This window comes from Psittacula echo (genome assembly GCF_963264785.1).
Source record: "Psittacula echo genome assembly, chromosome: Z".
In the NCBI taxonomy this organism is placed as follows: domain Eukaryota; kingdom Metazoa; phylum Chordata; class Aves; order Psittaciformes; family Psittacidae; genus Psittacula; species Psittacula echo.
In genome coordinates, this window is record NC_137742.1 from 56,436,862 (window position 1) to 56,563,971 (window position 127,110).

At 41.3% G+C, this 127,110-nt stretch overlaps 2 protein-coding genes across 2 annotated transcripts; one reads left to right on the forward strand and one right to left on the reverse strand.

Annotated features, from left to right (window-relative positions):
• Positions 1–20,500: 20,500 nt before the first annotated feature.
• GRIN3A (glutamate ionotropic receptor NMDA type subunit 3A) lies at positions 20,501–94,679 on the forward strand (the record flags this gene model as incomplete). Its single annotated transcript, XM_080637398.1, has 9 exons — positions 20,501–21,211; positions 50,266–50,870; positions 60,700–61,747; positions 76,253–76,398; positions 77,833–77,948; positions 80,215–80,366; positions 91,418–91,582; positions 92,319–92,392; positions 93,623–94,679. 9 exons carry the CDS (start codon positions 20,501–20,503, stop codon positions 93,957–93,959), a joined length of 3,354 nt encoding a protein of 1,117 aa, XP_080493524.1. The 3' UTR covers positions 93,960–94,679.
• A 2,961-nt stretch (positions 94,680–97,640) lies between these two features.
• On the reverse strand, positions 97,641–116,011 carry RNF20 (ring finger protein 20). Its single transcript, XM_080637940.1, has 21 exons — positions 115,857–116,011; positions 113,841–113,904; positions 113,411–113,580; positions 113,109–113,276; positions 112,849–112,996; positions 112,506–112,688; positions 110,413–110,531; positions 109,390–109,536; positions 109,122–109,199; positions 108,718–108,837; positions 107,267–107,446; positions 106,935–107,070; positions 105,652–105,773; positions 104,937–105,328; positions 104,247–104,364; positions 102,552–102,701; positions 101,381–101,593; positions 100,347–100,472; positions 99,115–99,255; positions 98,688–98,789; positions 97,641–98,462 (listed from the first exon to the last, which is right to left on the reverse strand). Exons 3-21 carry the CDS (start codon positions 113,537–113,539, stop codon positions 98,286–98,288), a joined length of 2,949 nt encoding a protein of 982 aa, XP_080494066.1. The 5' UTR covers positions 113,540–113,580; positions 113,841–113,904; positions 115,857–116,011; the 3' UTR covers positions 97,641–98,285.
• Between the last annotated feature and the right edge of the window lie 11,099 nt (positions 116,012–127,110).

Consider the following 127,110-nt stretch of genomic DNA (forward strand, 5'->3'; position numbering starts at 1 on the left):
TGCATTCAGATGTTATCTTATTCTGTAATGTCCTTGCATGTTTACTAAGCACAATCTAATGAATTTTAGACTTTAGCCGTAAAAATATGAGGAATTGTTCCATTGCATTCCGAGAGTTTTAATTATTATTAATTGCATCTCTTCCCCCACTCTACCATGAGACCTTTCATGAAATACTACAATTCACTAACCTTTGCATCTTTTAAATTCTCTAGCTTTTAGAGGCATAACTTAGGCCCAGGCAGCACTGACCCAGGCAACACTGAACATAAGGGCGCTGTAGCCAGAGCTACCAACACGCAGACCACTGCCCATTTATCACCTTTGTGAGATCATGAGAGAAAGCCTCCAGTTAGCCCATAAAGCCATATCCAGTTTTCACAGTGCTCTCAAGTAATGTGGGGCAAGAAACATGAGTGTAATGGAGAAGTTGCAGAGGTGGCCCATGTTCCCAAAAATAGTTATATGGAACCAGGCAGCGCTGGAAAATTAGAAGGGAGACAAACAAAACCTATTGTAATAATTTGCTGTTCATTTTTAATTCAGGAGATGCTAATCTTAAAAGATGTTTAGTCTTCTGAAACAAACTGCTCGAAGTCTCTCCTAATTTATGGTATCCATTATTACCATTGAATTAGTATTGTTTTCAAGCCCCTTTTCTCACCTTTCCTAAACAGTTGAATTGTCTTGAATCTCAAGTGGAGCACAAAATATCCAGCTTCCCCCATTAAATATTCATGTTATGAGTTAGAAGAGACAAAAACCTAAACAACTGTAGAGGAGAGATTATAAACCTGTATTTATAACCACATTCTAACAAAAATAAGGTAAAATAAATGGGTAAGTAGAGAAATAACAACACAACCTCTCAAAGAAAATGGGCCAAATCTTCAGCTAATATAAACTGTAGCTTCATTAAAGTTGATGGATCTATGCCTGTGTACACCAACAAAAAACATGGCTCTGGATCTCTGCTTCTGCTAGTTCAGGCCATATGGTAAACCTTCACATCACTGAATTCTCTTCATAAATGAACGATTGTGCTTAGCTAACTTGAAGTACAAGTTTCCTCTGTGTGACTTGAATAACAGCTATGAATAATTCATGATGGAAAAATTACAGATGTACAGTGTTTTTCCATCATTTTACCGTAAGACTTGCACTTAGCCCAGTCAGTATCATTTCCAGAGACTTAAGTCAGGCAAAGCAACATACATGTCACGTAAGAAATAATTGTTTGGTTAACACCTGACATCTGCAATACCTTTCTCACAAACATACTCATATTTGCTTGAATTTTGGCAACACCATAAAGAATAAAAGACTGAGAATGAAGATGAGAGTGACAGACCCAGCTGACTTTCAAAAAACCTTTTGTACACAAAGATATTCGGCAAAGTACCTCCAGAGCCTTCAGCTGTAGCAGTAGTGCAGGCAGGTATGAAGGAAACCAATGCATGACCCCCTCCTCTGCCCAGACATCTAGTAGACTTGATGGAAGTTGAAGTAACAAAGCCCAGAGTCTGGGCAGAGTTCACGATCCCCTTGCTAAGCGCGAAGACACACAGCATGTCAGCAGAGACCCAGCACCAGCTCTGCTGCTCCAGCACCACTGTTTATTCCATTCCACTGACGCATGGCAGAAATTAAATCCCCTGTAGGTGGAATTTGATTCACATGGAGCTCTTAGCATGGTGAATAGAACGCATTACCACCTAGTTTATCTGAGAGACTTTTTTTCACCTACTGTCTCACATTCAAGATCACCTATAGCACAGGGGAAACAACAGCACTGACCAGAGGGCTTCCTCTTTGCTACAGACTCACTTATTTCACTCAGTTAATTACAACAGACAACATGATTCTTAGTGCACAGGCTTGTAGACAAAATGCACAAGTGCTCTTCTTCCCTCTCTAATTGCAGAGCATGCTATTCCTCTCGTATCCATCACTTTTCCCTCTTTTGTACTGTTACCACAAGGTGTGCATAAACCCTGCCTCTGCCTACAGAAAGTCAGTATGCTTATTCTGAATTTTCAACTGCAGCCATTTTGCTGCTTGTCTGCTGGCAAAAATCTAGATTTGACAGTGTGCCTTATACCTTGAAAATTATAATCTTTTGATTGTTCTGGTTTGTTGGCCTTTTTTTTTTTTTTTTTTTTCTCCTTGCTCCAAAGACATTGGCCTTTTCAGCAAATGTTCTTTCAAATCAATAAGTAGTTTTAGTGCTTCCCAGATCAGGTACAACAAAACTATCTCATTTTCTGGAAGAGCTCAGTATTCATTCTTGGAAAACTGGATCTATGGGTCCTAATCTCAGTTCTTTTTTACTCCCTAGTTCCTAAGCCACGAACCTCTTATTCAGAGAGAGAGCAGGGGGAAGGAAGAGAAAGAATGTATTCATTTCTTCAATGACATATTTATTTACTCAACAAAGGAAAAAAGAGTGAATCAAGACACAGGATAAAAACCAAGTAGCAGCAATGAACCATGAGTCAGACTTATACTGAGCCTGCGAAGAATGACTGTCTGGATTGGGGCTCTACTAAATCTAATCCATCACAGATTGATGAAGAACACTGTTGTTATTGCCTACAGGAATTTTTCTGAAAGGATTTAAATCCAAAATTCATGTTTGAGAAGTAGGAGGAAGTTGGGAGTCATAAGATTTTAATAAATCAACTTTGGTTGTGTATTTACAGGATGATCTTACTTTCTCTTGCTTTGAATTAATGCAGGGAACTGAGCTGTCCTTGATAACAGCGAATTAAGGTCTAAGATCTTTCATTTAAGATCTTTAAAAAAATATCTATTTTGCATTATTTAGACAAATTACATGCATGTAGACTATTCCTTTTCAAAAATAACCTGCACAGCCCTTTTTATGTCTGGATCTGTATACTGAAGAGCCTGGAGTACCAATCATCAGGAAAAGCAAGAGTGTTTGTCTGAGTCTGACCTTCAAGGAAGAATTGATGGTCAGAGATCACCATTCTTTCCCTCCATTTGCAAATGTTTTACAAAGCAAAATACCAGTGCAGAAAACAGATATGATGAGAGGTATGGATATTAGAAAAATTCTGTGCAATAGCCAGTAGGGTTTCATCCTGAACAAACAGACGTGGGAAATCATCAACTGGCAGATCATCTTCAGAAGAATTATTAGGAAGCTAATAGTGTGTTTGAAGAAGACACTGTGAATATTAATAGACAGACTCAGAGTCTGACAGAGTCAAATCAGGACTCAATGTAGAGGAATCAAGGGTACTCAGAAAAAAACACAGATGAGACCTTTCAGAACAGGGCAGGGTATGGAGAGAAAGTCACCTATGAGGGAAATGGAAAAAAAGGACGAAGTGGAAGACAGCTGGGTTTTGTTCTGCATACTGGAGTTGTTGCAAGAATAATGAAGGAACAAACATTTTGAAAAATTTTCAAGAAAATTATCTGTGATTATCTGTGAAGGCACTATAATGCTTATGGACTAAAACTCATGAACGATACACTCAAACCGTTTACGATTGTTTTTGAAGGACATAGTGTCTCTCAGCTATCTTCATTAACATAGAACTTCAAAAAGTTAATGCCAATGATATATGTTCTAAAGAAGCTTCAGGTTTATGAGATCCAGGTAACAGCCATTAAAGGACCTCTACAAGATTTTATTTGCATCTTAGCATTAGAAGACCTTGGCAAAATTAGATCTTCTTGGCATGTGGTAATTACCACAGACCATGCCAAGAAATTTTTTTTACTATTAACATCCTAAGCAGCAAACTCCATCTTTAAAACAAGTTTCGTTCTTACCGCAAAAATGTCAGACTCAACAGATCAAAATGACTACACACGGAAGCATAAATGATTTTCTCTTATTCAGAAAGTCATAATTAGAATCTGTTATATCTGATACTTTATATATAAATAAGATCTGTTTATTAGTTTCAATCACCTAATACCTTTGTAGTACTGAACAAGCTGAAGCCAAACAGAGCATTACTACAATTTCCATACTTACTGATGGATGAAATTTCTAGCAAGAAGTTTTCATCACTCCTGTAAATGAGAGGAAATAGGAATCCATATTATGCTCATTCATATTCCCAGAAGAGCTGAGCTCATATAATAAAATAAAGGCCAAGTAGTTAGTCAAGGCTTTATGCAAATTCTAACATAAAGAATTTCCAAACACCCTTGTTTCATTGTTTAAAACAGAAAAATTGAGGAGTCCTTCCACAAAATCAGAAATTAAATAAGAATCAATACAAACAAATTACATGAGTGGCTTTTCAAAAGTTCACTTCAGAATAGAAAAGAAATTTCACTTTGTAACTCATTATCATGTTGGTTAAAGTAACTAAAATAATTTTAAAAGATGCCAAAACCCTATGCCCTGTAAGGAGGAGCAGAAACAGGCCATGACTCAAGGCTTTTGAAAACCCTTCCTCTGAACATCCTCTCTCACTGGGTGAAATAAAAGGATGGTTGGATTGAAGTCAGTTGGACTATTTGTTTTCCGAGTTGCACATGGAAATTAGATCAGCACCTGAGTAAACCAAGACATCACAGTCTAGCCATGATGAAATAACTCTGATCAGTATTTCTTGTCTATGGAATAGACATATCCCTGTCTATTTCAGGTCCTGTAAAAGCTAAATTTACTCAAATAACAAAGGTGAACCTAACTTTAAAAAATAAAACCAAATATAATAAAAAAACTAAACCAAATTTAGATCATAAATATGTTTAGGAGACTTTTAATTCCAGTACTGAGCGAGTCTACTCCACCTGTCAAACAGCAACCCTGTAACTGTATCAGAACTGAGCATTAGATTAGAAAAGAACTAAACTATAAAGCAATCTCATATAGGCTGGACAGAAATAGACCATTAAAGAAATATATAAGTTTCATGTAAAAAAACATGTCTTGGGAGTTTGCAGGTTTTCTTTTTTTCTTGAAAGTAGCATTAGACCCACTGTCAGAGTCAGATGGATAGCATCTTGCCCATTACTTTCTAGGAACCTGCCTCCAGCCACCAGAGCCTTCCTAAACCAACAGAAGTTGGTTTGGCCAACTACTTTGGTCCTTCAGGTCCTGCTCCCATGAGCCAGGGAGACCATTCATGTCTTGGTTTTGCTCTCCTTCCTCAGGAGCTAAAAACCCTAGTCTTCCCATGGTCATTGTGACCAAGGCTGTCCCTGACCTATCTTGCCTTGCTGAAGTCAAACAATACAACATCCACTGCTCTTCCTTATCATTAAAGCCAAACACCTCACCAAAAAAAGGCAGTCAGGGTGGTCCAGCACAATTTGCTTCACATTTCATAACTTGCTGTTGCCCAGAAGTATTTGCTGTCCTCAAGCTTGGGGCAAAATATCAGTATTCCAGCTTTCTTGTATGGTAAAATCCTTGCCTTTTTTTTATTATTTCTTTTATTTAAATTCCTTTTTTATCATAAGCTGGTATCTTCTTGGTATTTCACCTTGATTCGTTAACTCATGTGGGGAATTCCACTTTTAAATTAGCTGCTGGACACCATCCCTCAGCTACACTGAAGATAACGAAAAGAAAGAATGCACAGGTCTGCTTTAAAAATGAAATGTTCAGGTTTGGAAAATTAAAAGGTAAAAAGTCTTCTAATATAAGACTGCTACAGACCTTTCATAACTGGGAGCTCTTCCATAAAGTGGTACAAATGAAATAGGAAACATCTTAGTTTAAAAAAAAAAAAGAAAAAAAAAAAAGAAACAAGCTAAAACCCAAACTCTTTCTAGCTCCCAGCATACACATTTTTCTCAGTACTGTCTCAGAAGCTCTGATGTTTTAAAGTATTCAGCTGTTACAAAATTCTAGAAGCTGGTATTGACATTCTTCATCTGGATACCTGAAAGTTGACTTTAAAGTAAAAATCTCTTGATGGTTGGGAGAAATTCTACCAATTTCAGAAGATGTCATGGCAAGATGTAAAGCTGTCTCAGGGTTTAAGTAGTTAGCGGTAAATTCAAAATGCTGCCTCGTCATGCTCCCAGGTGTGTAAATTTTGATTCTAATCTCTAAACTCAAGGTGTAATGAGTAGATCAGTGTAATGTTAGCATTTATAGCTCTTCTGTTGCTACTAAAGCTCTTTCCTTATGAATCACACTACTGTAGAGTCATCATTCTTCTAATTAATTGGTCTATTAAATAGGCCTGCCCAGATCAAACAACCCAATATCCACTGTTGCCTCTCTACAATGAGGGAGAATATCTTGGTAATGCCAATACTAACACATCTGGCACTGCTCAGTGTCATGAAACTGAAATAAAAAAATGTCTGCTAGGGATACTGAAAAACTGTTATGCAGAATCTCAGTTCAGTCCTTGTAACCATGCATGGAGGACAGTCACTCAGGATGTAAGAGCTGCATAAGCACCTCAGCACCTTTGGTAATTTGATCCTCAGCCCCTTGAACAGCCCAGCACAAGGAATACTCTCTCTAGCAGTCCCTCCTTGAAAACTACACGGAGTGGGAGAAACATTCAACTCATGCAATTTTTCTATTGCAGAAAAGGTTACTATGACGTGAAGATTGTTAAATAAAATGAGAAGCAGAGAGGCAACGAGAAAAAAGAAAATTACTGGAGTCTTAAAGAGGATGCTGAGATAGCACTGGGAAAATTGCTTCGATAAGTCTAAACATGTCCCAGAATAGGCTAGAAATAAATAATGTTTACATCAGGAATCCATTCTTTTGCCATTTTGTAAGTCAATAGGCTTGGGTTTGATTTTGCTTATGTGTCTTTTATGTCTAACACAGTGTGTTAGTAGACTAAAAATATGTTTTGTATAGTGTATTTCAGACACAAAAATACTCCAGAACTTTTCAGGCATACTTCAGACAGCTGCAAAAATTCTGTGTGCACATACTAGCCTGTGCAACTTCACTCCCATGTCAGTTGGAGCAGAATTGCTAACTTTCTTAAGTTAGTTTGCAGAATAGCAGAAAGTGGATACCTGAGGATCAGATAAGACAGAAAAAGAAACGCTACTGTCTGAGGTGTGACAACTGATGGTGCTTGCACGGGGCAGAATATTTTAAGAAAAAGTTCTAAAAGATCTCAGGCTGTGAAGATGCAGACAATAACAGAACAAGTGCAGAAAAAAAAAAAAAAAAAAAAAAAAAAAAACAACCAACAGAATAGAAGGAAATAACAGGCTGACAAGTTCAGCCAAAGCAAGTTTCTATCATGTTTCCAAAGCACACATAGGCATACTTTGTCTTAGAGAAAATATTTGACCACCAAGACCCCCCCAAAACTGCTACTGGGTTCATCAGACCTGGGGACGTAAGATGATGTTCTGAAATGCCTACGAAACCCATATACTGTAACCGACTGACTGATTGACTTACATAGGTTACATCACTGATGTTATTTACCTCACTGAACTCTAAAATTTAGATGTCAGGTTCAGACATTTTTCTGTGAACCCAGAAAAATACCTTAGCAGCAGGAGATAAAAGCACAACCACCAGCAGAGAGCAAAACCAATCTATTGTATTTCTATGTGAAGCTTACAAAACCTTATGGATCAGAGGATGAGTAAGATTTTTATTCTTTCAGGTTTTTGTCTTGACTTCCTCTGAGGAATTGTCATGTGGAACTTAATAAGTGTAAACCCAAAAAGATTCTATAGAAATTAAATAACTTACATAAAAATAGCTTTAGACATATTTGTGGGGCTTAATAAACTCAACCTTTCTTTGGGCCACATGAGCACATATCAAGACACAGGGCTGATTCAGTCAGACAACTGTGTGTTCACCAGGTAGTCCACACCAGTTACTCCATGGCACTCCCTTAATTCCAATTAGAAAATTACTGGTCTAAAAGCAACTTTTCCTTTAACTGCCGTTAATACTTTTGGCTCAAGGTTGTCACAATTTACGCTATTCTCAAACTCTTGCCTTCCAAAATCTTTATTCATATCAGCCTGAATCTTCAAATGAGACAGCACTTTCCAGCAGGATCAATGACCATTTATCCCTGCACGCCAACAAAAAGGCATCACAGCTCTTAGTAGCCCTGCTTCCCTCTATCACACAGGCCAGGCAGCCTTCCTTATGCATGCATTGGATCCTCCCCTTCCATCATGCCAGGGTTTCTTCAGGTGGAGAATACACAGTGTGAGGCAAAGTGAGCACCCAGCTCATCCTCAGCTGCAATAGACCTGCCTTTCCTCTAAATACCATCTATTATCCATGATGGTACTATTTGCTCTATGAAAACCTGCAGTAGGAATACAGTTTGCTTCTGAAGTTTTTAAGAGCCCTTCTGTAACCCTAACATAATTCTAAACTTCTGAATTTCACACGGACATAAAATATATCGCCTCTTTATGTATAACTGTTGACTTAATTAGAAAGCTGCCTTTTATCTAACTCAAAGAAAAATGGCATTTAAAGCATTTCTAACTCATTTGTCTTTCTATTCACTCATTAGCTGTATAAATTTTTCACCTGTATTTTTCATTATTCACAGTAAGTCTATTTTTACAAGAGTATTTTGACAACTTTTTAACTGCAAATGCTCACTGATTTTCTGGCAGTTCTCTGCAGAATTTTTAGCAGGATATGCTTCCCTGGCATGGTACCAGCAGAACTCAATATTTGCTCTTCCAGCAGTTTAACTCAGTGTATGAATATCTTTGGGGGTGGGAGGGCTCTAATCATTTAAATTACCCCGCCCTCAGCAGGTGCTGTTAATTTGTACAACTACATTGACCTCAGTGGAGCAAAAGCAAACAAACTATCATGGCCTTGCCTGACTTTTCTTACCATTCTACCAGGACCTTACTGTTACATTAGTTAGTTGGTTTATCACAAGACCTTCCTTCTGCTGATATAATATGATGTACTCAGTGTGATTAAACCATTACTACATTCATACATTTATTCCTCCCACAGCTGATGACTTCTTGCTGGAACAGTTAAACGGGGCACAATTTCTACTAAATCCTATTGGCTTTAGACTCATAACCTCATTTAGGTATAAGACATCAACACATGATTCATTTGTATCCAGGCTAACTTCAAATACAAGTTAATGAATTTAACCAAAGTATCTGACCTGAAAAGCTTTCAGAATATTCTGTCAGAAAGCTTCCTACATCACCATAGCCTGAAAAAGCTTTGCCAGTTGAGCAGACCAATCACACTCTTAGCTTTCCTTGACTCTTCAGTGTCCTCAGTTTGCTGGTCACAAAGGCATGTGATCAGACTCTTTTCTTCATTTCCTTCAAGTAATCCTATTGAACACAATCTCTGGTTTGTGACCAACCTAGAAGTTTATCTTTTTCAACACAGAAAATGCAACACGCAACTTGTTCTACAAATGTAGCTCTTCCTTCGCTTAAAATGCTGTCAACATGTGCACAGTTTTCTCTCTTCACAGATGATTATTATGGATCTACTGTTTAATGCAAGAGTAGTAACACAGACATCTCAATTTCAAGTTATGTAGATTAGCCCCTATTCAAAATTTGCTACAAGCTTCACAGAAAAAAAAAAAAAAAAAAAAAGGATTGAGCAAGGAACAAATAGCTCTGTTTTAAATAAAAATGTGATTTTTAAAATTACATATTTAAACCAGTCTGGAGAACTGCATAAAACACACACATATTTTAGTATGAATAGTGCTTATTTTAGATTAAGATTGTTTCCCTGAGTGTTTGGCACCACTGTAACTAAACCAGCTGCTGTATTAGGCTAAAGAGATTCAACTTCTTCCCATTGACAGGCTTAGCCCCCTGACAAACTTTCAGAGCTTCTTATCAGTCGTGGGTTGTAAACAAGGCAGAGATGGCACATCTTGCCCAATCATTTTGAGGAGTTTTTATTATTATTAATATTATTATTATTAGTCATCAGTGAATAATTCATAGCAGCCTCAGTGAATCTTGTTTCTTTTTCTGTTCTGCAATCAGCCTATGCTTCTTTCTGGAATATTTGTTGCTTCCCAAATTATTTGTCAAATGCAGTCTCAGCTTATAGATTTATCAAAAGTGGCTTCTTGCCAGCAGTTGATAGAGAGAATTCAACTGCATGACAGGTTTCATCAGGCACACAATGCTCAGGACAACATTCTTATTCTATTAATTGCAAAACTATAGCTGTAAAACACAGATTTCAGCTATAACTCTTTCATTTAATTAATCACATGAGGGTTTACTTGGGAGTCTAAGGGAATTAGCTTCTTTCTTCTTCCCACTTTAATAACACATGATGCAGTCGTGCAGCTTCCAACCAATCAATATAGTTTAGGACTCTTACCAGCCCTGAACTGATAAAGTATTCATTTTTTTACAAATATAATCAAAGAAGTCTAGCATCCTTATAGAATTTCCTTTTTTTTTTACGATATCTGCAGAAACAAAGCAAACCCAAGACAAAGATATTAAATTTACATGTGTAAATAGTTTTAGGGGACAAAAGACACAGAACTCATTCAGCTGGAGTTGCTGAATTCTGTTACACATAACTGAATCCACCCCTGTAAATAAACCAATGGCTTAATCCAAACCAGACAGCTTTCCTCAAAATACTATCTGCAGAAACCACCTGCTATTTTTAGTAGACTCAGATATCAATTTGTCATGAGGCTGTTCAATACTGGATTTGCTTTGCTCACTTTTCTCCACTCCAAAATACTTAACTTAGTAAAGAGAAATTTTCTCTAAGATACGTAAGATACTTTTTAGTTGTTGTTGTTCAGTGGGTGCATTTCTGGTTTTGTCATCTCCTTTTGTTCCACTCCTAGCTAAACCAAGTAGTTATGTACTCCCAACTTTCAATTGCACATGAGATATCTGCATGGCTGGATAATGCTTTGGGACATGTAAGTAATGCATAGGGCTAAGCTACAGTTCTGCTTTCCTCCCTACACATTTATTCAGGTTTAGCTGGTTGTGTGCATGTGGCAAACAATTTAGTTTGCTATTGAAGACAACCCCTCCATAGCAAAAATGACTCTGTGGCTCTGGAACATCATTCCCATTTATATTGAAATTCATCAGCTGAAATAATTATCTTTCCAAGTGATGTTCCCACGAATTTTCCTATTTTCTGCAGAAAATGTCTGAAGTAGGAGACACAGCACTTTAAATCTGATCTGCATTCCAAACAGCCTCCAGAATTTTCATTTCCCATCAGCCTTTGTCAGCCATAAAAATAATTCTGCTATTAAAGTTAGGAGCAGCCAATGCCCAAGTTGCTCAGCAGTAACACTGAGATACTATCAGAAATGCTCCACTTGCTCCTGTCATAGTGCCTAACTCCACTAGCACTCCCACTGCGGTCAACTTACCAGGTGCAAGCAGTGCACAGATTCAGCAGTGGCAACATTTGGCTTTCAGTGATGGGTCTGAATCTTACTATGAAAGCTAAGTAAAGGATAGAATTAATTTTGCTTCTCTAGAAGAAAGTCAGATGAGCACCTAAGATGAGGGTGCCAGTACACTCTGCAATTTCTTCTTTATTGCTAGAGGCATGTGTTGCCTATAGCAGATTCCTTTTTTCTCTCCACCAGCTCACTTACAGAAGCTGCCTCTGCTGTGGAAATAACCAGGACAAGACAATTGCTTTCTTCTGAAGACCTCTCATCTAAACTGTCCATGGTTGTACTACTAACCCAATCACCTTCTTATATAAAAATCCTTTTCAAATATAGAAGGCAAAAAGGCAAGATATCTGAAGAGCTTTATTTAGTAATTTACATTTCAAATGCATCAGGTTGCTTTGCCTTCCTTCTAATAAAAAGCAAAAATAGATTTTTTTTCCATAGCTCTTTGTTAAGGGATAGGAATGCACAAACCTTCAGTCCCCACCTTCCCACCGCTCCCCCCCTCCCCCCCCCAAAAAAAAAAAAAACAAAACACAACAACAACAAACAAACAAACAAAAAAAAACTAAGTCGTGTTCTACATGTTATCATTATATCTCTATTTTTGATGTTTTGGGGTCTTTCCTCGAGATTTACACAACTATGGATATCCACACCATCTGTAAGAGTTACAGCTGACATTTGCTTATTCTCCAGGCTTGCAAACAAGAGAGAAAAAACTTGACTTTCTTCCTCCTCACCACACAGCTCTTAGGTGTTTAAAGCAGCTTGTCAAAATGATGCTTTAAGAATCTCTGGTGGTGCAAAAGTGATGCTCTGTTTTCTCAGAGATGTTTCCTTTCCAGTAACAGCCTTCTGTCTTCCTGTTATGGGCTATAGCAGTGCTGGAGTTTGTATTTGACAGCAAGAGACTGAAACTCAAAAAGGACTTGTGGAGTGTATAAAAGAGCTGGAAAGCCCATCACTATTTCAAAGCCCATGACTACATTCCAACCCCAGCTATCTTTCATCTTTCTCTTCATAGGAAGTACCTATCCACTAATATCCAGCACCATGTTAAAAATATTGGGCTTGCTCCAAGACAGCCTATTTGTACAATGGGAATAATTTGACACTGGCATTAGTGCTTGGGAATTTCATGAGTGTGCTGTTAAAGAGAATTTGTGTTTTTAAAAATAGCCTTTATAAATATCAGACTTCATTTTATTGAGCAGATGTGTAAACTCCTCAGTTGTTAGGTTGCTTGTGGTGCATGACAAAAACCATTTGTCATATGTACATGTCTGATTTAACTATTGCTTCTTCAGTACTACTTTACTAGGAGAACATCCAGCATTACATCATTTAAAGGCTCCCTGGAACAAATACCAACCACCCACTTCATCTATTTCCTTCTAAAACCACGACATTGGGTGAATACCATTCTCACTTGTACTTTATCTCACGTGTCAACATTTTATAGACATTTCCCTTCTGCCAACAAAATCTCCTATGTGAGCCTAATCCTGCCAATTTCAGCATTATTCAGCCTTCAAAGACATTTATTTGTACAACATACCTTTTTCTGATATCATTTTGAAGGAGGCTTAGTTGTAATTTAGACTATGTTGCAACTTACATCCCTGCTGGGTAGCCTATTCTTGAGCTCAGATGCATAGCAACAGACCTCTGAATACCTCCTTGATACAGATGAGCATTATATCAATTTTTCCCCTTCCCCTATGATAGTTTTTGATTCAGAAAGATAGATTGGATAGCACAGCTGACACCTCGGACATCTCTTACTGAAGCAAGGAGTGAGTGAGGTGTGTTATCTCCCAGGGCTTCCCTGAGTCAATTAGCTCAGCAGTATGCCTAGGCACAACACAGTGGTGGTCTGGGTTTTTATGTCAGTATGGCATGTCTTGAAGGACATTTCAACAAGAATCATCTCGGAAGGAATCCATTATTTGTTACATGTGCACACCACACACACACATATATGCATGCCAGTAAGCTAATGCTGTTCAGAAAAGGCAAGTTATTAGGAAGATCCGCATTCTGCTGCAGATCATTTTTCCTTCCGATGAAAGCTAGGGCAGAAGCCCTGCACAAGGTCTGGATCCTCAGAGGGACTCACATCTCTTTCAGGGTGGTATCCTTCAGGTGTATCCCTTGCAAGCTGCATTCTGTGCTGTGCAGCTTCAGGTTGTACCTAAGCACACGAGCAAGCCCATAAACTTTCAGGAATGTAGTTGTCATGATTGTGGATGGTAAGCTGACTCCTCCCCAGCTCACTTTTGCTTGTACCAGAAATCCTTATTAAAGCCAATAATCTGAGTAAGGTCATCCGAGCTGCTTTGAGTAAAAGTTTGCAAAATTGGTTCTTTAAACAGCAAACAGAAAGGTTAAGCCCACGCTGCCTCTGCGCTTCTCTGAGGAGATGAGGCAGTTTGCCAATTTTGCAGCCCTCAGTAAACTTGACAGAATTGTTTAGCTGGACAAATTGGGCAAATTATCTCTTACACAGATGCTATTGTGGCCTTTCCTTAATTTGCTTATTCAGTTTTTCCCTGTATTTTTTCCACCAACCTTATAATTTAGCTTTAATAAGCATCCAAGATTTGGCAATCTTCCCCCTCCCCTTTTACTCCCACCTCTAAGTTAAAGGGAGCAGGAGGGAATGAACAGTAAAAAGCATATGATCTTGCCAGGATGGTGCGGTGTGGGGATACCCTCCTGATCTTGTGGAGATCAAAGACTTTCACTGAAAGTTAAACAGTCTTTATCCATCTTTATTGGGTGTTTACACCAAGTGGCCTTTTGAAGCCAACCAAAACAGGCTGGACACAGCCTATAACGATTTCATCTTTGCAACAGCACTCTAGGGGGAATGATACAATGCATAGGGCAATGCAGCATTGGTATGATTTTTTTCAAAACGATGGGTTTGCTCTGTGAGGTGTTTGTCTGACCTCACTGCTCAAATAACATTGATGGTGGTAACAATTTTGACATTGACTTCAAACAGTTTTATCTCCTTTTTTCTCCTCCCACCTCCCAAAATTTTCACAAGTGCTCAGCTGTCATCCTTGAATAAAGAAGCAAATATGTACAGGAAAAGCTGCATTAAATCCAGCCTGGTCCTATGAAAGTCCATGAAATGGCATCCTGTTTTCATGGGAGATGTCCCATGCAGGGCCATGATAAAGGGTCTCCTGCTACCCATAAGAAACATTGGGGAAAAGAGTACCTGCCTGCCTGCTAAAAAAAAGTCAGTGAAAAAATGCATGTACTCACAGTGATGGCATAAAAACACATGCACACATCACATAGGAGCCAGTTCCACTCTCTGCTCAGGGCTTGCCAGCTCATGGAAGCTGGTCTGCAGTGAGGATGACTTTTATTCCTCAACAAATCCTTGTGGGTACCAGGATAACACATTTCTGGCATAGAGCTAGGCTTTTTTGCTGGAGATTAAGGGCCTCATGCTAAATCTCTCATGTTTGGAGTTATCTTCATGTTTGGAGTAGACACGCAGCTGTTTCTTATGCAGTTGGCTCCACCAGAGTACATCTTCAAGACTCAAGAGGAACCCTTCACATTCAGCCAACCCCTGGATCCCCAGCTAATCATCTGCTTAAACTGAGGGTCTTCTAAAGGCTCTCTGTGCCACCCATCATGATGCTGTAAGCAGTGATGGGACCATTCCTATCTACTGGAGTTGTTTTCATCATATGAACTATGTCATATTAACTATTAACTATATTAACTATGAAGGAATAACACAGGAGACTTGACAAGAGAACAAAAAAGGCTTAAAAACAAAAATACAGGCAGTGGCAGAAACTCAAGGTAGTTACAGCCAGAGGGTAAGTACTCAGCTGAGTCGTTATGGTACTTCTCTACTAGCTGTAACTCTGCCCAGGATTAATGTATCTCAAAGATGAGAACAATGGGGAGCGCTATAAAAGGACCAGCAATGAGAAAAAACCTGACTAAGTGTCAAACTCAAAATATATAGCATGAACAAAATATGTGGCAAGTGGGGATCTCATAAAGGTTTTATAGCTACTTGTTTGGGAAGATATACACTACCACCTCTGAGAAGGAACAGTAACAATAGTCGATTGGATCATTCACATTGAGAGAACAGTGCTTTCACCGGCAACCAACCTCTTCCCTTATTCTGGCAGTGGAAACAGGTCTCAGAGTGAGTGTATATTCACACCTCCTTTAGGCACCTTTATACAGTTACAGTGGTGGAAAGAAACTCTGACTAGTAATCATTTTTAATTTTTTTTTCCATTTTTTTTTTTCATTTATATGTACCTGGAATGTCTTGAGAACTTCCCGTGGTAGTATCAGCTTCAGAGAGGAGATTATAAAAATCAGAAGGGTTTGTGGCTGTGTGCCACTACCTGGCAACGTTACAAGATCTTCTGCCAGCTCTTCTGTCCAAAAGGGACCAAAGCTACAAAGTGGTTCACTGTATGCTTTCCTCACTGACTCTTTGAGCACCCTCTGGCAGTATTAAGAGTTTGTCTGGATTTATATTGCCAGAAGAAACAAAATGGCAGTTTTGTTTAGGGAGCAAGAACCCTCTCAGCCTCTTTCCTGAGGTAGTGAATTAGCAGGTAGCTTTCACTCGTGAAAATCAATTTGACTTCAAAGCAGTTGTTTGGATTTGATACCAGGGCTGCCCACAGGAGGATATTTACAGCCTAACTGGAGTAGCTGGAGCACCATCAATTCACACAAAACAAGCACTACAGTGACATAAAATGTTTTGAACATAAACCCCTACTTAACCTTCTTAATGCCATTTTAGATATCTGAAAGTATTTGCAAATTTCTTTTGGCTGGAAAATGAGTGTGAAAGACAGAAAGCAAGGAACATTCAGATTACTTTTTGTTTTCCTTGAAATAGCAATTCAAATGAAAAACAGCATTTTGAAATGTTTGAAACTACATTTACGCAAATTGAGTCATCTAAACAGAAACAAAATAGATTATTCCTACTGAATGAAAAAATTAATGTTACCTGAATGGTTTATTTTTCCCTAATTGTCATTTTACAGTTATGGTTATGAAAGGGGACAAAAAAAATTAATTCCAGGCTGACCCAAAATAAGTCACTCAGCCTCTCCAAGGCTAAAGAGGTCATGTGTTGTACCCTGCACCTCATCTAGTGACTCAGGCATTTTGAAAAATGTGAGCAGCTGTAAAAGATGAACAGGATGACAGCAATAACTTACTTCCAAGTAAGTCAAGTTCCTCAGAAGGATCAAGCCTTGCATAAGGTCACTGAGATACACACAGGACAATTTTTCTGCAGCCCAGGAAGCAAACAAACCAACCTGACTTCAAAGAAATAACAATGAGCCAAGCAAGCAGAAAGAGCAGCAATAGCAGTCCGAGCAGCGATTTTAATCACATTTTCCTACTGCATTTTTCATTGCTGAAGGGTCTTCACTGGCTCTAACTGTGACTCTCAGCCACCGGTCAAGGATGAATGGTTTCTGTGGTCACCATTCCCCAACAATCAGTGCCACCAGCATTGCTGTACTCATGGTTACTCAAGGTGACAACCAATTCAGAATAGGTCTATCCACTTGCCTGGATCTGCCTGATCTTATTTCAGTTGAATATTTAACACAGCAGAAGAGCAGAATGGACATTCCTACTGCAACAACCACCATGAGAAACAGAAAAGACAGGAAGAAAGTAGAAGGCAACCAGTTCTTTGCTTCAAAATAAAAAAGTGAAGAATCTGTTAGAAAGTTCATTCAGATGGCAGCCTTTGAAGAGGGTCTGCAATGTTGCTAAAAAGCAGGGTGCAACTTATGCATAGCAGTCTCCAATTCCTTTATTAAACTAAAACAACTTTGCTCTTTTCCACATGCATATTTATGCAAATAAAGTGGAAAATTTAATGACACAGCTTTCCAAATGTCACATGTATACACTTTGGCGCGGTTTATATCCTTTTTCAGATCATTTTCTGAAAATATTCCTGCCTCTTACAGAGCAGCACTCAAGGACTTAAATGTTTTCTTTTAAAAAAAGCATGTGTTTAAGTACTTTGGTGCATTGGGGTATTTTAAAGAACTTTATTAACAGGAATATATGAGCAAAGAGTAAAAATAGACACAAATTGCAAAAAGAAAAAATTAATAACTTGTTGTTAAAAATAATCATGCTGAAAAGACAGCTTCAAGAGCTAGGGCCATCCCAGACAAAATTATTACATCACCTGGGGAGTTCAGGTGTCTAACTGTGACCACTTGCTATGACTTGCCCAAAAATGAGCGTCAGCCCAGGAATTAATTATAGCAGTAATCCTAAGAGTGGCAGTGCATGATCAGTAACAAAGCATATTGGAATCGGGTCACAGATTAACCATAAATGAAAGAACAAATGCAGAGTTACTGAATTATTTCCCTTTGCTGATTTCTCCCTTTATTAATTGATTTTGTGTGTAATTTTCAGAGCTGTTTCAACAATAAGTTTGATCATGTTTTCTGAAACACTTGTTTTTTCAATCTAGCGTCACCTGTGCCCTAAGCCAAAAGAAGATCCACTCTTATAAGGAAGCTTCAAACGAAAGACAATTTTGGGCTATCTGTTTGGACACAGAAGAGTAGCCATTTCTTATAAAACTAACTCCCACCTGACAACAAGGCACAGCAGAAAAGTTACGTGCTTACCAGGTTTTTCCAAACCTGACAAAAAGGATGCAAATACAGACAATGCTTCTGGAGATATACGGATCTCAAGTAATCTTGTTCTCACAACCTGAAAGCCAATTCCTGTGGCTCTGGGAGGAAACAAACAAACAAACAACCCCCCAAACCAAAACTTCTTCTCTGCCCTGTGCGAAATTCACCATATTCAAGGACAGTTCTTCCAGCCAATAATCCCTTACTGATAAGAGAGACTTCGGACAAGAGGAACCTGGGTTGATCAGAGAAGAAGATATCAAGAAATAAAAATGTAATTATAAGACTAGAAGGAGAAGGAAGAATAAAAAGGTAAACAGGAAATTGTTATTAACTGTTACATGTAGTAGTAGCTCACCTTTACATGTAGCAGCTGGCATAGTCAGTCTTGGCCCACAGACCACTACTGTCATTTGTAGTTTTCCACCTAGGAACCAATTTTGCAACCACGTATCAATTTAGAGAGAGCATTATGAGGGAAATACTAGCTTTGCAAGTCTTTTGGAAGACGGTAACAGCAGAAGGTATGACAAGGTGCTAAAATGATGTCCATAAGGACTTAAGAGGCAGAAATATCAGCACAGTGCACAAGACCTTGATAAGAGCTCTCTGAAGACGGTACACCTCTGGTGATCTTCCCCTCCACAAAGAGGAATTTAAATCAGGAAACATGCACTTATGACCTGCTGGAGGGCAGTGACCACCTCTTTCTGATAGCATGATGAAAAGTGTTCCCTTCTACACAGATCATGTGCATACCAAATAAAAAGAAAAGGAGCATAAGATGTTTCTTCATAAATAGCTCTAAAGATGAATTTCACAGAAAGGATAAAGGTTCACATTTAAAGAAGAGCTTTTTATGTTAAAGAATAAGGCTAGCACTAGGTCAGGGTAAACTGCTCGTGAAGAAGTTACCAAAAGATTTCTAACCACTCCAGGAGTGAAGGTTTCAGACTGTTCTTCCACGCGGGACAGCAAACAGCATGAAACAGCACTGCCCTCCAAACAGGTTTGAATCAGCCAGGGCAAGACAACGGGACTCCCCTGGGCAGAAAATAGACGGGAGGCCCCGTGTCAGTAGCCAGCCTGCAGGTAAGCCGTGAGGTTAGTTCCCCTCTGATGGGCAGCATGGTGGTGGGAAAGGGCTCTCCCTAAGATCCTGGAAATCGATCACGGAGCAGAGACGTAGGGTGTCAGTGCACCAACTGGAGTGTTAAAGCCTCAGACCCAGCTGTTGCCGCGGTTCCAGGCTGCGCAGTGTTAAAGCTAAGACAAAGACGGGACTTTCCCCAGGACCTTGCAAAAAAGCACACAAACATCCATCTCTGGTTTGTGCTATTTTCTCTACGGCTAAAGGTGTTCTACCATAAAAGCAACATAAAAACGTCCGTGGCTTGCTGAATCGGGATCTCAGTTTCCACTTGTCTAAAAATGATTCGTTTTGAAGCAGAAGCGCATGAGAGAGGCAAAGTGAGCAGCCAGCCCTGGCTTTCCCGACGAGCACGCAGTGTCGGAGAGGGACTGATTCCCCGTTCCCCCTAGCCGAGGGAAGCCCCTAGTTCCGACCCGCAGACGCTCCGGAGACGGGGCAGCCCGTAGCCGCTTCTCGGCGCCGGAAAACCGTTTCATTTCTGTGGTGCCGCTAGGGCAGTAGGGCTCTACTACGCGGCAGCGCCCGGGCAGAGGTTTCCGTCGGCGCTGTCCCGGGACGCTTCCCCGGGGAGCAAGCAGGCGGAGTGGAGGGAACGGGCTATCCCCAGAAAGCCTCCTTACTCCCCCGGGCGGTCCGGGGGTGCAGCGGCGACTACAAGTCCCGGCTGCCCGGGGAGGAGCCGGCGCGCGGCTGCCTCTCGCCGTCCCTCGCGGCGGGAGCGCAGCGCTGCCCAGCGCCCGCAAGTTTTCTCGCCTCCTGAGCTGGGCAGTGGAGTGCACCGAGGGCTGCGGAGGGGAGCCAGCCGGGAAGACAAGCGGGACTGGAAAAGGGAGACTTGCAGGGGAGCCGGGCAAGGGGCTGTGGACGGGAGCCTTGCGAGGGAGACGGGGAAGGGAGTGCGGGTGCGGAGGGGAGCCGGGCAGGGGAGCGTACGGTGGCCTCAGAAAGGGTGAGCCGGACCGGGCAGCCCTGCAAGGAACCCGGGCTGCAACGAGGAGCCGGGCAGGGCCACCTCGTAGGGGAGAATCTCGCTCTTCCCAGGGCATCCGGCCGGAGGAGCGCAGCAGGGACGCCGTGCCGGCACCTGCGGAGTGCGCAGAGGGGGGCGGTGCGGGGTCCCGCCCCGGGGCCGGGCGGCAGCAGCCCCGCGGGTCCGTGGTGGGCGGGCCGGGGGCAGACCCCCCCTACAGCCCTGGGGCGGGGGCGCGTCGGCGGCCCCATGGGCGGCGGCGGGGCTGGCTCTGCGCGGGGGCCGCCCGCCGCGGCTGATGCCGCTGCCTCCCGCCCGCGGGGTGGCTGAGGCGGGTGGAGGGGCTGGGGCCGGGGGAGGCGGCGGGCGGCTCCCGGCCATGTGGCGGCCAGGGGTCCGCGGGCTCCTGGGCCGGGCGTGCCTGCTGTTGTTGCCGCCCTGTGCCCTGGTGCTGGCGGCGGTGCCCGGCTCCGCGTCCCACCCGCAGCCCTGCCAAATCCTGCGGCGCATTGGGCACACCGTCAGGGTGGGGGCCACCCACCTGCAGCCCCGTGCCGCCGCTTGGCCCGTGGAGGCGGCGGGCGGGAGGCGGGCGAGTGGCAGCTCCGAAGGGGTGATCGCCGCGGGGCCCCGGGGCCGGCGGCCGGGGGGCGGTGGGGAGAGGCGGCTGCCCCCCTCGCCGCGGGACGCGCTGCTGCTGGCTGTTGCGAACCTCAACAGAGTGGCCGGGCTGCTGCCCTACAACCTGTCCCTGGAAGTGGTGATGGCGATCGAGGCGGGGCTGGGCGACCTGCCCCTCTTCCCCTTCTCTTCCCCCAGTGCCTCCTGGAGCAACGACCCCCTCTCCTTCCTGCAGAGCCTGTGCCACACAGTGGTGGTGCAGGGGGTCTCCGCCATCCTCGCCTTCCCGCAAAGCCGCGGGGAGATGCTGGAGCTGGACTTCATCTCGGCGGCGCTGCGCATCCCCGTGGTCAGCATCGTGCCGAGCGAGTTCCACCGGCGGAGTCCGGTAAGGCGCCGGGGGGTACGCGGAGAGGCGAGCAGGGCTCCCCCAGCACAGGGGCAGGCAGCGCGGTGTTCGCTGCAGAGGCAGCACCCGCACCCAGTTCTCTGCGGGAAAGGCTCCTGGGTCCGTCCGGTGTCTGGGCGGGACGTGGAGAACGTGGGAGCTCGTTAGCGGCCGGGATGCGGAGAGTCACTGCACGGGAAGAAGCCGTCTGACTGGGGCAGTCGGAATCGCTTTTCTTGCCTTTCCGTCCTCTTGTATCGTCTCCTGTGTTGGCCGTTCTTCTGAGCCCTGCGGCAGAGGGGAGAAGCATCCTGTCTGTGGAAACCAACAGCACGGTGGCAAAAGCTAAGTAGTGAGCCTGAAGTCATACGTTGCGTTAAGTTGCAGACTTGAGAGGAGAAGCGGTGTCCAAGATACGCACTGGTGAGAAGCTGCTGTTCTGGTGGTCCTGAGCTTAGTTTTTGGAGAAAGACATGCTTTGCAGACAAAAATGAGGTTGTTAGCAAAAAAAAGGGAAAGAAAAAAAGAGAAATGAAAGGCTAAACCCAGCATTCAGGGTGTTTGCTGAATTTATTACTGGTCTAAATGCTGCGCTCTCATTGTGTGTGGGCAGTGTAGGCTGTTCACCAGGTGACACTTCTTGGGGCAGTTGTTCACTGTAACTTGACTGCATTGAGCTCTCTACAGCATTAGGATTTTCTTTACTTGTAGTTCATGCATTGTTGCTAGATCAGATTTTTGCTAAATCTAATTGCCTAACTAAACTGGTAGAAAGTAAATTCTGACAGTATGTGTGTGTGTTAGTGTAGCTAAAATAGTAAAAACTAGTAACTGTCTTAGGCACAAATAGTAGTAGCATCCAACGGGAGCTAAACTTTGTTACACAGAGATGGCAATTGTCATGGTGTAGACTGAACCAGTAACTCAGCATCACGCAGCCGTTCGCTTATCCTCCTCCAGGCGGGAGGAGAATTGAGAGCATGTAAACTAAAGTTGAGATGAGAACAGCCCAATAACTAAAGTATAAGACAAAACTACTACTACTAATGATAATAATAATGATAAGGGAAATAACAAGGAGAGAGAATATAAAACTAAAAGGGAAAAGAAAAAAACAGCAATGAACACAAGTGATGCACAATACAGTTGCTCACCACCCACCGACTGATACCCAGCCCAACCCAAGCAGCAATCTGGGCCTTCTGAGTGGCTCCCTCCAGTATACATACCGGGCATGACATGCTGTGGTATGGAATACCACTTTGGCTACTTTGGGTCAGGTGTCCTGTCTCTGCTTCCTCCCAGCTTCCTGCCCTCTCCTCACTGGCAGAGTATGAGAGACTGAAAAGTCCTTTATTGGGGTAAGCATTACTTAGCAACAGCTAAAACATTGGTGTGTTATCAGCACTGTTCTCAGACTAAAGCCAAAGCACAGCACTGCACCAGCTACTAAGAGGGAGAAAAAATAAGTTACGTCTGAAACCAGGACAACAACTTAACTGTTACACACTCCGGAAAAGGTGACAGTTCAGTATTTTGCAAATGTGTGTTTGATGCCAGTAATTATCTTCAGGCCAAAGAACTGGAAGAAAATGCTCTAGTCAGTGTGACCCATGCAAGGGAAATCCTGAATGAAATGGCAGAACTTGCCATGTAAATAGCCAGGAGAAGTAGTTGTTTTGTATAAAAAGAGGTAGCTCAACTTTACCCTCAAAATGTAGTAAGAACATAAAAGATTACCAATGATTTTACTTTGCAAAAGTAAATGTAAACCCCTGCCTGGATCACCATTGGACTTCTGTATTTTTTGTGTTAGATTTTTATAGAAAAGTTAGGAAAAGAAAGTCTGTGCTAGGCAGCTCTTAGTCTGTAACTGAAGGTGTATGACTGTTACATGCTCGTCTGAGCTCTGATAGTTTTCTCTACCTCAGCAAAATTCATGTAACTCAGGTTTCTCCAGATTTGTGCAGAAACTCAAGGGTAATTAGTGCCACTGAATGCCATTTTTTATGCAAATTAGGTGCAGTAGCACCCAGGTTTTCACAGTTGCATCTACCAGTTTTGCAGCTACACTTGCAGGTGCGATGGAGTCAGTAGGAACAGTTCCCTGAAGACCAGATCCTAAGCCCAGCATTGTATTGTGATGCCTGTTAAAATCAGAATTATTTTCTCTTTCATCTTAGAGATGGGTCTATGTTGATGACACAAGATGTGTTAAACACATATAGCACAGGTTAGAGCCATTGCTCCTTTCCACAAACTTCAAAGCTTCTGCTTAAGTCTCAGATTGTTCTCAATGGGGAGACAACTGGATCAATCTATCCAAATCAGGATTCTGTTTTTTAAGCAGATATTTAATTGTCATTGTCTTCAGTGACAGTGAGACCAATGCTGGCATTGAACCTGTGCTGAAGGGAGTCCTTTTTTCCTTTTTCAGCTGAGCTAAAAAAAATCACTCTTCAAGGCTCTATGGATTTAAAAAAAACCCTCAGCCTTACTTAAAGGCCAGCAGGTAACACAAGTGTATTAGTCTCTCAAGATGGCTTGGAGAGCCTGACATCTTTCTGAACACTCTGTTTCATACCTTCACTCAATAAATACTATTTTAAGGCTAGCTCTGGAGGCAGCACTCTAACTTCAGCAGTTTTACCTCACATACTTTCCAGAGTTACAGGATTTTCAACAGCATTTTGGACCTGGGGAATCCCAGACATACTGACCTCAGCAGCCTCTGGTGTGTTAGTGTCTGCTGTAGGCAAGGATTTTGTCACCTACAGTTCCATGCAAGCACTGGCATGAAATGAACATGCCATGAACTTCGTACCTTCCTGGTTTAATGGCCTTGGAGCTACAGACTGGCAGTTTTAGAGGAAGTGAGTGTGAATGACATCTTTATAGGCAAGACACATTTTGCTGGTAAGGCCCAGCATGCAGTTTTCCAGAGAAGACGAGTCGGAAGAAAACTCAGTCAAGAAGAACTTCCTGAGATCTAACCCTGCTTCTGAAATGTGAAGCATCAGCCTCCCTGGGGACACCCTTCCCACTGATACTTTGCCAGAGCAATTCTCCCTCCCCCCAAAACTACTGCTGCATGCCTTTAGGAGCTGCCAACAGTTAGCTTTCTTCCAGGCAGACCCAAAACTTTTTTGCCCTTGAAGAGCACTGCCCACTGTCTGCCGTATGAGGAGTATGGCAAGCATACTAATGAACTCAACGTTTGCTAGATGCTGTCTTGAGCTGCTTTACCTCAGCATTCAGAATTTTTGTTAGGATGGCTTTTAATGTAGTAACAAGTTCTCATTTTCCACATTATGTGAGGACAAAAACATATACATACAGTTTGTACTGCTGCTGAATGTTTCCATCATTACTTCATACAGAACTTTTATCATAAGCGTGTTGATTTTTGAGCAAATCTTCCCTAATGTGGCAAAAAAGCAATACTTAAGATGAAAAGTAAGATAAGGATCCAGAATTGAAGTACATTTCAATAATGCTGGCTATTGCCTCTGTGGCATTTGGTGATATACTTCAAATATGTAAGATTGAGAGGAAATCCACATTGGTACAGCTGAGCAACAATAGTCATGTAGATACCTAGTGTGTTCGAGCGTCTTAAAAAGTCTATTTCTTGTTAAATTATATTCTCCTGAAGTAAAAAAAAAAAAAAAAAAAGACCATAGTCTTCCTCAATGACAATTAACAATCACAAGACAACAGCTATCACGAAGTGTGGTACCGCATTTGTTCTGTTACCAGCAACAGCTTTTGAGGGAGGCTCCTTATTGTGAGTGGCAAAATGCACATGTGGCTTGGATGCTACACAGGGTAAAATGCAGCATCTTTCATTTTCGTATGTATATGGGATTTAATGCCTAACATACACTGATAATAAATCCAGATGCTGTTATGATCTAAAAAAAGCTGTTTACTTTTTTGAGTTTACTGTCAGCCTTGTAAATCTTCATGCTCTTGGTAAACAAAAGTAACAATTTAACACTAACATTCAGCAAGCAAAAGACCGCTGGATTTCTTCACTACTAACACAAATGCAAATTGCACTGAAGCTTTGACAGCTCATTATTTTGGAGACAGCAACTCAAGAACACTGATGCCATTGAGGCAGGGCTTGTCACATTACGTAGGTTTGTTCTTTCATTCCAAGCCTGCCAACATCATTAATAATTTTCCCAGGGATTGTACAGGGAAAAGATCCATGCAACATGGGCCATAAATACAGTGGTATCACTTCTAGTACTACAGTTCAGAGCCGAGAGTCTGAGAAGGATAGCCCATAATATCCATTTTATATATGATACTATCAGAAACACAGGGGAGATCATGTTTGCAGGAGCACTCTCTGAACTTCAGAATTTAGGGAGTATTTTCAGTGGGTTTCAGATAAATCAGTACTTTTGATGTCTTTTGACATGAAAAGGAATCTTTTCAAAGCAATGAAACAGAATAAAGTAAATCTGAATAATCGGTGCCTGCGTAGCTAGTCCGTGCTTTATCTGGTTTCCTGAGGAGCTGAAATTGCAGCACCGCTGATTACTGCCAAGACTTAAGAGAGGGTCAAAAGAATACATAAATCAAGTCAGAGTTTTAGGTTAAACAGTGAATTCCCTGGTGAAGTAGCAAGCTCAGCCTCAGAAGAGATGCTGTAAAAAGAAACCGACAATTAATGTTTAATTTTTGGTTTGCTTTTAAAGGGATTATGCTTTCTCTTTAAAACAGCTTTATAGTGTGTGTGTGTATAGATATATATAGATATATAGAGAGAGATATATATAGATATAGATAGATATAGATATATCTCAAACCACCCTGGGTGGGAAATTATACATCTTTCCCTTCAGAAAATAGCCAGGAATATCACTGTGTGTATGGTATCCCCAGGAGTCATACTGACCTGCCAGACACCTGCACCAACGAGGGCAGGCAGAAATTACAGCAAGGGAATGGAGATGTGGAAAAGCTTCTGTCCAGCTAAATGCCCAAAGATACTTTTTCTCCTTCTTCAAGCCAGAATTGCATTTTTGCAGAAAAAATGGTTTTGATCATCCGAGAAAAAAAAGTCCTAAAAACCTCATTTTCCGGAAGAGACTGTGAAACACAAGCTTAGCTGTATGCTCTGGTAATTCAAACCATCATTGCTAGCCTGACATAGTCCAAATGTTGAAGTTTGTACTAGTAGTTACTGTGTAGATGAGGAATATCTATTCAATCTTTCCCTGTGATCACCAGCCCTTCTCACTTCACACTGCATAAATTATATGTATGGCATGTACCTTTTTTTTTGTGCACTTCAAGAGGGTTTATGGAAGGTGCCTTGAGGGAAAAAAGGATAGAAATTGAAAGGACGTGCAAACAGATGTTCAGTTGCTTCTCTTTGAGCTAAAGGTCTCTGTTCAGTTTTGCTCATAGTGAGCTTTTGAAACTTGGACAATTTAGGCCACTGATCTTCTATGAAGTGAGAATCCTTTTACATTGCTGGCTAATGTAAAAAAGCTTTGTGTAACATTTTTCTCTGTAGCCAGGTATCCTATACAGTCATTAATTCTTTTAAACACAGATTTCAGGGGCATAACTACATTTTGCTGGCAGCGTTGTGGTCCTAGCATCATGTGAAAGGTCTCCTGTCTTAAAAAGCAATTAGGTAGTATTTACTAAATGATCCAATTTCTGCCGCTCACGTGCTTTTCCCAGTATCATGTCGTCCTCAGGTTGTTATTTTGAGAATGGTTTTACTTATGCTTCTGTTCTGTTGTCTGCTGTGAAAGTACCAGTTTCATAGTTGACTTGTGTTGTCAGCTGAAGCCAATCTGTTACCTTTAAGTTGATAAATTATGTGTGTTGAAGGGAAAGGAGTCCTTGTTTATATTCTTGTCTGTGGTCAGAAAACTCTTTTAAGTTTTGTGAAAGTGATGTTGGCATAACATTTGGGAGTTGCATTGGCATCTTCTATGTTTTATGGGGGTTTTTTGCCTTGTTTAATGCTCAGGGCCTCTTTGTGTGTTGCATGCTTGATAACAGAAGAAGTCATCCTTGTCGCCTCATTTTTTTAAGGATAGTTCCGCTATCAACAAGTTTTGCATACTCAGAAGCATGGGACAATGAAAAGTTAAAAAAGAAAAATGAATGTTTCTTTATTGCAGTTACAGTTTTAAGGAGGATTCAATTCATGATGACTTCAAAAGACCCTTTTTCAGAATGCAGGAAACTGGTGAGGGTGTTTTGACTTTCAGTTCTGTCCTCTGGATCCTTAATTTTAATATCCCATTGAAACAGAAAGAACCAGAACTCTGATGGGGTGAAATTTTCTAAGGATCACCTTTCAGTTCTCTGTCCAACCCCTCTCCTTTGGAAGAAAGTGTCTCAGAAACTCATTGAATTCACTGTCCTGCCACTGGGCTTCTGAAATTAAGGGAACTTGCAGCTTGGAATGTTTTAGCATGCTGTATGGTACATGTATACAGCATTTTGAGGTATGAGAATATATTCTTTTCCCAGCTGTTTTATTGCTTATGGAGGAGCAAATTTTGGAGGTGAAAAAGTGTTTTTAGGCACATTAGTTCAAGACTTCGAAGTTGTATGAATTACTAAAAGGTTGTTTAGTATTCCTTGCCACCCAAATCTCAGTGAAATTTTACAGCAGGGTTCTTCCTTCATCCCCTTTAAGTTTCTTCAGCACTTAGCTTAGAGATCATGAAGGTGTTCTTATTTTACAGTATTTGTAATTCATAATGTAAGTTGTAAGGCTTGGTTTGCACAGCTACCATTCACAGCATTATTCACCATCCATAGGTTTTTGTACATTTTTCTTTTCCTGGCAATTATTATTTAAGGAAACGTTGGACATGTCACAGTTTGAATGTCTGCTAGTTTCATACTTAGGAGGATATAAATACTGCAGTCTATGAAACTGGATGGTGCAGCATCATTTGAAATACATTCTTCATTTGGGTGACTTCAAGTCAAAAGTGAGCAAACTGTCTCAAAATCAAGGGGTTATTACCTAGGTTTAGAATGTGCACTGAGTCTATAATTATTTAGGGTGTCTGACTCTGGGAATCCTTAGATAAAATTATGCCAGTGATCACTTTGTTCATGAAGTAAATCCAGTTCTGTCAAGTTTTATCAAATCACTTAGTAAACTTTATAAGTTGTTGTATTTTCAGTTACGTCAATTCCCTTTGAAAAAGGTGGTGAAGAGTTAAGATTTAGGAAAGGAGTAGAGAAAAGGTGATTCTTATAGTTAAATACTATACTAGTAGACATTTGCTATGTAAATGGAAAACAAATATCTATATTGAATTGACACTAAAACTCAAAAGCAAAGATACCTGCTTTGTAGTTTGATATACATTTGTGTGTTAGTCTCCTTCCTTAGTGTACTCATCATACTAGATCCTGGAGAAAATATCTGAGCTGGCTAGTAGCAAGATTTTCTCATTCCTTATCCTGTGCTGCTTCTCTGATGCAGAAAAAGCTGAGTTAACACAGAATTTCATACCATACATGATGTTTTCTTTTTTATTTTTTGCTATTTTGAGTGTTCACAAGACAAAGTCTTAGTGACTGCATAGCCTAGAAGAGGTCTTTCATAATACACTGCACAAGCTCATGTTGATAATGAGTGATTAAACCATGACAGGGTTGAATTTTTGGTTTTTACTGAATGACACGCATTATCAGAAGAAACACCAAAGAATATTTAGCTTTTTTCACTAAGTAAAAATTAAAATTTGGCCAAAAGAAAAACACATTTAAAGACAATTTGCTGACAGGTACTATACAAATACAAAAGTTATGGCACCATTAACAATTATTAACAAACACTCTAGAAATGTGAACTGGGGTGTTCAGTATAACTTCCCCCAAGAATTTTTCCGTGAAAGTTAGAGAAAGCGCCCCATCTTTCCACTAAAATGAAAGCAGAGTTATGGAAATTAGAAAACAGCCAAGGATCTTGTCATGCGATATGCTGTTCAGTTCAATGTGTGCAATTAAGTTCAAAGACTACTTAGAAATATTCTCAACTGGGATGCATTTAATGATTTGTTTACTGTATGCTTACGAAATACTGAAAACTCACAGAAGTTTAGGTTGTGTTGAATTTAGTTACAATTTTAAGCCATCAAGTAACACATTTATCTCGTGTTCTATTCTTTTCCGCTGTGGATTTCCATGTAATGTTTTGATGTGAAGGAAATCAAGTCATAGTATGGCTAGAATTTATATATTTAGTGTAATTAGCAGAAAATTGGAAAAAAACCACTTTGTTTTCAAAATCTAGATTTGTCTTTCAAAGAAGAATCAAGCTATAAATTCATGGTCCTGTAGATATTATTGAAGGGCTTTTAAGGAGGGGAAGGATCAGCTTTTCAGTCTGAGTGAGAGAGTATACCGAATCTCACTGCAATAGCAACAGCAGAGTTTATTCTGAATAATTGCAGAGTTTATTCTGAATAATTGCAGAGTTTATTCTGAATAATTGCAGAGTTTATTCTGAATAGCTGAAAGGAGCTATAGAAAAGAGAGGTGAGAAAACAAGAAAAAGAAGCAAGAAAACTAGAAACATAAATATCAGTGGCACAGGGAAAGATAAGGAGAAAATAAACTGAATTGAGAAGAAAAGGGAAAGGTGCCCTTCTTTGTCTCTCCTTTTGGTGATTTCAGAAGCATAAAAACAAAGGAACTGAATTTTGCATGAAAGCACTGTACAGAGAGCTGGGATCACCAAGCACAGAGTGAAACAGCTTGCCCAAGTCAGGGTTGAATTAACAGGGCTGTCTTGATCCCTGGCTAAGGACAGTTGCTTCCAGTGAGTAATCCTTCCCCAACAAATAGTGCAGACCTCCCAGGAAACTGGGAGGAGAGGAACAGAGATTAGATCAAAGGTAGATAGCGGTTTATTGCAGCTGTGAGCAGAGCTTCTTGTAAAGGGTGTGATGCCTTGGTGTGGGTAGGTGTAATTAGTGGAAGCCTTTTTTCTGCCCTGGTGTTGAGAATTAAGGAAAAGAGACACACCTGGGTATCCCAGGGCTTGGTCCCACCTGATGCTCCATCACCTAGGGTCAGACATCTGGTCAGCGTTTCAGAGTGCCAGGAGACAGACCAAGGTCTCTTGGATGCATGCAGCAACATACCAGGAGGTACTCAAAAGGGATTTCCTAATAAATGGGAATAAGTTCAGGGACAGTGGCTTTAGGATTGCAGCTTTGGACATCAGTGACTGTTCTTTACTTGTGATCTGGCCCTGAAGGTCTCTACATTTTCCCAAATGCCCTGTCAATCAGCTGAGTTTGTTCTTACCACCATGAGGAGAGGATGTGCAGATGGTAGAAGTAACAGAAAAACTGGAGGAAGGATCTAAGCTTGAGTAGGCAGGAATGATAGATGATTCATTTATTAAGGGAGTCACAGTTGAGCAAAGCCATTTGTGCAAGGGACTCCTTATGAGTGTGACTAAGAAGTTCACAATCTGGCCCCAAGTGCTTCACAGCTGTCACATCAAACTACTAACATTACTCTTGGTAATTATGGACAATTACATGAAGAACTCAGTAGGGACTTGATAGCGTGTCATACCACAACTGCAATAAACCACAGTAATTGTTATATGCAGCTTTTGCAGGGCACTGCATCCAAATGTTTATGTGCAGCTAGCCTTGTGACTTTAACTATAGACAGGATTACAAAACATAGCTATTTAGGCTTGATGTTCACCACTCAGTCCTGAGCTTACTGTGTCATTTCCTAACAACATAATACAACTATTCACAAGCATCTTGCATCCCTGTAGTATATATATGCCTTGTTGGTGTAAGCAGAGAGCATGTATATACTGCTGCTGTGCTAGCAGCCATACCTATGTCTGCAAGGTATTGAGTGTGTTATCAGCAGGTTGAGAGATGATGCTGGACCTCTTGGATGCACCCTGCTGCACAGCATCTCCCTTGCAGGAGTGGTGAGCTGGGAGAGCTGTCAGGAGCTGACTGGAAGGTTTCCACTTCACGCCGTTTTGAAAAGACCTGGTGTGCACTGTTCTGGCTAATTAACTTTTATCTGAAATGTTTCAGTCACCTGAATCTGCATGGCTTCAGGCAGCAGATGGGGAGGTGGAGAAGGATAGGGAGAAGAGTGAAGGTGAATACAGCTGCCACTAAAGCACAGTAACTGAGGAAATTACTGTGATCATTTGATTGTTATTATTATACAGAAGAAATCAAATGTTAAGGAATTCAGAAGCAGGCACCATTTTTATCTTTTTTTGTATTTTTATTACTTTGTCTTCCCCAGCTTTCATCTGTGATGATAGTTTCCAAGGCCTGTTTTACAATGTGGAAAGTATTTGAAATGCATTATAAAAATCTATGAATATGCTGCACGGGCATATTTTAAACTTTTAGTATTTCCCTAAAGGGATGCTATTCCACTTCCAGCTTTTTTAACACTGTGAAGGAAATGATTGCCCTAGCTGCTCATAAGGCATTTTACAAGGCTTTCTAACTTAAGGCAGAGCTAAAAGATGAGATAGATCTTCAAGCATAAACTGAGATTTTAAAAATTAAGTTTTGCATTTGTTGCAAGGAAAGAACTATTAGACATAGCAATTAATAGCCAGAAAGAGCAGCTGTATTATGCACCAGGCTCTCTCAGTGATGCTACTGATGAAGCAGTTACATTACACTCATCTTAATAGCGTACTCAGTCAAACCAGCTTAAAAAGATTTTTTTTTCTTTTTTTTTGCAGATCAGATGAAAAGTCATTATTATGAGTTCACAGTTTGATAATTTTCTGGTGCTATTTTAGATGAAAGCATAATTATTTATCACTTTCTCAGCGTATAAGTCTTACTCATGTATAACAGCTCCTTGTAGAAGCACAGTTGTTTCTAAGAATTTACTGTATTCAATGTAAGCATTAGAATGTGGGAAAAATAGATCAAACCTTTACCTGGAGCTGATAGCTGCCCTCTTTCGAGAGTGTACTGGTACTGTGATTTACATTTTCTTAGTACACTAATGCCATGGAGTTTTTATTTCTACATTGGAAGGGCAGTCGTGAAAAGGTGAAAAAGTTATGTGCCTGGGTTTCTTCCATTTAAATTGCTTTGAGGCAAATGAGGGTGAGTAGTTGAAGCACAAAGTATTAACTATTTTTGGTTTAAGCTTTGAGACATGAAAACTTCAGACATCATTGCACTGTGTTGCACTTGCCAAAAAGGAGTTTCCAGGAGCTTATTCTTATTTTCAGCGTACAAAATCAAGTAAAACTTTGAAGGAAGGCTCTGCTTTACTGCCATCTCTCTTCCCCAGTCATCCAGCAAGCACACTACATGCACCAGTAACATTTAGTGCTATTCCTTGCTCCAGGACCACAAAAGGAGGTGGTGTGCTGCTGTATGATCCCTATATCCCCTCTTTGTTGCCAGTTATGCAAAACCAAATGCACTGCCTGGTGTGGCACTCAGCTACCTTCCAGCGACACAGAGGGGCAGCTCATGCCAAACTTCCACTGGCATCTACTACAGAGCTAATGAGGGGTGAAATGATAAAGCATAGCATCAGTGTTTGTTCCTCAGAGATTTTGAGGTAGAAAAAAACACCACATATTAATCATCTCTTTAAAAGCTCATATCACCATGTATCTTATAGAAATAGGCTGGATAGACTGGTATAGTTAACAATACTCTTGTGGCCTCTGATTAGGAATCTTGCATCAGCAGTCAGAAGAGGGAAGCCAAAATTATGATTATTCAGTCACCCTTATGATTATCTTTTATACATGAATTATTTACGTAGTGCAGAGTACTTACACAGCTGTTAATTAAAACCTGTTTTTTTCATTCACTTATACCCTTTACATCTCTTTACACCTTCTAATGATATTTATTTCACATTCATTATGCCATATTTTGCTTAATGTTATCTTTCATTGTAAAATAGAAAAGCCTTCAGTGCAGAATGCTTGTGGGAAAGGATTCCTCATACTGAAGAGTTTCTTTTGAGAGAGAGATGGGTTATCAGTCTGTTTAGATATTTGATTTAGATATATTTTAGATATCATCTGTTTAGAATATTGATGCCCAGAATCCCCAAGCACCCTCAGGTTTTCTTTTCAGCTACACCATTTTCTACCTACTCATTCATTTTCATGTGACATGCTCATTTCACCTGTACTTAATCTTGCCCATTGGTCTTTGTTCTGACACCCTGTCTTCCACAGTAGGCTAATACAGACCCTGGAATCTTGACTCCAGAAAAAGACTGCAAGGCTCTATTGTGATACAAATGATCAGTAACATAAATTGCTCATCACTCACTGTTCATCACATTCTCTGAAGAGCACCAAAAATAAGACACTTATTTATAAATAGCTCAGCCTGCTAGATTCCAGTGAAACTCAAATTCATATCTTCCTACCATTTTGACAGTGCATATAAATATGTAACATGTAGTTGTGTGAAAGTTAGCTGTGCTGCAATGTCCTCCTTGGGCATTCACAACCCTTACAGGTTTACAGCAAAGAGTAAGTTGCAAATTGAGACTTGTGGTGGGATGCAGTATACCACGTTTAGCATAAGAAAGATGCTTTGCTTGACACAGAAAGGAGCTTGTTGCCTATGTCATACAGCTCTTGTATTGCTCCCCAGAAGCGTAATTTAAGAGGAAAATAAAGTGAGAATTCACAGTGAATAATACATCTGATAACCACAGAATTTTTTTTCTGCCTGAAAACCACCTGAAATTTCTGGAACAAGCACGAACAATGTAAGCATTGGGAATAACTGCATCCCACAGCCTTCCAAAACATGTATGAAAGGGCTTCCTTTTACTGCACTGGCTTTGAATAGGGACCAGCTTGAGATACAGGTTTGGTTGTTTGGCTGAGGTGCATGATTAATTGTTTTTGTCTTCCAATCTGATATACGAAATGACTGGTGATACACATGGAAGCTGGAACTTGCAAATACTGAAAGTGTTTGGTTTTGCTATTCATTTTCTATGAGCATTTGTCCTAGTGTAATTTGACTGCTGAAATGTTCATGAAAAGCAAATGTTGATGAGAACAAGAACAGCTGAAATGAATAATTTGATTCGTGTGAATATCTATGTTGTTTCTCATGCAGTTGCCATCAATTTAAAAACCAAAGCAATATATTCATAATTCCTGTTCATGTAAGTGTGGTATGGCTTTGCTTAGGATGAGGAACTAGTCCAACAAGATCTGTGGCTTGCAATATTAAAACTATATTCATAAGAAAACTTAACGCTTCTATCAACTTTAATTTTAAATTTTACCTGACTTTGCCTTATTGTCACTTGAGAGTTCCCTTAACTTAAAAATTTATAGAAAGCCATTCACTGGCTAAGATCAAGAATAATTCAGACAATTCATCTTTTTATGGATCCATATTATGCCAGCACTGTGAGAGCAACTACCTGAAATAAGGATGAAGTGAGAAGGTAGCCGAGCTCTTCTCCCAAGTAACAAGTGATAGGACAAGAGGAAATGGCCTCAACCTGCAAGAGGGGAGGTTTAGATAGGATATTAGGAACAATTTCTTCACCGAAAAGGTAATCAGGCATTGGAACAGGCTGCCCAGGGAAGTGGTGGAATCACTGTCCCTGGAAGTGTTCAAAAATCATGTAGAACAGGACTGTAGTGACATGGTTTAGTGGTGGACTTGTCAGTCCTGGGGTAACGGTTGGGCTTGATTATCTTAAAGGTCTTTCCCAACCTCATTGATTCAATTGTTCTGTGTCTTCTGAGAGACATAAAAAATTAATACAATCCTATTAGAGAATAGTAAGTAGCAAAATTGCTTATTACTGTCAGTAAGAGGGTGGGAAATAAGTATGCATCTGACCACTGAACAGGGGACTCAAATGGGAAATTCAGTCTTCTCCAACACAGTTAAAAACATATAGGAAAATACCCAGGGCTGAGTTCCGGAATAGTTACTGGTCTACTAGTCCAGGCATAGAGAGAAGTCCAGCTGAATTTCCTTGCTTTGTCAGAAGTTTCCTCTGGAAGGTTGAATATTGTCCAAGGCTGTCACAATCAGCGGTAACCAGTTGCCTCTCTGTAAATGATGGTCTGATTCTATATGCGCATTTGACAACTACTCAGTGTAACAACAATATGGTGGCCACTGGAGCTGTTGTGTGGTGTTGCAGCATCCATCCTTTTTAAGAGTTTTAGTGGCAAGAGGAAGAAGCAGCCAACCCAGAGAGCAAGTTCCCTGCTGTGCACAAAATCTGTTCTTTGCAGAGGAATTCACTTGATCTGAGCAGTGCTTCCAGTCACACAGATGGCCAGACCAACACTGCCATCCGGGTGGGTTTCTTTTCCGTTGCCTTCACCGTGATCTTAGACGGTGGTGTTCCAGAAGCCTTCATACCTCTTTGCCTGGTGTTCCCTACACATGGTTTAACAGTCCACATGTGTGTCCATTAATATGTTCAAGCATGCATAAAATCTTCAGTCACTTTAAGAGTGGACTCTAAATGTTGCTTATCTTTCAGAAGAGAAGAGCAAACATTTCAACAAAGGATCCTGCTTTGTGTGACTTTCCCCTTTATTCTCAGAGCTGGCTGGCTGTTTCACTCCAATTTATTAATAATACATCCGGTGTTTGTGTGGTACCTGATAAAGACTTTTAAGCAGGAATTTTACAGAATATTTCAGTTCCCTTGCTCAGATTGGGCAGTGTAGCCTCTGTGTTGATGCAAAATACCAAACAATATTACAGCAAAATTCAGACCTTCCAGGTTTTTACCTTCCTTACTTCCATCCAGTTCACTGAAATGTGTAGAAGTGTAATTTATCTTCTGGAAAACTGATCAAGACTTGCAAACAAGTGCTAGAATCACGTAAACAGAGCAAACTGAAATGGGGAAAGAAGAAAAAATACATTCGTATTTCTCAGGGAGTATGTATATTTTTTTTTGTGATTTTGTTTGTTGTTGTTGTTGTTGTAGGTTCTCTCTCCCTGAAGCAGTACCGTTTCCTGCAGAGAGAGACAGCAGCTTTGATTGTATGTTCTTGCCAGACTCTTAAGAGCGATGGTCTGTCATCACTTCCTTCCAGGTTGTCTGGGGGAATTAGATACTCCTCTGCAACACTTCCCCTTGTTCAGAGAGTTAAAAAGAATCAGCAGCACCAGAAATAGTCGATGTGTATTTCTCGTCCCCAGGCTTGGTTCAAACAGACTCTGCAGAGTCATTGCGGATTATTTGCATGGAAATAGATAGACGCAAACATCTTGCTGAGATTAGTGAGACATGACGCTTTTATAAGCGCATATCCATGTTGAACTCCCAGGGCGCACTTCATTTTTGCTGGTTCTTACCCTCTCCTTTAAGAGGATACAATCACCCACTCAAGAAGCAGAAATAGTACATGACTAACTATGTCACAGAACAAATGATTAAAGCTAAGTAGTTTGTGCTAGCTGTTTGCAAACAATCCATGTGCCAACAATTATGCTGAAGCAATTTTGTGAATACCTACCTCAATGTATTTTGCATAACTCAAGGCTGGCTCCCAAATCATTAAACTCGTAACTTCTGTCTTGTTTGTTTAGTTCATAAATGGCATAATTTCTTCTAGTCCATGGAACCGGTAATGCTAGGTTGGGCTGTGATGTTAGTCTGTAACGCTGGACTGGCAAAGGCTGTAGGAAGGATGGTGAATGAGGTGCCATTTAAAGCAAGTCACAGCTGCTGTGTTTTTAGAGTTTACAAGCCACAAAGTGCACAAGAAGGCAGTCATATTCAGGCAGATCCATTAATACATCTGATATATTCAGATTTGCAGCTATGCCAATAAGATATTTGCCTCAGCTGCATCCAGCCTACCTACAGGGATCTTGGTCTGGCTGCCGGACTGTGTCAAAACACTCATAGAGTTTGTTATCAGGAGCTGAGGGCATCTTCGTCAGCTGCAGTCACTCATCAGCTACCTGCTGACGTCAGGGTTAAAGAGCTGGCCTAGAGAGAGCATAGCATTCATATGCATCATCATGTGGGCCAGGGCAGGAAAAGCTGAGCTGTGAGGAAGAAAATGTCTTGTATGTCTGTAGGAAGCTGAAGCACAGACAAGAGTTTATTGATTCATTTGGTTTGGAGTATCTGAGAGCCTTTTGTGCATCCCTAGCAGATCCTAAAGCACAAAGCTCTTAAAAAATAAATTGAATACCCAATGTACTTGGGTAATTGGTGCTTTGCAACGAGCGTAGTGGTTTTCAGCTGTCACAGAGTTGCACAAACCCTAAATAACTTTAAGGAGGAGATATATTTTAAACGAGGGGGATACAGAAGCAGTGGAAATTACAAGAAATTTCAGCAGAAAAGGTAGAGCCACTATCAAAAAGAAAACTCGATTTGTAAAGGCCTTTCCCCTCATTTCCATGCTTCAAAGCATTTTTCTCATGAGTAACATCCAGCCTGTTAAGTTGTTGCTACTGCTTTCCTTATTTTCTCATGAACAACCCCTTGGCAGATTAACAGGGCAAACCCTATTAATCTGCCACAACAGTTTTTTTCCCTTTCCCCTTCCAGAAAAATAACATAGATGTACAAATAAGATTTTGCATAAATAGGTAGGATTAAATACTTTATTTACAATTAATTTGGTATTTAATTCCATCACAACAATTTGTCCAGCTATTATTTTTTTCTGTAAGGGTAATAGTATATGAAACTTCCCCACCACCAAACTGCTAGTAAGAGCAGTGCCCTAAGTTATTTTTGTCCATCTGCTGTTGAGTTTTTCATTAACAAGAGAAGATCCTGTATTTCTTTGATGTGTATAGATTTCCACTTTTTTTAAACTCTGTGCAGTTTATGCAGCTCTCCAGCCCCACTAGCAGTGTGGTGCTGGCCTCTGTTGCAGAGCTTGCCCCCCCGCTGCGCACTGAGCACTAGCGGCATAACAAAAAGGAAGGGAATGCTGCAAGGCAAAAAGCTCTCTTTTCGTGGTAGAGCTGCTGTGCCCCGGGCAGTTATTGGGATCCATTGCCACCAGTAGTCGTTTATCCATACAGTGCTTGTTTGCAGTTGCAGCAAGAAAAGGAAGGCTGATGAGCTTCTTCTAACAGTGTGATACTGGGACCAGCCGCACTTGCTACAGGCAGAGCCAAAGGAAAAGATAATTACATTCATTTGTCCAGTGCTGGTGTCCCTTGATTAGTGCTAGCTTCTGGCGAGGGATGGTGTCAAACAGCAATACGAATCTTCAGTACAGCCAGATGGTCCCATCAAGCGTGGCATGCTGTTTTTCCTAGTTTGTATGGTCACATACTTGTCTCTGTTCTGTACCCCCTCTCACATACATATGGTTGGACACAGTACTTGAAACCTGTGAACTATCAAATTATCTCCACAGAGCCCAAGCACAGTACAAAGGAATGATAATAAGTGTAATTCATATTTTATAGTGATTTACAAGCTCTGTGCAATCACTTAATTGTTGATCTAAGCGTCTGCACCTAGCTGGTGCAGAGGAAGAGAAAACCTGGTAGCAGTAATCTATGCAAGTATTTGTGCATAATAGAAAGGTGATGGTATTGTGTATTTTCTGTCAAGCATTTAGAGGAGAGCAGAAGATTGAGTCACAACCAGGAGCTGTAAATATTCACTCAACGATCTTTCATATTATAAATCAAAGGATGAAATAGGCATAGGTGGTGGTCTCTCAGCCCTGTTCACAATACTCGCTGTAAGCCACTTTCTGCTCTCTGAAGTACCTACTGCATTAAGGTGTTGTTTCATAACTCTGTACCCAGGACTCTTCTGGAATACAATGAGTAATTATAAGTTGCTTATCCACTTAAAAATAATGATGAAGTAATATTATCCAAATGATTGCAGACCTGGGGTCCTGATGAGACAAGTATCAGTGGGAGGGGTAACACTAGTCTGGACAGACAGACCAGCGCACTGTGAGTATTGCAATGGAATAAATGCCCAAATTATTTAACAGTAACCCATAAAATAAATCGCTTTTTGTTACTTTCCACATTCTTTATCTATTGAAGCAGCTGTGTCTAGCACTGGAAGGAACGGGAGATTTGAGCCCTAGATTCTGCTTCTGGCAAAATCTTGGTGTATTCTCCAAGACCTGTGGCCTATTTCTTTTTTTGTTTATTTTCCTTTTTCCACTGTGACCCCTCCCTGTGTAAAAGGGTGTGAAGTATTTATCTTGCTATAAACCTTAAGATGAGCAGAAAGATGGAGAGCAATTTCACAAAGGAGTAAGAAGCCTGGCCTTGATGTGGTGGTGATCTGTGCCCCCAGGGACACTGCGGAGGGGGTTATCCCCATTTTACAGAGAGGGGTTTGCTCGAAAACAAGAAACAAGAGGAGGCAGGGATTTTAAACCATATAGCTTGGGTTTTGTGTTTGACAACCAGCCAGAGCTCCTTTCTCCTCCTCCTCCTCCTTCTCTCTCTGTGTGCCTTGGTAACCGACTCTGCACAGTCACACACTTTGTGGGTAGATGCTATGCACTTTGCTGGAAACTCAAATGCTTCTGCTTTTGGGGGCGTGAGGTAGGCGCCTCCTGATTACAGGATCAGCCTTATTCTGTGTTTTGCATGCCCAGAAAAGCAATTTGCAAACTCTGCTGCAAACTTCTGAATTGTATAGTTGGGTTTTTTTGGGGGGTGGTTTGGTTTGTTTTTTGGGGTTTTTTTGACAGGTATTAGGATTGGGAAAGAAAAGTTGGGAGCAGTGATTAAAAAATTATAGTGAATATAAGCCATTAAGCTTTGCTGCATTTTCAAAAGCCAGATTCTTTTCCTCTGTTGAAAGATAGTAAATCTGCAGCCGAGGAGCTAACGAACATCACACCCCCAAGTTTGTTTATTTTTTCCTCCTGCAGCAACGGCAGATATTGAATGGCACTTACCCTTGAACTGCTTCTTATGCAAACAAACTGCCTCCTGCTGAGGAAAGTAGGTTCCTCACCTGATGCAATTAATGAAAGGTGCCCAGTGAGGTGAGAATGCCTGGGCAGGGTGAGACTCTCCTACCCCAGCCGGTGCGGCAGCACCATGGACTTCGGGTGGGCAGCGGTGGCATTTCACAGCCACTTGGGATGGCATGTCCCAGTGGCCGGTCCACCCTCTCAGATGCCTGCCGACTGTGTTTGTTTTTAAAAGAGATGTTTGTTTGTTTCTTTCTTTCTTTGTTTTTCCTATTTTTTAACCCCTGCTCACCCTCTGCCCTGAGAGCCAATTGTAACTCTTCTTTCTGATTTTCCATCTCTCTAATTAAATCATTGGTGTACTAAATAAGAAATCTCAAGTGAAGATGTTTAAATTCTGTTCCTGATTTTAAGCCAAGCAAGTATACACAAGAATTCACCTTAAAGCCATGATTTAAGTATCTAGCTTCAGAAGGATGAGCTACTAACTTAATCAACCCTGGCCTCATTTAATAGAGTTAAGAGATCAATCTTTGCAAGGTTAATTCTCAGCTTTCTTTCATAAGAGAAATCAATATAAAACAAAATGCACCTGTAGATAAAATTAATCCTGTGAAACATGCCTGGAGCGAGGCACAGCAGAAGCAGATGTGATGATGAGCTTATGGTGGCTTTCTGAGGAACGGAACATGGGTCAGCATTAATTCTCCCACTGTATATTGCCATATACAGCTATCATTTCATAACTTCATATGGCACATGCTTCATAGCTTCACGCATGACTTCGTGTGGCACAACCTGCAGATATTTCTCCAACAGGTAGGGACCCATATAGAAGCTAACTTGATCACTGGTCATTGTCCTTGAGGTGCAGCACCCTTGCAGTAAGCAGGGCTGTCCTGTGCCTGAGGTGCTGCATGCAGCAGCACAGCCCTGCACACCACATTCTCAATCTGTTCTATGGCATTGGCTCAGGATGAACAGGGAAAGTTTTTCTGTTGAATTGCCACTTCCTTCCCCATTTGTCTACAAGATCAAATGACCTAGTTTCACTCTGCTGAGCTGCAAACACCAGATAGCATTTCACAGCCTGTTTGTAGGCACACAGTCATTTGTAAAAATAATGAGACACAGGGGCACTGCTGCTGGGGGTGTGGGGAATGCAAGTGCTCAGGAAGAGCTGAAGACACTTTCAAGTGGTGCTGGAATTGGTGAGTGAAAATGGTGGTCCAGGTTTTATTCCTTGCTGCAGATGTTAATGATTAATAAAATCTACTTGGATTAAAAGCTGCATGGGGGATAAGAATGGGCAATAGCTGCTTTTGTAGAACCACTTTTACCTACATAGCATAAATCATTCTCCAAACCCCCCAGTCTTCTCCATACCTCCTCTCCTTATAATCTGTATTTTCTTCCAGAATTAATTTGTTCTTGTTCTGTGAGAATTTGGTTTATGCCTAAAAGGCTAGGTGATACAGAAAGTGTACTCATAGCCTGTTGCACTTGGGAAAAAGTAGCATTTTCTAGTGATACACTGCAACATGTCCATCTTGCTGTAACAGGGCAAGGATAGGAATGTTATTGCAACAGCCTTTTATGCTGAGGAGCCTGGCAGGAGTGACATGCCAAGGAGTCTGGTGTAAAGCAATGCTTGGCAGTGTGCGTTGTAATTACAGCCTTGACTGCCAAATTCCCTGTCAGCTCTTTCGCTGGTTTAATGGTAGTCCTCAAGAGGAAGGCATCAGAGCAAACACCACAAGCAGTTAACGTGAACTTTAGAAACCCTTTCTATATGGGAAGCCAAGAATTTATTGTTAGTCTAATTAAAGTCCTAGCAGTTTTGTCAAAGTAGTATGAGTGATCCCAATGATGCTAACACAGGCAAATTATCCAAGAACTACAGCTCATTCTCAGTAATGATGTGGTTCAAATTGCCATATACACAGTTCCCGTACTTCTTTTCCTCAGATGTTGGTCTTACCCTTCCATGCACCTCTGTGTCCTGAGCTTGGCATCACAGATCTTTAGGGAGACAGAGCAAGTGTGTGTGTGTTTTCAGGGGTTGGAGGTTGTTGGTCGTAAGTCATCTGTGCCCCAAGATCTCTAAAGGAAGAAGTTTTGTGTTGATGGCAGAAGTTCCTGTTCTGGGTTTGCTCTTGGTAACTTCTGTATGTTTGTTAATGCAGTCTGCGTGTCTGCTGTTATTTGCCCATTCCTCATTTTTTTGCAGTTCCAACTTACATCCTCATTGGTGGTACCTGGCACATACTACATTTTGGATACTTGTTCTTTGCTCTCCCTAAACCCAGTTTTACTCAGCTCTCAAGGTAGCAAATTCCTAGTGACCAGTAGGTGACCATTGATGAGTTGTGATTTTTAGTCCTACCACCTCTGGTGCCATCCTGTGCGTACTGTGGAAGGCTTCTGCTGTCATCTTGTGATAGCACTGCCAGGGATCCTTGCTACAACTCCATTTGTTTTTTTCAGCAGCCTTTGAATTTGGCAATCCAGGTAACATTTTATTACTGCAGCCTAATTGGACCTATATCCTTGATCTAGCATTGTTAGTAATCACTCTAAAAGACTAGTCAGAGTTCTTCCATTAGCAGACACACACACAGAGTGCTCTGATAGCTACTTAAATTGTTTTCGTCAAGTTAAAACAGCACCACTGCTGCGTTATAAGATTTTTTTTACAACAGGGTCTTCCTGCATCAACCTCAGATGTTAGGAGTGCCACAACCAAGGAGGCAGATCTCAGCAAGCCCAAATGTCTCCTCCCAGGTGCTACCATGGGTTTGGCTCTGCTGCTGGCAAAAGCTGAATTACTACCTGCCCTCATGAACCAAAAACTGGGGGAAGAAAGCTCTTTCGGTACGCATTGCCTGAGTAATACATGTGGGGAAACTCAGACTGCCTGCTTTGGGGTTGCTTTGAGATAGAGCCCTTCTGACTGATGGCCAGGATGTGAAAAGCAGCAATGTTAGTGAGGTGGAAATGTTCTATGAGGTGCTTTTCTCAACAGAAAAGCACACAAACGCCCCTAGACATTATGCTGAAGAGCTTTGAGATAGCTGATTGCCATCTGTCTGTAAGGAAATAATTAAAGTCTTCTAAATGCTATTTTATTTTAATAATATTAATTATTCAGGCTTATAGTGGCATTCAGACGAACCCCAAAAAGATACGCTTCTATGGATCAGCCACTGTATTTCCATCCTTTGCAAGTGTGGGAAGACTTGTAATGGGATAGCTGCAGACGAACACCAAATGAAAAATTCTGCTCACATGACAGCCTAGATGACGCCAGGCATGAGGAAATGTTACTGCAAAATAACATTAGAGAGAAAGCCCGGGGTAGAGCTATTCGAGATTCTCTTGCTCTTGCTGGCAAGTGCTCACTTACTTGTGACAGCTGATTCCATAACAGTGTTGAGCTTCTACAAAACAATACCATGCAGTAACTGTCCACTGTGGCTAATATTTACACTTGGTATCTCCTGGCACCTTTTACCCGAACATTTACACGGGTTTTGCAGACATTGATTACAATACTGTAGCGCTTGGGAGCTAGAGCCACAGACATGGACCCAGCTACCTCTTTCTGCCATTTACTCTGTTACACAGAGCAGAGGTGGTTCTCTGGAGTTTCTCATTGCCATTTTAATGACGGAAGAAAGCCTATCATGGAGAATTAATGCAGCTCTCCCTGATCTATTTGTATTTGTAGCCATTTCCCTTTTTCCAACTATAATGGCAAAGTTTATGGAAGGAAGGAAGAACTATTTTGGTTCTTGGCATCTTTATGAAATATTTTTTGTCAAACTTTAAATGGTTTTTTTTCCTCCTTGAGCAAAGAACACCTTTGAAGCTTTTGAGGGAGTGTTACTTATGATAATTTGTAAGTGACTGTGAAGATAAGTAATGGGTCTACTTTCCAAGAACATCTGAAAGTTGGTATTTTATCTTTGACCTTGTAGAGAGCTGTGCGTATTTAGATTATTTTGGTGTATTTGGATGTAGGCATTACAGATGCTAAGCAACCTGTTAAGTTGTGACTGTCTGGTCTAACAAGAGAAACCATTTTCAGGACAAACTAAGTTAGATTAATCTAACTCTTGTGGTTTTGTGGTGTTTAAAAAAAACAGCCAGTGCCTTTTTAGGATCTGCTCAGGAGAGTTGCCTGGATGGATGCCAGGCTTCTTTTGCTGCAGGAATCAGAATAGCACTGGCTGGTCTAATCTATCTTTTGTCTCTCAGAAGCTTTTCAGCCACCTGCAAAAAACAGCCTTTAGTGTGGGGACTTACCCTGTTTCAGATTACAGTCTTGGTCAAACGGATGTGTATATAGAGACAGATGTGCAAGACAGGAAAAAAGAGAAATTCATGAAGTCATCATCCTCTTTTTGGGCCAAAGCAGATGCGTGATTTTCTTCCCCAGAGTACAAAAGCTGCAGAAGGGATTTTGAGAAGAAAACCTGGATGCTCCACTCTCTGCTGTGGGAACCTGTGGGTACGTGGCCTCTCGGCCACATTGTCTACTGTGAGCGGAGTAGGTCTCACTGCAGCCTGGAGGTGAACGTGCTAGCGCACACACACCTTCCTTCTCTTGTTGGCAGGTGGACCGTACAGCGACTGGGATATGGTACTGTACAATGGGCAGCTGTGCAGCTGGTCAGCAAGGGTGGCAGGACCTCTTCATCCAAAGTCCTTCCCATGGGCTGTAAGCTGCCAACACAAAATCCTGCTGGAAACATTGCAGTTTCAGTAGTAAGGCTGAAATTAAAAAACAAAACCAAACATTTTGTAGCATCGTTTTTCATGGCAAGCAAAAAGCAATAGGTGTGCCTGTAGCCTTTAGGGAATTGGGGTTTTAGGCCTAAATTTTGCAATTTCAACCTTGGAAGAAAGATCTTCCTAGTTTTTGAAGCTGCAGCATCAGCTTGCTCACAGTTGCCATTTAGCTCTGTTTGTAAAGCTGTGAATTCCCACAGTTGCACTGCAAGCCAGAAGGTTTTTGATTTGGTTGGGTTTTTTTTTCCTCTTCATTGGAGCTTTCTCTGATGTAATTATATGGCCTGTTTTCTCTTTTGTGTTTCTTATAATAAATATATATTTAAGCACTGCCTTTGCCCCTGAAACTCAGAGGGAAATAATATTTTCTGTGTGTTATTTTACTTTCACACAGTTAGCAAAATAATATTCACATATATGCTTTTAATTCTGCTAATGAAGCTATCATAATGTCAAATGTCACAATGACCATGCCTAATTAGCATTACAGATTTGGTTGAGGAGATAAATGGCCAGATCCTTCAGGGTGTAGGTCAGTCCAGCTCCAGGCATTCATCCTCATAAGATTTACAAGGGGGATGGGACTACAGACTACTAAAATGGAAGCTTGAAAAATATTGCATTAATGAAATGCAAATCATGTTCCAGCTGTTAAATGAACCTACTATTTCAGGTGTCTCAAGCAATGAAACTGTAAAGCTGCTCTGGATGGGATACAAAAAGCAAGTACGTCATTTCAGTCTCTGCTGATGTACAGGACTGAAACACATCAGACCATATGAAGCTTAATATTCTATGAATGGCTTGGTCCAAGGCCCACTGAAAGTCAGTGGAAAGACTATTGGTATCTGATCCAAAGGCTATTAGCCAGAAATTATGGTTTCTAGGCCTGTTCTTCACCCAGTAAACACTGAAGTCAGTTGATCATGGATGGTTTATAAAACAGGAGCTAATGATGTGCAATAAAAAATTAAACTCTCATAGACATACAAGATGTTCCTGCTAGTGACACTATGTAAATGCAAACACATTATTAAAATTAGATTACAAGTAACATTATTCAGATTATGTTTAATTGTATAATTTGATTTTGAATTATGCAAATCATACCATCTCTAATGACAGCTTAAAGTCAAATTTAAACAAAGCAATTGAATTTCTGTATGAGTTGACACTTTCATTGAAATACTCAAACTTTGCTAATTTCCAAAGGAGTTTGCCTAAAACCTTTAATATGCATGGATGGGCACAGTTCAATACACTGATAGTATCTTGTAAACCTTCTGTTCCATGATAAGTACAAAGTTATACTCATCTAAGCTACCATTTGTTGTCAAAACAATAGCCAATTATAGCCAATGCTATAAACTTATACTGTCTCAGTGATTACTACTGAATGGCGGAATAAAGAATTTTCAGAAGTTCCCTATTAAAAAGCAGTAATTGTTTATTTTAAAGAAAGAGAAATCAATAAAAGTATGTAAAAACATTAATAGCACTGTAGTATCAAAGGCTGTATACTCACATGTAATTCCATGTAATATTTTTCAGAGCCTATATGTTCAACTGCATCCTACAGTGACATAAACTTTCCAAAATAAAATTAAGACAGTATTAAATCCAAATATCTCCAAACATCTACGCATCCTTTCCTCAAAGTATCTTTTTTGCATATAAAAGCAGTGAAGTCAAACAGCCACTCTCAGAATGAGGCCAGAGAGACTTCTCAGTTGAGATGTAAACTGACATGGCCCATCAATCACCCCCTTCCCTGAGCTTCAGTACAAAACAAACATTAATTGCTGTTCCTCCCCAGCGTCTACAGAGGGTGCTTGTATGGTGGGCTGAGAATTAGCTGAAAGTTATGCAGAAGACAAATGCCTAGTGGCTGAATTTTATGGATATTATTGTATCAGAAAAATTCTGGAGACAGGTTTGGAGTCCAAATACGCTTAATAAAGAAGAGAGACTGATAGTTTTTGAGGGCTGAATGTTTACCTTTCAAGCACATTAACAGGGAATTAGGCAGCTAATAAATCACAACGGTGATAAGTGCTCACGTAGATGCTCCTGTGGGCTTTTGAAAGTGAGGGCTGAAGCATAGAGGATTTCACACCAAGAAGCACTTCTAAGGCAGGCTCAGTCTAAGCCAGGTTATTCCAAATCCATCTCTATTTAGTATCTCGGCAGTATCTCAACATAAGAAAAGTCTTCTGGACCACATTGATGCTTTCAGGTATGTTGCGCATAAGACAGGAGCTAATGTTCTTGAGGACTAGCCTGTAGCTGCAGTGCTCTAGGAGAGTCCAGCCCTGCATCTGACTTCTACTGATGAGTAAAGTTATGTCCAGTTTTCTGGCCCTGAGGCTGAGTTTCACTTTCTCTGGTCTGTGTTCTTGGTGCTGTGTTTGCTCTGGGGCCAGTGTAATGCCCAGGGACCCTAAGATGTAATATTTACCTTTTGTGTATCTTTATCAGTTCAGAGTGTTTTAGTACAGGGAGAATTGTGCAGTAGACAAGCAGTCTTGCATATATAAACTGTGCATATGCACTGGGTTTAGCATGAAGACATAGAGGATTTCAAAGATCTAAACCTGGGAGGTAAAATAGAAAGCCAGTTTTCATGCAGTCTTATTCATACTGTCTACTGGGAGTGAGCCCTTAAATTTGGTAGGACTCAAACTGCTAGCACACAGTGTGTGCAAGCTGATTGGCATGTGCCAAAAGCAGACAGATGCCTAAGTTTGTTTCCAGGGGCTGTTTTATTCAACAGTACAGCTGTTACTGCTAAGTGCTATCACTCATCAGTACATGGTTGTTTTTCTGTATCCCATAGATTTTTTTTATACCTGTGCATATACTGCAATAGCTATAGAAATATGTTTGGGATGTTATGCTTCTGAATATCATGAAGACCATTGTTCTGCCTCATACAGATATGGTCAGGTTGCGTTCTGTCATTTATATATGTAAAATATTCTATGCATGCTAAATAATTAATTTCTTTTCTAACTTTCAAATTAACTAAGCCAATAGGCATGCAAAGCTTTGCTGACTGGAGGCAGACCATTGTGTGGAAAGTGTTCATACTTTTACTTGATCTTGGACAGAGAGGACACTAAGAAAATCCTTTCTGCTCCCATTTTTATTTGCAGTGAGAGAAACTAGAGTTGATTTACCTACTCATCGTATAACCTCAGAAAAAACCTCTTGTGATTCAGTTTGTAGAGTAATTTATTCAAATCAGCTTCCCGAACCAAGATACTATGCATGTTGCTTTATTTTTTTTTTTTTTTTAACTAATAATACATTTTAATTACTAGGCAATGTTTTTCAGCATAGAACTCAGAGAGACTTCACAGGGTAGCTTCTTGTGCGTTCAGTAAATTCTCCTTTATCAAAGAGTCAATCCTTTTGTGTCCTATAGGCAGTACACGATGTGCATTGATTGTAGACAGATCTAATTAGTTTATTCATGTATCTGTGTTAAAAAAGGCCACAGGTACCACACCCAAAATAATAAATAGACCTGAGAGCATCTTCAGTTACAGTATTCTCTTTATCAGACTCTGAATTTAAATTATCTGCTCTGGAAAACAGATGATGAGTTCATGTAAGTACAAATCAACACAACGAAAACTTGCTGCTTACAAGTGGTGTTTAGCTCTTCAAGGCTTTTTTTTCTAATTCCACTTATCCATACATATATTGGAGACCCCAGGGTTTTATTTTAGTTAAACTAGTATAAATGGAGCGATTACCATATTATTCCAAATTCAGAATGACATTTCTAAGACTCATACAAAGTGGAGCCTGTAATGAACGGTACAATACTACTAAAATCAAAACGACAGCATTTTATACCAACTTTAATCACAGTAAATGTTTGATCACTCGTATATAAAATATGTTAACTACTAAAAATGCAAAAAAATGAAGAACCTTAATTGTTTAGTAATGTAATTGATAGATAAAAACCAGGTATCTGTGTAGGATAAGATATAATATGAGGGAGCATGAATACAGACAAATGTTGATAGAAAGTCACAACAAAGATCTCAGAAACCAAATGATGTGCTAACAGGACTCATAACTCACAATTTTTGAATAGTCTCATGGCTGAAATCAAATGCCAATATAAAGTAAAATAACTTTCAGCAAAGCTGCACTGAAGACTGTCAAGTTCTCAGCTGAAACTAAGAGCTGGAACAGTATATAAGGTGCTAGTTGAAGGCATGTTAGAAACATTTTGGCAGAGCAGAGAATTATTTGTATCAAAATGCCAGAAATTGCTTAGATTCTTTAATTTTTTGCTTCATTGGTAAATCTGTAGACTTAAAATTTTACTTTATATTTGGGACCAGAAAAGAGGGAGGAATAAGAGTAAGGGATAATGATAAATAATAAGAAGAAAGGAAGACATATTTAGCTTAAGAGAATAGATAAATTATACTTGCATCTTTCTTCCTTTTCTGGAAGAGGAAAGCCAAGGACAGTGGTGTTAGGAAACATAATGGGTTAAGTTTTGTTATATCATTGATGACATGGAAATGCTAGGGAATGTTTATTTATCGAGTATTTGCCAACTCAGAAATCACAGCCTGCATATCTTAGCCTCTTGTGCGTTCAGTAACTTGTCCTTTACCAAAGAATCAATCTTTTTGTGTTTTATTGGCAGTACATGGTGTGCATTGATAGTAGATTGTCATCTGTTTAATTAGGTTACTCATGTGTTAAACCTAATTATGTCTGTGTAAGAAAAGCCCCCAATAAACAAAAAAAAACCCAAAAACTAAAACCCAAAACAAAACAAAAAAACAACTAAACAAAAAAAGAAACAAAACCAAAAAAAAAAAACAAAAACAAAAAATAAACAACAACAAGAACTGAGGGCTCTTTTTAATTTTTCTTACTGTTTACCAAAGAATTGTCAGCATCTGTTAAATTTGAACATTAACACCAGTGTTGAACCGGAACCGTAAGGGCATACCTCTTCGTACCCCTGTTAGGACAGCAGGGAAATCTTTGCTTGAGAATGCCAAGAAATCCAAAGATACTGATGGTTTGAAAGAAATACAGATTCTTGGAAAACAGACTCATGAGTGACTACTGCAGTTGACTCAGACTGTAGACAAGGAAACCCATGAATCACAGTCTATTTAAGCAGGGTGGGTATAAGTTTCCCTGTCTCTCACACAGTTGTCTTGATTGACAGTTAATTACTTTGAAATAAGTGAGTGAATAAAAATTAAGTAAACTCAGTGACTTTGGGTCCAGCTTATTTCTGATCAGTTGTCTTCCATATTTTTAATTACAGAATCCCCTTCACCTGCAGATGAGTTTAGAAAACTCACCAAGTTCTGATGCTGATGTCACTTTCTCAATCCTTGCAATGAACAACTGGTATAATTTCAGCCTGATGCTATGCCAGGAAGAGTGGAACATCACAGATTTTCTCTTCCTCACACAACAGAGCTCCAAGTTCCACCTGGGATCCATTATAAACATCACAGCAAACCTCACTTCAGCCAGCGATCTGCTAAACTACTTACAGTTTTACCTGGAGAGCATCAAAGACACAGCGTCTACCATGGTGATGTTTGGATGTGACATGGAAAAAACACGGAGGATTTTTGAAATAACTACCCAGTTTGGTGTGATGCCTCCAGAACTTCACTGGATTATTGGGGATTCACAGAATGTGGAAGAACTCAGGACAGAAGGTTTGCCACTCGGTCTCATCGCTCACGGCAAGACAACACAGTCAGTCTTTGAGCATTACGTACAGGATGCAATGGAGCTGGTAGCAAGAGCTGTAGCAGCAGCCACCATGATTCAACCTGAACTGGCTCTTATTCCAAGTACAATGAACTGCATGGACACAGATGAAAGGAATATCACTTCAGGGCAGTATTTGTCAAAGTAAGTTTTTCCTTTTTTTCTTTACTTGTAGCTAATATTTATGGTATAAAAGAAAAACAGTTTTTCTGCTCCTCCCTACCATTTTCAGTGGCTTAGCTATTACACTGTTAGCCCTGCCTCACACGCATTTATTTCAATATTTCTTCCTGCTTCATTACATCTGGGCAAATAATAAAACAAACTTGGCCACAGAAGGGAATTAAGCCAGTCATAGAAGAAGACACTGTTCCACAGAAGTAGAGATCATATCATAAACACAGGCTGGGTTATAGAACCTGAAAGTATCTTGTATTTATGTTTATGCAAATAAAAGGAAAAAGTCATGGCTGGTGTCAAATTCTCTGAGGTTTAGAGATACCTGAGAGAATACAAAACACAGTAAGAATATTTGTGCTACCAAAGCAACCAGAGAGTATGAAAGCAGATGTGTAGCCCATGCTAGTATCCTTCCATGGAAAAGAAACACAAAAGATGCACTTTGATCACCTAAGGTGTCACTGTTCCTTCTGAAAGCGCTCAAAACTGGAAAGGGCTCTCTCTGTTGCTTGGAGTGAGAGGCTCCTCTTCCAGCTTCTGCTACAACTATTCTCATAGACCACTGCATGTTATTATACTGAAGTCAGTCCCAAAACTGCTTGGGGATTCACATCTAGAAATATTCTGTGGTTTAACATATGAGAGGGAAAATTGCATGGTTCTTTTTAAAACAAATAAAAAGGTCTTTGCCAAGTGTGTGAATTCATCAGCTAGTTTACATCCAGTGACTGTTGTATGTTTTCTCTTCATTGCACCTGGCTTTCAGTCTACAGGTTTTGCTGGACAGAGTTAGAACAAAAGTTTTTGAAGATTTTTCTGTGTCTGCAACATTTTTTAAATTATATCTGAGATGTGTCTTCACAATAATGTGGTAACAGCACTGCTCACAACGCAAACTTCTGAGCCCCTAGCAATTCCTTAGTCAGCATTCATCCATAACTTAGGGGTCAAAAACTCTCAAAGAGTTTCCAGAGAGTGAAACAAGACTTGGCAATAAATGCTGCACTGGCTTGCAATATCCCCACTAACTTGTGATATTAATTTTGTCTCATTATTCTGGGTATTTTAACTAGATCACACCTAAGTTCCTGAAAAGTAAAACTCAGCAAGAGGCTTCTAATTACAACAATTCTGAGGGCAGTAGTTTTATGAACAGAATTTTTGAGGATTAAAGGACAAAGATAAAGAAAATCAAAATTAAAGCTCTTGAAGGTATTATAGAATCATAGAATCATAGAATAGTTAGGGTTGGAAAGGACCTTAAGATCAGCTAGTTCCAACCCCCCCTCCTGCCATGGGCAGGGATGCCTCACACTAAAGCAGGTCACTCAAGGCTCTGTCCAATCTGGCCTTGAACACCGCCAGAGATGGAGCATTCACAGCTTCCTTGGGCAACCAATTCCAGTGCCTCATCACCCTAACAGTAAAAAATTTCTTCCTTATATCCAATCTAAACTTCCCCCGTTTCAGTTTTAACCCATTACCCCTTCTGCTATCACTATGGTCCCTAATGAATAGTCCATCCCCAGCATCCCTATAGCCCCCCTTCAGATACTGGAAGGCTGCTATGAGGTCTCCACGCAGCCTTGTCTTCTCCAGGCTGAACAGCCCCAACTTTCTCAGCCTGTCTTCATACGAGAGGTGCTCCAGTCCCCTGATCATCCTCATGGCCCTCCTCTGGACTTGTTCCAACAGTTCCATGTCCTTTTTACATTTAGGACACCAGAACTGCACACAATACTCCAAGTGATGTCTCACGAGAGCAGAGTAGAGAGACAGGATCACCCCCTTCGACCTGCTGGTCACACTCCTCTTGATGCAGCCCAGAACACAGTTGGCTTTCTGGGCTGCAGGCGCACACTGCCGGCTCATGTTCATTTTCTCGTTGACCAACACCCCCAAGTCCTTCTCTGCAGGGCTGCTCTGAATCTCTTCTCTGCCCAACCTGTAGCTGTGCCTGGGATTGCTCCGACCCAGGTGTAGGACCTTGCACTTGGCATGGTTAAACTTCATCAGGTTGGCATCAGCCCACCTCACAAGCGTATCAAGGTCCCTCTGGATGGCATCCCTTCCGTCAAGTGTATCAACTGAACCACACAGCTTGGTGTCATCGGCAAACTTGCTGAGGGCACACTCAATCCCACTGTCCATGTCACTGACAAAGATGTTGAACAAGACCTGTCCCAACACCGATCCCTGTGGGACACCACTCGTTACCGGTCTCCAGCCAGACACTGAGCCATTGACCACAACTCTTTGCATGTGGCCATCCAGCCAGTTCTTTATCCACTGAGTGGTCCACCTATCAAATTGATATCTCTCCGATTTAGAGACAAGGATGTCATGTGGGACAGTGTTGAACACTTTGCACAAGTCCAGGTAGATGACGTCAACTACTCTACCCCTGTCCATCAGTTCCATAGCCCCATCATAGAAGGCCACCAAATTGGTCAGGCAGGATTTCCCCTTAGTGAAGCCATGCTGGCTGTCACCAAGCACCTTGTTGGTTTTCATGTGCCTTAGCATGCCTTCCAGGAGAATCTGCTCCGAGAGTTTGCCAGGCACGGAGGTGAGACTGACTGGTCTGTAATGCCCCGCGTCATCCATTTTCCCCTTCTTGAAAATGGGGGTTATATTTCCCTTTTTCCAGTCATTGGGAACTTCACCTGACTGCCATGATTTTTCAAATATGATGGCCAGTGGCTTAGCAGCTTCATTTGCCAGCTCCTTCAGGACCCGCGAATGGATTTCATCATGTCCCATGAATTTGTGCACATTCAGGTTCTTAAGATGGTCACATACCAGATCCTCTCCTACAGTGGGCCCAAGGTCTTCATTCTCACAGTCCCTGCGTCAACCTTCTAAGACTTGAGTGGTGTGGTCGGAGTATTTGCCAGTGAAGACTGAGGCAAAGAAGTCATTCAGAACCTCAGCCTTCTCCAAATCCAGGGTAGCCAGTTCTCCTGATAGCTTCCGGAGGGGGCCTACACTGTCCCTACTCTGTCTTTTATTCTCAACGTACCTATAGAATCCCTTCCTGTTATCTTTAACATCCCTAGCCAAGTTAAATTCTAACTGGGCCTTAGCTTTCCTAACCTGGTCCCTAGCTTCCTGGACAGCATCCCTGTGTTCTTCCCAGGCCGCCTGTCCTTGCTTCCACCTTCTATAAGCCTCTTTTTTCCTTTGAATTTTCCTCAGCAGCTCCTTATCCATCCAAGGAGGTCTCCTGGCCTTCCTGCTGCACTTCCTTCTAGATGGGATGCAACACTCCTGAGCTTGTAGCAGGTGATCCTTGAATATCAACCAACAGCCTTGAGCCCCCCTGCCCTCTAGGGCTATATCCCATGGAACCTTACTAAGCAGGTTCCTGAAGAGGCCAAAGTCTGCTCACTTGAAGTCCAAGGCAGTGAGCTTGCTGCACGCTCTTCTCACTGTCCTGAGGATCTCAAACTCGACCATCTCATGATCGCTACAACCAAGGCTGCCTTGGAGCATCACATTTGCAACCAGCCCTTCCCTATTGGTGAGCACAAGGTCAAGCATGGCACCTCTCCTTATCAGCTCCCCTGTTACTTGCAGAAGGAAGTTGTCTTCCACACAATCAAGGAACCTCCTGAATTGCTTGTGCTGGGCTGTATCATCCCTCCAACAGACATCAGGGTGGTTGAAGTCCCTCATGAGAACAAGGGCCTGCAAGCATGAGGCTGTTCCTATCTGTCTATAGAGCGCTTCATCCACAGATTCCTCTTGATCAGGTGGTCTATAACAGATCCCCACAATAATGTCTCCCATCGCTGTTCTCCCTTTAACCCTGCCCCACAAACTCTCTGTCGACTGCTCACCCGTCCCCAGACAGAGTTCCATACTCTCCAGCCTATCCCTAACATAAATAGCAACTCCCCCTCCCCATCTGCTGGGCCTGTCTTTTCTAAAGAGCCTGTAACCTTCCATTCCAACACTCCAGTCAGGAGCCATCCCACCATGTTTCTGTGATGTCTATTATATCATACTCCCGTAGACATGCGCGCATCTCTAATTCCTCTTGTTTGTTCCCCATTTTACGGGTGTTTGTATAGAGGCATCTGAGCCGAGCTCCAAATGAAGCCGGCTCATTGGCTGGAGCAGCTGGAATACCTCTACATTGCTCCGAGCATTTATTGTAGGTGCTGGCAACTGACTGGGTGTGTTGGGATGGATTGATGCCCCCCTCCCCCAACACATCTAGTTTAAAGCATCCTTGACCAGCCTGGCAAGCCTCCTACCAAAACCGCTCTTCCCCTTCTTTGTCAGACCAGCTCCATCAGCCTCCAATAGACCTGGCCTCCCAAATTGAGTCCCATGTTCGAGATACCCAAACCCCTGACTATGGCACCACTGTTCTAACCATTTATTAACCTGCCAAATCTGCCTAGCCTTTCTAAGGTTCTCCCCTTTATCCTGGAGGATTGATGAAAAGACAGTCTGAGCTCCAGAGCCCCTAACCACCTCTCCCAGGGCTCTGTAGTCCTTCTTTGTGTTCTCTGGGCTATCTATATCACTAGCACCCACACGGATCACTAGTCCGTGGGACTTACTAGATGAGGTGGCCTCTCTGCAACATCCCTGATCCATGCCCCTGGTAGGCAACACACCTCCCTTGAGACTGGGTCAGGCCAACAGATGGTTGCCTCTGTGCCTTTCTGAGTCCCCTACTACTACGATCCACCACTTTTTCCTGGCACCACCAGTATAGATCTTCTTTACCAGAGCATCAGCCGGTTGTTTCTGGTGCGAGTGTGTTTCCTCGTTAGCCCGTGCAGGACAGCAAAGCAGTTCTGGGTGGGGACAACAGATTTAGGAGGAAGCCCCTTGATTTTAATTGTCCTCTGCCTACTTTTTTTGTTGGGTTTTTTTTTTGTTACTATTCCCAGGCTTCCTGGGTTAACGGCCTCCTTCTTCCTTCCATGAGCTACAGTGGACGCCTGAGGCCCCTGCACAGTTTGGGCCTGGAGCAAGCAGTCCTGCTTCCTCCCAGCTTCCCTGACATCTTGCAGCCTATTAACAGCATCCCGCAGCTCAGCCACCTGCTGCAAGAGGACCTCCACCAGGGAGCACTGAGTGCAGCCCTGCCCATTGGGCACCCTCCCTTCATGAGACCAGTGCAGGCACTCTCTGCGCTTCGAGCTCTGCAGTGCAGCCTCCCCTCTCATCGGCTCTGTCTGAGTGCCTACGCTGGCCACCGCGGGGGCAGCCAGAGCAGAGCTCCCAGACCAAGCCCTGGTCATAGGGCGAGTGCTCACCTGCCCGCACAAACTGCCTCGACCTACCCTGGTCGCTCGCGCTCCCAGGGGCAGGTTTTTAACCAGTCCGGGCTGGTGCCGCTCCTCCTGGCTCCGCCCCCTGTGAGTCCCTGCTCGCGTCAGCTGAGCTGCCGGCTCCAGGGCAAGTCCTGCCGAGGACCTGAGGCTCCCTCAGTGGCTGTTGCCACTTTGAGTTGAGGCTCCTGGAGGCTGAGCTTCCCCCTGCTCAGGTGTTGAAGGCGTCCTCTCTCTCGAGCTACTCACCTCAGCAATTGCAATTCCTGCAAAATATTTCTTCAGCATTGCTTTCTACAGAAAACTATTAGCTCAGTCATGAAAAATGACTGCTGTAACTTTAGTTGTATTTTGGGATACAATATGCAGTTTCACATCTATGAAGTTTCCTGTCCCATCATCTCAGTAAAGGTATTGTGGAAAGGAAAAAAGGATCGTATGCCTAGCCTTTCTTTCCCTTCACACCTGCTTGTGGACCCTATTAAAGACAAAATAACAAGTTAGATAAACCTCTGTCCTAAATCACTGCAGCTGTTTTTATAGTGCATGAGTGAGACAGATACCTGATGGCCTGTGCTGATGTTAGCAGGATAACTATTAACTGTGAGTGGTACCAGTAATTTCTCAGCTGTGAAGCACCAGTGAATGAGTTAACTGTGACCAACCTTGTCCATTGCACAAGTGCTTTAAGGCAAGTGGTGCGCCTCCAAAGATGAAACTTTTATCTGGTGTTTAACTGAATGTTTACTAATGTGGGTGTTTTTCTACCCAGGTGAACCCATCTGTCTTGATACGTAGCGTTGGAGATGCAGTGGGCAGGGATGGAGAAGACACAGTGACACAGACCTTCACCTACTGCAGGGTGTAGTTCAGCTGGCACAGCTGACACCTGAGCTTTCATTTCCAACACTGCACTCATACATTGTCTGTGCATACATTTAAATGCCACCCAGGAGCAGAATAATGATTATGAACAAGACCAAGATCTGCTCCATGGCAAAGTACAATTTTATCTATATAGATATGGATATAGATGTGCAAACCCCTGAAGATTACGCTGTTGTAAGTCTCTATTCATCATTTCTCTTACAGTGAGATCCATTCCCTGATCTACTCCTGCCTGCTCATGGGAGGAAAGGAACATCCTTGTTGATGGAACAAGGCATTAAAATTTCAGAGCCTCATCTTGTCTTATAGCTTTAATTAGTCTTACAGCTTTAGCTAATTTTACAGCTTCTTGAGTAATTTCAGCAGCTTGTTATTTGTTTGCCCATTCTAGTTCTTCCCTCCAGTAAACTTTTCAAGAAAAATGTGGAATGGCCAAGCCATCAAGCTTGAAAGAAAAAGAAATAATTTCCTTAAATCATTCTTAAAGGTGCTACAAAGAGATCGATGCTGGAGTATGGTAGTACTGCTAAAGCTGTAATAAGCAGTTCTTATAACAAAGCACATGAAAATCAAATAAAGCTGAAATGAGCAAATGACAGACTTTGGATTCATTGGTCAAACTAAAGTGATGCTGGTAAAGCTTTGATACAGCTATCACAGCCTATCGGTGTGATCATCAGCTCACACATATTGACATAGCATGAAGAAAGTTCATTCAGCTGTCAGACTTGAACATCTAGCCCTTCATATTCTGAAATTTATACACATCATATTTCCATACAAATCTGTCAGTAGCCCTGTAGAAAAGATCCTGCTCAGGTATTGGCAAAGTGTCTATGCAGTACTCAGCACTTGCAGTTCCCAAAGATTTACACTGGAGATTGCTGGCTTAAATAATGTAGTCAGATAGTCATACCTGTTTCCTAAAACTACTGAGTAAGAGAGTTTTTATATGAAGTCCCTGGCACGAGTTTCAATAGCACTGCATAAAGCATATGCAAATTATTACAGCCATAGCCAACCGTATATAAAACAAAGTGTTCTTAAAATGTATCTCCCACATGGTTCCCCTCGTTTATTTTGATTCATGTCCTGAAACTACCAAAACTATAGAACATGCAAATCAGCTGCAAAAGTAAGCAACTAACTCCATGAGATGGCCAAGTCACACATTTAAGGGCTATTAAATCTCTGATAAATATATCAAATAAATAAATCTAAAATATTTATTTGATTTTCATCTGCTTTGTTATAAAAACTGCTTATTACAGCTTCAGCAGTACTACCGTACTCCAGCAGCCATCTCTTTGTAGTACCTTTAACACTTCTAACACAATTCAACCACAGGACAGGTACAGAGGGCTTGGTTCTTATCAGCACACATTTCTACAGTGAAAGTCAGAGAACACAGTGCATAAATTTCACTGGTTCATTCTACTTGGGGAAAATAAATATAATGTATTATTCCATAGCTTCATCTACTCCCAAAGCACCCGATCTGCAGCATTCTCATATCCAAGTTGTGCTGTGGCAGTGACATGGGGACAAATCCATCAGAACATTGCTAGCTTATTCCATCTGAGGATTTGTCTCTCTCAATTTTGGCATTTTGTGAATTGTTAATGCTATTTTCCACACTTCTTTGTTTTTTCCACACAATTCTTTCAGAATTTTACATGCAGACCCATCTACAGTGGTTTTACTGTTACTGTCATAGTTCAGCATGTAAGCCTAGCAAGGCTTCTAAGAAAGAAGCTGCAGAATTTTTCACAAAGACTGAGGAGAAGATACGAAAACCATGTCAGTTTATGAGCTCAAAAAGCTTTCTTTAGTGCTTAAGATTGCCTTCTTCTATAAACTTTGCCTGGATAGTGTTTACAGGCACAGACATGCAAGTAGACCATCAAAAATGAAACACAGGGTAGGAGGAAGGGATTAGTCAAACAGTAGCAGACACCACTGATGAATCAAGTTATGGTATCATTTAGCTAACGCTAGACTAAGTGGCAAAGGATTTTAAACCATATGTATGTCTGTCCTGAACTCAGCCTACTCAAAACAGACTGCCTCAGAAAAAATTTGAAGCCATGTCAGAGAAGGCTGTCACACACACAACCACACTCAAAACTACATTATTTAGTTTTGTAAATTTACCCTTTGTTGAGGACAGAAGCTTATACGATTTTGAAACATACACGGTCCGGAGTTTTAACCACTGGAACTCCATCAAAAGTCATCAAAACAAAAGGGTAGAGACAAGGCAGAAGTATGCATGCACACACGCTTGCTGCAGATTTATGTTTTTCAAATCAATTTAAGGTTATTTTTTATCTGCTTTAGCTATTAGTAAACAACACTACTTAATGTTTGTCTTGCTTATTGAAGCTGGAATGACAGCTGTAGTCTTTATACTTCTTTCAATACTTGCTTTCATCCAATTTCCAGAACTAATGTGAGGTGTTACATTCTACTGTGACAGCTAAATAGTTTGTCTTCTGAATGCCTCTTTCTGAAACATGTGTGCCTGACTTAATTTACACCATATTAGCAGCAATTCAACTAAGCTGCTTTTTATGGAATTGCCATACTAAGACTTATACAGTCTTCGCAAAATGCATAGCAGCATTCTTATTAACAGAATACAGTTCAGATGTTTACACTAAAGTGGATTTTCTCCTTCGAGCTCAGCTCCCTGCTCCTTTATTCATGTCACATTTTAGCCTCTTTGATAGTGACTTAACCAGAAGCTGAATTACAGTTAAGGGGAAGCCAACTAGTAGCTAACACTGCCACCCAATACAGAGGAAATACAGAACTTTATTGTGAATATCTGGAAAAGTAAAAGCCCAAAAATCTTAGTGCAAAATGTGCAGTGCCGAGCAGGGACACTTCATGAGACCTACACTTTTAAGAACCCTACTTTTGCATGTGTTTTTAAAAAGTTTTTTTGTTTTTTTGTTTGATTTTTTTTATAAGAATTAATCCTGACTGTCCTAGGGCAACCATCTTTCACTGAGTCCCTTTCTTCATTCTGAAGTGGCTAACATTTACCAATGTTACTAATGATTTACCAATGCCAAATTTGCATTTTCAAATCCAGATTTGTTCACTTCAGAGTGCTTGAAAGCTGTTGACAGCACTTCAGTAGCCTCTCTTATGTAAGCTGTATCTTACTGAAATTACAGGATTTTTCTTGGAAGGACATTTTGTACATAATTTCCACTCTTCCATTTTCATATGTATTTTTATCTAGGAAACTGACTACAGATCTAGTGAGTTCAGCTCCTTAGAACTAACCTATGTTTCATTAATTTGTGAGGCAAAGGTAACTGAAAAAATTGGTGTTTTTTCACTGATTTTTGCTTGTAAATAAAAAGAATATCTTTCCTGAAGAGTTTTCATTTGCATTAGATAATGTAGGAAAGCATATCCAAATACTTCGGTCAGAAAGTAAGTGGTTTGTTCATCATGCCATGGGAAAGCTATTAATGATCCTGGTGTTCCAACAACATGCGCAATCTATTCTCTTAAACATAAATTCATGGTGACTTAAGTTAGCATGATGGCTTCAGTTTTCTGCTTCTTATTAATCTGCTGGCTCCCTCTAACAGGTTTTTAGCCAACACAACTTTTGACGGTCTCAGTGGCCACATTAAGGTGAAAGGCTCCTCCGTTGTCAGCTCAGAAAACAACTTCTTCATCTGGAATCTACAGCATGACCCTGTTGGGAACCCAATGTGGACTCGTCTGGGAAGCTGGCAAGAAGGAAAGATAATAATGGACTATGGGATATGGCCAGAACAGGCCCAGAGGCATAAAAATCACATGCAACACCCCACCCGGCTGCATCTCAGAGTGGTAACTCTCATTGAGCATCCATTTGTCTTTACAAGAGATGTAGATGATGAAGGTCTTTGCCCAGCAGGGCAGCTGTGCCTGGATCCTTTGACCAATGATTCAGCTGTGCTGGATAACCTGTTTGAAACACTTCAAGGAGGGAATGACACCATTCCCATTGAGTTGAAGAAGTGCTGCTATGGCTACTGCATTGACCTGCTGGAGAAACTAGCGGAGGATATGAATTTTGATTTTGACTTGTATATTGTTGGTGATGGAAAATATGGAGCCTGGAAGAATGGCCACTGGACAGGGCTGGTGGGAGACCTTCTTGCTGGCACAGCTCACATGGCAGTGACATCATTTAGCATTAACACTGCCCGCAGCCAAGTGATTGATTTCACCAGCCCTTTCTTTTCTACCAGCTTGGGCATCTTGGTGAGGACCAAAGACACAGCAGCTCCTATTGGAGCCTTTATGTGGCCACTTCACTGGACTATGTGGCTGGGGATATTTGTTGCTCTGCACATAACAGCGATATTCCTCACCTTATATGAGTGGAAAAGTCCTTTTGGGATGACCCCGAAGGGAAGGAATAGGAACAAAGTCTTCTCTTTCTCCTCTGCTCTGAATGTCTGCTATGCAATCCTGTTTGGAAGAACAGCTGCCATCAAACCCCCGAAGTGCTGGACTGGAAGGTTTTTAATGAATCTGTGGGCTATTTTCTGTCTGTTTTGTTTGTCCACATACACAGCCAACCTGGCTGCTGTCATGGTAGGAGAGAAGATCTATGAAGAGCTGTCTGGAATACATGACCCAAAGGTAAAGCATGTCTGTTGTTATTAACTCAGACTTTTCTACTTCCCTGTCAAAATTCACTGCTGCCTAATTTAAAGTTTCTAATAAAATCAGAAAGCAATCTGTGTGTACAACAGCAGTGGCACTACAACTAGTTACTAGCTGACAGCATTGCAGTAGGAAAATTCAGTGAGAGGATTTTTAAACATTCATAGAAGTGGAGGAGATGGGTGTCAAAGATTAAGGGTGAAGGGGAAGTTGAAAGATTTTGGTGTTGCCCAAAGCAGAAAAGAGAAGTGGCCTCTACATGCAGATTAAGAGTTTGATTTAAGTTCTGAGTCCCTTTGGCTGTTGTTGTTTTCATCAGTTGGATGATTTGAGTCATCCTGAGATCTACTCAAAATAATCACACTGGATGGCGAGAAAACCACTGATGTTCTAGGTAGGATTTTGCAGTAATTTCACAGGCCATAATGGTTATTACAAAGGCGTTACTGGCAAAATTAGCCGTGAATGCTAAATTAGATGGAACAGAACTGAAATCTTTTGAAAAACCCTACCTTCTCCATCAAAACAGTAGAATTCATTTTGCAAGTAGTCAGACATTTAATTTGCAATGTTGTTTCTGCTGAGGAACTGTCATGGGAGGAAATAAATTATTTTGTATACAAACCATCTGCAAATAGCTCAGGCTTCTTAGTACTTTGTGGTAAGGCAAGGAAAAATGTAGAAGCAGGACTGCCTCTACCTGCTCTCTCCTGAACTCCCAAGAGGGAATGAAGGAATCTTCAGCTGGAATTTAAGTCTGGTCATTTGTAAGACTTTTCTGATTTTATTTGCTACTAAGTAATGATCATGAAAACATGCCTGCAGAAGGGTTTGTATACAGAAGGCAGGGCACACGAGAAGGCATCCTGTTCACCTAAAAGTCATTGTAGGGGACAGGGTGGCAACAGCAAATTTCCTTTGTTTGGCACTTTCTTCAGTGAAGGTGTGTGTATTGTCCACAGTTTTATACTTATGACCCTGGTACAAAGCTTTGAAACCATTCATCATTAATTTGTCACAGGTGAACTGAATTGATACAACATTGTGCCACTGGAAAAGGTAATTTTAAGAACTCAAGAACTGAACACTTACTTTGCTTTCATAAACTCTGTATTTAAGAGTTACATACGTCTTTCCAGACAGGAAAGGCCAAGCTCCGTCTGTTACATTAGTAACACCTTGCATTCAGACTAACGACCATACAGTTTTGACTTTGTGAGTACAACTTCTGACTTATTTCCTCCAACTTTATCTAGATTGTTGCTACCAAATATATTTTAAACAAAGAACAATACCTTTTGTTGTTGGCTTGAGGAACTCTAAAATTGATTTATGGCTTAAAGCAAATTGATACTAATAATCTGCCCCTCTCCTCACAGAAAAAGGTAGCATAAATACTACATCAATAATTTCATCAATTTAAGGCACAAGTGAAGTTCAAAAAATCATGTATTTGTTTTATTCAGAGCATTCTGAATAAGCAAATGAGATCTTTTGTCTGAATTTCCACAGCTCCAGGCATATCTGTTATAGTCTTTATTGTGTGAGACATAGCATTGGCTTTAAAATTAGGTTAGTCCTCTACTCTTTGCATCACCTAATTCATCAAATCAAATTGCATCAGATTACATCCTATTTTTCTGCATCATTATTGTGAACACATATGGAGTTCCTAAGACAGGTATTGGAAAATTTCTGCAATTGCAACAAAATCAAGTTATTCTAAAGCTGTACTGTAAAGCTTGGCTGTTAAGTTACAAAATTGAGCGCAGAGTACTGAAGCATATGAGGTGCTGAAAACACAGGTCTTAATCATGAACAAAAGCACTGATGGTTCACAGTTAATAATGTCAGTGATCCCATGAAATCAGTTTAGGAAATGTTTGTGGCACAACAGTTGCAAAGGCACATGCACCACTTCTTAGTTAGTTACTTAAACCATTTTTTCATGTGATTTAAAGATTTGGGGTTTTTTCCCCCAGACCTGCTTCAGTGGTGAAGACTCATTTCAAAAAGAAGGTAGCAGGATGCAGAAGTAATCCTTTTAATGTTAATATACTTTTAAACATTCTCCTGCTGTTCTCAGTATACATATGCCCTTCTACTATGCTTTTGAAATGTATTTAAAAAACAACGACCAAAATAGAGGGGCAACCTTCCAGGGTGATGTAAGACATATAATTTCTTCAGGCTGTCAGCAACAGACAGCAAATCCCATCTGAGATTGCAGTCAGGAAGGTAGGCAAGTTGGGAAAAATTTAAAGGTTTTTTTCAAGATTAGAAACTTGGTATCCAAAGTCAGTATTGCCAGGAATATCTATGTTCTCTTTTCTGGTTAAAAAAAGACAGGGTTAGATACTGTCTGAATAAATAGCATCTGACTTTCTGCAAAAATTCATGTTACAACAGTGATGTTTAATTGATCAAGCAGTACAGTGTTTTAGCTGTTACTCATTGCAGCTCAGTCAAGGGAGCTTGGTCCTGCCTTGTTGCTGAAGTCTCAATATTACAACTCTTTCATCAGAAAAATACTGCAAACCAGCAGCCTGCCTTTGGGCTGGTCTGATCATTTGTCCTACCCACCTGTAGTGGCCTGGAGACAGCTGGCTTTATGCCTGACATCTCCTAAACCTGTTTATCACCTTGTTTATTGTATAGCTCCTCAGCACCTTGGTGATTACATTATACTCAGCTATAGCTGAAAAAGCCATGACCCAAAGTTTTATTCTTCACTGGGGCCAATGCACATTTCCACATTGGCAAGGTTAGGTTGCTGTAGGTATCTCCTTAAAACAGATCTGGTGTTAGAGGAGCACGTAGGGATGCAAATGGGATATGCAAGTCTAGGCAAGCTGGCCACTGTCGGATTTTTCCTGACTCACAGGATGTGATGGCATTACAGATCTACAACAGCAAATGGAGTATGCAGCCTCACAGGGATGGGGCAAGCGGAAAAGGGGCACATTGATAAGCAAAGGGTTCTGGGTACAAAAAAAATACAATCTGTTACCATTCTGCTTCAGAAGACTGGCTGTTTTTCTTTTTGCCAGTCTTTTGACAAATCCAGAAATCCGAATACTTTATGTTTTGTTTTCCAATATGGTTTCCATAAAGAGGTACTATACACATGTGAGTAACCTAGGTCTCAGTGGCACAGATAGGGAAAAGAAGAAATTATCTGTAAGTAAACAGCAATGTCGGTGCCTTCCTTTGCCCAGTGAGCCTGCAACTAAGGTCCAGATCCAATAAAACTCTTCATTATCAAATGAAATAATAGGGTCTTGTATGACAAGATCCCCACAGGGAGTGGGTTTTTTTTAGTAGCAAGAGGACTTGAAGCAGGGACTGTGCTTTCAGGCTTTTAATGCAAGAGCACATGTTGGAGATACGCTATAAAGTCAGGAGTGTGTTGAGTAGTTCAGATTATCTGGGGCAAAATAACTGTGGAAGCCCAGAGGAGAGAAGAAACATTTCAAACATGCCAACAAGAAAGCGTACAACAGCAGAAGCTGAGGAGCTGGACAGATTTTCTGTATAGTGGTCCAATGCCTGGTCTTTCTTTTCGCTAAAAATCTCATTCTTTCAACAATATAACGAGCTTTTCAGATGCTGTCCCACCATTGTCACTTCTTTGACAGCTGTCAGCTTCTCTTTGCCTTGTTTAAGGATACACTTGAGTAGCTGTGTCTGTTAATTTACTGTGGTTATTTTTTTACTTCTCTGGATCACTTTACCTTCAAAACAGCTTTTGATAATGGCAAAACTTCTTTCCACATTGTATTTTGACCAAAAATACCTAACCCGTTGAGATTCATATAATAAAAAGGGCTACACCTGTGAATCCCACAATGAGCAATTCACTGTGCTATCTCACTTCATTTTACATGTCTGCAGTGGAGGCATTATATATGATTTACTAAGTCTAATATGCTTTTATACTTGTTTGGGAGAGGTAAGCACATTGGGCTGCTTTTGAAGACACTTAACTTCAGGACAAGATCACCTAAACCACCTCTTGAAAGTGCCTACTTCTCTCCATCATGTATGGTAGTGTATTAGCATGGCCAGCACTGATGTCTGCCAAATACTGTAGATGCCCCAGGGAATATACTGCAGACATCTACAATTATTCTGACAAGCACCATCCCACAACAGCCTTGTTGTGCATTTCAACAGCCTTGGTGTGCTTCAGGATTAGTCCTTAGAAATCTCTGCTTCTCTTCTAATCCATTATCTGAACAATTGCTCTTAAAAGCTGTCCATCTTTTTATTACAGAAGTAAGCACTTGGAGTAGTAATCCAGGCAAGATACTTCTGAGATTTTGTTACTCAGGAATTCAGTATGTACAGTCCACCTGATTTTTGTTTCTACATTTAAATTCTAAAATGTGAGGGTGCAAGCTCTCATTTCTGATATATTAAAATCTCAGTTAATTTAGTGGCCTTATGGCCATTACCGTATCAGTTAAAGACTGTATTAAAACAGTCCAGAAGTATCAATGGCAAGTAGCTGCCTATGAGCTTTAGCAATACCAAATCATAGAAAAGGAAGGATCCAGCCACTTTATAGGCCTTTTTCATTACTAGACACATGATTCAAATACCCCTGCATTTAATGATATTTTCCATCAAGTTCAGCAAGCTTCAAAGTGAGGCCATAACTGTTGTGTGTTTATTGATAAATTTTCTTCCTGAAAAAGGGAAGTCTTGTAAGAACTACACTGAAGAAAAGGCTCTTAGATACTGCTGTGGTCTTTCACTGCAGAAATATAAGATGAATCATTGTAAGAAGCGCCACTTGCACTTCTGTGTATTAAATATGTAATGAAATAGCATGCATTACTACTACTCATTTAAGTATGAGTTAAAGTTTGAAGTACACGTAAAACTACTCATTTAAGTATGCATTAAAGGCATTAAATTGTATAGCAAAAAAAAAAAAGTAACAAACTCAGCAGAATTAACAGAAATCTTACTGCTCCCATGTGGTTTAGTATCTGTACAAGACTGCAGGATTCTTTTCTTTTTACAATTAAAAGAATTGGCTGCAAAATCTATACAGCATGTATTTCTGTGCAGGAAGTCATTAGACACGGGATGGTCATGACTCACAGCATCAGAGCCTGCTAATTAATAGATGATGCTTTTCTGAGTATTAATGAGTTGGTGAAGGATTTCAACTCAAGAGGACTTCAAGCATCACAGAGACCAAAGCAAAAAAATCTCAGACAAAGAATAAATTAAATACCAAAATCTAGTCAGAATATAGAACAGGCATTGCAGAGCAATCTCATATAGGAATGACAGACACCTGCAGTTAATGGAGGAGATATCTTGACTTCTTTAGCTTTCCTATGCAATTTATGGTGGTGAGCACTTGTGTAGCTTCCCCATCACCTCAGTAAAGCTTTCTTGTAAAGTTACGTCTTCAAGGACTCAAAATCTGTCTAGTTGGGATTTTTATTACTCTCATATCCAGTTTATCAGTCTATGCACTCAAGTGTTCTCCAAATGAAGTTTCCTTTCCCATCAAGACCTGCTTTTTTATGCCTCCTTGCCAATAGTTATCTTTTTTGTATCTTTGTCCTTACTGCTGCAGGTCTTCAGCTCAGAATGCCTTGTACTGTCACGTACTGTCTTGGCCACTCTTTAGCTCACCATTCTAATTGTTTGATCCAAAGAATGTAGGGGTACTAGTGGAAGGGAGGAAGTCCTGCTGTCTTCATTCCATGTGGTGCATGTCATGAAGGTTGTTCTTTCAGCACTAGAAGGAATTAATGTGTTTTAGCATTTTCTCAGCTGTATCCATGTCAGTTTTTTACTTTCAAGCTTCAGTGTACCTATATGTCATGTCATTTTAAAAAGAAGAAAAGCAAGCTCACCACTAGAAATAGCAACTGCATCATAGAGGGAGCTCAGAACCTTGCAAGAAATAGTGCAAGGTTCAATGAGATGTTAATGAAGTAATTGGCATAGAGATGCAGGGAACAGTGAAGATGCATGAGGTTGATCTTATCGCCTGGCAGATGGAAGGTACAGCAGCATACAGCTGACTTAGCAGTGTTGAGGATATTTATTGTTGTTCACAAAAGTCACAGCCATTGTGATCTATAAACAGAGACCTGGATAGTAGCCTGGCTCACCTTTCTAGTGATAAAAGTCCTCAGTCAGCTACTACACCTATCCCTTGGATTTCAGGGATGTCAAGGAATGAAGTCCTCCAGAAAAAAAAAAAAAAAAACCACACAGTAGTTTTCATTCAATACAATAGGATTTGACTGAACACCAGGTAATGTCAAATACTGTTGACCGTGTTTCACTGTGCAGGAGGTCAAGGCACCCAAATGAGTCCATCGTTTTTCTTTTACACTTCATGCTTAACACATGCCTCCTAATCACTTCCAAACTGATTCCATGAAGGAAAAAAATAACATTTAGTCCCAGTGTTAGATCTGTCAGTAACAAAGGACTCCTCTGATTTACCTTCATTTGACGCTTTTGAACCAAAAGCCAGTACAAATAACATATTTAAGAAATTAGGGCTACACTGGTAGACAGTTCCACAATCTGCAATTGGAATCTTCTTTTGTCCTAGTAACCAATGACCCAGACCTTTGTCTCTTCCTTTCCTGGAAACCACTGAGCACTAGCCTTGTCTTACAAGTTTAGACAGTGTCACCGCAGAGGCTGGTGTTTCAGCCCTGGTACCTGGGGTCAATTGCCATACCACCAGGGGGCAGGATTAGTGTGGGCCTAATCGAGCAGCAACTGCTACAGCAGAAGTTTGTAAGGAGAAGGATATGAAAGATTATTGTTTTAAAGGCAAGAACGCTACCTACATTTCAGGCTACTGTCACTTTAGGTTTCCCCCTTCAGCCCTCAGTTGCTTGTAGAGAACTGTGATTGCTTTTTTGTCTGCAGACCTGAGACTTGGGATGGAAGGACAAGAGGGATTATTTAACCAGAAATCTCCCATGTCACTGTGATAGTTCAAGCATGTATTCAGCCAAACAGGTCTCTCTCCTTTCCTTCTAATTTGAAAATGACTTCACCTGCCTTACAGCCGCATTAGCCCTGTTTTGCAGGAAGGAAGCAGAAGAACATGGTCAATGAAGTGACTCAGTCTGGAGCATTTTTATGGCTGCTTTGTGCTGCTGAAGTGTACTTCAAACTGAAGTGTACTGAAAACTGATCTATTTCCTTTGGGAATTACAGCCCCTTTTTTTTTCCTGACTTTATCCATTTTTCTTACAATAATTTACACTATCTTACAGTTCTCAGCTCTCCTGGAATAAGTTGCAACTCAAAGATCCCTCTGTTCTGAGAACTCTATAAAGAAACAGGGATAAACACACCTTTAAGTGTATATTCACCAGAGTTCTGTTCTTACGCAGCTTTTTGTACTGCCTAGGAGCGCAATCTTCAGAGATTAAACTATCTACCACAGACTGGAGTCCCCAGTCTTGTCCCTTAGCTATACAGCTTCTGCAGCACACAGAGGAGTAAAGCAGATCTTCTAGTTAATTATTAGCAGTCACACAGGGGCCATCAATACAGAAGCTTTTTATTTTTAAGCAGATACCTATGCCAGTTTCTTTTCATGTATGCTCCTATTGCAATGCGGGAGAATAAACTAGCAGTACTGGACTGTGCATTTGTTCCAGAATTGAAACTGCTTATTGACTTCAATGAAGCTGTAAAGATTTATGCCAACTAATGACCTAGCTGGGTTGGATTAAAAGAGACAGGATTTTAACAAAATCTGACATTATCCTGGCAAGCCAAGAGTCAGCTCCACCGACACATTTTGCAGCAGAGAAGGGAAAGCGACCTTTCAAATGTATTCTGTACACACCATCTCCTGGAGGTCCTGGGAACATCTCCGCTTCTCAAGCCTGAGCACATGGGACAGTTTCTGAACAAAGCCTTCACATCCAGAAGTTCAGCTGTGAATTTTCAGCTGTTAGAATCTGAAATTCATGTGCTTCACTGTGAATAATTTTCTTTTCTTTCATCTCCCTCTGCACCCAATAAATATTCACTCGTTAATTTTCGAAAACTGTTGCAGATAAGTAGAGAAAAGCCCATGGCCAGAGTTCTACATTGTTCGGGTTTTTTTAAAATTTTGTTTGCTTTGTTCTTTTTCCCCTGGAACTTTGCTTAGCACTGCCAGTTGCATTTCTTTTATCATTGGGTGATGAGAAATCTATTAGCACCTAGACAAGCAGTTAAATGCATTGGTTACATAAGGCAAGATAAAATGCAAGAACTTCATATGCTGAAGACAGAAGACCCATTGCAGTATAGCAGATCTGTAAAAGTATGTAAGTTCTTCACAGCAGAACAGACCACTTAATGCTACCCTTCTCCAGCAATTAGCAACTGAAACTGAGCAGTTTTTCAAGATTCTGCAACAGTTTCCTGGCAGAAATTGTGCAGTCACTAACAGCAGTTCTGCTCATATACCACACATCCATTAAACACCACACCTGGTGTTACACCAGGTAACTAGCGCTATCATGGGACAAAGCTACTGAAACTTGTTCATGTAATTTTTCCTCAGAAGTTATTGTAACAGTTAGGAAGGTGTTTTCAGCCACAGTCCACCTTTCTGCTGTTAAAACTAAAAAGCAGTATGGTAGGTGGTGGTAAAAGCTAAATCCATGCTAATCCTGCATCTGTCACTGCAGGATGAACTCCACTCTATACTAGGTTGCCGTTTTCTCATTTCTCTCAAAGAATAATTTACGGGTTGAATTCAGTAAAGGAGAGGCTGACTGAATGAATGATGAAATCATTTTAATGATTTGAGATGCCAGTTAGAAATCAAGTTCCTGAAGTTTTTCGTCCAGCCAGCTATCAAGATGCACAGGATAGTGCTGAGTTAGATTCAGTGAGCCAGTTAGTGCACCCCATTGATCAAGTACTGAGAAAGCATTTCCTAGATTTCAGTCACTTCATTGCTGTAGAAAATAGCCAAAATTTCATTTCCCAACAGTTTTTTTGTTTAGACCTTAATTGTCTCTTCACAGCTCCTAGCAAGCTCAAACTCCTCAGGATTAGACGGCAATATTGTATTGCTTTTTTGGAGCCAAGACCATCTTTTCACTGAAGCTTTATTCTGAACACCTAGGGTTCTTGCACACTGCAAAAATACATGACAACCAAGAGTGATATAGACCTCAAAATGATAGCAGACATGACAACCGGGGCACCAAGGAGGGAGCCTTTGAGCCAAATCTTACAGCTTTGCAACACTGAAAGGTCATACGGAAGCCAGAACCTGCTAGAAAGACCTCAAAACTCAACAGCCTGATTTTGGAGTATGTCAACGTTAACTGCTGGAAGCATCTCATGAATTTTCAGTTTTAAATCCCAACTTGCATAGCAGATTTCTATGTCTGAGTCTTTTCAAGTCTGAGTCTAGGTATTCTCAGCCTAGCTGATGGCAGTGAATGCAGTGGCACTGTTTTACGTAAACTGGAATGTGCCAAGTAATGCAAAATCTTGACATTCTGTATTTTCCTGTTCTTGCTCCTGTGGTTTTATCACATTGGTATTTTCATGCATAATTGTCACCCCGAGCCATAGATGTATGCAGATACCCAATTCTTCTCAACATCTTCCCAAATGAAACAAGTTTTCCACTTCCTACTCAGCAGATGTGGTAACAACAGAAGACAGAAACCAAGAAGATCTAGGAGTAAAGTGCCAAGCCAAGGAAACTGGTAGCTGCAGTATCTGCTTTTGGCAGTAAGCAGCACAAACATCATTTGTCTAGTAGCACAATGCTATACAAGGTACTGAAAGCTCTCGAGAACTCCCTAAGGTTTTTCCTTGCACTGTCAGCTAGATGTTCTGTGGAGCTCTCGAGTTTCATAAACACTACTTGACCTGCCTGTCTTAGTGCTGAAGTGACCCAACAACCACTTCACCTCCTCAGCAGTTGGAGGCATTCACATTACCCCTTGTTTTCTTACACAGTGTAATGTCAGGTCTTCTTCTTTACACGGTGTAAGAAAACATTACCCTTTGTTTGTTTTCTTACCCACAGAATGTTTTCTTCAACAGTGAGAATTGTTCCTGGAGATACCAGCACAGCACATACATCCCACAGTAGATACTGTCCTTAGAGGCCACAGGAACAGCACTGGTACCCCAATTCCCAAAAGCATATTCACTTCCAAAGCTTTTCAGCCTTTCCCCTGCACCTTCATCCTGAACTTCCCAGCAGCACTTCCTAGTCCTCCCTCCCAAGAGTTCTCTCTTCACAGAAGATGGGTCATTTTCTCTCCGACTATCTGACCTATGAAGCAAGATCCTCTGGTCTTGGCATTCCACAGCACTGAACCTGTGAATTCTGGTACTACATCCCTTTGCTGTGAGGTCTCTCATGACCATCTCTTGAGTGTGACCCACATACTAACCCAGATCCAAACGGGAGGTCACCATGTGTCTCATAACTTCATGGGCAGTAGCTTTCTTGCAGTAGACTGAGGAGATAGTTCTAAAAATTCGGAATGCACCTGAGTAGTATGACCATTCATGGCATACACCAGTGCTTAAGGTATAAAACTGAGTTTACTAATATGAAATCTGTCATATCAAGTATTTGAGCTGCAGAAATTATATTGTTAAATGCCAGAAACTTCAACTTTTTGGGGAAAGCCACTAACCAGCAACACTAAATAGCTTTTTAATCCCTGAAAAACACTGGTTTTTTACTACTCCATTTGTATATTCATGTACACAGTTACATTGCCCATGCCATTGGCATTCCCCTATTTCTTACACTCAGCAGCTCAGCCAACATAGTCTGCCGTTCACTGTGGTGGCCTTGCTAGCTATCATTCAAAGGGCTGGTTACTCAGTAAACACTAACAAATCCCACACGTGGCAGTAATGCTTAGCTCCCATGCACTGCATGGAGAAGCTGCTTGGAAGTACAGAGCCTGTACTACTGGCTGAGGAGCAGTTACCTCCTACAGCAGTGACCCTTTTAAAAACAAGTGATTTCCTTTGTTCCCAGGTCTTCAAAAGGGAGATCTGGCAGTTAAAGAGATGAATGAAAAGGGATGTATCATCTGTACCCATAACTTTCTTTACATCTGGTTCAAGGAATTGTCAAGCTGAGACTTCACTTTTCCCTGAAAGCCTCTCTAGGTCAAAACGAATGTTGTTTCGATTTGTTACAGCTGTAGATGTCTGATTTTGGAGCAACCTTGTAAGGTTATCTAAGCTGAGTGCCAAGAAAACTGATGTCTGGAGATGGATCTGCAGCTATTGCATTCATTTATTTTTAATTATACTTGAATCACTAGCAAATCTCTGGCTTCTCTATGGATGCAAAAAGTACAAACGGGCCTACTGTCCATCCATCACCAGCTTTGTGATGTTATTCACCTTCACACTGCCTGGGCTTTGAATGAAAAAACACAGGACTATACACTGAACTGTAGAATCCATACACTAGTAAATTTTGAGAACTATTCCTTCTCAGTAAGATAGCTTTCATATTTGCTGTTTCTGATAAGAAAGTAACTGTCTCCCCCAAATCACAGGTTAGTTAAAAAAAAAAAAAATAATCTTGATTCTTAAAATTGTGACTCTTCAAAAGCTAATTTTTCAGAGTTCAGGATTTTCTCTGAAGCCCTAAGTACTAGGATTTTGTTACTAAAGAGACTGAAAGACTGACTCTTTCAATATAGGACACTTAAGATGCAAGAAACACAAAACAGATAATGAGAAACAGAAAACATGAAAGAAGAGATAACTAATAAGGCAAGACTCACAGGAAGACTATGACATTTACCTATCCTGTCCTGTTTCCATCTTTTCATAGAATCCTCCCAGGAGAGGACTACAAAAAGAAAGAAAGGAGCAGTGACAACTGATGAGCCTTGTTTCCGTCATGAGGTTTTTATTTCTGTGACGCTTAGCAGTCTTAGTAGATTAGCAGCGAAGACAGTGGAGTAGTCCATTATCTGCTTTTGGCATCATTTTGCATTGTTAATCCACTATTCCTGTAGCTGCAAGCAAACCTTTTCCTCATGTGGATAGGCAGCAGTAACAAAAAAACTGGAAGTCCCAAAAGACATAGAGGATTAAAACACTATTAAGATTTATCCCTCATAAAAGGAGTCAAGGGTCATCAAATACAGAGTTGCAGACGCATAATTATGCTTAAGAAAGCATAGATTACCAGAAGGAAGTAGAGCATAGATGCAAGAGATCACTACGTAACTTCCTTACATAGACTTTCCAAGATTTCCCACCACACATATGGTATTGCTTGCGTCAGGATATTAAGCCAGATGGAATTTTGATCTAATACATATTCCAATATTGTCACCATTTAAGGTGAAACTCGACAAAGTGCCCCACACAAAGCAAAGCATGGACAGTCCTCAATAAAGCATTTGGGACAGAAAATTGCATGAAGGTGCAGTTCGCTCTCTCTTTTGTTCTAGCCTTTCTCACAGAGGCTTAAATATTTAGCTAGATGTAGAGACTGGTGACATTCTGAGTGAGCGATACTTTCCAGTGAAGTTAGGATCACCAGCTGTGCTTGACATCATTAGGTGGGCCACAAATATCACAACCAACACCTAAGCTGGCTTGGAAGGTGGCAGTATGGTTCACTTCTGAGACGCTGGGGTGTTCAGTTTCTTCACTGAAACTGCCAAGAAATAAAACCTACAAAATAGTGCTGACTGTGGTGACAAGCTTCTTGGGGCATTGAGTGTATGGAACCCACTCTAAACTTATTCTTCAAGCAGGTCATCTTCAATGTCTTGAGGGTAGACCTAGATTTAGGTTGACAGCATTGTGCTGGAAGTCTCCATGATGTATTGTCACAGCACAGCTATCTGCTATTTATGTCTTCTGGCACTTGAATGTTGCTTCCACACTTCCAGGCAGGAACATTTCCCTCTGCGCCCACAGTCCTTCTGGCACAGCACACGCTATGGCCAGCTCCAAATGGAGGCACACTGTGCATTGCTTGTTCTGTGGTCATCAAGTCGAGAACACCTCTAAAAACATAGCAGGACTTCCTCTATGCCAACAGTCTTGTTCCTGGGTTACAACACTGGGACCCGATCAGCAGAGAACGATGTGGAAAGTACCTGCCCACTTTACAGATAAAAATTAGCAGAAAGACAGTATATTCATATCTTCCAAGGCACTGAAATACCATCCAAAAGACCTTTTTCTGTTCATTTTCAGACTGAACTAGATGACTCTGCATTTACATCCAACCTTTGTTATTCTTAAATACACTTTTTCATCCATGGGGTCATTGAAGAGAACAGTGGGAAATGTCTTTTGTACAGCTTTGTGTTGCCCTACACTGTTTTCTATAGATAATAATGCAGAGAGCCAGATGGACAAGCAGAACACCTCTTTGTGTGGTCTTTGCAAAGCAGAGCATGGCCATGGTAAAATCATCTTTACAAGCTGCTGTGAAGATCATGAGCTTCCTGGGAAGCAAATAGAGCATGACTACTTCAGCCTTAGTTTTATTTGGCTTTCTGTGCTCTGAAAGTTCCACATTTTAGAGGCTGGTACATTGCTGGAGGCTTTCCAATTAGTATGATCTTGGCAACACTCAGCTGTCTCAGCCAAGTGCTTGGCATAGTAGAGGACACTGCCTGACACCTCCATTGCAATGTGAGAATTTCCCCATGAGTCACTAAACACTCCAAAGACAAGCAGGGTACTTCAGAAACAGAAACTTTTGAAACTTTTGTGAACATCCAAACTACTTGGGGGTTTAATACAGCAGGTGGAGCCAGTTGTGAGAAGGAAAGGACACAGAAGTGCAAAAATTGCCTGTATGTGTACAGCCTGGTAATCAAACTTACAGCTTTGGCTATGGTGAGGGGTACTGAGGGGAACTTCTGGCTCCCAGTGGAGACATTTTGGTGTCCACAACACTTTAGTCTTGAGATTCTGTGTGAAGAATGGCAGCAAAGACAGCAGCAGTCTGTGGTAGGATGTCTAGGCTTCTAGAAGGGAAATGGTTGTGCTACCCTGTCTGCAGATTCTTAAATCTCATTCTTAAGGAATCAATAAAAGACGTCCTGCCAAAGCAAATCCAGACTGAGGGTCGCTCACTGGTTACTCTGAGCACTGGAAAGTGGATACTAGCTAGCCTAGAGGCTTCTCATAACGTTTCCCGAAACATTGATTGATTTAAACACAAGCCAACTAAAAACCAGGATTTGGGGGTTCAGGGCGTCTCAAGGGAAATGGTTTTTTACATTTAAAGAAAATCTTGATAGTACACAAACAGGTTAATCAGCCACCTGGTAAGTATTTTCAAACTTTCTCTGTAATCAGGAAAACTGATTGCAGGAAAACATCAGAGGCAGGTCTGTGAGGGCTGAGAATTTCTGACAAACTGTTCACATAGCAGACCAAAATACCAGATGTGAAGGAGGCAAATGAGACTGCTAATCTGTAATTTCATCTCCTCAGCTCCACCACCCATCCCAAGGGTTTCGGTTTGGAACCGTGCGAGAAAGCAGCGCAGAAGACTATGTGAGGCAAAGCTTCCCAGAGATGCACGAGTACATGAGACGGTACAATGTCCCTGCAACCCCAGATGGAGTGGCGTATCTAAAGTGAGACTCTGCATGCGACAGCAGATCTGGTCCCTTGACCAGAATGCATGGAAGTGAGATGGTGATGGGTTTCCCACTTCCAGTATCACTTACCCCACAAAACAGTCATTGAAGGGAGTGTGGCAGATGAAGAGGAAAGTATGTAATTACCTGGAGGGAGTGACACTTGGAAAGCAAGCTAGCGTAGCACCAGCTGGAGTGTTCCCAGGGGAGCAGTGCTTCACGCTAACTGCTAGGGTGTGATCAGGCATGGGCAACGTATAAATCCTGGCATGTTTCTGTGCTTGGGAGCCCTTCAACAGGCAGCGAGAAACATTCAGGAAAAAACCTCACAGTCCAAGCAAAAGCTGCAAATGAGTTTCCCCAGCATCTTCAGCATGCTGGGAGGAGAGACGGTTCTTGGAGAGAAACCTTAAAGCATGTATCATTAAAATGACTAAAAGAAATATTAGACTGATTTAAAAGTAATAAACACCAAGTCTTCTTATTTTTGGGACTCATGGTATCGCTGTGTTTCACAGACATTTGTGCCTAACAATCTGGGGTCACACAACTAAGTTACTCTGCCAGGAAACAGGAGGGGTGATAATAAGCCTGAAATAATTCATTCATTTTACACATAGAAGTTGCATAACAGATGGCTTGAGAATTTTCCACCAGAAGTTGTTTCCTGTTTACGTATTTTTCCCAGACCCATCTTCATGATAATTAAGATACATGGAAGTTTCTCTGACTTAAACTGGAATCTGTCCATCAATATCAATGAAGTAAAGTAACTTCATATAAGGAGAACACCTGGACCTGTAAGGTGAAAAGAGTGGAGAGTTCAGTCCCTGGATGGATGAAAATAGGCACTGCAACTGGTTTTTTATGTCACCATTTTATGCAAGCATGCTATTCATAAATGATTGTGGTATTAAAATTCAGTCCTCTGAACTGAACACAGAGAAAAGCTGATCTACGTGAAGGGAATTAATCTACCTCATATTCAAGGAGAAAGGCGGAGAAACACCTTTGAATGAGCTATTCTCCTGCATTTTTGCTCTAATGATTATACCTTTAACATTACAAACAAACCAAGGCAGCGCTAGTATTTTAGCAATTTTTTTATCTTTTCCAATAAAACTTTATGCTACCTTTCAATTGAGTCAAAAGTCTAACATAATGTAGTATTTGCCACGTTTCAGATCAATAGTATTTCATGGGAGCAAAATTTCATGCCCAGTTCACACAGAGTTTGTATTTCATGCACAGTTTCATTCTTCAAAATACAAATCAGTTCTTCATTTTAAATGCAGAAGTGCAAATAGCAGTCCCTCGTCTCTGTTTTCATTCAGTAATCTTCCAGAGAACTACATAGAGAAATGTTCAGCGACTATCACTGAGTCTCAGACTGTGAAGTGATTCTGTTTCTGACTTTGATGTTGAATACAGGCATGATCCTGAGAAACTTGATGCCTTCATCATGGATAAAGCACTTTTAGATTATGAAGTATCAATAGATGCTGACTGCAAGCTTCTAACTGTGGGAAAACCGTTTGCCATTGAAGGTAATAATGAGTTTTATAACTCACTGCTCTATTTCTCATGTGTTGCATTTCCTTTATTGTGATTTGGTATTCTCAATGAAACTATGCAGGTAAAACTGTGGACCCCTGGAAGATTATGGCAAAATTTTCAGGGAGTAAGCAGAACAAAGATTTCACCCTTTTCTTGAGGCTGTTGAGCCTTCAGATCACTTTTACCATCTGTTGCTGTGCTCTATATGGCAATTACTTAAAGTGCTTAGACAGTCCATCTCTAAACAAGTAGGCTCACTTTAAATACACATATTCAAAACTCAATGAATGCCGTTCTACAACTTTGTTCTCATTTGAGGCAGAAAAATACTGTTCCCATTTTAAAGGTCAGCTTAAAAATCCTTCTGAATCTGTAGCTAATTGAAGCTAAAGAAGGGAGTCTACCTGGCTATGTAGCCTGCTGCAGGCCTAGTGTATTAACGAAGGACAGGTCAGAAGGCAGCCTGGAGGCTTATCTGAAGCTGCTTCCAGCACAAGTGAGCACATTGGTAGCTATGAGACTTTAGGCATCACTTTTGTGATAGATGGCTAATGAAAATGATTGAAGCGCCCTCTTTTCTCCTCTCCAAGGGCAATCATTTTGGCCGCTCCTATTGCACATTAAAACAACCTCTTTCAGAAATGTTCAAACCTGATTGAGGAAGGCAATATGCTAAATGAAGGCCAGAGGAAGCAGAGCATTTTAATCATTTCAACTACAAGTCACCAGCAGTAGGCATTTTGTAGAACGCTTCTTTTTGCTATACCTCATCAGTGTCTCCCATCTGAATTCACACCAGGGACCTGAAAGCAATCCATTTCCTTCTGTTCTTTTTGTTACTGGGGAAGATAGATGCACAAAGAGCTGTTCAGGCTGTAGAAGGATTTCTGTGTGCTCAGCTACATATTTCATTATGTGCGTGAAACCTGATAAATCATCCATTTCAGAAAGGTCAACTCTACTGAAGTAAGCCATCAGCTTCCACAACTTTGAATCAAGTAAAGCAGATTCTAATACAGAAAAATACAAATAAGCCCCAAACTACATGTTTTTACATAACTAGACTGTATATCACTCAATTACAAAACACATATGCTGCAAATATGGTATTCATGAGCCCTAGCTATGCCTTCTCTGAAGCCATTCCTTCAATGTCAGCAAATATATTCAGGTGGAAATACAGGCACAATCCACAGAAGTAAGCAGCAAGGGAGACTTGCGTTGCAGGTACACATACCACCACGTCATTCTGCATCATTGAAAAGCAAACCACTGTGATGGCAAGTTTACCATTCATGCACATTTTTGGGGGGGTGTTAATTTTCTTCCTGTGTTATTTTGCTTTTTGATTTGTGGGGGGGTTTATGTGTTTGTTTGGGTTTTTTTAAAAGGAGACAGTCTGAAATTCTGAATTCTTAATTTAAAAAAATCCACAGTGGACTAGAAAGGGCTCTTTACAGGCAGTTGGCAGGACATCTCTGCATGCAACTGCATGTCTTGTAGGCATGAACTGTATTTGTTTTTCTAAAGTCAAAACCCAGATTGTGCAAATTTCAGGACCACAGAGTTACTGAATCCATTTTCATTTACACTAAGTCCTGTACCAGCAGTTTAACGTGATAAAAGAAAACTCAGTGGCTAAAAACTGTATTTATTACGATCTGAAGGTCCGTGTTACTGCCAGAACAGAACTGCACAAATGTAAGGGATATCCCTTGGGCTTTAAATTACTGTGTAACAGCAATACAGACTGCTGCCATATACATTTACATGCACAAAAGGAAGAAAAGGTTACAGTTGACACTACAATCACATCCACTGCTCTAACAATGTAAAGGGATCACAGAGTGGTTTACTTAGCATTAAGACCCTTTTGCATTGCTTAATCAAGATAAAAAAGAAGAACCCATGGCAAGGGCATGCAAAAGGCTGTGTTTCTAGAGATAACACAGATTTATTCATCTATCTGCAACTCCATCTTAAGTTTTTGAGCCTCCAAATTTACATACTACTTGTTTGGCCTTAATAGTTTTGAATGTGTATGTTTTGTTTGTATTAGGTTAGTTTATTTTGCACAGCAAAAAGTTTTATCTCATCATTCTCAGTTCACGGTAAGCCAGCATCCAGGTTTCAACTGGCTTGCTGAAACAGGATGCCAGCTTGTTCTGCCACGCTGGTAGTTGACAACTGAAATGAACATACTTTAGAAAAAGCAGACAAGTAAAAGAGAGATGATTGTATTGCTTTTCCTTCTAGGATATGGTATTGGTCTTCCCCCTGATTCTCCACTCACCTCAAACATCTCTGACCTGATAAGTCAGTACAAGTCCCATGGTTTCATGGATGTTCTGCATGACAAATGGTACAAGGTTGTTCCATGTGGGAAAAGAAGCTTTGCTGTCACGGAGGTAAGTGATGAACTTGGGTCACATAAATAAGGATTTCTTCAAGTTGACGATTATTTCCCCTCATTTATAATGTGCAGTAGATGTACACACACAACAGAGATGGGATGCAGCTGAAGTAAAGCATTAGGCTTCAAAAGCAATAGATGCTATGCCCAGCAGCATTCAGATCAGAGCACAAGAAAAATATCAGCAAGACTGTGCTGCTAAGTTAGGCACACAGCACATGCATGAGAGAGCCCTTCTGGAGACAAATAGGGCATGTAAAATACTATTAACAGAACTGATCTGGCACACTGCTTAACAGATATATCTGATTCCACTCAATTATGCGTGTCAACATCTACAGGATCTGTCAGTGATTCTGTACCATCTCAAACAGGAGCAATAGCTAAAATCACTAACAGAGAGACCAAAAGCAAGAGCAAAAGAAGCAGAGGGAGTTCGAATCTAGTATATCCCAAATTTCTAATATAACCCTGATCACTTCCTAACACGGTTGGCAGTTACATGTACCAAAGATAGGACCAACTTAGAAACAGTCCACTAGATATCATGCCAAGAACAGAAAAGAAGCAGGTCTCACATCTAAGTAGATCTGCCAGAAATGGAAGTAAATCTCCATGGATTTACATCCTGGTATCAAATCAGAGGAATAATGCCAGCTGATGGCAGCTGAAGATGTAGGCCATTATTTATGAGAAAAAGACTCCTCTTACCAGAACAGAATTTTTTTGTCAAGTCTCTTAGATTGTGAAGGAAATAAAGTACTGAGGAATTAAAAGATACAGCAATGCATGAAGCTTAGAGCATACACTTTTATCTCAAGGTCTTCCACAAGACATTGCTTATGTATTCTTACTGGTACAAAATGTAGCTAGAAATATGGTATCTCCTCAGAGCATTCAGCCAAATACCAAAGCAATCCTGCATGTTCCCTGAGAAAGTGGTAGCATGGTCATGCTCCCCTAAAGAGAAGCCCATTTGCTAAGGCTTTGACTTCCACTTTTCAGTAGTCACCTGAGCATCTTGACTGCAAACCTCTGACTGTGGACTAAATCACTAGAAAACTAGCATATTTTAGAGATAAGACAAAGAAAATCTGCATTTGACTTTTTTAATACACAGATCGTTGGGATATTTCTGCATCTCACTACATTTTTTACATTCTCATTAAGATTGTGTCAATATTAAATGTATTTTAACATCAGACATTCATAGAAAAAAATTCAGTTGATTTTTATTCAACTTGCAATTTTTAATATTCTGTGATTAATTCAGCAGAAGGAAGCACATTTTTAAAAAAGTGTGCATTCACTGTTATTTCTGATTATCTCATCTGAAGATTATATTATCATCTAACAAGACATGTATCTGGGGAATTTTCTTCTTAATGTAGTTGACATACATGTTCCTGACAAGCACTTAATTCAATGACCTCTTGTTACTCTACGTTTTAATACAACCTTTTGAATTAAACCTCAGTAAAATTACCAGATAGTAATGGTATTAATTACCACAATTGTGTTAAAATGTGAAACTTTTATACCAGAGATAAATTTATCTTCTTGATAATTCCCCAATGATGGAGGGAGAAGCTACCTCTGATCCTGAGAATCTTACTTCAGTAGCTGTATCCAGGGCTGTATTCTCTGTATTGCTAGAGAAATAGCTAAGACACAGAATCAATTCTAAACATTTTCCAGTAAAAGAATAGTTTTATTTAAGTACTGTTTTTCCCCCAGAATATATATTTGCTTCTTTAAGCCCACAAGACTATGCACTGCCTTGCAGGAAGAAAATATCAGAAATTCAATAATGCAGCCATACATAAATTACAAATAAATATACATATATGGGGGGTGCATGCTCGAAAAATTACTAATAGAGGTATATTATCAAAAAAAGTTTGATGACCATTATTCTAAGCCTTAGGATCTCAAGACTGTCTCTAGAAACAGGAACTTTTTTCTGCCACAACAAATACAGTAGTAGAGGAAATAAGACCTGGCTAACCAAACTACAGAAGGCATATTATAAAACCAGCTGGATTTGTGTTTTGTGAAGAAAAGCAAAATGAACAAAGACAGAACAAATGCTGCATTCAAACTGGATAGAAAAAAAAATCTCATAGGCAGCATGTCAGTTTTACAGTTACTCTTCTGAAAGCCCTTTTCAATTTAAAAAAATGAGGGAAGACAATACAATTTTCCTGCATTTTTATAGCAGCCTTCCAATACCTTAAGGAGCCTCCAAGAAATTGGAGAGGGACTTTTTACAAGGGCAGGTAATGACAGGACAATGGGGAATGGCTTTAAGATGACAAAGGGTAGATTTAGTTTAGATATTAGGAAGAAACTCATCACTGTGAGGGTGGTGAGACCCTGGCACAGGTTGCCCAGAGAAGCTGAGGCTGCCCCATCGCTGGCAGTGCTCAAGCCCAGGCTGGACGGGGCTTTGAGCAACCTGATTTAGTGAAAAGTGTCCCTCCCTGTGTCAGGGGAGTTGGAAGTAGATGGTCTTTAAGATCCCTTCCAACCCAAACCATTCTGTGATTCTGTGATTTTCATTAATTCCTTTATGCTCAGGAAAGCAATACTGAGAGTCACTAGTTTCCAGGTAAGCCTTAAACTTCCTTGCGCTCATGGCATAAAAAAACCAACATGGTTTATGTACTCAAACCTTCCCCAAGGCTTGCCAACAAAGGAAGAGGAGATGGGGAAAAAAGCTGCTGCAGTCCTAAAAGAAAGCACTGATTTTGTCACATGAATAGTCCCATGCAATTCCATTTTTCTCACTGTTGAACAGGGTTTAAGCACGGAGTTTCAAGGGAGGTTTTAAGATGCTGTGCTTCAAAGTAATACAGTCTTCTGAGTTGTAACCTCCATATGATGATCAGAAAGTAAGGCAGGTCCAGCTGTTCTGGGGCTGGGTATCTGACCGTAGTCCTATTTGATTTTCCATTGTGATAACCGAAACATGCATAACTGAGTTTCTCTCCAGAGGCCAAGATCCCACAAGCTGGTTCAGATGACTGACCTGACTCAAAAAAGTCACTCAAATACTTTGTCTTTGAACAAATCCTCACACACTCAAAGGCTTTATGTAATCAGAGTAAGGAGAAACGGAAGACCACTTGTAAATGTGTGCCATTGTGGGATAAGCTCTGCTAAGTCCAGACCTTCATTTTCCTGAATTCTTCTCCACCTCTCCATGAGTGTCCCCTCCTTTTCATCCACTCTTCTTGGCCAAGAACTTGCACATTTTAGAACCTGCATTTTCATAGGTCGGACAAATCTACTAAACTAAACAGGGCCAAGCAGCGGACCTTTCTAAAGCATAGCTTCCCTGTCATTGCATCAAGAGCATAGGAGTTATTTGAGGTGTTATCTTTGTCAGTTTGTATCCTTTACTCCTGTACAACCAGAAATCTGTGTTACTTAACTCTCTGCAGTCAGTCACAGTAACATTCAACAGATTCACTGAAGTTTGGATGAGGTTCAAAACAGAAGCAGGTAATTCATTTTCAAAAAAAGTCTCAGCTTCTATGTGGGTACTCATTCACATGTATTATATACCAAACTATGACCCAGAGATAGCCTTTTGATAGCTAGGCTAAGGCTTTGTATTTTTCTATTGTCTGTTTTTTCAATAAATCCAGTCTGTGACACACTGCACCTGTTGACCAAGAATAGTGACCCCAAAATGGGAATATACGTAGGTGAAATATTGATCAGTATAGCCTTTAAATGGGTGAAATATCCATCTCCCTTTTTTATCATCACTTCTTTAGGCTGCACCTGATTCTTACTCACCTGCCACTCCTGCCCGCCAAGGTTGATTTTAATTTGGATTTGAGATTCATCTTCTTACCCATCACTTTTTTCTAATCTTACACTAGCAAGTTATATTGCCTGTGGTAGAACTCACTGCTAGCTCTTTCCACCTCTATCTTCTCATTCTAAATTGCATTTGAAAACAAAGTTGACTTAGAAAGGCATGATTCGTACTGGGGCTGGAAAATTTGCAGTGACTCCTCAAGCTGAGAAAGCAAATAAAGATGACTTTGAAAGTGCAGAGGTCAGTAGGGCTTATCTCCACTGTTCGTATAAACCTCTTCAGCAAAACCACTTGCGCAAGGCATTTTACTCTGGCCAGCACCCATTCATGGATGATGCAGCTAACTCAAACTTGGAACAAATTGCTTCAGTGGATTGCTGTTATCCTCTCCACCAGAAGTAATCGTGGGTCTCAGTGGCTCTTCATGCTGATTGCTGGTCCCTAGCAATATCACTTGAGTACTCTTGATTCAAAATTATCATATTCTAGTCTCTACGGAATTTCTTTGCTGTAAATTTACTAAGACCTTACTTAGGCCAGATCATAGTGCAGGAGGATAGTGGAGCTGGCAGAGTTAGATCTGCACGTATTACATCTGGTCATAATCAGTGTCATTCATTTTCAACTTGCACACAACACACTTAGCCCTTCCTCTACCCTACTGTTGTTCTCATTAATGCCACTTCAGCAGGGGCCGGGCTCCTAGAACTTTCCTCTCACGCTCGTTAGCTCCCCCTAGCTCAGAAGAGACATCTTTCTTTCTGTGGCATTTTCGGGAACGAAAATATAGTTAACTGGCAGCTTTGGAACTTTCTGCTCATGGTAGCTGAACAGCTTTGGCACAAAGACACTATGAAAGCAGGCAGGGTGGATGGCCTGACCAGGCAAATTGCCTGTCAGTTAGCAGTGGTTTTGAGTATTCAGACCAGGCAGTAATGATCAGGGCAGAGTGTTTAGATGAGCTGGCACATCATGGCTTTTCAAGACAGAGTGAAAGAGGAGAGCCCCTTCTGGGCCAGGGAGTAGTAAGGCTTTGTGAAAAGCTGTGTACAGACTTTCATAGCTTTTAAGCTACATTTTTTACAGTGTTACTGTGTAAGCTGTATCTTCTGTTTCACTTGAAAGGCTTTTATATTCTCCATTTGCAAGTGTCACAGGAGAACTGAAGCTCTAGAACTTAGAGACTGATTTGCACACAGACTGTCAGTTCAGTCAGATAACAACCAATACATGGAATAAAAAATATATTGCTGCATGACAATACCCCCAGCTATTAATATCAATAACTTACTGATACTTCACACAGTGTCTAACCTGACATCTATGATAACAATATACATAAACACACACACAGTGACAGCCCCAACTGACCGTGTTACTGCAGACCCACTACTTCCCATGGGTGGTGACACCAGAGAAGGCACAGTGCCATACACCTCCAGATGGTGCCTGAGGAAGGGGTCCATACTGCTAAGGGTGGGGATCAGTCACTGATGATGGGCTTCTATCTTATCCAGACCAGGCACACAGCAAAGACAAAGTCCTTTCATCCTCTCTTCCTCTCTCATCAGTGGCGTAATCCACTGATGTCTCTGATCTAGTCTTTGAAGGAACTTGTTCAAAACTGACCTTGTGACTGAACAGGTGATCTTTGGCCTTGGCATCCCCTGGGATGCACCACTAGACAGTGTCTCATTCATTTTGTCATGGTTTCATCAGTTGTTATCCAGAAAATTGTGCTTTTCTGCTCTGAGTTCTGCCTACTCTCTTTAAGGATCAAGAGTTAGTTTCCTTTTTTGTTATACCCATCACCTGACAACCAGTTTTCTAGCCATTACCTTGAAGCTCTGGTATATACATTTGTCTCTGATGTGCTGCAGGTGTCAAGGGAAGGCCATGTAGACCCCTCCACAAAGGGAACGAACTGCCCTGTGCTCATAAATCAAACCTGCCCATCAGTCACATTTCATGGTGCCTTATTATGAGTGTGTGAAAAACAAACATGAAGAACAGGATAAAAGATTCTCCTGCCAAGACAATTTGCTCAGTCTTCACGTACGCTGTCTGGGGAGGAAAGCTGGCCCTTGCTCACTGGGACTGGGAACACTATGAAGAAGAGTATTACAAAATGACAGACGTTGTGTGAAGAGGCAGTGGCATCTGGACTTGCCCTTGGGTAAAAAATACTTTCCACAATGGTCCTGAAGAAAGGAGTATATGAATATTGAGTCTGACAACAGAGTCAGAGGAAGCATGTTTTCAGTCTCCTGGAAATGAGCAGCAGATTTAGATTCACCTGTGGAAACTGAAAAAAAACCCCAAAGTTCACTACCTGATGAGACAAAGCTGTTTTTCCCAGTTCACCAGCCTGTGATATCACAGACAGAAACATCTTCTCAGTATCTAATTCAGATTATATGTGTATTTCTTCTCACTACTAGGGCTCGGAAAATTAATTACCTGAAAGAAAAAGATTTATTACAGAAGGGAGTATTTTTCTATTGCTAATTTGAAAATGAGATAGGATCACTGAATCAGAATTGTTAGGGTTGGAAGGAACCTCTGAAGATCCTCTAGTCCAACCCCCAAAGCCAGTTTACAATTTACCACACCAAACCTTGTGATGTATTCTCAAATTTCAATTTAGAAAGTAAATCTGCACACAAGAGGCACATGACAATGTACAGCCTTGGAAATACTCTTTTTTTCCTGGTACTCTGACAGATTTCTTATAAATCTGCCTTGTACTTATTCTTGCTAATTATGGCTGATGTGAGACAATGATTTACAGTATTTCAAAATTTGGCACTTGAAACTCTAAAGCCACAGTCGCTGGTCCTCACTAAGGATAATCTCCCTAAAGAGATTAAATATGTACTACTTCAGTGCTGCTACTTCTTGAAAGCACAGACATCCATAGGAACCAATGATATATAAATAACAGCATTTCTGCAGCTACAAGAAATGCCACATTCTGGAGAGAGGGACAGGTTTTAATAGTGCTTAGTTACTTAAATACAAGCATCAACATCAGTAGGATTTTGCAGACTTACTGAGATGCCCAAATGAGTTTAGGTATCTGCCCTTCATATCCATTTATCCTTAATAAAGCTGAGAACAATTCCTTCTTCACAAAGGTTCTGCAAAACTTAACTTCCTGATCTCAGCAAAGCTTTCTAAAATCCTTGTGGGGAAAACACTACCAGAAAGGATAGTTTATTACTATAACTAATACACACATGATATCGCTATTTAGTCTTTGGGTTGAGGAATGTGTACACCAATGCCAGAGCTGTGCTGACAACCTGCAAAATATCCACAAAAATTTTTAGAGGCTTCTACTAAGTCAAAGCTGGACCACAGACCTATTTATTCCCTCTTCACCCTCTCGGTAATTTAGTCACCCTCTCAGTACAATCAGGGAGAGTAAACCATTTACAGTCTTGTAGTAGGTAATAAAGCAGGAGTTTTTTTTCCATTAAATCCAATCATAAAATCACTGAGTGCTGTTTTTTGTCTCTGCTCCCCCCTTCAAAGAGAATACAAATATCAAATTCCCTTCTCTGCATCCCGTTCCTTCTACTGAGGGCTCAAAGAAAAAGCATATCACTACAGAGGAGACAGCAGGAAGTGTTTCAGTAGCAGTTGCAGATATAGGCCGATAAACTGGAAAAGTCTCTCCAAGCATATATAAAGAAGCAGATACCTCCACTTCTGTTCTTGTATTTGTTTGTTTCAGAAACTGACGATTTCCCAATCTGCAAGTGGAAAATAACTTAGAGGCTGTTGCTAGTGTACTGGTTAGCACCAATTAGCTGTAATCATCACAGGATTGCCTATGGTTGCATATTGCTTCACATGGGCATAATTGAGATTCTTCTCCTAAAATGCAAGGAGCTACCTGCTGAATTTATGATTACAAAGTTGGAATAAAGACCATGTTTTTATCCTAGTTAATGCAAAATTATGGGCTTTTATTTCTAAGAAAAAATAATCATCAGTTGATTTTCTATTGCCAGCAAAGACGTAACACACACACCTCTGACCCCTGCCACTTCCATAGAGAGAAAGCAGTAACACAGAGAATCCAGGTTATTGCTGCTCTTTCCAAATTGGTTCTATATACACATGTACAGACACATACACAAACTACAAAATAAGTTGTAGAGCTTGCTGCTCTGATACTGATCAGCATGAAGCTACAAAAATGAGAGATGCCTCTATTAGATGGTTTCCTTTAATATTTAACATGTGTGTGTCTACAGGAATTATGAACAGCTGATTAATTGGTTTTCTACAAGGGCATGCAGATGTGTTGATATTGAGATAAATAATCACTCCATACATTGTAAAGCACACTGTGGTTACTGTTTCTTCCCTACGTCATTTCCCAACTGAATTTAGTCTCAAAAATGTCCCTGTACTGTACAGCCTTTATCACAAGCTCTTCCAATGCATTCTTCTTTACTGCCAGATGAAATATTATTGATGCTTTGTTTTGGCATTTCCTTTCCTAGGAAAAGATGTCTTGTTTGGGCCAATTTCAAAAGCTATCCATTACAAGTGAAAAACACATCTGAGATGCCAGTGCTGGAACTTCTTTCACCTTTTTCTAGGGAAGGTAGAAAATTTTTCTGCACAGCTGACAGGACAATGAGCCAGACTCTCGTCAGCATAAATCAGAGCAGCTTTACTCAAGACAAGGGAATTATATTTCATGTAAGATGCTGGCCACATATTCTCTCTGCAGCAGTACTGGACTGGCATCAAACACTGACTTCAGGCTGGAGAAGATATCTCACGTTTGCAGGAATCCCCACTGCAATTGCCACTGTGTGTCTTTTTTTAATTTTTATTAGTTTGAATGGACAGCAGTGTGTCATAGTCCATTAAAACTATTTCCTATTTTCGGAGCAATATAAACGCTCCCTTCCGTACCTAACACTATCAGATTGGGCCTCCTTACTGATCTCCCATGCCTCTGGGGACTTTCACATTACTTCTCAAGTAGCTAAGCAAAAGGACATTCACCAGCTGATTCAAAGGTTTCTGCCACTGAGGGAGTTAATGGCAGTGCCCACCCCTACAGCACCACCAAACAGCAGTAGCCTGGGATCATATAAACAAAGCAAACTTACTCCTTTTTAATTATTATTATTCTATGTTTCATTCAATTTATTTTTTTATTTACTGTTAGCTCTACATCTCTAAGGAAGTTGTTTCATACTTGTCTTCGAATATTCTTTTCGGAAGGCAAGTGATTTGCATTAATGCTTCTTAGAGAATTAGTGAAAGCACATTCAATTGGCATGTTCAGCTAGTACAGGTAGCAGTCTTTTTGCTTCTTACAGATGTTTACATATGCTGAATGCAGAGATGGGCCATACTGAAGTCTTGGCTCTAAAGACCTTGGAAAAAGGTCACATGTGGGGCCTCATTCTGCTTTTATGCTACGTGGACTAACATCTGGGCTTCTGTTGCTAATTGAAAGTAAGAGGCCAGGTCACACAGACCTTCAGTCAAACACTTTGAGTGGTTTGAAGCGTTATCACCCATGATTTTTGTGTTGCCCTCCTATTCCCCTAACTGGAAAGACAAAGTATGGGACAACAGGTTCTTGCCAGTAAGAAATTCCAATGCTGAGAGGAAAGTTCTGCTTTTAAGTTGGAATAATGGACTCTTAGAATGAGAAAACCCTTGTGCCAAGACTCTGACTCCCTTCCACTCCAGAATCACTCTAATGCGTTTTCTCACTTTCCTTTCCAGGCTGCACTAAGTTTCTTTAGAAATTGCTTTTATATCCTCATTATATCTTTCAACACCACTGAAGTGTTTATTCATTGGTACAAAAATTCTCTTCCCAAAAATTCTGCTTAGTGTGCTGCAGGGCAATCAGGTTGATTTTGGCAGAGAACCCCTAAAATAAGAGTTCATTGCCAGTGCCACATACAAAAGTTCTCATTCTGCTAGACTGCTGTAGCCTTGTTCTTGTTAAACATCTGCAATATGCTATCTCCTGTCATTGTGTTTTAAGTAACAGAAATAAAATATGAAAACCAGATGAGCTGCTCACAATCATCCAACAAAAGAACGAAAAGGGATTTCCAAGCCTTCAACATCAACAGACTCACCATTAATCAACTATAGTTACAGTCATGAGAAAGCACAATCCCCACCACCACCCACCCACCAAACTAACAACAAATTGAAGGAATACAGAGGTCAATCAACCAGGATGATAGCATCCCAGATATCATCTCCTGACATAAAATCTACTCAAGCAATTCTCTGCTTTTTTTTTTTTTTTCTGACTAGGGGAATAGCATTCTTTAATAGAAAGGCACAAGTAGAACTTGTATTCTTGGAAATATTTCCCAAGCAGCCTGTGGGCAGTAATTATTAGCAAGAGATTTTAGCTATTGATACACTTATAACTGAGTTATAGAGGCATGAGGATAAAGCTACTAAGATTATACATAACATGCAAACCTGACCCACACATCAGAGTGCAGGTGTTTGTGGTAGAGATTGCTGCTGTGCGTGGTTTTTTGGTCTTAAAATACAATTAATGCGGATAAGATACTCAATTTAATTGAAGGCTTCCTACTCTGCTTGAAAAGGGTGACTCAGCAGGACAATGTGGGAGTGTTCCTGTTTTACATAATTGCAGCTGGGGCTCCTAACCAACACAGTTTCAGTCCTGTTGATGTAGGGAGTGGAGAGGTGCTGTGTTTGTGCTACTACTTCAGAACATATTTTCCATGACCTTACATCAAGGGTAAAGCACAAAAAGGGGAAGTTAATGATCGATTCCCAGAAAATATGAACAGTTGGTCTTAACTCATGGCTGATGAAGGACTTGCTCTACAGTCAATCAACTGTAGAGCAAGTCAAGCAGTATTTGCTTTTACAAATGCAAAGACACCAAAAATATTGGATTCTCGTACGTGTTCAACACTTAATCTCATTAGGGAAACTGCACAAGATTTCCATGGTCTTTGGCTGATTCTCACTCCCATGAGAGGTCCTCTGCTCTGACTGAACGCTGACCTTTCTGCAGCACTGAAGAGCTTTGCTATGAACCGTATCCAGATTATTCTGCAGTATGTGACCACTGATACAGTCACACCACACTTCCAAATGAGAAAACAGAAGCTGGTAAAATACACTTAACAGCCTACTTTCTTAACTTCCCCCTTTGATTTTATTCACAGACGCTCCAGATGGGGATCAAACATTTTTCTGGGCTCTTCGTGATGCTGTGCATTGGGCTTGGTTTGTCCATTCTCACTACTATTGGGGAACACATCGTGTACAGACTGGTCTTACCACGAATCAAGAAGAAATCCAAGATGAAATACTGGCTCCATACAAGTCAGGTACGTATTCAGAAGTAACCCCATGTGCCTGATTAAGAAAGCTTGGGCAAGAACAAGGTATAAAAGGTTATAAGAGCACTGATGTTTGGCATTTGAAATGTGACATCAAATGGAATTTGATGAGAGTTACTTAACACCAGAATGAGAAGCACAGAGGAAACGGTTCAAATATCCAAAATTGCTAAGCCTTTCCATTTGCATATGTAACCTTAAAACTCTTTTGGACACCAGAAGCAACACTGGTGGTGTGCTGAACTGGCTAACCAGAACATTTTATGTCACTGTTAACGGGTTCCCAAACTTTTGATGCATGCAGGAAGTGCTGGATAACCTCCTTCAGTGTTGTAGGGAAAATAATGGAAGAAAATTGCTCTAAGTGTTTGCTCTAAAAGAAGAGGTTACTTTGAAGCAAAAAGCGCAAAAAAGAGAACCTTCTGCTGCTTTAAAGCATCATAGTGAAAGAGATCCTTTAGAAAGTAATGGTTTGCCATTCTTCTGAGGAATTTTAATGCCAAAGACTGTTTGCACTCTCTTCGTCAGCCTATCAGATTGCCCTTCCTTGGGAAACTGTGGAAAATAAATTTATTGTAATGACAAAGCACAGACATTGCCTGTATCCTTGAATGTGCAAAATAACTTATGTTGGAGTCCATCACACAAAACCCAAATTGTTTACCTATTTATGGAGCTATTCTTATCTTGCTTTTACTAATTTATTTTCTTCTTTTCCTTCTAGAGATTACATCGTGCTCTGAACAGTTCATATACTGATGACAAACGCCAGCATAAGAAAAAACGAGTAGAAAAGAGGTAGGAAGTTTTGAGTGCCTTAAAACACACACTACAGAAATTACTTTGAAATTAAACATGTTGTGTCTGGATATCTACTTATGGATCTAATACACCCCAAAAGTAACAGAATCAAAGAACAAGACAGAAATGACAAGGGAGGGAAGTGGAAATTAATTAATTATTTCCAATAGAAAGTATTAAATATAGAAATATTATTCTTTCATGATTTTTCATACAGCTAATAAAAGCACCCCCATCCTAAAGATAGTTTTTGGAGTAAGTTCACTGCCCTTGTTTTTAGTTAATTAATTACTCCCATAGTAAAGCACAGGCAGATAACTAGGGCTCTGTGAGATTCAACCTCAGTTTATAAAATGAATTCATAGAGGTCTGTCGAAAAGGTAAAGCAGAAAGGAAAGCCAAGCTCCTCTCCCACAACAGCAAACTGTGCTTCCTTACATTCCAGCTGGGAGGTCAAATGGTGCTTCTTTAGTCAGGAAGAAATTCTGTGAGGTGCCATGATTTGGGAAAGCTGCAGAGCAAAGTTCCCCAAAAAGAGGGAAAAGATTCTTTCAAGTCAAAATATTTTGGAAAGACTTTTCCACAAGAAAATACTGAAGCATTTGAAAAAGGTCCCAAATGGGAATTTCACTCCTAACATGGAACCCCCAAATTCTGTAATATTGTATCAGGAATTATCTGTACCTGCAAGGTTTGGTTACACCACATCATCATGTCCGCCCTGCAAAGTGCAAGCAGCTACTCAAGAAGACTTCAAGTCTAAATGGTACACTTTCCCCTTCATCTCTCTAAACCAACTCTAGGAAGCCTCTTTCCTGCTCCATGGGAGCAAATGCCCAAGCTAGCACAGAGCATTAACACACAAAGGACTAATGCTATAATAAACTTTGGATGTTGCAACCCCAGAAGCTTTCAGAAAGCTTTGGAGCACACACATTGTCCTGAGCTGCAGTTGAGAGGATTGTAATTTCGTAACTAATAAAAAAGTTTTGGGGAAGAGAAGGTGAAGTTTAGGATTCTGTTCTAGTCTCTGCTATTGCTTTATCACAAAAATCTGGACATTTTCATTCATGATTTGTGCTTCTCAAGAAAAATAATCCCAAGGAGGAAGGAGTTATTGGTATTTATGTGTAATTCATAACAGTAGCATCATATTTTTCCAATATGGTATTTTCCACAGGGGAGGGCGGCATATACAACCATATTAACTCTCATGTCTCTATTGAGGTCCCATGTAGGGAACAGCCAGCATGCTGTGTGGAATACAGCCAATCTGGGCAACAGCCACAGGAAAAAATATATCTGCACTGATGAAGGGCAAAATGAGGTGATGATCCAACAGCATCAAGACATCCCACTTCCGACAGTGAAGAGAGAGACTCCAGCTTCCTTAACGACCAATGGGAAAGCAGAGTCCCTCAATATTGCTAGGATGTCAGTGGTGGAAGAGCTCACGGAGCTGGAGAAGCAGATTGAAATCATCAAGCAGGAGCTGCAACTCGCCATGGACAGGAAATCAGAGCTGGAAGAGTATCAGAGGACAAACAGGACTGCAGAGCCCTAGGCCAGCATACCTGGACCCTTTCCCCTTTCTTCCTTTCTCCCCTTCTTCTGTAAAATTTGTAACACACTTTTATAATGCCAGAAAGAGGTGCAACAATAAAGCAGGCGATATGCTCTTCATGAGAGCAGAATCACAGCAGCCCACAGCCACTGCCACCCTACTGAGTCCTCCTCCTTCCATAACAAGTTTATCATTCTCCTGGCAAATACCAGCCATTCCCGAGGAACTGGAGAAATAAGGAGCATCCAAACAGTGAGAGTTTCTCGTTCCTCCATTTGACAGTACAGCAAGGTTTTCATTTTTTTAGCCCTTTCTGTGCATTAATTAAAAAAAAAAAAAAAAAAAAAAAAAAAAAGGCAAAAAGAAAAAAAAAGGAAAAAAAAAGAAGGAAATTTAAACTGCTCATTGGAAGCATGTCCCTTGTTGGTACATTTTTGTTGTGGTATCTACGGGTCTAGTCTCTGTTCATGCTAAGGCTCCTTATGTTTGCCTCATTACACCAGGTGCTAGTTCTGTGTTGGCAATCCCTTCCCTCCTAGCACATGCTGTGGTTTCATGAGACAAATTCTTGGTGGCAGTCCCAGTATACACCATTCCCTCAGTTCTGTCAGCACAAATGCAGATGTGGCTGTTCTGTAACTGTGATAAAGGAACTCACCCAGCTTAAAAATAACTTGACAAAAACCAAACCACCACCCTCTGCCTGTTTCTGAGCCCAGGTCTGGCTTCCACTGCCACCCAGAGAGAAGCCATACAAACAGCTGCACCAGCCAGTGTGAGGGGATGGGTTCTCAGTGGCACAGAGCACAGATGATGGAAAGAGAGGGTGGCAGTACTGTACATCAGTATTTACCACCCAAAGTGAAGTATTTAACAATATGAAACCACTGCCTTGTATTTTCTCTGTCTTCAGCTGACAGTAAGGTTCTTCCTCACAGCCAAAGTAACATAGAGGGGACTCTGGTCCATGATTTATTTTGACACCAAGCTTTCACCAAAATCAAGGGGAGTCACACCAAAGTCTCCCTGTGGGCCAGGGCTCACTTTGAAAAAGAACCAAGAGTTGTGGTTTCAAAGCCTTTGTACTGAGTGGAGCTCCCTCCCACCTGGATGATGTGATTAGAGGGGAAGGAAGGGTAGCTGTTCAGCATCTGAATAAATACTGTATTAACCCAACTGACTGTGTTATTTAAACAGGGTTTCTATGAATTTTTTGAACAACAATTCCCAACACATCCAGTATTACAGAGAAAAAGAGTATTTGTAATACTCTCAGAATTAACTCGCATCCCCCAGATATGTCACCAAAGTAATTTTTTACCCTCTATCTCCAGCTACCTGTGTGAATGTTGCCAGCACTGATGTTCTGCCCAGGAATGGTTCAAAGGCTTTAGGCTGATCTGAAACTGTATTTGGGAGTTTGAAAAAGGCATTCTACCTTTTTGAACCTCTGAAAACCACCTGCAAATGGAAAGCTCTGCATGAACCTCTAAAAGCTGACAGCAGGGATACCTGGACTAATTAGCCTCATCAAAAGGTGTTCATATTCTACTCCCTGGTCAGTTCTTGGCCTCTGCTTTTGGGCAGCAAGTGTGTCTGCTTCTTTCAAATACAATCAGTAGCACAGGAGAGAGTAAGTAGGATATAAAACAGACAAGGGGGATCCAGAGCTCCACACATTAGATAGGTTTGGAATACCTAGGATGTTCTTTCCTTCCTTGCTGCTGACAAGCTCTTTTCATTATTATGGGACAAATGCTAAGAAATAAATACTTCAGCGCAGTTTAATCAGTATGTCTATTAACAGTTTGTTATACCCTTATCTCTATATTCATGAACTCAGAAAAGTTCAAACACCCTATCTTCAAACAGACCAATCTTCATTTAAAAAATGAAAATTTAAGGTAAGAAATGTCAACCACCTGTTAATTAAGGCAAAAATCTGTATTTTTGGGGGATGCTTTAGGGGCTACTCCTATGTCAAATGCAGAATAGGGATTGCTTGAAATTACTGCCACATCAAGTAGAAGCCTTCTGGGAGGAGACAAGTTTCAGCATGTTATTTTCTTATTCAGCTATTGCTCGAGCCCAATCCATAGGAGACAGAAAAAAAAACACTGCTGTAGCTTTCTATGGGATGGGAAGTATCACACACGTCGATGCCTGCAACTGCATAACCTGGGGGAGGATTTTGCTATGACAAGAATATGTACTGGAGACTGCAGATGAGGCTTTTTCTTTGTTTACACTTTGTCCTAGACACTGAAATTAAACCTTTTTTTTTTTTTTTTTTTTTTTTTTTTTAATAAACTTGTCACCGTCTCCCTTTTACTCCAAAATATTTCTAGTCTTGATAAACTTTAAATTATTTCCATTCATTCTGGCTAGTCAAAACAGACCAACTAAAATTTTCACTGCTTCTCAATGTTTAAATTGATAAGCAGAGAGAAAAATTTAGTCACTTCAAAAATGAGCTTCAAGGACTTCCTAAGCTAAAAATATTTTAAAATAAGAAAATACATTTGTCTTGGTGAGGAAAGAAAAAATAGGAGTTCCCAAGCCTCATCTGTGAAACAAATCCAGACTGTTTCAATTGTTTTTTTTTTCCTACAGTGATCAGAGTGAACCCAACACTAAGAACATACACACAAAAGTTTCAACCTGGATTTTCAGTAGATAGGTGATGTGACTTAAATGTCTGAGAAGGAGTAAAGGGGCCTCCTACCTCTGCAAGGGCTGTTTAATTCAGATTGCTGTTCACAACTGTAAAAGGAAGTATGCTGTTACAGCAATGCTGTTTGAAGATCCAGACAATGCCTGATGGTGACCCAGGACCTGGCTTTGATGAACAAGCACTTGTACCAAAAAAACCTACCACCAGCATTAGCGGTGGTATACTCCTAATGCACTATTCTTTCTCCAACTTGCTTTTGCAAACTGTAATTGAGGGAGAAACTTCCAGTGAAAGCTGAGAGGATTCTACTTTCATATCTTCTACACATGCTGTAGCAGAACTTAAGCCATACCACAAACTCCAGCATCCCAGCCCCACCTTGTAAAGACAGGGTCACGTGTTCCCTCTCAGGATTCACAATGATTTACAAGGTTTTATTCATATTTTCTGAATGTTTTCACAAAGATAATAATGCATACTATAAGAGAGTCTGCATTGCACTTTACTGTGTTTTTATAATTCCCTACAGTGAATACAGGAAGGTAACACAGATTTTATGATTCAGGGAAGGGACACAGATAAGACAAACCTAACACCTGCACCTTCCATTACAGGAAAAAGTCTGCTCTATGAAGGAATGTTGTAAATAAATGACTTCACATTTTTACAGTGATTGTTGTTCAAGACTTCAAATGCAGCCTTGCACTACACGGAGCATGGAGACAATACCCTATGCTATGTCCTTTCATAAAACTCCTAGTGGCCATGACAAAATGACTAAATAATCCAGCATTTTGGTCCTTCTGTTGTGTCAGGAATCAGGTAGTGAAGATACAGCCAAAAAGGCAAAGGTTCTTTTAGATAAGCATTTTTTGAAAGCAAATGAAGGAATAAATTAATTTCTCTACTATAGAAGGTTAAAGCCTATGAAAAATGTTTCCAGTAACTGGACAAAGGACAGGAGCACAGACAAGATACCACCAGAGGCAAGAAAACCCAGAAAAACACCCAGGAAACAGCTTTTATTAGATTTTGTGCATTGTTAAGATTAATCTCAGTGGCAAATTTGCAACAAAGTAACCCCTACAAATTCTTTTCTGGAAATAGGACAATAACAGCAATACCTCAACCTGACCGAGGGAGTTATATATGTAAGGAGTCACTCCACTGAAGTCTACAGATGTACCTGTACATTCATTATTTGGCCCATTACTTAGGAAACTATTAACTCCCAGAAATATTACCATACCTTGATGGGATTTAATAAAGAACATCCAAAGCAAACTCCTCAAATAAAGGCCTCATTTATCTCTGCTGCACCACAGCTTCCACCCCATCAAGGCAGGACTTCAGTTAGATGTTCCCAACTTGGCAGTGTCAAAGCAATGTACAGCAAATGTTCTCTAAAGCACAAGGAATCCACAAAAACTGAGAGCAAGAGTAAAAGAAAAGCAACAAGAAGGGAACCAAGATCCAGAATATGCTTCTCCCAATACCCTAACCCTACTTTCCAGAAGAGACTGCGGATCAGCTGACAGAAGCACTGACTGCCCCAAAGGTGACAATCACAGAAAATGAGGGAGACTGAGTGGTCAATATAAGGAGTAAATTTTCATCATTCCAGATAGAATGGAATCATTTTATGGATAGAATCAACCAATGTAGATCCTATGGAAGTCATTGGCCCCAAAGGCAGCATTGCACTTGGGGCACTTACGCTGCCGGGTGTCATAGCGCGTTTTCACACACTCAAAACAGAAGACATGAAAGCACTTCGTAAGCACAGCATCCTTTTTGCGCATGTTACAGCACGGGCAGGTCAGGCGGGCCTGCAAGACAGAAACATTATAGTGAGGGCCCACTGCATTGCACTGTGTATCTTAGATGATAACTGAAGATGAAAGGTCCTTCCATTCCATAAGAAAGTGGTTTCTTCAATACAAGGCTACAACACCAGAGTACAGAGACAAGATGTCAAATACTGAAAAGATTACTACACAGCCTTTTGATTAAAGTACAGTTAAAGAGGGAATTTTATAGAGACAGCTACTCACCTTGTAATCCTTGATTTCTTCCATCAGTATTTCATCACAGTTAGGAACCATGTCAGGCTTCTTAGTGGTCTCCAGCTTCCTGCGTAACCTAGAAATATCTTCCTGCATAGAAACAAAAGACCAAACAAATGAGCAATATATGCTTAGTCACAGCTTCTTCAAGGACAAAAGAGAACAAGCACTGGCCAGGTCACTCCACCCATACTTTCATCCCCTATAGTCCAACAGATTTCTGAAAGATTACATTATAATCTGGTCCTACATGTATTGTCAGTTATCAGTGGACAAAACTGATGAAGCTGAAATCAAAGTGAAACTGGACCCCCAAGAAAGTAGTGTAGCTGAAACCCACTCCAAACTCAGTTACCAGAGGACAGACACCAAAGCAGACAGGTATTAAAGGATTGTGCATCAGGTATATATATACCTCAGCTCTTTTGAAGTTAAACATCTCTTTCTCTCTAGTTACTCTGTTTTCCACAATTTCATCCTGGAAGTCATGTAACTTCTTCTGAGCCAGCTCTAGTTGGGCTTTCAGATCATCTGCAAGCTGGGCTGCATCCATGGCCTGAAGGAGAAAACCAGTACAGGAAGTACCAAATATGGAAAAAGAGCTCCAGTGATTTCTAGTCCCTCTGCCTGTGAGATTGCTCACAGAATACTCATCAGGCAGCTGGAGATACATTTTTTCAATTCAATTTTGGTACTTCCAAATGGAATAACTGGAATTACACCCTAAACATTACTTCAACAGCAAAATACCTTACTATTTACAAGTTCCAATCACTGAGCTTAAACACTTCTCTTCAGTAGAGCCAACCCTTGTCACACTGCAATGCACATTACTTGAAAAAAATACTGATGACCACACAATTCTCTTGTTCAAGTATTTTTAGCTTTTCACCTTCTACATTTTCCCTACTAAATTATTTAGAGGCAGTTCTACAGCTGAACTAGACAGAACTGCAAGATAAGTGTTTATTTTTAATCATTTTCCCTCTCCATCAGTTCTCCTCTTACTAACTGTGCCTCGCCAATTATTCTATTAGCCAAGTTCCCTCAATACCACAATTGTACTAAGCACATATTAAGCAGAAATGATTGTGCTTAAGTCTCCCCATCTCCACTTCACAGTGATATTTCTGCTTTCCTTTCTATCTGTTTTAATGTCACTGCTCCATTCCTCCTGAAGACTTAACAACAAAGGCAGCATCGACCCTGAGACTTAAGTCTTATTTTACTCGAAACAGACCTACTTCATTGATCTTACACATTTGCTAAAGGTCTTAACATTCCTCAGCCGTATTTTCCTTTTACTTACCCCATCTTTCCTATAAAAACTCTGATCCCAGTTAATTTCATCTGGCTGCCGCTGCTGCTTCTTTCACAATAGGTTTCCTTTTAAAAGCACCTTACTTCAGATCCCTAATCAGATTTTCACAGAAACACCTATGACCTGCTCCCCTTTATCAAAGGAAACATCAGTCTACAATACTTTAATCAAAACTCTCTTCAGGATTCCTCAGCATTCTAGTATACTAGTCCAAAACCAGGGAATATCATGTTCCATAGTATGAGTGAGAGCTAGGAGCCTTCTATGCTTCCCACAAAACAACAGCTTCATCCTACAATCCAAGAGGAAATCAAGCAATAACTTACCTTGCGTTTGTTCATTTCCAGGGCCTGCGTTCGAAGACCCAGTTCTTTCTCGCCTGTTCCAATACTGCTTTGCAGTAAATGTTCCTTCTCCTCCAGCTTACGTACAACCTGCAGTTGGGCATCCACCTTGGAAAGGGAGAGAGGAGTTAGAGAAGGAATAAAATGCATGCTTTTTAGGTCTTCAGAGTTGTTATTAAAGCTGAATGCTAAAACTATCCCTGCCTCCCCATCACCAAGGAGTACCTCTTCAGCTTGCTTTTTTATCCCTGAACAGACACAGTAGAAGTCTAAGAGCTGTATCCAGACCTCCCTGGCAAACACTTAAAAACTTAGCAGTCAAATACTCTCGACAAAGAAGTCTTATTTTTTGGAAGGTGGCTTACAGAATCACTGCAAGGCAGTGAACCAGTGATCCAACATCCTAGTTCACTGTTGGAACCAGTATCCTTGGTGCTATGTTTTGTATCTGGGACCAAAACAGCATCAGTAACACACTACTGGCTTTGCTGCTGCTGAACAGTACTTGCACAGTATCAAGACCTTCTCTGTCTCATGCTGCTTGACATCAAGCAGGCTGAGGGTACGCAAGCTGGGATGGGACAGAGTGGGACAGCTGACTCAAACTGACCAAAGGAATATTCTATACCACATGATGCTGTGCTCAGCAAGAAAAGCTGGTGGAAAGGAGGAAGTGGGGGACATTCAGAATGATGGTGTTTGTCTTCCCAAGTAAGAATTACACATGATAAGGCCCTGCTTTCCTGGGGAGGGCTGCATACCTGCCTGCCACAGGGAGCAGTGAATGAATACCTGTTTTGCTTTGCTTCTGTTTACAGCTTTTGCTGTACCTATTAAGCTGCCTTTATCTAATCACCTACCAGTTTTCTCACTTTTGCCCTTCTAATTCTCTTCTCGATCCCACTGTGGGGGAGTACACAAGCAGCTGCGTAGAGCTTAGCTGCCTACCAGAGTTAACTCGCAACACCTCCACCTTTCCCTGTCAGTTCCATTGTCCTCTCATTCTCCCAGGTTACCTGAGTCTTCAATGTCAAAACTTGGTCTGCCAGCTCCTCCTTCTCCTCTTTCAGCAGCTTGTGGATCTGGTTGGACTTGATGCGTTCTGACATCAGCTTGAAGTTGGCATCATCCTTCTCCCGCAGCTGCTGCATCAGGCGGATGTTCTGCTCCTGCATGTCTTCAAATGCTTGGCCTGTGACATCCATTTCTGACAGCAGGGCCTCCTCCTCCTGCAAAAGAATCCCAGGCTCTGGCAAAACTGTTTCCTGTACTCCCTACAATGACCCTGGACATTTTACTCAGAGACACCAAACCCAGCACAGAAGAAGGAACATGCCTCAGTTATCAGAGAACAGTATCTCCCAGCAATTAGAAAGAAAAGCGCTCCTTAGGAGTCTACACCACAGCAGACATACCCTGAACTAGAAGTTATAGAGAAGAGATGGTTATCTCCCCAAGTATTCACAGACTGTGGCTTGTCTGCTGGCAAATTCAGCTGTGATACAATCATTGCCAGAGGTAGGCAGAAAACGACTCTCAACTTCAGGCAGCTAGGTAAACAGCTGTCCTATCCACCTGGCCGAAGATCCTACATGTGGACAGTTTGACAGATTCCAACTAACAGACTGCCAAGCTCCCTAAACTCAGTTAAGCCACTTCAACATTAAAGGAGTTAAGTGACAAGATAGAACAATCTTATACTATAAGGAAAACAATCTGAATTCTGAAAAAGTACATGTCAAGTACACTGGCTTGCCTCTCCCCTGCTGAGGTGCTCCTGATTTCTTATCATGAGATTAAGCTCTTTTCTTTGTGGAAAAAGGTGTGCCATGGTACCATGCACATGTATTAATTATATGAACTGTGCAGATAATACTTTTAGAAAGAAACTGTAATCTCCTCCCATAAAGACCAATACAGACATCTCTCCTCTGTGCTCTTCATGTAGGCCACGAACATTCCCCACCACCCCTGCCATGAGGTTTGTGACACCCTAGTGCTGGGGGGAGGTTTTTTGATCATTGGGGTTTTTTCGTTTGGCTTTTCCCGTTTGATAAACAGGGACAAAACTCACATCTCTGGCACATACAGAGACAGAAATTCCTTCTCTCAGGTAATCTTCCTGGCTGGAACCTGAAGGTAGTTCTTTCCCAGATGCTCCAGCAGAAACCTTCAGAAACTTCTCACCTGCTTAGCCATGGCTAGTTTCTTCTGTAAATACTCAATTTGTTCCTCCACTGCTCGGATTTTGCGGAGGGCATCCTCATCAGCCATCTTTTTACTCTCCTTTTTCTCCTTGTCTTCCAATTCTTTCACCCTCTGCCGCAGTTCTTCCAGCTACAGCAAGGACAAAACACAAATAACACTAAATACAAGAATGTGGGCTGAATGTTGTTAAGAGCCTTTTTTCCCCACAATTCTCTGAAACACTGGAAAAACTGCTTACAAAGGACGGAAAAAGAGAACCCATCTCATATTGACAGGGAAGTGTATTACTGGTAGATGGACCATTTAAGATGGGCTGTAAGCCCAAGATCTTGATTTCAAAACCTCTGAAAATTCCACAGCATCAGAATAGGAACATCAGTGTCCTGCAGTTCTACATGTGAGGGTACGTGGATGTAGAGCATCTGCTCCTTTAAGGGCATCTGGTCAAGAACCTTTCTCAATACAAAAAGGGATAGTAAGAAAAGGAAGAAGCCACAGCAAAACATACAGAGACAAACCTGACAGATAAATGATCAGAAACGCATGGATGAGAACCAAACCTGGTCAGTCACATGAACTGGTAAGAGCAAGTGAGAGTGTGAAAATCTTTACTATAGCAAGGTTATCTGGCTAAATCCTGTCAACTGGGATAAAAGATGGCAGAGAAGAGGAAACTAGAAACAAAACACACAGAGACACAGACCTGACAAAACAAACATGGAGGCAAGGACCAAAAACAGATCTCCCCACAGTAACTGATGGGTTACCAAGAAACTACAGGCACCACTTCCAGGAAGATAAACCTGGACTTTGCAATTGATATGGCTGTAAACCAGGTGTGGATCCTGGACTGGGGTAACTGTGAGAATCGATAGAGTTGTACAAACCCAGGAGAGAAACGCAGGTGAAGGGAGAGCGAGAATGAAAAAATTTGGGTTAGGCAGAGAAGGACATACAAGGAGCTAGTCACACGTAAAATGTGGCCAGTCAGTACACACTTGTCTGGCTCAGACCTGTGCATGATCACTGCAGCCCATCTTATCTTCTTGTATCTTCTTAATAAGTATTTTTTTAACCATCTCTGTGTAATCTAACTCTCTACACCATGCGTATGTGTGCTGCAACAGAGTAAGTGCTAGCTACCAGCAAGACCTGTATGTGAAGAAGTAAAAGGGCCTGGGATCACAGGGGGTATCAAACACAGGGGGACATGCTGGTACTTGAGGGATGTGAAAATGCACATCTGCTTGTGAACCTACACATTGTTTAGCGTGTGCCTGAACTAGTGACATTCTATCTCTACTAGCTGAAGAGGAGGAAGAGAACTTGTCTGTCTATGGTTATGGTTTGCAAGTCCTGTATGTACATGCTGTTGAAGGAAGCATCTTCTCTGTGGGCTGTATCAGTGACCTCTGCGTGTGTATGTCTCTGAGACAAGTGCTTGGCTTCGCTACTGGTTGAATCTGAAACTGAGATTCCCAAAGCCCTTCCCAAAGGCTGACATCCTAAAATTTCCCTGTTCATCTCCTGACCATTCCAACCTCTCTCCTAAGTAACAAAGATGAGAAAAGAAGCAATATTCAGTTCTGACAAAGACAAAATCAACACAGTTCAGGTGCAGAGTATCCAAAAAGAAGTTTCAAGTAATGCACTAAGACGAGAAATGAGATTTACCTCAGCTTTTGCCTTCTTCTCAGCTGCCATCAGCTGTACTTTGTCTCTCTGCTCTTTGGGGGCAGAACGGTACATATCTAACAACAGCTTCATCTCCTTCTGACTCTCCTGGGCTTTCCTGGAGGCAGAGAGACAGGCAAGAGTGAGAACAAGCAGGAAAGCTACGCTGCTACATGAAACTCAAGAGCAATATTCTCTCCATCTCCCATATGGTACATATATGGAGTTATCCTTGGCTTCTTTTAGCCAAGGAGTACAGGCTGAAAACTGAAAAGAAGCATGTTCAGGCCCATGGACTGAAAAGTCAAGAGAAGTAGGGTGGGGAGGAAACACATACTGTAACAGGAAGCAACAAACTCTCCACCTTTGCTTTAGTGCTGATCCAAGGCAAATGAAGACTGCAGTGACCTTTATTAATAACCTGCTGCTGTAAAGCTTTACATAATTGTTATGCCAGAAGAAAATAAAGATTACTTGGCTTACACCATGAAGTAAATAGTTTGGTAATTCATGTTTTAGGTTGTTGTAGGAGAAGTGTTACTACTTTGTCCAAATCACAATCAGACACAGAGGGTGCCAGGAACCTCTCTGCTTCAGTGAAGCTGATCTCATAGGCTACAAGGTCATCTTGCACAAACTCGTCAGTTTAAGCACTACTCAAGCAGGAAAGGGAGGGACAACAACTCTTACTTTAGTTCAGCCTTCAGTTGCTTGATCACTTCAGTCTCCTTCTTTCTTCCATCTTCATGCTTCCCTTTCTCCTTCTCTTTGGATTCTCTCTCCTTCTCAGATTCCTTCTGCTTCTGCTTTTCCCGCTCTCGTTCCTTTTCTTTCTCCTTCTCCCGCTCTCTCTCCTTCTCTTTTTCCTTCTCTCGTTCTCTTTCCCTCTCCCGTCTCTCTCGCTCCCGTTCCTCTTCATCTCGCCTGGCCTTCATTTCATTAATATCTTCAGAAGTGGCCTTGGGGACAGACACTTGGGCAGAAGGATCATCAGGCTCCTGCTTGATTTCTGGAGGTTCCTCTTTTGTTTCTTCAGTGCTGGACTGGGACTGCAAGAGAGCACTACCACTGCGAGAGCGGATCTGTTGCAGCATAGCAAGAAAGAAAACACAGAAGAAAACATTAAGTTCTTCACCAGAAGTCTACCTTATCTCCCCCCCTTTGTCTACCCACATCCATGCTTACATGCCCCCTCCACAGTTTCTATTACTTTGCATGGAGCACTCTACTGCTACAAAGGAAGACCGTTCATTTGGTACGTGGAAACTTAAAGTAGAGTGTAGAGCTCAATCAGAAGTTACACTGCATGCTGTATCAGAAAAGTTGATATTGCAGGCAAGACTGACAGCATTCCCCCTTCTCCAAAGCACTTTCTGCTCTTTTCCAGCATTCCCTGCTCTGATACCTTGCTCAAGTCAGACTGGGCCTCTCTCAGTTTGCGCTTGTATCTTAACACCTCTCCCTTCAGCTGGTGGTTGTGGTTTTGGAGGCTGCTGATGAGATGACGCATCTCCCGATTAATTGGACCTACAGAAACAGAAACAAAATTGTAACAAAACACACTTTTGCCAAGTTTCTGAGACACTCCCATGGAGATGGAGAACAAGCTAAGTGGCAACAATAAAGAATCAAAATAAAACTATTATCATTCTGCCACACAACAGAGCAAGTGTAGAAAACGGCAACTGTAGAAGAGGGTCATGCCAGCTTTACATGCAACCATAAGTCCTTGTGTATTTCCAGTCCCAATTTCCCCATTAACATTACTTTTCTTCCCCCATGTTCCTAAGTGAAAAGTGCCATGCTACAAAAATCTCTACGATTTAAATGCTACTTCAGAAATAAAGAAGTTATTTTCTGTAATGAAATTTAAAAGTTACTGGCTTCCTATCCAGGTTGTCAGGGTGTCTTCTAGGTCACAGAATCATAGAATGGTTTGCAGATGGAAGGGACCTTAAAGATAATCTAGCTCCAATTCCCTAGCATGGGCAGGGACACTTTCCACTAGACCATGTTGCTCAGAACTCCATGCAGCCTGAACCTGAAAACTTCCAGGGATGGGGCAAACACAGCTTTTCAGGCCAACCTGTTCTAGTGCTTCTCCCCCCTCATAGTGAACAATTTGTTCTTAATGTCTAATCTAGATCTTCCCTCTGTCAGCTGTCTACAGGCCCTGTAAAAAGTCCCTCTCCATATTTCCCGCAGGCCTCCCTTTAGGTATTAGAAGGCTGCCCTAAAGTCTCCCTAGAGCCTCCTCTTCTCCAGTTTGAACAAGCCCAACTCTCTCAACCTGTCTCCATAGGAGAGGTGCTCCAGCCCTCTGATCATCTTCACGGCCCTCCTCTGGACTCATTCAATCAGGTTCATGTCCCTCTTGTGTCAGGTGCGCCAGAGCTGAAAGAATCTTCCCCAAAGTATTTTAATAATGCAAAATACTCTGCCATGAACCAAACTGTTAGCAAAATGTGTGTATTTTGAAGTATCTAAAAAGAAGTCAGACAACATGGAGCTAGCCTACCACAAAACACAAGGAGTTTTGGGGTTTTTGAGATAGAAACTTGCTGGGATAAGTATTTAATAATAACAGACAAAGAATCAAACCAGGTGTTTTACTGCAGTACAGCTCCTACTGGGCAGGGGTGGTGGTGGTGTTTGTTAGGTTTTAAGTATAGAAGAAAAACTATATACCTGCTTGTTCATTGGCAGCAAGTGTCTGTTCAAACTCTATCCTCAGCATCTCATATTCTTTGCGGACTTGTGCCAGGGTGTCTTCTAGCTGAATCACCTCTGTGCGCAGTTTCTTGTGAAGGCTGACCTCATCTCTCTGAGGAGTAAGAAGGGGACAGAATTTGGTGCTGTGACACTGGAGTATCATTCGCTCATGAAAATGAGCTACCAGAGAACAAATGAACTATTGCCAGGAAGATAAATTTCCTGACAATTCCTAGAGCCACCCAGACCCAGTAGTGATGGTCAGAAAGACGAAAACATTCCCTAATCTGACAGAACAGAGGTGCTACCTCAATGAGTTCCACCTGGCGCTGATGTGTAGTGCGAGTACCATGAAGCAGAGTGCGGGCCTCATCAAGGTGTGCCTTCAGCTGGAGACTCTCATTATACAAAACAGAAAATTGTGACTGCATGCAGCGATATTCTGGGGTCTCCTTCACAGCCTCTTCCACTGCTCGTCGCAATTCAACCTAGTCAGGACACAACAAAAGGCCACAGAAAGAAAATTTATTTTCTTGTCTTTGATATCTATTTTGCAAGGTAGGAGAAGAGTGAATTAAGCTGCCACAAGCAAAGAAAAAAGCAAAACTTTAACAGCACTGCTATGAAGTAGATGCTTCAATACCAATTTGAAATCTATGCTCTCTCCGTATTCCAGCAGGCTGTTTCTCTGGCATAGTCACATGACTAAAGCTTTTGATTCTCAGGTTCTGCAACAGTTTCTCTCAAAGATACGAGCTTGGAAAACATGATATACTTTTTCAGTGGACTTACTGTAAAACTATAATCACCTAAATCAATAAAGATGGACACCTAGAAAAGTATGATAGAAAACTACAGAAAATATATGTAGGCATTATGTTAGCTTTCTACCAGGGAAAAACATAACAATTGAAAGGAAGAGAAATGAGAGAAACAGAAGTACAGAATCTGAATTTTCCTTACCAAAAAAATGTTAGCAAATCATTGTGACTACCAGAGTGAAACAGACACATACATAAACATATGCATCTTAACACTAATTAAGAGAAAAAGGAAGCTGTAAGCCAAATGGTGTTTCTCTCAAAACAATTTCATGTGGGATAAACAGAATTCACAAGCACCTCAAGACAGTTTCTGGAATCTCATCTCTGAAACTTAAGTCACAAGCTCATATGTTTCTTATAACAGCCTAACAGACCTATTGATCATTAAGAAAAAATCTGGATTGTTATCTGTATCATATACTTATATACTACAGAGTCACAGCTTTTTGTGCTAATACCTTTTAGACATACGAAACTCATACGCTGCTTCCTATCTATTCATTCTGCCACAAAGTGAAAGACTTAAGTTCACTGACTCTTCCTAGAGCCAAGCTTTCTTACACAAGTCCATGGATTTTTTCTTCGGTTCATTTATTCCACTTGCACAGGGCAGGGGGAAAATGGAAAAGGGGTTAATACTTCTGAAAAGCTGAAATTAGTTTTCAGTATATTTTAATGATGTCTAGTTAACAGATCAGAATAGAAAACAGGAAATAAGAAACCTATTTCCAACTATGACCGCATGGTGTCACCAATGCACTGAATTGGAAGCGTCTCACAAACCTGTGAATTTGTACAAAATACAACCTAACTAAAAAGCAAGCATAGAGTAGAATAGTTTTAATGAGGTTTTGTAAAGGCACAGTTCACAAGACAAGAGGGCAACTTAACCACACAGAACGCCTTCACCTTCATAATAGGTACTGATGTCTCACCTTGAGTTTTTCATTCTGTGTTGTTACTTCCTCAAGATCCTGGCGCAGTTCCTCTAACTCCTTGAGGCGATTCCCAGCAAGCTCTTTATTTTCTTCCAGCTCTGCATTCATCTCCTCAAACTGTTGGGGATAAACTGCTTGTAAATCCTCCTGTTACATCTACTGAAGGTACTAATTAGGTACAGTAATTACAGACTGAGTCATGTTAACACTACAGACTGAGACAAGTCTACATGTATCAGGTCTGTTTTTTAAGTAGGGAATTTGTACACAGACAAAATAGCTTGCTCAGAGTCACCTAGACTTGTGACAAAGAAGGTATCTAAATTTTCTTCCAATTTATGGCCCTACACACAAACTCTCCCATACTTTAATTCTCCTCATAACCAAGCCCATGACATTACCTTGCGGGCATTAATGGTGATTGTGCCCCCATAGAGGCTGCTTCCAGCTCCATACACCTTGTAGCCTTTGGAATTTACCTGAAAAAAAAAGGTAAGAGATTTCATCAGTACCCAAATAAATGCCAAGACTGCTGACATAGCAAATTCACAATCAAAGACAGTGCACTACAGATTCTCAGTTCTCACAGCAAAATGCCGTAAGACGATGCCACACATCTCAAAATTACACCCATTTCTTTGGTTTCCTGACAAAGAGGATGGTGCTTACTCGTTCCAGAACATCTGCTAAGTGCCGGTTGAGCCTCTGCTCCCTCTTGCGTATTTTGTCAATATCCCACTGAAGGTCATCAATCATAGTCTCCAGAACAGACACCCGAGATTCTGCTGTCTCCACTCTCTCTTGCAGCTTGGAGAACTGCAATCAAAAGAGTGTTTCTGTCAGCCAACTGAACACAGTAATTCTGTTAGAAGCATTTTCTGAGACTGCTCAGTATTAATTTTTTTTATCATGAATACCCTGGATTCATATGCTTTCCACCCATCTTTTGCTCTGGCAACAGACTACTCAATGAACTGTCCCGAATTTTACACCACCTGAATTGCAACACAGTAATGAAAATATGACTGAAAATAAAACTGAAAATGGAGAAAGAGCAACAAGCTGGTAGTATCTGACAGCCTAGAGAGGGAACCACTTCAAAGCTTATTCAAAGGCTTTTTTTTTTTTAATCTTTTCAATCCGTATGTTCATCTACTCTACACACTACTGAAGTACATGGTGCTTTAACACTAAGGAAGGCCAGCATTAACACAATTTTTAAAAGGACTAAACCTGTGAAACAAATACTGGCAATAATGTGAAGCCCTTAATGACTGGGATCATCTTGCAATTAATGTCACTATGCTTTCACATATGATGTGGAGAAATCAAGGAATTTGAAATGACAGGGATATAACATCAAATGTCTCAGATGTTACACAACCACCCTAGCATCACCTTACCACTTCCTTCTGCTATTTTCTTTTGAAATCACATTCATTCAACTCACCAATATGATTATGCTCTTTCATTCAGTGATGTAACAAGCATATCGATTTAAATTGTACAGAAAAATCTATGTGCAGTTCTCCACACCACCCACCCTTTCCATAAGCTTCATTCAGAAGGTAACTTTCAAACTGTGTTGCTTCTGTCCCTCTTCAAGGCAATACATGCTTTTCAAACTATGGTAACCACAAATTATTCTAAGCAGGACCCCAAAGCAAACTTCTTTCTCTCTTCTTTTTATACCTCCTGAGACATTATGCGATGCTTCTCCTGAAGAATATCAGCTAGTTCCTGCAGCCGTCCATTTTCATGTGATAGGTAGGTATTAAGCTCCAGGACTGCTTCTTCCATCAATGTAATATCTGAAAGATGCATAAAGAAAAGGAAATTAACAAAAACCAAGAAAATTTGGGTTTAATTCTTAAGCAGCAAAGAAAGAAAAGCAAACAAAGAGAAAGGAAATTTTTGAGGTTAACTTCTGTTTACTAAATCTCTCCAGCAGACGGATCTCATCTAATCTCCAGAGCTTTGACTTGCATTCACGAAGCAAAACGCTCTGCAGTTTAACATACTACAGATTTCTGTTTGTCAGTTACCGTCCCCTGATGTCAGACACCATTCCAATTGTGTCAGTAACAGCCACACAGAACATGCCCTTGCAACCAAGTGATACCCTAATGCAGATCAAATTCATGCGTAAGCCTGCTACAACAAGTGGCTTGAGCTAACGTACCAGGTGACAATTCACAAATGGTTTGAATTGGATCATCTGGATCATTGGATTACCTTAAAGATCATTTAGCTCCTACCCCCTGTCACAGGCAGGGGCACTTTCCACTGCACCAGGTTGCTCAAAGCCCCATCCAATCTGGCCTTGAACATTGCCAGGGATGGGACAGCCACAACTTCTCTGGCCAACTTGTGCCAGTGTCTCACCACCCTCACAGTAAGGAATTACAGCAACTGAGTACAGGCTCATATTGCACTAATGCCAATGCTACTACAGAGTTCAAGACTACCAACTAAGGACAGTAATGCTCCAGTACACCAACACTAGACTTTCCAGAGCTCCTTGATCAAAGCATATAGAAGACTCTGGATGGAAGATAAACCAAGAAGGATGACCTGATATCCCACCTAAATTTTCCTTCAACAGATTAAAAATCTGAGCTTAAGTTTTTCAGAGAGTCATCTAAGTGTAAATCAAACCTGCTACATTAATTTTCAGAAGCTGGGCACCTGGCTTTCTTCTGCAGAGCTCTTTTGTATTCAAAACTGACAACTATACTGGGCATACCAAGACATCAGATGGCTACTATTTTGCTCAAAACTCAGCTGTAACTGAGGAGCTCGTTATCCCTACACCTTTTACTAAACTGAAAGTGAGAAGGAGTCCAACATCAGTTTGCAATACTGATTTCACTACTTTTTTGCAGTGGCTGAGGACAGCTAACTGATTCAACTGTAATCTTCTCAGGTGCATGAACATACTACTGGCAGGAACAAGCCTTTCCTTAGCCCAACAGAGATCTCACCATTCACATTTAGAGGCAGCTATAACACATTTTTAGCATGCAGTACTAATCTTTGTTAGAGGTTTTGGTTATTGACAGTTTGGAAAGCTAACCCAATTTATTTTGGAATAGAAATAAGCATGAGAAGGACTATGTCTGTCATGGTTTAACCCCGGCTGATAAATAAGTACCACACCGCCACTCATTCACTTCTCCTCACAACCAGTGGGATGGGGAGGAAAACTAGAAAAACAGTAAAACTCAAAGGTGAAGATAAAAAAACTTTAATTATTGAAATAAGTTAAAATACTGCTACTAATAATAACCATAAAGGAAATAACAAGGGGAGAGAACATAAAACTAAAAAGGGGAAAGGAAAAAAAATAAACCCAAGTAATGCACAAACCAACTGCTCACCACCCACCAGTTGACACCCAGCCTGACCAGAGCAGCAACCTGCCCTTCCAGGTGACTCCTCCCAGCTTATATACTGGGCATGACGTGCCATGGTATGGAATAACCCTCTGGTAGTTTGGGTCAGGTGTCCTGTCTCTGCTCCCTCCTGGCTTCCTGTGCCCCTCCTCACACAGCATGAAACTGAAAAGTCCTTGATCAGGGTAAGAACTATTGAGCAACAACTAAAACACTGGTGTGTTAGGAGCATTGTTCTCAGACGAAAGTCAGAATGCCAGCTACTAGGAAGAAAATTAACCCTATCTCAGCTAAGAAGAGGACAATGCCTTAACGCTTACAATGCAGAATCATGTTTAAGCTGGGGGTAGCTGAGGATTCTTGAAGGGGGATCAGTCACCTTGGACATACCTCCACTGTTCACCTTTTGGGACAACGCATCCACTTTCTCCTGCAGTTTGTCATACATTGTCACAATCTGGGCAACAGCACGGCGGGAAGACTCTACACGCTCCTGCAGCTGAGATTCAATCTCCTCACTGGTGCTGCTGGCTAGAGTGGCTAGGAAGGAAAATGCCGGCTCAAGTCCTTCACCTGGGAACAGAAAGAAGTGCAAAAATGTAAATGTGCTCTGCCAGGCAGCATATCACTAGTCTTCACAATCAGAGAGCCTATGTCACCTTTTAGAAAGGGACACAAACATCGTCCACCACTGAAATCCACCTTTTCCACTGTCCCCAGTCAGGTGCCTCACCTCGTTCCCTCTCATCTTTGCGCTCCTGATTACTGTCAGAGTCTGGTTCAGGTTCTGGTACCACCAGTGCTTTTCTTTCAGACAAAAGGTCTCCAAGACCTTGGTCAAGGTCGAAGCGTTTAAGGATGATGCGGATATTTTCATCAAACTGAATGATGGGACAGACAAGACAAAGAACAGATGTAAAAAAAAGGAGTGCAGTGGAACAGAAAAAGAGGCAAGAGAACAGTGTATACAAAATAATAAAGCATGTTACTAACCTGATTCCAGTATCGATTGATAATCAGCAAAGAGGCATCATCAGTGGCCTGCCGACGCTCCAGCTTCTCAATGTGCTCCCGTAGCTCATCTTCAATGGCTTGCCTCTGGTCCAGCATCTCTGCTAGTTTCCGGTTCTTGGTCTGTAGGGCCCGGATATCCATTTCCTCCTGTAGAGAGGCACATGTCAGAGTACACTGCACACAAGCCGGATCTCAAGACTCATTCAGAAGGCAGAGAGCTATTTTTGTTTCCAGCTGAAAAAATGTGAGAGGTTGAGTAGGGGTGTGTGAGAAAGACATACCGTTGAAGAAACACCACCAAGCTTTATGGTCTCCACAGTGGTCCCTGAATCTTCAACCCCTGCCTTCTTTTCTGGAGGTGCAGAAGGACCAGGCTCTCCAGCTGCCCGTTTACTGCCAACTCCAGACATGGTGGCCAAAGCATATAGACTCCTGTCTTCTCCAAGTTCCTCTGAATATTAAAGAACACTCTTAAAAAAATCCACCAAACATACACCCACACAATCAATCTAGTTTAGGGGTTTTACCACAGTCAATCCGTCACGGTAACAAGATGCCAACACAGTGCAGACCATAGGACTTAAAAAGTTTCAGAAAATACTGGGCAAACATTAAGTCTTACAAGACACCACTAGGATTAGCACTGCAAACAGTAAATCAATGGGAAAAAAAATCCCACTGCTCTATAATGTCAAAATGGAAACACTGTACCTTATCGCACTCTTTGGAAAAAAAATCTTCATGCAGGTTCAGTCTCTGGGTTTTTGATCTCTCTCTGTATTAACAAAAATTGTCTGGGTTAAACTTTAGCAAGCAACTGAGCCTATGTATATATTGCACAAGTTCAGTTCATAACGACAAAATTGTTCTTATTATTCAGCATTCAAAGTCAGTTAAAGCCAAAGGCAGCAACACCTTGAAGATAAGCCCTGGAAGAGTTTACACAGAAAACTTAAAAATCCTGTGGAAGTGAACACCAATTCCAAGCCAAGGTTTGAATCTATTTTTAGGGTTTTCCTTTGTATGAAGAGAGACACAGACATGTTTGAAGAGTATTTATCCCCAAGTTAATGAAGTCTGAAAACCTCTGGACTACTAGCTACAGAATTACAGAACAGCTGAAACTGGAAGGGATGTCTTGGAGATCTCTTCCTCAGTGCTCTTGAATACAGTAGGGTCAACCAGTGCAGGCTGCCAAGGGCCTTGTCCAGACAGCTTCTGAGTATCTCCAAAGAAAGAAACTCAGCAATGTCTCTGGGTAACCTCTCCCAGTACTTGATGATCCTTAGCATTAAACCAGGTTTTTCTTATGTTTGAACAGTATTTCTTGTGGTTCTCTAAAATATTTCTTAGCAAAGTAACAAATATCTCCTTATAGGGTTTTCAAAACAAATATATCAGCTAGTGACAGAATACAAAACCAAGCAGATCTCCATTAGATGTAAGCAGCATTCTTCTCCCACATTCACTGATGCTGTGCCAACTCAATTCACAGATCTCTCTCTCCCTCTAAACTACATGGAACCCAGAAGCAAGTGAAATGCAGACCATAAAATAAGATCTGTATTGTTATTACATGATACAATGGCATTTACAGTTAAACTAAGGATTACAAACTGAACCTGACAGTTTTTATGTATTAGCTTTACTTGAGCAGTTCTACTGAAAGTAATAAAGCTGCTCTATTTTTAGGATTAAGCTGCTATGCTGTTTTGCCATATCTTAAAACTTAACAAACATTTTAGCTTTGCCTTGCCCTTCACATATGCACAACAATATATAGATTAATTCTAAACAAGTTACTTAAGTACCACGTAATAGTGTTCCTATAACCTGTCTTTTAACGTAAATATTTAATACATCTCAAAATTAAAAGCAAACAAAACTTCCACTTAACTATTGTCCTCCTTTTAGCAACACAATTCAGTTTGCACTGGTTTGGCCTAGAATCACTACGCCACTGGAGGGAGTGGATGGAATAGCTGTTACTATAAACATCTGCTGCCTATCAGTCCAGGGAGCCACTAGACACTATTGTCAGATTTTTTGGCCATGGACAAAATATTTCTTCCATTGCCTCCTGACACCAACATCCTTCACAGCGAGACTTCCCCTTCTCTCCACTACTCAGATCCTCCCATATTGTACACCAAGACCTGACCAACTTTCCATTACCAGAGACCCTCTCTTTTCTTTAGGAACTCAACCTTACCCTCAGTCCTAGGCTATGCACATTCTTCTCTTCCCAAACTGATACACTCACTCAGCAAAGATTGACTGTCTTCCCACAGCACAGTCTCAACTTCATCTTAATCCCCTTCTTGGAGTTAACACCCTCGTATATGTAAACCAAAATACATCTCCACTTGGCACTGCCCACACCTTCCACTGGCAAAAAGTCATCTAGTCTGACTACCTTCAAACACCTGCAGAAAGCAAACTTCTTCGAGGCCCACTGGCTTCCCAACACGTGTAGGATTCCCCTGCGCCTATGCCCACCAACCCCCAGGGACGTCTCCCCACACTGTTTCTGTCTGCCCCACACGTTCCTGCCACTGATCCCACGCACATCCAGGGCCCTCCCCCATGGCCAGCACCCACCGCCGCACACCCCTCCAGCACCTCGCAGAGCTCCGACACTGCCTCCGGAGCCGACACCCCGCACCCGTCGCTGCCTTTGAGCAGCTCTACACCGACCGCTGTACCCCACGACAGCCCCGCACATACCGTCCCTTAGGCCCATCCCTTCCTTCGCGAGGGTACAGCGCCTTCGCTGCAGAGACCCTCCGTCCCCGCACCCTCGCCTACCAGCCCGACTCTCCACAGACACCGCCCGGCCCCCGCCACCATTAACAAAACAGATCCCGCCGTGGTCACTGCCTCCCTCCGGCGCACCGGAAGTCTCCGACGCAGGCGACCATCCAATCGCGTGTGTGGCCGAGCGAGAGGCATGCAGCACCGCCCCTCGGCCAGCGCCGTCGGGTGCCGCCCCTTCCGGCGGCCATTTCGCCCTCACTGGCCATGGACGCTGGCGCTCTGCCGGTTGCCCGCGCTCGACATGGCCGCCATTGCCATGGTGCCGCGGGGCCGCCTGACGCCAGCGCCCTCACCCGAACAGAAGATGGCGGTCTGGGCGGGAGCAATGGCGGCTCGTCACAGACTCCTCCTGGCCCTAGTGTAGTATTTCACATCCTGCAAGGTTTAGGCAAAGTTTTACTTGTTTAGCTTTAGTATGTTCATCTCTGGCCCTTTTTGTAGAAAAAAAAATTGAAAACACCTACAAACACCATCAGACTGACTTGGCTCTCACTTTATTTATCAGTTAAAAGTGTCTATACCCCATTTAGGGCAGACCCAAACACTATGTGATGTGCAGTGTATAAAAGAGCAGTTCGAAGACCAGTTTGAATATTTTCCTAAAGCATTGTGATTAAGATAGATATGGAAGAGAATGTACAAGAGTAGAAGGGTTCTTCGCAGGAAACAGATTTTTCATTCCCTGGGGGGGAAATGCCAATGTATGTAGAGATAAAAGACAGACACAAAATTAAATAAAAGGTTGATTGCCCATTTCAGTTACAGTTTTGCTGTGATGATGTAAAGCTAGTCTGCATGGGATCATCACCTCAGAAAACATATACAGGGGAGAAAAAACAAGCATAAAGCAAAGGCAGGGAAAAACACAAAAGACTGAAAGCTGTGCTGACTTGAAGATACAAAGTATATAAATACATGAATGTATATATATGAAAATATAAAGTATTTCTTGTAGCTGCAAGCTTTTTTTGTGCAGGTGCTGGTGTTCTCCCAGCTCCACGGCAGTCTCCAGTCTGGGACTGGAGTCTCCACTGGGAAATGCCTGAAAAAGGTACAATGCTCACACTTCAATCACAATGTAATGGGCCACTACACCCAAGAGTAATAGTCTAGCCTAGTAATAAATTACGAGACTCAGGCCAAATGGACATTTGAGTTACTGAAGTGAAAATAAAGGTACCCCTATGATTCCTTTATTACCATATTTTTTTCACCTGTAGCTGCAAGAACAAGCGTGGCAAGACAGTGAGCTGCTGCAGCTTTGGGAGCAAGTGTAAGAGCAGCTGGAATGGGGAAATTGAGCAGACTGGTTGAAGTCTGTGTGTACATAGTAGGGTAGGATAAAATACACGTCACCTAACAGAACTGGCAAGGTGAGTACTTTGGGAGACGTTTTTTAATGTTGCATTCAAACCTCTCCTAGTCAATTAAAAAAAATAAAATTAAAAAGAAAACTAATGTATTTTCTGCCTACAGCATTTCCTTAACTAAGAAAGAAACGATTGGTAAGTCATTGATTCTCTGTTCAGAAGGTCCTTGACCAAACTGAAACCAGAGGAGCTTTTCTGTTGAATCAAGAATGTCTTTAAGTCAGCATAGCTTTCAGTCCTTGTGTTTTCCCTGCCTTTGCTTTATACTCATTTTAAAAGGGGCAGTTCTTGCAGCTAGCTAGATTGTAGTGCTAAAAAAAAAATAGCTCTGCTTCAAAATACCTATGTAGCTTCCCACATAGCTGCTTTCAAGAGAGACATACAGGAGATGGTGTGTTAAAACCTGTTAGTGAAACATGCTCTCAGCTTATAGCTAATAGAAGGCTCTAGGCTCTAGGCCAAAGAGAAATCCTCTTTTGCCAGAAACCTTACGTTCTCTGGAATCCACTGATGAAATACCAGAACACAGATTTATCCCAAAGACAGCAGCGGAAGAGCTTTGGCCACTCAGCTCCTGATGCTGCAGATGGAGAAGGGGATTGCAAGTTGCATACACAAGGAAAGAGGTCGGACAACTGGACCTGCAGCCTTTCACCTCACAAGAGGCAGCTAGCCTCAAATAATAAGCCAGAAAAACTTATTCCCAACTTACTGCCACCTTCAGGTAAGCACTGCAGATGGGCAAAGCAAAATAGTACCCACAACACTCACCGCAGACTAAAAGAGCTAACAACACCCAAAATTAAATGGAGCAAAGCCCTTGCCATAACTAATTCTGTGGAAAAAAATACCTTTTAGTGTTGGCACACAAGTCAGCCTTTAATTTGCAAGGCTGTAAACTGGAATCACTGCAGTCACTCCATGATAACCCAGTGCCAGCTACCATACAAGGGCAGGTATGGAACACAGCCCTTAGTGTGTCCTGTGGTAGCTTGCACATAACGTCAGAGCCTACTAGATCAGATCATGTAGTCGACAGGAAAGGTAGAAAAAGTCTTGAACAAAAAAAAAAAAAAAAAAAAAAAAAAACAAAAAAAAAAAAACACCAAAGCAAAAAAATAGAAAATAAAGGAGAAAAGAGAAAAGAAAAGAAAGATTTTATTAGAACATACTTCCAAATTAAAGGGCCAGATCCTGTCATATGTTTATGTGAGTCTTTGGCTTCAAAGTGAATGTAACTCTTCCCTTGGAAAAACAACAATAATAAATAAACGAACAGGATAAAGGGCTTAGGCTGAATTTCCTTAGCCCCCTTACTTTCCTCACATACTGGCTACAGGCTCCAAGTCAATTATACCTTATTCTGTTATTTTGATCATGGTGCTTTGAGGCAAAAATAGAAACACTAGTACATTAAAAGATAGCCCTTTCTCATTGGCTGATCATTTCAAGACACACTTTCAGTTACTAAAGTACTGAAGCAATAAGAAAAATAATCTTTAAATCTGACCTTTGAAGTGCAAAGCTTCAATCCTTGCTCAAAATTTGTTTCTCAAAGGTTTATTCTAGTTTTTTTGTCTTTACTCATTGTGGCTAAGGATGTGCTGTAGAAATAGGATAGTTTTGGTTTTTTCTCAAAGATGTAGGTGATATTGTTGCTGTGGGCATGAAATGGAATGAAAAGGTGATGCTGCAGTGTGCCGTGCTAGGTACACATTTATTAGGGACACCAGTGGAACTGTATTTAATAACATCAGGGTTCTGAGACAATACATAGTGATGTATGCAGTGCAGTGCATATATCACATCACACAGAAATACATCATTCTACAGCATCCCTGATCTACCCAGTAATTGCTGTATTATTTAAGATGGTATAATTTTCTTGGGAGACACGCTGATTAAAGAAAATGAACATACACAGAACTGTAGCCAATGTGCTTGGACTAAGTGGGTTCTTGCTTTACTGCAAAAAGAAACTGTACTACTTTTTTAGAAACTAAAACTAGTTAATTATTGCTCACCTAAGTTAATATTACAGCATACTAGGATACTTTCAATGCACATCTGGGAAAGGAGATAAAAATTATATGCTTGAGAGGTGGGCCAACGCAAAACTCATGAAGTTCAACAATGCGAAGTGCAAGGTCCTACACCTGGGTTGGGGCAATCCCAAGCACAGCTACAGGTTGGGCAGAGAAGTGATTCAGAGCAGCCCTGTGAAGAAGGGCTTGGGGGTGTTGGTCAGTGAGAAACTTAACATGAGCCAGCTTCAGTGTGTGCTTGCAGCCCAGGAACCAACCATATGCTTGGCTGCATCAAAAGGAGCGTGACCAGCAGGTCAAGATCCTGCCCCTCTACTCTGCTCTCATGAGACCCCACTTGGGAGTACTATGTGCAGTTCTGGTGTCCTCAACATAAGAAGGACATGGAGCTGTTGGAGCAAGTCCAGAGGAGGGCCACAAGGATAAAAAGGGGGCTGGAGCACTTCCCGTACCAAGACTGGCTGAGAAAGTTGGGGCTGCTCGGCCTGGAGAAGGCTGTGTGGCGACCTCATAGCAGCCTTCCAGTATCCCTTGCATCTTTATACTAGCCAGTGTAGCTCTAGTAATAGGAGGTTCTCTATCCTTCTAGATCATGGACTAGTCAGGGATTTTTATGTCCCTCTTCAAATAAGGTCAGTGCCCCCAGCTGGCATCCCAGGACTTACCTAAACTTAAACATTAAAAAAACTAACCTGAATTAATTAAAAATAGGAGCTAAGAGTCAAATATTTTAATCACCATGTTTCATCCTGTACAGACACTACTATATAGAATGAATGAAGGTTAACATTTATTTTGTCCCCTTCACTTCCAAAGACCATTCAGATAAACCGAATTAAAATCTCTTAAATTTGAAATAGTGCTGTTCCTTAGAGTTTTGAAGCAGTTTTAAAATAGTCATCAGTTGATATAATTTTCCTGAGAGTCTTTGTGTAATTAAAACCTCATATGAGTGGTACCCAAACCTTCCAGCTAGACAAGCCGTTTCTCTCATGCCAGTAGCAAACCTTTAGTTCCAGAAGTGCACACTTAAAATTTGCAGCGAAAGAGAGCAATTACTAATGCTCTGTGCTTCTCACATAGGCACATAATTTGTTAGTGAAATGTGCCCAGTTACTATACAAAACTTTATTCTATCCTTCAAGGGTTAAAAAAAAAAAAAAAAAAAAAAAAAGCTTTGCAGCAGTCCCTGAGGGATAAAGGGTTAATTACTGTCAGAACCCTCAGTTTGGAAATCTTGTGGTTTGCCTCTTTACCCCCGTCCTTTTTTTTTACCATCTGCAGAAAGTACAGTGTTACAGACTGTTCTATTTTGCAACACAGAGCAAGTAACTGAGAGCAAATATATTTCAACGTATCATTTGGGGAGCCACTTGACATTATTTCTAAATCAAAATGTCCCTGTCTTTGAAATACCTGGTTTGTAGTCTGCAAAAGTCAGAATGTTGGAGCAGAACAGGTAGAAAGTTGCATCACCAGAGCATACACAACTAAACTGATTAAGATACATTCATTTCTCTGAGTGTGATCATACTTGCAGATCTTTTGAAATTCTGCCATCAATTAACAAATCACCATGAAATTCAACAAGGCCAAGTGCAAGGTCCTGCACCTGGGCTGGGGCTATCCCAAGCACAAATACAGACTGGGCAGAGACTGGATTGAGAGCAGCCCTGAGGTGAAGGACTTGGGGATGCTGGTTGACAAGAAGCCCAGTGTAAGCCGGCATTGTGTGCGTGCAGCCCAGAAAGCCAACTATATACTGGGCTGCATCAAAAAGAGCATGACCAGAAGGTCGAAGGAGGTGATCCTGCCCCTCTGCTCTGCTCTCATGACACCCCACCTGGAGTACTATATCCAGCTCTGGGGCTCCCAACACAAGGATGTGGATCTGCTCAAGCTAGTCCAGAGGAGACCACAAAGATGATCAGAGGGCTGGAGCACCTCTTCTATGGAGACAGGCTGAGAGAGCTGGGCTTAATCAACCTGAAGAAGAGAAGGCTCCGGGAAGACCTTATAGTAGCCTTCCAGTAGCTAAGGGAGAACTGCAAGAAATATGGAGAGGGACTTTTTACAAGAGCATGTAGTGACAGGACAAGGGAAAATGGCTTTCAGTTGACAGAGGGAGATTTAGATTTAGACATTAGAAGCAAGTTCTTTACTATGAGAGTATTGAGACACTGGAACAGGTTGCCCAGAGAAGCTGTGGATGCTGCATCCCTGTAAGTGCTCAAGGCCAGGTTGGATGGGACTTTGACCAGTGTGGTGTAATGGAAGGAGTTGCTGCCAATGGCAGGATGTATGGTACTAGATGAGCTTTGAGGTCCGTTCCAATTCTAACCATTCTATGATAGAAAAACTTCGCGTATGTGTCTGTGTGCAATACTCTCTAAAATGAACTGGACTACAGTAAGTGTTTTTCTGTCATCTTCAAGTGTGCAGCTTAGGTAGAAGAGATTACAGGAACAGTGTTTGATAATGCATCTTCAAGGTGAATTAGTTATTGGTGTAAGCCTGAAAAGTCTGAAATGGAGTTGTACTATAGTAGGCGGTATAGAGAAAAGCCCTGGGAATAACATGAAGAGAGCTTAGTCATTAATAGATAACCAAATGTCCAGACCAGGATGAAAAGAAAATATTTCAGCCTTTTCAGACATTAACATACCCTAGACAGCTACGCTAGCATGAATTCATCTCCTTTGGAAACTGTATTTCATCTCACTAGTATTGTCTAAAGTTAAACACAATAGCCCTGACATAAGAGTTCACTGTATTTCTAGTAAACAACAAAGGACTTTCAACACTTTTTGTCACCAGTGATCAATACTGAGTCTAAAAGAAAAAAAAAAGCAAGCACTGTATGTAGTTTGTTTACCATCAATTTGCATTCCTACTCAAAACAGCCATCAGAAATGCCTGCTGCTTCTTAAAAAGCAGAGTGTAAGCAGGACATATTTTACTCTGCAGATTTTCTCCTATATATATATAACAAGGCAAGAAAAAAATTTAAAAAGGTAGAATTTGAAGTGAACAGCAGATAACTACAAGAAGATACTTATTGTACAGCACATGGTACGGGAATAACCAGATTATTGTTATCATCTGGTAGCTGAATGTAAAGGAATAATACTGTCACTGCAGTGGAGAATGTCTCAGGGTGTTTGTAGAAGAGGCACAGCCTTTACAACTGACTGGGTTATACACATACTAGTACAACAGGTTATGTGCTAAACATACCATTCTTCCTTATAGTATGCAATCGCTTTGGATTTGTTCCTAAGGACACTGGGTTTACAAATTTTGCTTTTCCTACTTCTTTAATCTCTTTTCTTGTCTTTCTTTTCCCCCTGGCTTTTCACAGCTTCTTCTTTGTCCCTCAAGTTTTGAACAGACTTGTCAGATTTCATTGCAACTGTCTTAGGGGAGTAAGTCTCTAATATGTTTGCTGGTATATACTTCATGGAAGTCTCCTGTAAAACAGAGGCTCACATCTCCATCCCACTGAGAAAATGTCTTTGACATACATTGAACACAAGCCTGTTTGATTTGTTGGCTGTATAATCACCACATGTAGCTCAAAATCAGCATGTGTGCACACCCTCACAATGTTGCCTTCTGGTAAAAACATGAAGCAGTAGGACTAACTGGGAAGAGAAAGCTAAGGAATTATGAGGGGGAATGGAAATGACAGGAGCTAAGGATATTTTGACAGGGATGCATTGTCTCAATTCCCTTCCACAAATGCTCAGTGCTGTGAAAGCTGTTAACAGTGGACGGCAAACTGTAAGGCTGCTTTAGCAACAGAAGATATTAGGATCTGTACAGCTGGGCTGAACTCGGATGCAATTCTTACCTTAGGATTTTTTTCCTGATTATAATTGTAAAGTATTGACCTGTTATTGTACAGGCTGACCAATTTCAGAAGTAATTATCTCCTGAGCATTTCAGGTTGCAGATACATTACTGCATGAGCAGTCCTATCCCCAAATGCTTGTGTCTGCCTTCCAGACTCCTCCCTGCTGTGCTGACATAGTAATTTGGTGTGGAGAACTCAAGATGTGAGGTGATCCAGCTAAGAAATAATCCATCCTAAGAAAAAGTGTGGTTTTTTCAGCTGGATCAGTCTCCCTTATGTTTAAACTGTGCCACTGCTCCAAAATCACTTGTGACTTTTCTTCCTCAGTCTTTTGGTTTTAACAAAAGCTGTTTAAAAGGGACAAGTTTTTAAGGATGAAAGTCAAGTGTTCCTTGAAAAGCAGGCAAGTGAAAGAAGTGGGAGCATTGAAGACTATACAGAAAGTTTCTTCATTAATTTCAATTACATGAATATTTGCTCCCAAAGAAAAGGCCTTCTGACCCATTCCTTTGAATTTATTACTGCCAAATTGTTCTGCTGTCTGAAACCCCATCTGAAATGTAATACAGGGTGCAATGTGACATGTGTTTCTGCTGGTGCTACTCAGTAGTCACTCTCCCACACACATACTGACACAAAAGTGGAAAAAAAAAAACCAACATTCTTTCTCACAAATTCTGCAAATCTAATGCAGAATGTTGTAAAGAACATGGTAACAGATGTTCCAGGAATGTACAATCTCTTTACTCCCTTCAGTACTCTCATATGTCCTTTTGCCACTGTTCTGGTACAAGATCTATTATGTTTCTAGTGCATCAGTATTTGCAGGCTTGAAAGTATTTAAGTGGAAGGTACAGTATGAATCATTGTCATTAAAAACTAGTGGAAAAAGAGGCAGAGGTGGTCAGCAAAGAAGGATTTTGGAAAGCAAACCACCTGAGTAACTATGCTTTCTTCTACTGCCTTATTATTTTCAGAGGGTAACATGCATCTAGGTAAACCTGTGGATCTTCCAGAATTTCTCACTTTTCTAAGGGAGAGCAAGCCACTCTTGGAACACAAATGTGATGCTTGATTGTGTTATTATAGGACTGTTACTCTTCCTCAGTAATTTTCCTCAGACTTTTCCCCCCATTCATCCACATTGTTTCTATAATAAGAAGCCTTAGCTGAGTTTCAAGAAGTAAGGATCACAGGCATGAATAACTGAGTTCCTTAGTTCTTAATGCTTATTAGAGGGACTAATAGAAATTCATCTGTTAACATTAAAAACGTGCATCATGCTAGAAGCTTCTGATCACAGGACTGTGCAAAATTCTAGCTGTGCTTAACAGAACATAGCATTTTACTGAAATAGCATAAAGGGGGGGCTTCTGTTTAGGTTTTTTCCCCCCAGATTTTTCCTAGAAGTAAGAAATGCCAGAGCCTGTAAATATTCACTTTTTCTGGAGCTGCAGGCACAAAACTAAGGAATTCTTATAATGAAAAGCGGAAAAGTTTCTCTGAGGCATATTTCAGGTAACTGTGGTTAAAACCAATTTGTATCATTAAGTGTTACAGTCACAGGGTTGAAAGATAGATGTGTGGAAGAACACAGATGGAACACAGGAGAGGAAATGAACATGTCAGAAGAGCCCTTGGGTCAGATTTTTGGATCCTGAACAGCCTGATACAAATTTTGGTATGGCTGATGAGCCTCCCCATTTCAGTGAATACATCGGTAATGAATTCATAACAGATTAATACAGAGAAACCTTAACATTTCTACACATCATGGTTGACGTACAAACAATCCGCTGACAACCCTGAAGCACCGACTTTCCCCTTGAGCGAGCCTGGGGGAGGGGAGGGCCTATCGTTCACCCCGCGACGCAAAGGCATCGTGATTTGGAAGGTGGGGAGCAGGGCTGGAACCCAGAGAATAAACCGCTACCAACCCGGGCCGGTGGGAGCTACGCCGAAGGAGCCAGGCGGGGCAGTGCCGCAAAGGCGGAGCCGCGGGCGCCGATAAATGCATCTAGCAGATGCGTGGAGCGCATTTGAAATCCTGTCTCGGGAAAGGCTTGGGAAGTTGCGTGCAGCTTCAGGGGCGGCAGCAGTACCTGGGGCGGCGCTCCGCGGCTCCCTGTGCGGGATTGGGGAGCCAGACAGCAGGAATCAGGGACACCGGCTGCGCTGCTGTCTGTGCCCCAGGAGTCCCCTGGGGCTCATGGAGTTCGCCTTTGCTTCTCAGCCTGCTTTCACAGACATTCCCACTCCCAGGTTTCGGTCTCTCACTGTTGTTAGCGTCCCTTCCCCTCCTTCCGAGCATTCCTGTGCTGGCGTAGTCACATGTTTAGGCTTCGATGCCTGTAATCCCACCCTCACCGCCCAAGAAGGAGGAGGAAAATTTGCGGGAGAGAAGTGAGCAGCCAGCAGAGTGGCAATATAAACAGAAGGGGAAGATGCGCAGCGGGAGCGGAGGGTCGGATTGGCGATGGCCCGGCCGTCCCCTCCCGCGGGCGGCAGGAAATCTCCGAGGCTCTTGGTCGGGAAAGGGTAAATTTCTCGTCGTGCCTGGGGCTGTCCCGGGGGGTCTGGCTTTCGCGGCTCCCGCGGGACTCGGGGTGGGCGCGGATTGGGGGCCGGGGGCGCTTTCGTCCCGCCGCCTCCCCCAGCAGTAAGGGAAGCGAAGCGCGGGGAGACGCGGAGTTACGGGCTTCTTATCAGGGAATAGGGACATGTTTTCACAGAAACGGATGGACTTGGCTGCTGGAGCTGAGGCACCAGGGCGAGGGGGGAAGTGGAAAGCGGGAAGGCGGCGGCGAAGGAGGGAATGTTTTGTGCTTGCTCTGAGGATGTGGCTCTGTGTGGTGACAAGCAGAAAAGAGCGTGGCCAGAGCCTGGCTGGGTCTAAGGAAATGGCCCTTCTGTTATTAAGGAAGGTGAATTAAACTGTTTTTAAGGAAATGGGAACAAAACCCGGCCATCCTCTGCTCTATGCTTGGTCCCACCCAAAGCAGCCCTGAGCGAAGGTAAAAAGCATGGTCAGAACTGCTGTAGTCAAGAGGCCGGGCAAGGGGGTAGTTTGCATGTGCAAACTGGGCACACGGCAAATACCATCCCTGGCTCTGCTGTTTGGCAAGGAGGTCAGAGGGTGGAGGTGGGGTCAGCTTTTCCTACCTAACGCCCTCTTTTCTTTGACCATCATCACTAAGGTAACTGCTATTAATCCCAGTGCTTTAAGGGTCACCTTGTGCTACCTGGCACCTCTCCCAAAAGGAAAGAAGAGCACCTAAGAAACCTAAGTGCTGAAGTCAATGACATTTAAAATCATAGACTGTGGAGGAAGTTTGCAGCTGTGCTGGCGGTTCAGCAAAACATGAAACTATACCAGTGTGCATTGCAGGTTTGTAGGCTGGCTTGCCCTTACACAGTTGCTGAGAAAGTCATTTTAGGTACAACTAGTGGGCTGCCATAAAGGCTTACCAGGTTCAGGAAGCACTTTGCAAGCACAGAGACGAGGAGAAACACCCTCGTGTATGTGTGAAGTCTGCTGCTTTCTTGTCTATCCAACAAGGGCAACAGTAATTGTATAACAGGAAATATATTGTCTGTTATACAGTCTGTTATAATATATATGCCTGTTATAATACTGTATAACAGACTGTATATTTTCCAGTTACTGTATTTATCCCATTTTCTTCCCTTGGGGCTCAAACAGATCGCCAGTATCCCCCAGAACCAGAGCATCCCACTTACCATGCATTGCTGTGCAGGATAAATAGTCTGCATCGTACATTGTTGCGGGAGGGGAGGAAGGCCATATATTCCTCAGACACACGTGGTGAATACAAAGAAAAAAAATCTGTAGTGTTGTTTAATATTAATAGACATAAAAAAGAAAAGGAGGT

Bases quoted from the DNA above. Each gene is read 5' to 3' on its own strand.
- RNF20 (XM_080637940.1), bottom strand. From the start codon at position 113,539: ATGTCTGGAGTTGGCAGTAAACGGGCAGCTGGAGAGCCTGGTCCTTCT. The intron at 112,997-113,108 runs GTTAGTAACATG...CCCATCATTCAG, and splicing joins TCAATCGATACTGGAATCAG to TTTGATGAAAATATCCGCAT. The intron at 105,774-106,934 runs GTATATAGTTTT...CTGTTTCTGTAG, and splicing joins TGCTGCCAATGAACAAGCAG to GTCCAATTAATCGGGAGATG.